We start from the raw sequence: 144,179 nt of genomic DNA, 5'->3' as shown, positions 1-144,179 counted from the left end.
CTGAAAAGTTTATAAAAAGTTATTTAGAAAACTATCACTCACTGGGCTCGATTAGCTCACACTCTTCAATATGTTTTCCCACTTTTCAAGTAGAGACTGTGTCCTCAGAGCCTGAATCACTGCTATCTGTCTATTGAAGGGTTTCGTTTTGTTATTGTGTATGTGTCCTACTATTTTGTATTTGTGACCAATTAGTCTTCTGCAATGTTAGACTTAAGTTTTTGGAAAGGCTATTGTTAGGCCTTGTTTTATGTGAATATAGTTAAGTTGGGTTTGTGCAAACTTTTTAAAGTGTGCTTAATAAAAAGAGTTTTACTCAATTGTGTTTAAAATTTATGTGTTAGTTTTCGGTGTTATTTATCATTTAAGGATTTAAGATAAGGGTCAGCTAACTTCATGCCACACCTTGAGCCAAGTAAGAAGGTGTTCGAGGTGGGGTGTGACAAAAGATCTGAATACAGAGTACTGAACCAAAAATTATATATAAAAAATCCAATGTGATATAGTTCTGTTAGAATTAGTAGGGCTTTGCCCCAGAGTACTTTTGGAAAGAATAAAATATAAGATTTTATTTCCTAAATATTTCCTAGATCTTTTCCTTTCTTATTCCTATTGTACTTTATTTATTCTCCCTTTGTACCTATTGTATTTTGTTCATAAGAAAAATAATAAAAACTAAAGTATCGTGGTTTTTCTCTCGGTTCTCGGGTTTCCACGTAACTCTCGGGTTGTTGTTAATTGCTTTCAATATGGTATCAAAGAAAAGCAATAACGAAACCCTAGAAAATAACCTAGGAGAAACCCAGATCGAAATTGAACCCGTCACTGTCGCCGTCGCCGCCGCCGCCATGGAGAAACTGCTCCAGAACCTACAGAAACCATCGATCTACCTAACGGGAGTGGTTCCGCAACCGTACGCGCTGTCGTCTGACCAGAAGATGATTCATGCGCCGCTCGTGTCCGTGCGTGGGCCCACGCGCCGCCGCCGTTTCACGTCACCCGCCCATCCCGTTTTCTTCTACGCGCCGTCGGATGTCCAACCGTCAAACTCTTTCGGCCATCCGCATCCTCACGCGCAGCCTATGAGCTCTGGACAGCAACCCTCAACCGTAAATCTGTCAAATCAGTACAGTAACGGAATTGATTTCGGGTGACTCTTTACAGCAACCGCTGTTTTCGGGTAACGGAATTGATCAACCCCAGAACAGATCGGACATTGAAGCGGGCGAATCTTCGATGCATTCCAAACCAACCGAGTTGCCGATGTATTCCAATAACCCGATAACTTCGTTCCCTAATTTACAGTCAAATTATATAACTGGCTCTTTGAGGAATTTTTCAGGTGAAAAATTAAATAGTCAAAATTATTTTTCTTGGTCCCAATCAATAAAGATGTTTCTAGAAGGTCGACACCAGTTCGGCTTCTTAACTGGAGAGACTGTACGTCCTTCACCAAGAGACGCCTTGGAACGACTCTGGAAAGGAGAGGACTCACTTATTCGGTCCATGCTGATTAATAGTATGGAACCACAGATCGGCAAGCCTTTACTATATGCAGCCACAGCAAAAGATTTGTGGGATACAACTCAGACCCTTTACTTGAAATGACAGAATGCCTCTCGGTTATATACACTGCGAAAACAGGTCCATAATTGCAAACAAGGGACCCTGGACGTAACTACCTATTTTAACAAGCTCTCTCTCCTCTGGCAAGAGATGGATTTGTGTAGAGAGACAGTTTGGGACACACCAAATGACAGTACACAATATGCTAAACTTGAAGAGGCTGACCGTGTTTATGACTTCCTTGCAGGACTTAATCCCAAATTTGATAATGTTTGTGGTCATATACTCGGACAAAGACCTCTTCCCTCCCTAATGGAAGTTTGTTTTGAAGTCCGCCTGGAAGAGGATCGCACTAATGCCATGGGTGTATTGACTACCCCTACCATGAACACCGACTCTGGGTGCCATTGCTCAGTCAGGTATGCCTCAGTCCCTTGGGCTTATTAGCGTTGATAGGAAGAATCCCTGGATCTTAGACTCGGGGGCTACAGATCACTTGACAGGTTCTTCGGAACACTTTATCTCATATGCCCCGTGTGCCGGTAATGAAAAAATCTGAATAGCCGATGACTCTCTAGCTCCGATCGCTGGTAAAGGACAAATAGTTCCCTTTGACGGTTTTGCTCTCCATAATGTTTTACATGTCTCTAAACTGTCTTACAATTTGTTATCTATAAGCAAGATCACTCGTGAGTTGCATTGTAAAGCTATCTTCTTACCTGAATCGGTTTATTTTCAGGACATGAGCACGGGGAGGACGATTGGCACTGCCTGGCATAACAGGGGACTTTACATCCTTGATGATGATACCTCATGTAGTAGTTTGTCTAGGGTTAGTTTACTGTCATCCTACTTTAGCACTTCTGAACAAAACTGTATGTTGTGATTTTCGACTGGGCCACCCAAACTTTACATATATGCAATATTTATTTCCCCACCTTTTTTCTAAACTTGATGTCTCTTCTCTATCTTGTGATGTGTGTATCCGGGCTAAACAACATCGAGTCTCTTTTCCCTCACAACCATTTAAACCTACACAACTGTTTAACCTCATCCATAGTGACGTTTGGGGTCCTTCCAAGGTCACCACCTCCTCGGGAAAGCGGTGGTTTGTAACTTTCATTGATGACCATACCCGTCTTACCTGGGTCTACCTTATCACAGATAAATTCGAGGTTCCATCCATTTTCCAAAACTTCTATCATACTATCAAAACACAATTTCATACAAAAATTGCAATTCTTCGAAGTGATAATGGTCGGGAATTCCAAAACCATAAACTTAGTGAATTTCTAGCCTCCAAGGGGATTGTTCACCAAACCTCATGTGCCTACACTCCTCAACAAAATGGAGTGGCCGAACGAAAAAACCGACACCTTGTGGAAGTAGCCCGTTCACTTATGCTTTCCACTTCCCTTCCATCATATCTGTGGGGAGATGCTATTCTTACAGCCGCTCACTTAATCAATAGAATGCCTTCTCGTATCCTCCACCTTCAGACTCCCTTAGATTGTCTTAAGGAGTCTTACCCCTCTACTCGTCTTGTTTTTGAGGTTCCTCTTCGTGTGTTTGGGTGCACCGCCTATGTCTATAATTTCGGCCCTAATCAGACCAAATTTACCCCTCGGGCTCAGGCCTGTGCGTTTGTTGGGTATCCCCTTCACCAACGCGGTTATAAATGTTTTCACTCGCCGTCTAGGAAATACTTTGTCACTATGGACGTTACTTTCTGTGAAAATCGACCCTACTTTTCCGTTAGCCATCTTCAGGGGGAGAATGTGAGTGAAGAGTCTAACAGCACCTTTGAATTTGTTGAACCTACTTCTATTACCGTGTCTGACATTGATCCTCATCCCATAATCTTACCTACAAACCAAGTTCCCTGGAAAACATATTATAGGAGGAATCTCAGAAAGGAAGTTGGGTCCCTTACTAGTCAACCGCCGGCTCCAGTCCAAGATTTCGAACCTCCTCGAGACCAAGGTATGGAAAACCCTACAAAACCTTGTACTAATAATACAATGAGTGAGAATGACAAGTCTGATGTTGCTGTTCTTGAAAATATGGAAGAAAAGAACCGTGATGATGAGACTGAGGTTAGAATAGAAACCAGTAACGATGAAGCTGAACAGGGTCATACAAGGAAACTTGATGAGTATGATCCCTCTCTTGACATTCCAATTGCATTGAGAAAAGGTACCAGATCATGCACTAAACATCCCATTTGCAACTATGTTTCCTATGATAATCTCTCTCCACAGTTTAGAGCGTTTACAGCAAGCCTTGACTCTACCATAATACCGAAAAATATCTACACTGCTCTAGAGTGTCCTGAATGGAAGAATGCTGTTATGGAAGAGATAAAGGCTCTCGAAAAGAATAGAACTTGGGAGATCTGTGCTTTACCCAAGGGACATAAAACTGTAGGATGCAAATGGGTATTCTCTCTCAAATACAAAGCAGATGGTACGCTTGATAGACACAAGGCAAGGTTAGTGGCAAAGGGATTCACTCAAACCTATGGTATTGACTATTCAGAAACTTTTTCTCCAGTTGCTAAATTGAATACTGTTAGAGTCCTACTATCTGTTGCTGTGAACAAAGATTGGCCTCTATACCAGCTGGATGTTAAGAATGTTTTTTTTGAATGGAGACCTTGTGGAGGAAGTCTACATGAGCCCCCCACCAGGATTTGAAGCCCAATTTGGTTAGCAGGTGTGTAAACTCCACAAATCTCTATATGGTCTGAAACAGTCTCCGAGAGCATGGTTTGACAGATTCACTACCTTTGTCAAGTCCCAAGGGTACAGTCAAGGGCACTCTGACCATACTTTATTTACAAAGGCTTCCAAGACAGGAAAGATTGCTATTCTAATAATGTATGTGGATGACATTGTTTTGACTGGAGATGATCAAACAGAAATCAGTCAACTAAAGCAGAGAATGGGTGATGAATTTGAAATCAAAGATTTGGGAAATCTGAAATATTTCCTTGGAATGGAGGTGGCTAGATCAAAAGAAGGTATTTCCGTGTCTCAGAGAAAATACACCCTTGATTTGCTAACCGAGACAGATATGTTGGGATGTCGTCCTGCTGATACTCCTATTGAATTCAACTGTAAACTAGGAAACTCTGATGATCAAGTTCCAGTTGATAAAGAACAATATCAGCGCCTTGTAGGTAAATTAATTTACTTATCCCATACTCGTCCTGATATTTCCTTTGCTGTGAGTGTTGTCAGCCAGTTTATGCAGGCTCCCTATGAGAAACATATGGAAGCTGTTAACAGAATCCTGAGATACTTGAAAAATACACCTGGTAAAGGGTTGATGTTTAGAAAAACAAATGGAAAGACCATTGAGGCATATACTGACTCAGATTGGGCAAGATCTGTTATTGATAGAAAGTCTACCTCCGGTTATTGTACCTTTGTTTGGGGCAATCTTGTAACTTAGAGGAGTAAGAAGCAAAGTGTTGTGGCCAGGAGCAGTGCTAAGGCTGAATATAGAGCTATGAGTTTGGGAATATGTGAGGAAATTTGGCTCCAGAAAGTCTTGTCAGATCTTCATCAGGAATGTGAGACACCATTGAAGCTTTTTTGTGATAATAAAGTCGCTATTAGTATTGCTAACAACCCAGTTCAACATGATAGAACTATACATGTTGAGATTAATCGGCATTTCATCAAAGAAAGACTTGACAGTGGAAGCATATGCATTCTGTACATTCCTTCAAGCCAACAGATTGTTGATGTTCTTACCAAGGGGCTTCTCAGACCACACTTCGACCTTTGCGTTAGCAAGTTGGGACTCATTGATATTTACCTCCCAACTTGAGGGGGAGTGTTAGAATTAGTAGGGCTTTGCCCTAGAGTACTTTTGGAAAGAATAAAATATAAGATTTTATTTCCTAAATATTTCCTAGATCTTTTCCTTTCTTATTCCTATTGTACGCTATTTATTCTCCCTTTGTACCTATTGTATTTTGTTCATAAGAAAAATAATAAAAACTAAAGTATCGTGGTTTTTCTCCCGGTTCTCGGGTTTCCACGTAAGTCTCGGGTTGTTGTTAATTGCTTTCAATAAGTTCGAATGGGGTTAAGGAAAGAACGAGATCAAGACGTTTTGAATCCACACCTCCAAGACTGTGAGTCATAAATCCGTCATTATGGAAGATTATGTAGGAGACGAACAACCACACTGCTTCAAAATGATGCTAAGTTACATTCAAATTCAATCTAGAAGTAGGTATGGGATCAAGCATGCAGTATTAGCAATATATCAAATTAACATTAAAATAATAAGATGAACTCAATCGATTCTAAACCAAAAATCTTCAACCAAGCTTATTGTGGTAACATCCTTCGTAAAGAATCAAGTATACCAAGTTTTGTCAAAATTTGGGGGAAAACAAAAAAACAACAACCAAATAAAATATAGATCCATAACAAAAACATATCGTCTGTAATCAATAATATCTTTTAAAGTTTCAAGTTCTCAACCTCTGTGCAAACTCAATTCTCTCTTCAAGAATCTTATTTGAAGAATCAAATGAAGAGTTTCTAAATGCTATCATATAACCTTATTTGGGGGAAATTCTTGTGTGCTAGAACGTTAAAAGAAAGAAATACCTAAAGAGTGGAATTAGGAGTAGGAGTTTGGCGTTCAGCTAAGACAGAAGGAAGAAATTGCCTGGAGTTTCTTGGTTTGGTTAAGTGGACTAAGAGACTACCCTAAAGGACACCTAAAAAGATACATAATGTTTCCAATATTGTAGGAAGCCTAAAAAGTTCTTGCAAACAATGCGCAAAGAATAAGTCCTATTTATATACTCTAACTATTAGAAGCCATACTAAGAATAATACTTTCACATATCTGGACCATTATTATAGGGCCTCCATTATTATAAAGAAGGGGAGCTACTTTCGGAAGAATAATCCCCCACCTTCTTTCAACCTATAATTAGTTATACAAAGTATTAAGAAAAAAGTAGATCTTGAACTTGTTGGATAGACAAACAATTCAAGAGGAAATAATAGGTCAAAACATATACACCAAGCAAATCCAATACATTAGATACTTCTTTAACAAGTTAAAGGACTCAGGCAGACTTCAATTTCACACTTCTTAATAAAAGAAAGTTGGCTCATATAAGAAACTATCACACAATAAAAGAATCTATTTATAGAAGTAGACAGTGTACAAGATAAGAGCGTCAACATGAGTGGGTAGCCATGTATAAATTATAGCTACTCAAACTTTTCCATCTTAAAATAGAAAAAAAAAAAAACATATGAATTATGGAATGTATATGAGGTAACCATTTCCATTAACGACTCTCACTTGTTTTACTCTTGAAGTTATAGATAGATGTAAAAGAAAATTTGAAATTAAGAGAAGGGTAAAAATAACCAAATTGTGAATACAAATATACAATTGGAAGAGAAATTCATTAATGAACCAAGCAAAGCTAATAATAGGGTAATGAAAGGTCAAACCACATATTTTAACTCAACAAGTTTTTGGAAATAGGTAGGAATTTAGATATTCGGAAACCAATTAGAGGATGTTAAGTACACGTTTTTTAGGGAAACAAATATTTTTCATTTTTCATTTTTTATTTTTATTTCAAGTATTTTTATTTTCTCCCCTCACTTTCAATAGCCTTATTTAAAAAGGGTTATCCTCAAAACCTATTAAAAAGCTCATTTCTTATGGTGCCAGTAAAAGATCTCTTGGTCATTATTCCTTTTAAGTCAAGACTCACATGAAGGTACCGAGTTATCTTCTAACTAATTTAGAAGTCCACTCTTAACCAATCTCCCAATTGCATTGAGATTTTCGTGATCGAATCTTAAGTACTATATATAGGCATTAGAAGAAACCTTTTTATACTAAACAATTAAGTATTAAAAACAAATTATGCTTTAGTTAGTCTTAACTTATATAAGTTGTTTATAAGCAAAACAAAACTGAATATATTTTCTAGAAAGATGAACACTTCATAATTTCAAAATATATTTTATACATTTGTTCGTAAATAAAAGAAATAGATATTAAATTTCTCAATTTTTTTAGAAGCATACAAAACACTTTTAAGTATGATATATCTGTCAAAACAACTTTAGATCTTCCATTGCTTCAGCCTAGACAACCTCTTCTATTCCAAACTTTAAGGATGATCTTGTCTTCTACAAGCTTTACAAGAACTAGTTTCCTGAAATGAAAAGTAGGTATGATTAGTGACTTCTAAATCTAGTATTCCAAGTTGAAGTATCATATTCTACTAAACATGTTTCAACGGCTAGTAAATCATATTTATCTTGTGCTTCCTTCTCAGCTTTCTTCTCACTAAGGTACTTTAGGCAATTTCTTAACCAATGTTCGTCTTGGTTGCAATGGTAACATTTATCTTTCGCAACTTTCTTTCCCTTACTATTCTTGGGAGTCTTCCCTTTTTCCTTCTTCTTCATTTGTGAAGGCTCAACTTTAGTCTTAAGAACGATCCTCCAATAAACTCTGTGGTAGCAAAATTTGCTTCCACTTCCTTCCCTTACCCATAGTAAGGTTTTGGAATGTCACACCTCCTCCCGGATCACCTATTCTCGACCCAAGAAGTGGTGCGATATCAACCAAAACCATCCACATCTGAGACAATTCCAGCTAACCCTTACTTGAAAACATGAAACATTTGCCAGTGGAAGTATTTATACTTGGTAAAAACTTAAAACCATGGTGTACCCATTTGGGAATCTTCTTTTATAAATAAAATGTTCAATAAGAATAGACCTTACAAAAGATGACAGCATTTCCAACAAATCAACAATTAATGTATTTATGATCACTACTAGAAAAATAGTCAACGATGACAGTTAAATGTTGTCATATTTAAAATTCATGACAGTTATTTTTAATCATTGTTCCAACAGTCATGGAAAGTCTATTATGACAGTTTGAAAAAACTATCACAATAGGTGTTTTTCATGACAAAAAATAAATGTCACGTATTTCTTATTGATGACAGACAATAACTTTTGTTCACATGAGATTTCCGGAGAAATTTGATTCGTGGAGTTGAACTTGTGTTGATGTTGTATTTACGTTGATTTGATGCGATGTGGTTCGATCTCTAGAATTTGATCCTCTGATTCTCTCTCGGTTGGATGCTTACGCTTGATTTGAGAAAGTGAAGCATGTGATGTTCTTGGAGTTGGAGTCTTCAAAGAAAAGCTTGGATGTTCAAAGGAGCTTCAATCTTTGAGGGTGTTCTTGAAGTTGGAGTCTTCGAAGAAAGCTTGGATCTTCAAAGGAGCTTCAATCTTTGAGGGTGTTCTTAAAGTTGGAGTCTTCGAAGAAAGCTTAGATCTTCAAAGAATTAAGGGTGTTCTTAAAGTTGTATCTTCGAAGAAGCTTCAATCTTCGAGGGTGGTCGACTTCAGGAGTTGAGGAGGCTTCTATTTCTTGAGAGAACTCTCTCTAGACCTTCTGAAGTCAAAAATTTCCAACCCGAACTCCTCTATTTATAGAGTTCCTTGGTGGGCTTTTATGGATTTGAACCTGCTTTGGTCCATGGACCATATCCATGGGCTCAATCACATGGATTTGAGTCATATTTTATTTTTAGACTAAATTAAGCTTATTGTCATAATAAAGACACGTGACACCGTTAGAATTGTCCAATTTGTCGTTAAATTTAATTTGGGACGCATGCCAATTTTTAGTTAATTTTAGTAAATGATGTGGCAATTTGTGATTGGTTCCAAAATTTCTTATTCAACAACTGTCATTATTTATATTTTATGACAAAAAATAAATGTTACATATCTAGTATTATTGACAGATAACAAATGTCATTATTTATATTTTATGACAATAACTGTCATGACTTTATTTTACTGTCAAGAATACATTTTCCATGATAGTTTTTTTTTTTAAATTCACATGTCCTGTTTTTTTTTAGTCCCTGTTTTTCTTGTTGTTCTGCCATTACACAGACCAATTCAAGCACAAAGTACTATACAACACACCTATATGGAAACGAACTGTCAACGCTTTAATATATATACGTTAACATACACTTTGTAATATTTGTACAATTGTTGGTAAAGGGTTTGTACAATGATAAAATGAACATACATGTTATAGTACCAACAAGCTATTTAAATATGTACATTTCAACCAAAATTTTGCTAACAAACCTACAAAAAGGTCTATAAATCAATCAATTGCTCAAATATGACTTCACTACTCTAATGGATTCTTGCAAAACCTAGTAAGAAAACAAAATAAAATTTTAGAGTACGACTCTACACATCAATATATTGTCATCTACACATAATGATGACAATATCAATATATTGCAAAACCTCATGACTCTACACAGAATGATGACAATATGAATACCATTAAAAACAACAAGAAGAAGATCAAGATGAAGATGGGTCTAGGGTTGGTTTTGTTCTCAATGACTATATTTCTATTAAACTCCATTCACAGTAGAGGAAAATTTACAGAAATATTAAAATATATATATAGATTTACTTGAACAAGTTAAAACAACGATAAAATATATGATTCACAAACTTTAGATATGTATTTCCCTATTTCTTATAGGGAATTAATAATAGTTTTGAGATATGTGGATGCAAAGAGAGAAATCCTTCTCAATCAACTTTTTCTTTATAAAATAATGTTGTATAAAGAACATCTTCTATCATAACAACTATTCTAAAAAAAACTTCCTAATAATGCGGAGCAAAAAAAAATGATGATTAGTTTTACTTTAATGCAAGACATACTCCAACATCAGTGTTAGGTATTCCAACAAGTTTGTAATTAGAGGGTAGAAACATTAGAAAATGAATAATTTTAAAACAAACTCTTCATTTTACCTCATTTTCAACTCCCAACCAAACGATAACTATCCCAAAAAAGTATATATATATATCTTCGTGATTGAGAAGAAAGACCTTCAAATGGGAAAAATGTAATAGTGTTTGTGGTTGTAAAGAGTTTTGAAATAAGTGAGAAAGTTTGGGGGAAGTCAAGCTGGAGGCTTACTTTTGAAGTAGAAATATCTAATCTGATGGTTTTCTTTTCTATCTTGTTTTGCTGGTTTATGGACTGCAGTGTAGGTTGAGTTCAAATTTGCAATCATTTTTGTTAAAGAGGATATGATATCTTATTCTCTATAGTATTACTTACACAATATGCACGTTTCTATTAGTCAAATTCTTGCATGGAAACCAAGAAGGTTTATACTATAACTCCAATATCATTTAACATTCACCACTTAAGTTCATGAAATTTACTTTTGAGTTCTTAACAATGTTCGAGTTTTAGGACATGTTATTTCTTCTATTATAGATTATTAATTTGAACCAAAGAAATAATCTGTTTGGGGAATTAAACCTGACAAATCTATTTTGTTTGTTTTCTTTTATATTTGTTCTTATGTTCTTGTAACTGATTAAACAAAGGTGGCAGTCAAAGTATTCTGCATCTGGTGATCAAAGTCAATCAGAAGGAGTATACATAGTGGATGTTGATATTTCTATAGATGATTGGGCAAACATAACCAATTTCTATGATGTCCTTGTATTTAACACTGGCCATTGGTAAATTCTTTTTCCCTTTTAAGCAATATGATAGTTAATCAACACAATTCTTCCAATGCCTTCAATGTTGTGCTTTTATCTGTTAGATACTCAGTAGATTATGTGAGTGACTGATTTTGTTGGAAGGTTAGGTAATCTAATGGTAGTAGATTATGTGAGTGACTGATTTTGTTGGAAGGTTAGGTAATCTAATGGTTGTTGGTTAGAAGTTTATAGATTGAGGGGCAGCATTTTATTAGCTCAAGGGAGGAATTTGAGTTGCTTGAAGTACAAAGATCACATCTTTGCATTCCCTCGTAATCTTGGCTACTTAGTCTAAGTTTTCTTGTTTTTATTGTTGCCATAACTATAATGTGTATTACGAATTCAGGGTATAATTGATGTAGCCTAAGTAATCTCAACGAGAAATCATTAAAGAACCAAGATTGTGGATCTTTTATTAGAATGAATAATATGTTTCATACAAGAGGAGAAAACTCCTATTTATAGAGTTCTATTACAATTGGGGGTTAAAAGGGAATTAATCTAGAATATTACCTAATTACTTAATTAACCCTTAGTTGATTAGCAAATTTTGAACTCTTGCCAAATCTTTCTCCGCTACAGAAGTACCGAAGAAATTTGGAACGTGGAGCACCATTGTTGTGACACTGGGTTTTAGATAGTGAGTTTAAGGGATGAGCTCACTTAAAATCTAGAAAGCTATCGTTTAAAACTTGAGGTAGGCACTGGTGAAATTTAGATAAATCAAGATCTTATTCTTGCAAGTCGTTTTTTGGTCACATCATATAATGGTAAGGGGCTATCTTGTGCAAAGGAAGCCCAGACTCAAGTAGATTTTGACTTGTGCTATTTTTAAACATTGTTTTTAGATGATAAATTTTTAAACTGATTTTTTTCCAAGTCTTTTGAGTTGTATATAATTTTCTTTATGTATTTTTTTTTTTTTAGATAACCACACTTTCATTAAGTGGAAACCACAATAAGAAAACAAAGAGCTGCAAAAGGGAGAAATTAACCTAATGGTATGTCCTTTCTTTGGTAGCTTAAATGTGTTAGAATACTAAGCTAGGGGTGATAGTCGGTACAATGCACCATGCAAAAGATAAAAATTGCTTTTAACTCTTTAGTTGCCATTTTACAATCTCACAAGGTTTAATTCTTACCAGGTAGGGTTACGATAAATATCGAAAAGAGAAACCTTTAGATTTTTATCGTGCTGGTCAACCGATAGTTCCAGCTCTCGAGATGATGGATGGACTCAAACTTGTTCTTAAACTTATGGTCTCTCACATACGAAAAGAAATATGTATTTACAAATTGTTTTGCTGAATGTAAAATATGAGAATGGCGGTGAATTACAGACCTCCCAAAGAAGAATATTTTCTCAATGAGTTCCGCTTGCAAGATATACACTATCCTTTGTTGAAGCGAGTGGTCCAATGGTCTCTAATGTATAGCTCATAACGGGCAGTTGAGGCTGAAAGACAATTATGAAGGCCAAATATTGTAAAATCACCCTAATGTCTCACTTGTGAAGTTGAAAATCTATGGAAAGTCATGTTCCTATTCTGATACATGTAAAAATCAAGTTCAGTTGATGGATTATGACAAAGATTCCGCCGAGCTTGAACACAGAACGACAATGGCAAAAATTTCCCCTCAAGTTCAAGAATCATTAACGCATATATGTGTTCAGAATCAAGTCATCCATCATATATATATTATTCCAACAATGTTAGAATCTAAAGGAAAATGAAAGTTCGAAGATTAATCTGGCTTCAAGCAAATTAATCCATAGTTGAATACCTTGTTGAGTGATCAAATGAAAATGGATCCACCACCGATGGACCCTTCCTTACAAGTCTGAGAAGCAACAAAGAATTTGTTTCTCAAGAAAATAAAGTCGTAAGGAGTCAAAATGCAAGTCGGAATGTGAAGGAGAGTTTGGCTTGTTTTCACATCTCAAATAGTAATCCCCAATCTCATGTTTATATCACTGCAAATAGCGAATGCCATGCTTTTGCTGTCGTTGCCCATTTTCTGATGCTCAAAGAGATGGAAGCAAAACCTAACCTGATGAAAAATGAAGAAAAGCCTGACGAAACACTGCCGACGACGGGTGAGGAGTTCCGGGGACGAACGGTGGGCACGATTGCCAGTGACAGACGACATTTGGAGATGGTCGACAGAGTTTGCAGACGAGGCTGAGGGTGGAGTTCGACAATTTGGTGGTGAGAGGACGTGAGTTTTCTTTTGCGTGAGGGTTTAAAAAGTCTTATTAAAAGATTTTTTTTAATAATTTTGAATAAAATTTATTTTAATAAATTATTGAATGAATTTACCTTCTATGACAACAATTAACTGTCATGGATAAGTGCAATTCGAAAACAACGTTTTTCCGCCAAAAACGCGAATTTGAACATTTTATGACAGATTTTTCTTCTCTCTTTTCAATTTGGGATGTATCAACTATCATAATATGTTATTTTTCTTGTACCGGATATCGTTATGGTTATTGTTTAAATATTTATGAAATATTATTTAAAAACCTAGCCACTCACTGGACTTGTTTAGCTCATACTTTCCTAAATATTTTCTACTTTTCAGGTAGAGGTCATGTTCTCGGATCCTAATACGTTGTTGTCTATCTACTTAAGGGTTCTATCTCCCTTTCATACATAGCCTAATTGTTTTAAACTTGGTACATACAGTTATGTAATGTTAATGTCTATAAGTCAAGCTATGAGTGAATCTTGTAACCAAGTTAAGCATGGTTGTGTTAAAAGTCTATATAAGACTCTTTTTGGTATTGTTAAAGTTTATAAATGGATTGGTTGCACTGTAGTTTTGTTTAAGAGTTGTGTTATTTGCTTTCGTTTGTGTTTCATTTAAAAGTTAATGGTTAATAAGGGTCAGTTAATGTCGTTGAGAAGGGAATGATATCAGTTGACTTCATGCAGTCTCTCAGGTCGAGAAGAGTAGTTTGGGAGGGGGGTGTGACATAGGTGGTGGTACTTCACTGTTTAGAAAAGATTTGAACACTTCACGTTGGTGACATTTCAAATTGAGGAGCTAGCAGGATATGATAAAAATGGATTGACAAGATCTCATATAAAATGAATTTGATCAAAGAAAATCTGAAAAAAGACCAGAACTTCGAACTTAGGAGTAGATTGCGATAGAATCTAAATCTAAATCGATGTTGTCGGCAACGACAGTCGTACAGATCTGAGTTGCGGTTGGACCTGAACCGATGTTGTCTTCAATTGACATTATTTGGTCGGATTCATGCAGATCTGAGGAGCCAACAACAGGAGTTATTAGAGCAGAGAGTAAATAAATCCTTTCTTGATTTATTAATGATGAATGAGGACATATAAATAGCCAATTAGTACAACAGTTATTTGTAACTGAATTACAACTTCATAACGACATTAAAACTAACATTGAACTACTCAAATACCCTCGCAAGATGGACTTTAAGGATTGATAATAGAGCTCGTGAGACATTTAATAAGTGTTGATATTTTCTTAAATTAAGGAGTTTTGTACATGGCAGCCAACACATGAGTATTGGTGAATGATTCATTTGGCGTTGAAGAATTCAGTAGAGATTAGTTCTTAAGCATTGTAAAATCGAAATTTCTTCACGGTGACTCAAAACTGGTTTTCTATGAGTTTGAAGAATTTTGGGATTATGGATAGTACATCTGGATTTCTTTTAAGAAGATATATCTAGGTATATCTTGAAAAATAATCTACATGTATTAAGAAGTATTTATGTTCTCCTCGAGTGAGGAATTGATAGGGGCCCTAGATGTCACAATGTAAAATATCAAATATTTTATTGCACATATGGTTGTTTGATTGGAATGGTAACCTTCTTTGTTTAGCTAAAGGACAAACTAAACAAGGGGTATTATGTTGAGAAGTTTCAACAGATATTACATCTTTCAAGACATTTACAAGTTTGTGAGAAAGGTGGCCAAGTCTATTATGCCATTAATGGGAAGATATAGTTGGTGTAGAAACAGCATTATAATGATGGAATTAGTGTGCAAGATAAAGAGTCCTTGTTGGAGTTTAGCTTTGCCAATCGTTCTCTAAGAGTACTTATCCTGGATCAAACAGAAATTATCAAGAAACTGAACTTTGCAAGGTGATTTCATAGTCAAAGCACTGACTGATATGAGATTAAATCTGAATTCAAGGATGAAGAGCACGTCTTCAAGTAATAAGCCAGGAGATGTATGAAAAGTGCTAACAAATTGGAAAAGATATATTAAAACCAGTGACAAGTTTAATAGATGTGAATAGTTCCCGCAAATAGCAAATGTTAGTAGTTACTCCAGAATCAATAACTCAAGAAGATAAATCAGATATGTATTTTGGTAAAGAATAGTAAGTACCCTACTATATGAGATTAAAATGGGGTAGCAGAAGATGAGTTATTAATGGTTACTGGTGATTCTGTTTTCTCTTTGGCCAAATAGGATTGTAGTATGATGAGTAGTCCTTAGCATTATTCAGCGTTCATATTGAGAATTGATCTTTGGTTATAGATGTGGTTGATGTAGTAGTGGGTTCTGTCTTAGAATTACGGTTGGTTTTATATCCAAGAGGGAAGCCATGGATTTAGTAGCATTTTTTGACAGTATGGCCTAGGATATTACAGTGGGTGCATAAAGGACGGTCTTTCTTTTTTTATGAAGAATTTGAAAGGTGGGAGTGATTTTGATTTTGTGATGGGTTTCTCACTCACATAGATGAGTTTTCAGAATTTGCAGAGGGATAGAGAGTAGTGGTATGGGAAAGTGAGGCATGTTGTTCAACTTTTGGACTACTAAGGAGAATGCTTTCTGTAGTGTAGGTTCAGGTTCCATGAGAAGCAATGGAGTGCAGATTTGGGACAAAGAATCATTAAGTCCCATGAGGAACATCATTACATGTTCTGTTTGAAAATGGGCTTGGAGATCTTTGACTCCTCTACATGAGCATTTTCCGCACGAGCATTGAGGACGATACATGGCAAGTTATGTGAAACTCCAAATTTTTCTAAGACTATTGAAAAACTTAAGTTCTTTGAAGTGGTTGGAAGTTTAAGTGTTAAAGGAAGTTAAGGATAAATGTGTCATAAAAAGTTTGTCATAGTGGTTGGAAAAAGAGGAAAATTTGGTTGTGTTTAGGCTTAAGAGCAAGGCATTTACAGGTTAGGTGGGCCGCCAAAGTATGGAAAATAACTTCCAAGGACATGTCTAGGTGCTTTGGGATGGCATGGCAATCTTGGATATGTTAGGCGAGAAGAAGGACTTAAAGTTAGTATAGGAAAGATGTGCAAGGTGAGATGATCAATAAGAGGTTAGCATGACATGCATAAGTGCTAGGCAAGAATGCATTGTAAGGCTAGCAAGCTCATGTGTTAAACGGAAAGGCTATGTGAAAAGAGATATGGTGGTTACTGGGCGAGAAGCAAAGTAAGAGGAAGGCTAGGCGTTTATGCAAGGCTATGCGAGAAGGCTTTAGAGGTTAGTGGCACTTTGACGATGCTAGGTGTTTTGGCAAGCTACGTAGCTAATTAAGGGCATTCGGTTTAAGGCTAATCCAAGTGTCTTAAGCATGTTACATGCATTTTTGCGACCAAGTTGGAGCTGGAGTGAAAGTAGGAGGTGTCTTAAGAAAAATTAAGGGTGGATTAAGCAAGGTTTAGGTGTTAATTTATTTTCAGGCAAGGCTCCCCTATAAATAGGCAACTTCACATAAGGATTACTCACAACTCACTCGTGTAATCTCTCAAACCACTTTCAAAAGTTCAGTATTTAAGTATATATAGTATATAGAAGAGGGCTGCTGTGAAAATTATAGGCCAGAAGAAAGGCATTTTTATCAAGAAAAGCCGAGAAGGTCATTTTAGAAGGGAATCTAAGTAAGGTGCACTTCAAGAAGGCTACAGAGCACGTTCTTTGGATTTTGGTTCTGAGATTTTGAAGGTAAGAAATTTAATACGTTTTTAAGCAACTTTGTAGAAGGAAATATTTTTATTTGAGTTCTGGATTTTAAGATATTAAGCTCTAAAGTGAGACTTGTGTTCTGGCCGAAAAGTGAGTTTCTGGGGAAGTTAGGGTTTGGCTGAGTGATGGGCTATGCTAGGCGAGATAGGCGCGTGGTTGCTATTCTTAGAGGTTAGTGTGCGTGAAGGTTGGGGTTGGACACACGGCCTACGCGCAAAGCTCCCGCGCGACTAAGGTAACACGGGAGGAGGATTGCACGGAACGTCGGGCACGTGGCCAAGGTGCGGCACGCAGCAAATCTCTTGTGAGATTAGCACGAGGGCATCCCAACGCGCGCGACCAAGGCCCTGACACCCACTCATACGCGTCAGCCAGTGTCATGACGCGTTTTAGGCAGTTTTTGTGGATTTTGGAGTATTTAAGTACACTTTTGATATTTTTATGGTCAAGGAAAATAAAATGGATTATTTTACCATATTTTCAGGTCAAGAAGAGAGCGGGCAAATATATAAGCCAAGGATTTGAGCTTGTATCTATGAGTGAAAAATGACTTATTAAAGTGATTTCAAGTTATGATTTATGAATGATTTGAATTATAGGTTTAAATGATTTATGAATGGTTTTCTAGAATGTTATTGTTCAAAGTTTTCTTTTTTTCAAGATACGATTTATAGAAGAAATATTTACTATTTAATGAGAAATGTAACGCCCCAAATTTTCGAGGTAAGCTTTTACCGCCTTATTTAATTGAGGGAATTTTAAAATTTGGATTAATTTCTGAAATTCCGGAATTTTTAGTTGTAAATTTATATAATAATAATATAGTAGTAATTATATTATTATTATTATTATTATTAATTATCATAAGCTTCATATGTAGTTTAATATTAATAATATCTTTTATTTTGTTATTACTAGTATTATTATTATTATTATTTAATTACATAAAAGTTAATACATATACATATATAATAATATTTTATATATATTATTATTAGTAAGTAGAATTATTAGGGTTAATATATATGTATACATTTAATAATGTTTTATTTATAGTTATTATTATTTTTTTCTTTATTATTAATTTATTTTTATTTTATTATTATCATTATTAATTTCTTAACTTAATATATATATATATATATATATATATATATATATTTTTCAAAAAAAAAAAAGAAGGAAGCAAACCATACCGCGCAAGCCCATCCATTTTCGCTTTCTTCCTTGCGTCGCCGCACGACCCCGAGGCTTCCTTCTCCACCGCCTTCACGAAGCGCCGCCGCCATCTCTTCTTCTTCTTCTTCTCTTCGGCTTCTTCACCCGACGAACACAGACGCCATCCGTACGCCTTCGACGACCGCCCGTTTTTCTCCATCCGCACCTCACCGACGGGAAGCCACAGCGACAGCCGTCCCCGACCGTTCTTCTTCTGAGTTCCGCATGCACGGCCAGCCATCGGCCGTCTCTGCCTCGGTGGTGCGGCGTCGGCTGTCGCCATACCAGCATCGACGTAAGGGCAAGCCATTCGGCCATCGTACCACCGTCGTTCGCCGGAAGAAAGAACCATCAAAACCGTGGCTGCCGTTTTCATCCAATCCGACCCGAGACCCGCTTCCAGTCTGAGCCGAGTGAGCCACGTGAGCCGAGCCGAGCGAGTTGAGTAAGCCGAGCCGAGTAAGCCGAGTGAGCCGAGCCACGATCCGAGCCGCGAGCTGAGTAAGCCAAGCCGAGTAAGCCGAGTGAGCCGAGCCACGATCCGAGCCGCGAGCCGAGCCGCGAGCCGAGTGAGCCGAGCCGCAAGCCGAGTTGAGCCGAGCTGTGAGCCAAGGCCAAGCCGAGCCGAGCCAAGGCCAAGCCGAGCCGAGCCGAGGCCAAGCCGAGCTGAGACGAATGCCTTCAAGCCGAGCCGAGCTCCTTGTTTCACCAAGCCATCTAAGCCTTCCTTCCTCCGCTCCGGGTCACGGTGAGTCTTCGGTAAGGATTGTTTTCGATGAATTCCCTAATGTTGCTACATCCGATTAGAGTTTGAATATTGGAATAAGATATGGCCCTACTTTTCTCCCTTGAAGGTAGTACAAAGTTGACGCTTGAGTTCTCGGGTCTCGCGGTAGGCTTGTTTGGAGGTAGTTTTCCTTTCCTTGGGTAAGTCAACGGGTGTCGTTTCGGACCTTTTAAAATGACTTCTACTAGAGTCATCAACTAAAACCTTTGTGTTTTCGTTTAGGTTGATCCGTTGAGCGTGAACTCGATCGAGAGGCATAACCGAGTATCAGGTAAGGGTTTTCCTACTACTGGACCTCGGATCGAGGCCGAAAACGTAGTAATCCACAGGGGATTACACGTTAGTGACTGTACTGAATAACTGTATGCGTGTTGACTGTTAAGCACTGTTATTATATTTTGTCTGATGTAAAGATACTGTGACTGCTAATTGTAGATTGAGATTTTATGTTGATGGACCTTGAAGTTACGGTTCAGTATGTAGTAAAGCATTGGTCTGGATGTTGATCATGGAGTTGGACGGGGAAGGACAGTGAGTCCGGTTTTGGTTGGTTAGTTGATTGGGTCTAGGGTTTTCCCTAATGGTGTGCGAATTGGTGATGCGTATAGCAACTGAGGGCGTAGTTGTTTAAACCTATACTATCTGACTGACAAAGCCTATGGCGGAACTGTAATATGAATGCCGTTGGGGTATGACTGATGTAGACGGTTTAGTATGGACTGAGGGGTAACGGTTAGCTTCATCTATGGGGTAGTGTGCCTTACGGATAGGTGCATCCTTCGGGAGCACTAGACTGATATGTGCATCCTTCGGGAGCACCAGACGGATATGTGCATCCTTCGGGAGCACTAGACTGATGTGTGCATCCTTCGGGAGCACTAGACTGATGTGTGCATCCTTCGGGAGCACTCGACCGATATGTGCATCCTTCGGGAGCACTAGACTGATATGTGCGTTCTACGGAACCACTAGACTGTTATGTAGGGCACCCCCGAATAGGTAGTAAACTGTTGTCCCCTAACGGGCCCAGTAGTGGGTCCCTTACTGGGTATGTTTATACTCACCCTTTCTCTTCTTTAACTTTTCAGGTAAGGGCACAGCGAGGGACAGACCGACGAGAGGCAGGAAGGACGCGTGAAGGCCATATGGACGCGTCTGGTTTTCTTATCGCTTCCGCTATGTATTTTGTCAGAATATTTTGACTTGTGATTTTGAACTGGTGACTTGAGTTTTTATTTGTGACTTTTTGATTGATTTAAAATAGGGCCCGAAACTGTCTTTTTGTAAGGTTTCTAATGCTTTAATGAATCGTAACTGGTCCGTTTTAAATTTTATGTTGAATGGTCGAGTTTTGGTATTTGGTAGTGACCTCAGCTTAGTCCGGAAAGTTGGGTCGTTACAGTTGGTATCAGAGCCTAAGTTTTAGGTTCTGTAGACTGGCTTATAATGTGAGTCTGTGTTTTGTGTCCTTATGGCTGAAACGATCCTTGCCGCTCGTCAGGTACGCTCTCATGAAAGTATATGTATAACTCTACATGCATTACCTTACCTAAGTTAAACTGCAAATTCAATTACCATTTATGACTAAAGGGATTGTTGGTGGTTGTTAGGTAAATGCCGCCAAGGAGAGGTGCACGTAGGGGTGGCCGAGGAGGCCGAGGAAGGGGAGCAGGACGCGTTCAACCTGAGGTGCAGCCTGTAGCCCAAGCCCCTGACCCGGCTGCGCCAGTTACTCATGCGGACCTAGCCGCCATGGAGCAGAGGTTTAGAGATTTGATTATGCAGATGCGGGAGCAGCAGAAGCCTGCCTCGCCAACTCCGGCGCCAGCTCCAGCGCCAGCTCCAGCACCAGCTCCTGCTCCAGCTCCGGCTCCAGTACCAGTTGCGCCCCAGTTTGTGCCGGATCAGTTGTCAGCAGAGGCTAAGCACCTGAGGGATTTCAGGAAGTATAATCCCACGACGTTCGATGGGTCTTTGGAGGACCCCACCAGGGCTCAGATGTGGTTATCGTCCTTGGAGACCATATTCCGTTACATGAAATGCCCTGAGGATCAGAAAGTTCAGTGTGCTGTTTTTATGTTGACTGGCAGAGGTACTGCATGGTGGGAGACTACAGAGAGAATGCTAGGTGGTGATGTGAGCCAGATCACGTGGCAGCAGTTTAAGGAGAGTTTCTATGCGAAATTCTTCTCTGCTAGTTTGAGAGATGCCAAGCGGCAGGAGTTCCTGAACTTAGAGCAGGGTGACATGACAGTGGAGCAGTATGATGCGGAGTTTGACATGTTATCCCGCTTCGCTCCCGAGATGATAGCGACCGAGGCGGCCAGAGCTGATAAGTTTGTTAGAGGCCTCCGACTGGACATTCAGGGTTTGGTCCGAGCTTTCCGACCCGCTACTCATGCCGATGCACTGCGCCTGGCAGTGGATCTCAGTTTACAGGAGAGGGCTAACTCGTCTAAGACCGCTGGTAGAGGTTCGACATCGGGACAGAAGAGGAAGGCTGAGCAGCAGCCTGTTCCAGTGCCACAGCGGAATTTCAGATCAGGTGGTGAGTTTCGCCGCTTCCAGCAGAAACCTTTTGAGGCCGGGGAGGCTGCCAGAGGGAAGCCGTTGTGTACCACTTGTGGGAAGCACCATCTGGGTCGTTGCTTATTCGGGACCAGGACTTGCTTTAAGTGCAGGCAAGAGGGTCATACAGCTGATAGATGCCCGTTGAGACTCACGGGGAACGCGCAGAATCAGGGAGCAGGTGCTCCACATCAGGGTAGAGTCTTTGCTACCAACAAGACTGAGGCTGAGAAGGCAGGCACGGTAGTGACAGGTACGCTCCCAGTGTTGGGGCATTACGCCTTAGTTTTGTTTGATTCGGGTTCGTCACATTCTTTTATCTCTTCTGCATTTGTGTTGCATGCCCGCTTAGAGGTAGAGCCCTTACACCATGTTCTATCAGTATCTACTCCTTCCGGGGGATGTATGTTGTCGAAGGAAAAGGTGAAAGCATGCCAGATTGAGATAGCAGGCCATGTGATTGAAGTAACGCTGATAGTCTTGGATATGCTGGATTTTGATGTAATCCTGGGTATGGATTGGTTGGCCGCTAGCCACGCCAGCATAGATTGTTCACGTAAGGAGGTAACGTTTAACCCTCCCTCGAGGGCCAGTTTTAAATTTAAGGGAGGAGGGTCAAAGTCGTTGCCTCAGGTAATCTCAGCCATCAGGGCCAGTAAACTGCTCAGTCAGGGTACTTGGGGTATCTTAGCGAGTGTGGTGGATACTAGAGAGGCAGATGTATCCCTGTCGTCAGAACCGGTGGTGAGGGACTATCCGGACGTTTTTCCTGAGGAACTTCCAGGGTTACCTCCTCACAGAGAGGTTGAGTTTGCCATAGAGTTGGAGCCGGGCACGGTTCCTATATCCAGAGCCCCTTACAGAATGGCCCCCGCAGAATTGAAAGAACTGAAGGTACAGTTACAGGAATTACTTGATAAGGGATTCATTCGACCGAGCGTGTCACCTTGGGGTGCGCCAGTTTTATTCGTTAAGAAGAAGGATGGATCGATGCGTCTATGCATTGACTATAGGGAGTTGAACAAGGTAACCGTAAAGAACAGATATCCCTTGCCCAGGATTGACGATCTATTTGACCAGTTACAGGGAGCTACAGTGTTCTCTAAGATTGATCTTCGGTCGGGATACCATCAGCTGAGGATTAAGGATGAGGATGTGCCGAAAACAGCATTTCGTTCCAGGTATGGACACTACGAGTTTATCGTGATGTCTTTTGGTTTGACGAATGCTCCGGCAGTGTTTATGGACTTGATGAACAGAGTGTTTAGGGAGTTCCTAGATACTTTTGTGATCGTGTTTATCGACGATATCTTGATATACTCCAAGACGGAGGCCGAACATGAGGAGCATTTACGTATGGTTTTGCAAACACTTCGGGATAATAAGTTGTACGCAAAGTTCTCGAAATGCGAGTTTTGGCTGAAGCAGGTGTCCTTTCTGGGTCACGTGGTTTCTAAGGCTGGAGTCTCTGTGGATCCAGCTAAGATAGAGGCAGTCACCGGTTGGACCCGACCTTCCACAGTCAGTGAGGTTCGTAGCTTTCTGGGTTTAGCAGGCTATTATCGACGGTTTGTGGAGAACTTTTCTCGTATAGCTACTCCTCTTACTCAGTTGACCAGAAAGGGAGCTCCTTTTGTTTGGAGCAAGGCATGTGAGGACAGTTTCCAGAACCTTAAACAGAAGCTAGTTATCGCACCGGTTCTTACTGTACCTGATGGTTCTGGCAGTTTTGTGATTTATAGTGATGCTTCCAAGAAGGGTTTGGGTTGTGTTTTGATGCAGCAGGGTAAGGTGGTCGCTTATGCGTCCCGTCAGTTGAAGAGTCACGAGCAGAACTACCCTACACACGATCTAGAGTTGGCAGCAGTGGTTTTTGCTTTGAAAATATGGAGGCATTACTTATATGGTGAAAAGATACAGATATTCACGGATCATAAGAGCTTGAAATACTTCTTTACTCAGAAAGAATTGAATATGAGACAGCGAAGGTGGCTTGAGTTAGTGAAGGATTACGATTGTGAGATACTGTATCATCCAGGCAAGGCGAATGTGGTAGTTGATGCTCTTAGTAGAAAGATATCACATTCGGCAGCACTTATTACCCGACAGGCCCCATTGCATCGGGATCTCGAGCGAGCTGAGATTGCAGTGTCAGTGGGGGCAGTCACTATGCAGTTAGCCCAGTTGACGGTACAGCCGACTTTGAGGCAAAGGATCATTGATGCTCAGAGTAACGATCCTTATCTGGTTGAGAAACGTGGCCTAGCAGAGGCAGGGCAAGCGGCTGAGTTTTCGTTATCCTCTGATGGTGGACTGTTGTTTGAGAGACGCCTCTGTGTTCCGTCAGATAGTGCGGTTAAGACAGAATTATTATCTAAGGCTCACAGTTCCCCATTTTCCATGCACCCAGGTAGTACGAAGATGTATCAGGACCTGAAGCGGGTTTATTGGTGGCGTAACATGAAGAGGGAAGTAGCAGAATTTGTTAGTAGATGCTTGGTGTGTCAGCAGGTTAAGGCACCAAGGCAGAAACCAGCGGGTTTATTACAACCCTTGAGCATACCGGAATGGAAGTGGGAAAACGTATCCATGGATTTCATTACAGGACTGCCAAGAACTCTGAGGGGTTTTACAATGATTTGGGTTGTGGTGGACAGACTTACTAAATCAGCGCACTTCGTTCCGGGTAAATCCACCTATACTGCTAGTAAGTGGGCACAGTTGTACATGTCTGAGATAGTGAGATTGCACGGAGTACCAGTGTCGATTGTTTTTGATAGAGATGCCCGTTTCACTTCCAAATTCTGGAAGGGTTTGCAGACTGCTATGGGCACGAGGTTAGACTTTAGTACAACTTTCCATCCACAGACTGACGGTCAGACTGAGCGTCTGAACCAAGTTTTAGAGGATATGTTGCGAGCGTGTGCATTGGAATTTCCAGGTAGCTGGGACTCCCACTTACATTTGATGGAATTTGCTTATAATAACAGTTATCAGGCCACTATTGGCATGGCACCATTTGAAGCCTTGTACGGCAAATGTTGTAGATCCCCGGTTTGCTGGAGTGAGGTAGGTGAGCAGAGATTGATGGGCCCTGAGTTAGTTCAGTCTACCAACGAAGCGATACAGAAGATTAGATCACGCATGCATACCGCTCAGAGTAGACAGAAGAGTTATGCAGATGTGAGGCGAAAGGATCTTGAGTTTGAGGTAGGGGACAAGGTGTTCTTAAAGGTAGCACCTATGAGAGGTGTCTTACGATTTGAAAGGAGGGGAAAGTTGAGTCCCCGTTTTGTTGGGCCATTTGAGATTCTGGAGCGGATTGGCCCTGTAGCTTATCGCTTGGCGTTGCCACCATCACTCTCGACAGTTCATGATGTGTTTCATGTTTCTATGTTGAGGAAGTACGTGCCAGATCCATCCCATGTAGTTGATTACGAGCCACTGGAGATTGATGAAAACTTGAGCTATACCGAACAACCTGTTGAGGTGCTTGCTAGAGAGGTGAAAACGTTGAGGAATAAAGAAATCCCTCTGGTTAAAGTCTTATGGCGGAATCACCGGGTAGAAGAGGCTACGTGGGAGCGAGAAGATGACATGAGGTCCCGTTATCCCGATCTATTCGAGGAATAAAACTTTCGAGGACGAAAGTTCCCTAAGGAGGGAAGAATGTAACGCCCCAAATTTTCGAGGTAAGCTTTTACCGCCTTATTTAATTGAGGGAATTTTAAAATTTGGATTAATTTCTGAAATTCCGGAATTTTTAGTTGTAAATTTATATAATAATAATATAATAGTAATTATATTATTATTATTATTATTATTAATTATCATAAGCTTCATATGTAGTTTAATATTAATAATATCTTTTATTTTGTTATTACTAGTATTATTATTATTATTATTTAATTACATAAAAGTTAATACATATACATATACAATAATATTTTATATATATTATTATTAGTAAGTAGAATTATTAGGGTTAATATATATGTATACATTTAATAATGTTTTATTTATAGTTATTATTATTTTTTTCTTTATTATTAATTTATTTTTATTTTATTATTATCATTATTAATTTCTTAACTTAATATATATATATATATATATATATATATATTTTTCAAAAAAAAAAAAGAAGGAAGGAAACCCTACCGCGCAAGCCCATCCATTTTCGCTTTCTTCCTTGCGCCGCCGCACGACCCCGAGGCTTCCTTCTCCACCGCCTTCACGAAGCGCCGCCGCCATCTCTTCTTCTTCTTCTTCTCTTCGGCTTCTTCACCCGACGAACACAGACGCCATCCGTACGCCTTCGACGACCGCCCGTTTTTCTCCATCCGCACCTCACCGACGGGAAGCCACAGCGACAGCCGTCCCCGACCGTTCTTCTTCTGGGTTCCGCGTGCACGGCCAGCCATCGGCCGTCTCTGCCTCGGTGGTGCGGCGTCGGCTGTCGCCATACCAGCATCGACGTAAGGGCAAGCCATTCGGCCATCGTACCGCCGTCGTTCGCCGGAAGAAAGAACCATCAAAACCGTGGCTGCCGTTTTCATCCAATCCGACCCGAGACCCGCTTCCAGTCTGAGCCGAGTGAGCCGCGTGAGCCGAGTGAGCCGCGTGAGCCGAGTGAGCCGCGTGAGCCGAGTGAGCCGCGTGAGCCGAGTGAGCCGCGTGAGCCGAGCCGAGCGAGCTGAGTAAGCCGAGCCGTGTAAGCCGAGTGAGCCGAGCCACGATCCGAGCCGCGAGCTGAGTAAGCCGAGTCGAGTAAGCCGAGTGAGCCGAGCCACGATCCGAGCCACGAGCCGAGCCGCGAGCCGAGTGAGCCGAGCCGCAAGCCGAGTTGAGCCGAGCCACAAGCCGAGCTGTGAGCCAAGGCCAAGCCGAGCCGAGCCGAGGCCAAGCCGAGCTGAGACGAATGCCTTCAAGCCGAGCCGAGCTCCTTGTTTCACCAAGCCATCTAAGCCTTCCTTCCTCCGCTCCGGGTCACGGTGAGTCTTCGGTAAGGATTGTTTTCGATGAATTCCCTAATGTTGCTACATCCGATTAGAGTTTGAATATTGGAATAAGATATGGCCCTACTTTTCTCCCTTGAAGGTAGTACAGAGTTGACGCTTGAGTTCTCGGGTCTCGCGGTAGGCTTGTTTGGAGGTAGTTTTCCTTTCCTTGGGTAAGTCAACGGGTGTCGTTTCGGACCTTTTAAAATGACTTCTACTAGAGTCATCAACTAAAACCTTTGTGTTTTCGTTTAGGTTGATCCGTTGAGCGTGAACTCGATCGAGAGGCATAACCGAGTATCAGGTAAGGGTTTTCCTACTACTGGACCTCGGATCGAGGCCGAAAACGTAGTAATCCACAGGGGATTACACGTTAGTGACTGTACTGAATAACTGTATGCGTGTTGACTGTTAAGCACTGTTATTATATTTTGTCTGATGTAAAGATACTGTGACTGCTAATTGTAGATTGAGATTTTATGTTGATGGACCTTGAAGTTACGGTTCAGTATGTAGTAAAGCATTGGTCTGGATGTTGATCATGGAGTTGGACGGGGAAGGACAGTGAGTCCGGTTTTGGTTGGTTAGTTGATTGGGTCTAGGGTTTTCCCTAATGGTGTGCGAATTGGTGATGCGTATAGCAACTGAGGGCGTAGTTGTTTAAACCTATACTATCTGACTGACAAAGCCTATGGCGGAACTGTAATATGAATGTCGTTGGGGTATGACTGATGTAGACGGTTTAGTATGGACTGAGGGGTAACGGTTAGCTTCATCTATGGGGTAGTGTGCCTTACGGATAGGTGCATCCTTCGGGAGCACTAGACTGATATGTGCATCCTTCGGGAGCACTAGACTGATATGTGCATCCTTCGGGAGCACCAGACGGATATGTGCATCCTTCGGGAGCACTAGACTGATATGTGCATACTTCGGGAGCACTAGACTTATGTGTGCATCCTTCGGGAGCACTCGACTGATATGTGCATCCTTCGGGAGCACTAGACTGATATGTGCGTTCTACGGAACCACTAGATTGTTATGTAGGGCACCCCCGAATAGGAAGTAAACTGTTGTCCCCTAACGGGCCCAGTAGTGGGTCCCTTACTGGGTATGTTTATACTCACCCTTTCTCTTCTTTAACTTTTCAGGTAAGGGCACAGCGAGGGGCAGACCGACGAGAGGCAGGAAGGACGCGTGAAGGCCATATGGATGCGTCTGGTTTTCTTATCGCTTCCGCTATGTATTTTGTCAGAATATTTTGACTTGTGATTTTGAACTGGTGACTTGAGTTTTTATTTGTGACTTTTTGATTGATTTAAAATAGGGCCCGAAACGGTCTTTTTGTAAGGTTTCTAATGCTTTAATGAATCGTAACTGGTCCGTTTTAAATTTTATGTTGAATGGTCGAGTTTTGGTATTTGGTAATGACCTCAGCTTAGTCCGGAAAGTTGGGTCGTTACAAGAAATGAGTTCAAAGGTTATGTAAAAGGATTCTTGAAGGAAATTAAAGTTTAAGGTTTATGGTTTTATAAATATTTTTCTCGAAATCAAGATGTCTCAAAATTACCCATTATAGGGTAGGATTAGAGTTCGTATCGAGTAATCTCTACCACCTCTCAGGAATAAATGGAGTTAGTGTTGAGTTATCTCCACCACCTCCCAAGAGTAGATACTTGGATTTCATGCAGGAAAAACCAAGATTTGTGATATTGTTTCTAAATGTTTTGATGTTTAAACTTTCATGATATGAGTTAACGTTGACTGTTTCAAGGATTTATGCATTGTTTTATCTAGAGGTTTATGAAAAGTTATTTAGAAAACTATCACTCACTGAGCTCATTTAGCTCACTATTTTCAAATGTTTTTCATCTTTCTCGGTACATATTATGAATCTCCGCATGCTATACATACTGTTGCCCGGCCAGTTAAATGTTCACTCATGAAAGGAAATGCTTACTAAAAGTATCGTTATATTTATTAAAAGCTTATACTATACATTTTATATGGTATTTATAAAGAGTCATTTCCAAATGGGCTCCAGTATGGTTTTAAGTTATTTCTAAGTTTAAAGACTTCCACTGGTAAATGTTTTAATGTTTTCATGTTAAGGGTCAGGTAGAATCACCTCAGAGATGGATGGTTTCAGTTAACTTCATGCCACCTCTCGGGTTTAAGCAGGTGATTAGAGAGGGCGTGTGACAAGTTCATTCTAGAGAGTCTTGAGTTTGGCAAAATAGGTTGTGATGGAGTGTTGATCTTAAGTCAGATTTGATAGCTCTTAGCTGTTGGGAAAAATATTGACCTGTTTAAAGATAACTTATTCTCAATCCACATCATGCATATGTTTATTATTTTGAAGTTTTGTGCAGAATATGAAAGTAGATTCTGATACAAACCCAACACAACTAAAATCACTTAAAACAAAGTTCAAATGAAGGAGAACGATCAAATTGAACATCAAGGGCAAATTTGAAAATATTCAAAAATCTTGACACTCGTCAACCATCCACAAGCGCGAACAACCGAGAAGTCACGCGTTCGAACTCCAAGTGAAGCGTCAATTTTTCATATTTTCCTAATAAGAAATGGCGTCATTTTGACCCTCTTCATGCGACTTAGACGTTAAGTGTTAGATCTCCAGCCAACGCGAAATAAATTTAGAATTATTCAAATTTCGTCTATGTACGCATTCGTCCATCCATCCTCCAATCTCTAGTCACCATGTATTGCCTCTTGAAGTTGCATGCCTCTCCATCATCCCCGGTTTGGTTCCTGGCATGTTGATTTCATTTTTTTCGTTTTTCTTTAAAGACAAACTCAAAATTCTTTTGCAACTTTCCAAAATTTTGCCAAATTTCTGTCAATCTGAAGCATGCCTGGGCCTAGAGGTCATGAGTTCGAGCCTACTTCACGGTTATTTCCATTATTTTCTATATAAACCTCTAAATTCTCATATTTTCATCATCACTTCACCATTTTCTCTCAAATAAACTCCAAAGTTCTCCCAATTCTTTCCCAATTTCCAAAATCTTATCCATCATTCTGTCATTTTTTTCTCTCTTCAAATTAAAATCCAGATTTCTTAATGATGGAGGACTAAATTCTTAAGGTAAGTGGGCTTAGGTTTAACCCTATTCTTTGAGAATTTCTCTTCTTTAATTTTTCATCTAATTAGGGTTTGATTCAATCTTGATTTTGATGTAAAGTTTTGTTGGAATTCCTAATTTTTGCGTATCAAGAATTAAACCCATGTCTCAATTTCAATAATTCTTATCAAATCCATTCTTGATTTCAATTTTGATTTAATCTTTGTATGTAAGATACTTAGGTATGAAAATTAATGCAAGACTAATTTGATTACTTTTCTCTACACAAAAATTTATTTGATTCTTGATTGTCTCTCACCAATTCTTGAAATTGAATGATGCTTGATGAATTTTCCTTGTTCTTGGCATTTTTCTTTGAAATTAATTGCATATATTTTTTAAGTGCACAATTAATTTCCAATTAATTCTTGATTTGTCAAAATTGTGAAGGAAATTTTACTTTTCTTTAAAGAACAAGTTAAGGATTTTAGTTAATATTGTAAGAATTAAACTAATTCCCTATGGGAATCATCGCTTTTCTTGTCTTGATCAAAATTCTTCCAATATCAAGCAAGTTGATCTAATGAAGAATCTTGAATCAAGAACTCTTCATTAAGCATGATTCAATTCTTAATCATCTTTGATTCAATGATAAGAATAGATTAATTTCCTAAGCTCATTCCTCACTTTTCTTATTGAGTTTCAATCTTTAATTTCTTTTTCTTGTGAATTAACTTGTAATTTAAAGTTTTCCTTCATTCTTGGTCATTATTAATTTCCCCCAAATTGTTTTCAAATGCTTTTTTTTTCTTTTTGTTACTAATCTCATCTCTTTAAAGCTTTTATTCAAGAAATTTTACTTAGTCTCACTCTCTTGGGTTCGACACTCATGCTTGCACCTATCTATGGTAAGAGTAAGGATAAACTATAAATATTTTTTTTTTGTCAAAGCAAATCTAGGTAAGCACCATTTTTCAACAATTTTAATTTTCGAACGTACTTGTATTTAATAACGATCTTGCCTAGATTGCATAATTCTTTACACATACAAAATCGTCTTTGTCAAAGATGGCACTGTTGTCGGGGAGTGGCACGGCATAGCATATTTCTTGAATCTTTGCTCACATATTTTTTGTTAGTATTTTTAGAAAAGCATATTAGATTTTTATTCTTTCTTTGATATAAAAAAAATTGCATGCTATTTTCTTTTTCTTTGCTTTCTAAGTGCATGACTAGGTTGTCCAATGCATATAGATTAGAATTTGTTGAAGACATAACCTTGCATGAAAGATGACTAAGGAAAGAAGAAAAAGCTAGTTAGTTCATCTTTAGAATCTCACATTTGAACCATCCTTTGCAGAACCATCAGAGGCTTCCTTAGAGAACAATTTGAACAATCCAATGGAAGAAGAGACACCCGAAAGAACCCTTAGAGAACTATATGAGCTCGATATCCATCAAAGGCCAATAAGTATAGTGATTCCACCTACTACAACCAACTTTCACCTTAGGTCGAATTTGATCTCAAATTTACCTATCTTTAGACGATCCAATGGAGAAGACCCACATAAACATCTTAAAGACTTTTCTTGGACATGTGATCTCTTTAGACCTCTCGGGGTAACCGAGAAACAATTAAACCTTAGGGCATTTTCCTTTTTCCTTGCCGATAGTTCCAAAAGATGGCTTATAAACCTAGGGCCCAAAACCATAACTTCTTGGGAACAACTTAAGAAAAGGTTCTTAGAAAATTTTTTGCCAATTACCAGATCTCTAACAGTTTTAAAAGAAATTTGTGGCGCAAGGCAATCTCATAATGAAACATTATTTGTATATTGGAAGAGATATAATGAACTTTGTGCTAGGATGCCGTATACTCAATTGACCAAAAAAGACATTATGCAATATTTCTACTCAGCATATTGTTGCCATCGGATAGGGACTCAATAGATGCCACTTCAAGAGGGGCCTTGATAGATAAAATCCCCTATGAAGCAAGGAAGTTAGTCTCTAGAATGGTCGAAAATTCCCAAAATTTTTCTAGTAGAACATTTGATTCTGATTCTTCTTCATCTTGTGATAATTATGTTAAACAACAAATGAATTTACTAACTAAACTTTTGCTTCTTTTGTCAAGGGGGAGGTTCCTAAAGTTTTCTCTTACGAAGCTAGTGGCATGGTAGGCCATCATAATGATCAATGACCTGAGACCAAAGAAGTAAGTGTCATGGGAGACTTTAGAAGAAATGATTCATAGAGTAACACCTAAAACTCTAGATGGAGGGATGATCCAAATCTTAGGTGGAGATCTCAAGAACCAAAACCTACCAACACTTCTTCTTCCTCATCATCATCACAAGGTACGTACTTAGAGGAGATTGTCTCCAAGTTAGCTCTTAGCTCAAATAGTTTTAAAACTAATTTTGAGAAAAACTTAGGTAAGTTGAGTGAGAAAACTTAATCAAACTGGAACCATGAAAAATGATATAAAAACTTGAAACCATCCATTTTCGAGTTAGGAGATAAGCTTAATCAATTAACAACACACGTTTTTAAAACGGAAGGGATAGGAAAACTTCCTGCCCAACCTAACCATGCGAATGTGATTGCTATTACTTTAAGAAGTGGCAAGGTTTTGAATGAAAATGATGATGTTTTTTATTATTATTATTTTTTTTTTGCCTTAAAATGATCCCAACTTAGAAAGAAGCGATTCAAATATCAAAGAAGAAAAGATGGTACATACTAAACCCTCGTTTTCTATGCTTCTTCTTCTAATAATGATTCAAAGAATATTGTTAATAATCTTCTACCTCTTTTTCCTTCTAGGTTATCTCAACCAAGGAAAGAATTTAAGAATGTTGAAGAACTCCTTAAAGTTTTCAAGAAGGTAGAAGTGAACCTACCTCTCTTGGCGGCCATCAAAAGCATACCAAGGTACGCAAAATTTCTTAAGGAGTTATGTACTCACAAGAGGAGGAGTAGAAGCCAAGAAAAGGTAATGGTTAGTAAAAATGTCTCTTCACTCATAAAGAAGAATATTCAAGAAAAATGTATTGATCCAAGTATGTTTTCATTTTCTTGTACTATAGGAAATAGAGACATATCTAGTGTCATGCTTGATATAGGTGCTTCCATTATCATGCCTCTTAGTGTTTTCAAAGACTTAGGATTGAATGGACTTGAAAAGATTAGCACTTGTATTCAACTTGCCGATAGGTCTTTTATTTCACCATTAAGGGTTGTAGAAGATGTCCTAGTTAAAATAGGAAATCTAATATTTCCTGCCGATTTTTACATAATTCAAATGAACAATGAATTTGCACATACATCTCCTATCATACTTTTAGAAAGACCATTCTTGAAAACCGCTAAAGCCATAATTAATGTTGATAAGGGTCGTCTTAGTGTTGAGTTTGATGGCGATGTTGTGGCTTTTAATATTTTTTATGATATCCTCTAATGATCATGTTTCATTGTATGCACTTGATACTTTAGAATCATTAGAAACATTAGAAGAGCATGATAAATTCAATGAGCTTATCAACTCTAGAATATGTCGATAATGAATTTGCTAAGGAGAAACCTAGTGATGATGATCTTTCTATCTTCTTTGACTTTGTTACTAGTACAATGATGAGCATGCTTTGGTTGATAATGTTACAACACATGAACAACATGCTTAGGTAATAATTTTGCATCTAGTAATGAACATGATCTAGGAAGCGACATTAAGGATGATGATGAACAAATTTTGAAAAGCATAGGCATTGATAATGATCATGACATAAGCACCCACGTATAAAACTTTGGAAAAGAGAATGATTCTTGTGAGGTTTATTTGCATAAAGAATGTGAGAATTTTAATTCTAATGAACTTACTTTATCTTTGCAGGAAAATGGGATAGAGCTTAAGGTTCTTCCTTCTAACCTCAAATATGTGTTCTTGGGAGAAAATAATATATATCCTGTCACAATTTCAAAGGAACTTACCGGAGGACAAGAAGCAAGGTTGCTTGAAACCTTAAAAAGACATAGGCAAACCATTGGTTGGAGTCTTGAAGACATAAAACGTATCGATCCATCCTTTTGCACACATCGTATCCATCTTGAGGAAAGGACAAAGAACAAGGTTCAACCACAAAGGCGCCTTAATCCTACCTTGAAGGAAGTTGTCAAGAAAGAGGTCTTGAAGCTTAAAGATGTCGTTATCATCTATCCGATATTGCATAGCACTTAGGTAAGTCATATTCATGTCGTACCCAAGAAGACCAGTATGACCATTGTGGAAAATAGCCAAGGTGAGTTCGTTCCTACTCGTGTTTCAAATAGTTGGCGCATGTGTATTGATTATAGAAAGCTAAATGAGGTAACTCTTAAAGATTACTTCCCTTTACCTTTTCTAGATCAAATGATTGAACATCTACGAGGGAAATCTTACTTTTGCTGTCAAGATGGATTCTCTGGATTTTATTAAATACCCATTGTATGTGTAGACCAATATAAGTGCATCTTTACATGTGAGTTTGAAACTTTTGCTTTTAAAAGAATGCCCTTTGGACTATGTAATGCTCCTGCAATATTTCAAATATGCATGTTAAGCATATACACTGATTTCATAGACAAATGCATAGAAGTATTCATGGCTGATTTCAAAATTTATGGGAACGATTTTGATTCTTGCTTGAATAGTTTGGAGTTGATTTTAAAGAGATGCATTGATACTAACTTAGTGCTTAACTTTGAAAAGTGTCATTTCATGGCCTCTCACGGTATAGTACTAGAACACTTAGTATCATTTAAGGGAAAAGAAGTTGGCAAAGCTAAATTTGATGTAATTCAAAACTTACCCTTCCCCACTTGTTTAAAAGATGTTAGATCATTTTTGGGTAGTGTCGGATTTTATAGAAGGTTCATAAAAGATTTTTCTAAGATAGCTTTTTCTTTGACAAATTTACTTCAAAAAGATGTGATGATAAATGCATGCATGCTTTTGATGCTTTGAAAGATAAATTGACTTCTTCTCATATCTTGAAAACACCTAATTGGAACTTGCCATTTGAAATAATCTGTGATGCAAGTGATTATGCATTAGGTGCAATGCTAGGACAAATAGTAGATAACAAATTGCATGCTATATATTTCATATCTCGAACTCTGAACTCTGCTCTAGCTAATTACTCCACAACTAAAAAAGAATTTTTTCTATAATCTTTGCTCTTGATAAGTTTCGTAGCTACATAATTGGATCAAAAAAACTGAGTATACTGATCATGCAGCTATAAAATATCTAACAAACAAAAAAGAGAGCAAGGCAAGGATTATTAGATGGGTACTCTTGCTCCAAGAGTTCAACTTGACAATCAAAGATAGGAAAGGTATGGACAATCTCGTTGTAGATCACCTAAGTAGAATTGTTCAAAAAACAAGACGAAAATCCGATTTGGAAACATTTCTTTGATGAATATCTCTTCAAGTTAGATTTGCACACTCCATGGTATGCTGACATTGTTAATTACCTTGTAACTAGTAAACTTCTTTCTGATTTCGCTTATAATCAAAAATGCAAATTGAAAAGTGAGTCAAAGCATTATGTTTAGGAGTCTCCTTATCTTTGAAAAATAGGAATAGACCAAGTAGTTAGAAGATGTGTTGCTAAAAATGAGCATGATTCTATTTTTTCTTTTTGCCATAAAAGAGCATGTGGAGGACATTTTGGTCCTAAACGTACTGCTAGGAAGATTTTAGACTCTAGATTCTACTAGAAAACATTGTTTGCTGATTCTTGTGCATATGGTAAAGCATGTGAAAAATGTCAAAATTTTGGCTCTATTTCCAAAAGAAATGAAATGCCATTGAAATTGATTCTCCCTTGTGAAGTTTTCGACATTTGGAGAATTGATTTCATGAGTTCATTTCCTTCCTCTTTTCAAAATCTCATACTTCTTGCAGTATATTATGTTTCCAAATGGGTTGAGGCAATCCCCACTAGAACTACTTCTTCCTTTGTTGTTTCCTCTTTCTTAGTTGCAAACATCTTCTCTAAGTTTGGTACTCCCAAAGCCATAATAAGTGACCAAGGAACCCACATTTACAATCAAACCGTCGAGGCATTGATGAAGAAATATAGATTCCAACATTGAGTTTCAATTTTGTATCATCCTCAAACAAATGGCCAAGGAGAAATTTTCAATGGAGAGGTAAAGTCCATTCTTAAAAAAACTATGAATCCCAATGGAAAAGATTGGAAGCATTAGATTGAATAATAGACTTTGGGCTTATAGGACAACTTACAAAACACTTAGAGGCACAACACCTTTTAAATTGGTGTTTGGTAAAGCATGTCATCTTCCAGTCGAATTAGAATACAAGACTTTTTGAGCTATTAAAAAGTGCAATTTATCCCTTGAAGAAACCGATAAGAATAGATTGTTATAACTTAGTGAGTTAGAAGAATATAGACTTCATTCTTATGAAAACTCTAAGGTCTATAAGAAAAAATTCAAACTTTACCATGATAAAGTGCTTCTTTATAACTCATCTTTATCTTTCATGTCGGGCAAACTTAAATCCAAGTGGATTGGCCCATTTGTTATTTCTAATGTCTTTGACTATGGTACAATTGAGATTATAAGTGAGAAAACAAGAAAAATTCTCAAAGTAAATGGGCATGAACTCAAAATCTTCATTGAAGGAGAACCCACATCATCTGATCAAGTGTGCAAGATCACACTCTTCCATCCCACCTACATTTGAGTTGTTGACAGAATAAACGGTCGAGCAACCAACCTAAAAAATTTGCGCTTCTTGGAGGCAGTTAGGCGTCAATTTTACTTGTTTTCTTTAAATTCTGCCTTTTTTTTTCATTTTTCTAATTCCTAGTTTTTACTTTCCAATAAAAATAAGAAAGTTTTCTTTCTTTTTTCAGGAATAATCTTACCCAAAGCAAACTTTGCATACAAATAAGGATTTAATGCTTTCTCCATGCAAGCTTTCCACCAAGCAAACATCAAGATACATTAAGGAGAGTACATTGTCTCCCTTTTCTTTCTCTTTCACTTTACTTTGCTTTTCAAAAGCTTTGAGAACAAAGAAAATTTTTAAGTGGGGGGTGGATAGCATGTTTCTTGATAATTAGCTTAGCTTGCATGTGTATGAATATGGGGTACTTTTTTCAAAAAAAAAATCAAAAACTGCATATCTGCCCAACGCTTGAGCTGAGCTCGGGTTTGTGAATTGTCACATTTTGGATATAATTGTCATATTCTAGATATATATTTTATTCTGAATAGATTGAGAATAATGAGTTGCTATCTTTTTCTTTCTAAGCGCTTTTTGGCCATACCATATTGAGATATTAATGCTTGAATGATAATGGTATGTATGTTGTGATTGAATTATTGCATGTATAATATAATAAGTGCATGGATACATTTCTAGTCTTGTCTTCTTTGTTGTGTTATTATGATATGTCTATGATACACTTAGTCCACATCTAGTCAAGATAGAGTTCAAAAAGGATAAGAGCTTCTCTTTAGAAGTTGAGAAGGCCTTAACACTTTTATCTTGTCAACATGAAATAGGAACCTCTTGTCTAGCCACAATGAACTAGATTCCTTAGAACAGATTAGGCATTGATAACACTTGTTGTCACCTCGAAAGGAGCAATTAAATTAGAAACTAAGTTTAGATCCATAGAAAGGTAGCCCATTGGTTCTAGCAAAGCCTAGTTACCACACTGCATACCAAAGAAAAAAAAGATAGTGCATACAAAAAAAAAAGGTGAGGCAACCAAGAGCTAAAAGAATAATACAAAAAAATGAATGCAATATGCATAAGAAAAAGCTCGTAAAAAAGTGAGAAGTCGGGTAGGTCAAGTAATTGTGTTGGGTTTCCTAACTACCAGAACTTTTGGGAGAAAACTTCACTTTTGACCAACCAGCCAACCTTCTTTTAACATTCTAAACATAACATCTAGTTTGACAAGGACTTTGAAAAGAGGAAGAATCCTTCCCAATCCATAAGTAGTGGGAAACGAGTCTAAGGTGTCTTTCATCCTTCTCATAGCATATCTAGCATCAGAATAGCAAAACTTGAGCATCTTTTTAAAATGTGCTTGTTCTAAACGAACTTAGTTAATCCCAAACCTTAATAAATGATTTGTAATCTCTTTGATAATTTGAACAAGGTTTAAGCATAGGTTTGGATAGACTGTTAAGGTATTGAGTAACACCTCTTGGATGAATTGTTAGAAATGTATCACCTATATACTTGCATGATTGTTTATTTTTCTTCTTAATAAGTTGATGTTTGCTTCCCGTGCATCTTGCTTGACCTTTTGAAATTAGATATTACTTTGTTCAGGACGAACAAAGCTTAAGTGGGGAGTAATTTGTTGGAACAAATATTGATTTGTTTAAAGATAGCTTAATCTCAAACCATATCATACATATGTTTGTTATTTTGATATTTTATATAGAATATGAAAATAGACTTCAATACAAACCCAACACAACAAAAATCACTTAAAACAAAGTTCAAACAAAGGAGAATGGTCAAATTGAACTTCAGGGGAAATTCATAAATATTCAAAAGTCTTGACACACGTTAGCCATCAACATGCGTGAATAACCTAGACGTCACGGGTTCGAACCCCAAGTGAAGCGCCAATTTTTTGGATTTTCCTAATAAGAAACGATGTAGTTTTGACCCTCTTCACGCGACTCAAAATAAAATTCATAATTATTCAAATTTCGTCCGCGCACGTTAGTCCATCTGCCCTCCAATCTCTAACGCCACATGTCACCTCTTAAAGCTGCCTACCTCTCCCTCATCCCTAGTTCAAATCCCGGCATGTTGATTTCATTTTTTTCGTTTTTCTTCAATGACAAACTTGTAATTCTTTTGCAACTTTCCTAGATTTTGCCAAATTTCCGTCAATCTGAAGCATGCTTGGGCTTTGAGGTCATGAGTTTGAGCCCACTTTGACGGTTATTTTCATTATTGTCTATATAAACCCCTTAATTCCCATATTTTCATCATCAATTATCATTTTCTCTCGAATAAACTCCAAAATTCTCCTAATTCTCTTCCAAATTCCAAAATCATAAATTAAATTCCAGATTTCTTGATAATGGAAGACTAAATTCTTGAGGTAAGTGGGCTTAGGTTTAATCCTATTCTTTGAAAATTTCTCTTCTTTAATTTTTCAGTAATTAGGGTTTAATTCAATCTTCATTTTGATGTAAACTTTTATTGGAATCCTTAAATTTTTTGTACAAAGAATTAAACTCATGTCTCAATTTCAATAGTTCTTGTCAAATTCATTCTTGATTTCAATTTTGATTCAATCTTTGTATGCAAGATACTTAGGTATGACAATTAATGCAAGATTAATTGGATTAATTTTCTCTACACAAAAATTTACTTAATTCTTGATTGTCTCTCACCAATTCTTGAAATTGATTTCAAGAAGTGTAGTTTGATTCAATTAGGAGGTCAGAAATCAAGATTAGGTTTTTGCTATCTGAATGATGAAGATAGTATAGGTTTTCATACATTGCAATGATGGAAGGAGGTGTTGGAGTGGAGTTGGTGGTTGAAGATGAGCCTTCAGGAGCACCGGATGAAGAACGTTGAAGAGTGGGGTTTGTCTCAGTCATGGTGATGATTGAGAGGATTAATTCTCAATTGATATCATATTAGAGCATAGAGTAAATAAACCCTTTCAAGGATGAGGGAATATAAATAGCCAATTGGTACATCAGTTATTTGTAACTGAGTTACAACTTTATAACAACATTAAAACTAATGTTGAACTACTCTAATAGGAGTCCTACAGATTTGAGGGTATGGTGTAGCGGCTAGGTCAAGGCTTTGATACCATGTACTAATATGTTATTGATATTTCAGCCGCTATATTACATGGCTAAAGGTATGATTAAATACACAAAACAATAAAGTTACAAATAATAACAATGGTCCAATATTCTAAAGAGCTTACAAATAATACTAATGGTCTAATATTCTAAAGGACACAAATTACACTCACAATCGTCAATATGTGACTCTCGCATTGGGAACTGAGTGAAATATTCGAAGTATGATGGTATACCAAATTAACGTCACTGTTGACGTCCCTTGCTCTTGTTGCTAACCAAATCTACAATATATAAGTATACAATATGTATTGGAGCACATATAGATATTATTGTCCAGTATATGCAAAGGATGTAAAATTTTGTTCTCAAATTTCAAATATATACGAGTTTATTTTAAATAATACAATTACATCATTTGTCTTAGTTTTATACATGTGCACATATCACAAATTACGTGGGTTATATATCTCAATTTTAAAACAAACAAGAATTTTAGGTATGAAATATAATTAAAGTTTAGGACATTAGTGAAATAGGAAGACTCTAAATTTTTACAATAAAAATACACCAAAAATTTGTGACTTACTTAGAAATACATTTTCTTAAAAAAAAAAATTATAGTATTGACCTTAACCTTTCATATCTATTATGGAGCAAATATAAACATTAAAATTTCTAATAATGATTGAAGGTGTTAGGAAGAACATTAAAATCGATCATATCAAAATAATTGAAAGAATCGAATGGAATTGAACCGAAAATTCAATTATTAATGAAGTGGTGTTTTGGTTTAGTTTAAAGTAAAAAAGAAATAAAAAAAAAAGAAAAGAAAATTGGGGTTCCTTTTCAATTGGAAGAGGTGTTGGGATATTATTTTAGTGTTTAGACTTTTCTTTAATACTATTCATTAAACCCCTGTGCAATTTTATACTATATTAATTAATTACATATATTTTGACTTAATTGATGTGATGTGACAATAGGAAACAGCTTACCTACCAAATCCAAAATATAGGGACAAAATGTGTGTTTTGATCATTCAAATATTTGACAACTTATGAAGAAGTAACTTTTTATTGGCTTCATATGCAGCACTATGAAACTTAACAAGAAAAGATTTCAAAAATTGCCTCCAAAAAAATATAACGAAACACAATATAGTAGAAAAAAAGAACTACTTGATTATTCATCATCAAAACTTTTGTAAAACCCAACTCTAATAAAGAAAAAGAGAAAAAAAAAAAAAAAAAAAAAAAAAAAGAACTTGCTCCACAACTACAAGGCTTTGTAAACTCAAATGCTTCTTCTATAAATGGAGAGAAAGATCAAGTTTTTGCTCTTTTTCCTTATCATGGTTTATCCTACTAAGATCGTTCTTTATGTTTCTCTCCCAATTCAACAAATTTTCTTCATCTTGATGATATCTATTGCTTGAACAAACCCCACCACAAAAAACCATGTTTTCATACAACAATTGTTGGTTATTAGGGAAACAATGAAGATTAGCTCCATGAGTAGCAATATAAACAGGATGTGGCAATAACCCAGCTGGATGATGTTGCTGCTGGCTAGCTGCAAAAACCAACGATGTCGGTGCCGAGAACGGCGATGGTGGCGACACTGAGTAATCGCAGATTCGCTTGGCTTTCCTCGCGGCAGTCCTCTCTTTCTTATGAGCATTTTGATGGCCTCCTAAAGCTTGGGAGCTTTGAAACTTTCTTGAACAGAACAAACAAGGGAAAACTCTTGATGGGGTTTCTTCCATTTCAAGTACTTTTTCAACAATATCGTTGTTGTTGGTTTCAATTTCAACTACTTTTGAAAGGCTTTCTTCATATTCCATAATGGAATAAATTTACAAAAAAAAAAAAAAAAAAAAAAAAAGTTGTGATTTTTTATTCTTGTGTTGAGAGGAGAGATGAGGAAAATAGAAGTTAAGAAGAATAAAGGGAGTTGGGAAGTTTTTGTTGAGTTATAAAAAGGGTGCAGCAAGAGAGAGCTAGAGAAGAAGAGATTTAAGTTATGGGAAGCTGACTTTTTTGTTAAAAAAAAAAAAAAAGAGTTCAGAAGGTAAATTCTAAAAAGAGTTGGAAAATGTGCAAAGAAGTGCTTTTCCTTTGTTGCAAAATAATATAATTAAATGAAGTGCTTTGGTGGCAAAGATGAATGCATGGGCTTGGGAACAGAAGAGATAAGAGAGAGAGACAGAGATTCCATTTCCCAATCCCTCCATTGCCTCTCTGTCTCTCTTTTGATTCCAAATTTAGCTCTTTTTATAAGAAAAAAAAAGATAGGATTTTGAAGATAAAGTTATGTAATATATATTTATATATAAATGCATCAGTTAGATTTGGCAAAAGAGAGAAAGAAGTCAGATTTGTTTGTTTTTAGTCAGTGGCTCAAAACACTCAACTTGAGTCTGCAAAAGAGTAAGTTGTTTTGTGTGTACGTTCGTGGTATTAAGCCAGCTTTTTTGGCTATGGTTGCCTCTTGTAATTTCCTCATACTAAAGCTTACAACTCTCAAATTCGATCCTTTGGAAAAAAAATTTACTTGTGTTGGTGCAAAGCTCCGATTCTCGATTATTATTTTAAAAAAAACAGTTGTAAACATGCAAATGGCTGATTTTGATGTGAAGTGTTTTTTCTATAAATGGTTATGGGAGTAAAAAAAAAGGGGGGGGCAGTGGGATGTAAGTAAATGGGTTGTGTTCCCCACCGCCAATCTGATACAACTTTGTCACTTTTCTCCCATTCCTTGCATGCTCATATTTTGCAGATATCAACCTCCCATATCATCCCTCCAATAGGGCATAACTCTTTTTTCTTTTCTTTTTTTTCCCTTTCTTTCTCCTATCTTCTTCTTACACGTGTTGCTCTCTTCCTCTTCTCTCTCTTCACTTCAATATTATAAAATTCAAGAACTAAACCAACATTTCAACACTCAACAATCAATCCTTCCTTCACTAAACACAACATTTGTCTTCTACTTTTGAAGTTCTAATTCATAATTTAGATGTTTTGTTTTCTTGTTTGTTGCTTTAGCCACATAATGGCCACGTACTGCATGAACCTTTCTTATAGGATATTGGTTGAGCTCTCCAAATATCAAATGAATTGTTAGACATTGAAATTCAATTATAGATACAGGAATTGGATGGTTAGATATTGAAATTCAATTATAGATACAAGAATTGAGGCATATTCAACACAAAATTAAAAGTTTAAAAACCAAGGAGCAAGAAGCTTATATTTCCACCTATGAAATTTTGGATTATAGCAACTCAAATCTATGGACAAATATGACATTAAATTAGATATTCCAACCATAAGAATTTGTGCATCATACTTTTATTAATCTTCACCAATCACCATTATAAATAAACTTCAACCAAAGCACGTGAATAAGATAGGGAGCATATTTTATATTAAATTTATTCACCAAACACTTCAACGAAACCAAGAATACCCTATTTATTTTAACATTATTTTACTCCAAGCATTCTTTTAGAAACGACTCTGAGAAAATGCCAAAATTGATATGACAACCAATATGACAAAATGTCTGAAGAAACTTTCGTTTCTTTCTCAACGTATACCTATATCTTGTTGAACTTAAATTCCAATAGTGAATGCCTCTATCAAATCCACAAATTTATCCTTTGCATTTGCCTAGATAAAAGTGTACCATATCAAGTTCATCACATCACATGTGAAAGAGGAGGCCCTCTCAAGCTATTGCAGCATAGAGTTTCGACACATAAACATTGTACTTAACGACCATAACACACCAACCAGTAAGGAATCATGAATCAGCTACATCACAAAGATGAAACATCAACTTGATTCTTCTAGTCTTCAGGTTTTCTCAACACAACGTAACTCGGACCTCCATTTGTCTTTTGAATCCTTGAAATTCTCCGTAGTATTTCAGCAAAAGCATTTTTGTCCTGCATTATGGGATAGTAAAAGGGATCAGATAATTAACATGGCCCATCAAGTTTCTGAATAATATCCTTTCATGTTTCAAACTACCTACAATTCACTTGTAAAGAGAATGATATAAGACCCAAAACTGCCATCGCTCAACCAAAAAAATGTGAAACTTGTTTCAATAACATGGTACCATATCGAAAGTAAGAACAATTAATGTAAAAACATGCCATGAAGACATGACAAAAATACCTCTGGAGTTCGCAATCTTGCTTTGAATTTTGCAACAAGATCCTGTGTAGTTACAGGTGTCCTTTGCCGCAAGACAGCCCTAATTTCTTCCTCAGTAACAGGTCCAGAATGCGATGATGGTTCAGTTTTGACTGATGCCGGTGCACCTTTTGAGGCCGTACTTTTAGAAGTAGGCACACCTTCATCTGTAGGCTTCAATTCCTGAATATCCCAAAAAATGTTAGTATACAACAAAGAATGGCTTAGCCGCATTATCCTTCTGATACAAATGGAAGTGCTTTTTTGGAGCTTAAACCATGAGATGGCATGACATACCGTCTCTGTTTTCATTTTCTTTGGAGGTGCACTGGATGGTTTCACATCCTCACCATTTTTCCTTTTCCCCTTTGCCGTTTTCGCAGTAGAAGGGGTTCCCTTAGCAGATCCAGAAGGTGTTGGTTTTGAGGGACTGTTGGCTGCAGCTTCTTCTTTAACTGTATCCTTCTGCTTCGAAGGTAAGACAGGAGTGCCACCAGTATCCTCGTCCACCTGAATGCATAAAAGGTACAAACCACTTAACAGGATAAAATTGAAGGCAGTATAACAAGAAGCAAAGTTAAATACTGCAGCAATCAGATCAGTTAGGATTCAGAGCAAATAAAGGCATCATGGACACTAACGGATCTTCTTTGTTTACAATAGAGCCCATCTTTTTTCTTTTCCTTTTTAGGCATGCTCTGATGGAACAACTGCTCGTCTCTATTGCTTTTGGTTGATAAAGTAACGAGGACATTAAATCCTAAATATTGACTACTATGATTTGAACTCATTTGCTTTAGCCTTTGATTATTTACATGACCCTCATTAACCACTAAGCACTAGGAAACCCCAAGGGAGTTGTTCGCTAGGACAGCCCTATCATTCTCCAAAGCTTCTGTCATATTTATATAGAAAAAAGGCATTTGCAAACAGCTAATATGTTCAGATAATGCTTCTTCAGAATGCATAAAAATACCACGACAAATTATCAAATGCACTTCATACAGAATCCAACCAAAAACTGCTAGTAGGTCACTATAATTTTATGTTTTTGGATCATGCTGTTAATATGTTCAGATAATGCTTCTTCAGAATGCATAAAAATACCACGACAAATTATCAAATGCACTTCATACAGAATCCAACCAAAAACTGCTAGTAGGTCACTATAATTTAATGTTTTTGGATCATGCTGTTATTCAAGAGAAATGACAATAGTCTCTTACATCGTCGTCATCCTCGTCATCCTCTCCATCTGAATCATTAAGACCCCCAGTACGCCTAAGCAATTTCTTCAACTCTTTCCCAGATTTGCTCAGCCCCCCTTCCCCTTCATTTTCTTCATCCTCATCTTCTTCATCCTGCAAAGAGTCCATAATTTACTGAACTACAAGCTAGTCATATAAACGAGCCATTTATATCCAAGATGTGATGTCTTTGACTTGAAACGTTAAACTACATAAAAATAAAATAAAATATTTAAAAAAAAGGGGGGGGGGGGGGGGGGGGGGGGGGGGGGCTTCAGACAATTCAAGATGTCAACCAGAACTTGAGGGGATGTTAAAGTTCAATGGAAAATTATATACTGTTTTCATTTATCACACCTGTACATGAGCATGTGACTACTTTCAGAAAAAATTATGGTCATTCATAATCTCCTCTCCACCTTCCCAATTTTCCATCACCCATCCTGCATTAGCTTGTCTTTTCATTCCATTTTTTTAATCTCTCTTTTATTTTTTACAAAAACATTCTAATATTTCATTTCTTACCACCCTTTCCAACACCTTTGGAGAAAAACTTATACAGTTACTTCAACTGTTAAATAGAAACAATTGTTTCAATGGATGAAGTGATACGTAAAGTGAGTTTTTTGTTTCTTTTTTCATAAAGAATGGGCAACCTGTTTGATTTCTGGAGGTGCAGGAACTTCAGGGGCTAAATCCTCCCTTTCTTCACGATCTGGAGCAGTAGTTTCATCATCATCAGTAAAAATCTCTTCGTGCTCCCAATCATCCCCTAGAAAGTTGGACAGACAAGTTAACATAGAGGAACAATGCCTCAATGCCCTTTATATGAATTAACTGCCAAGTTTCATATGCATGGATACAAGAAAGTGTTTCCTTGCCAAACGCTATTAAAAGAACATGGTGATAATGTGAATCTTACAGGAGAACAAAAGCATTTGCTAATCTAATGCTGTCCCCAAATCTAAACCACTCATTTGATGCATTTGGTTCCTGTATGGTGGTGACGGCAACAATCAACAGATGGCAAGAGACAGTATATCGAGATGACAATGGCATGCTTGACCTAAACAAAATTTTCTTTTATTTAAATGGAAAAGATAACCTTTCTCAATATCATCATCATCCAAATCATGGTCACCACCCCTAGGACCTTCCTCATCATCGTCATCACCACCGCCCTTTTTACTGAGTCCCAATCTGTTCTTCCTTGCTGCCTCTTCTTCTTCATCTTCTTCTCCCCTATCCGAGACGTTGCCTTCATTCTCATCACCCGTAGTTTTTCTCCGTCCCCTACCACTAGTACCAACAGTTTCTTTGTCATCAAACTTCTCAACTTCGCCAAATGCAGCAGGACCATTACTTGCAGCTTTCATCATCCATCTTTCATATCCATCTGCCGTCTTCTTTCGATTCTTCATTTTTTCTTCTGCCTCCTCCAATGTAAGTTGCTTATACTGTGCCACTTTATTGAAGTTGTACCTGAAAATTGAGGTCAGTCTTTCTGCTACCACCATGAATTACGTAAAATTTTTCATCTGGACAATATAAAATCCTCCAAGAATAGGAAAGAATAATAAACATGTATGAAGAAGACTATGCCAAACAAATAAAGGGCTATAACTCAAAGATAAACCATACCAGGAACCTGCAGGAATGGCAGTAAATTCCTTTCCCTGCAATACAAGCAAGTAGTATGTGGCTGATTGTGAGCCCTCAAGATGACCTTGGAATTGAAATTGGCCTGTTTCATCTTCCAACAGCCAAGGTCTATTCTTGTACTTTTCCTATGTTAAGATAATCAAAATTGATCAGTGTCAAGCAGAACAAAAGTGAAAATAACCATTAAAAAGGAAAGAAACAAACAAACAAAAAAAGAAAGAAAAGGTAAGGAATATGCTAAAAAACAACTAACTTGAAGAGAGAAACAACAAAAGATAAATGCAACAAGATATTAACCAAATGCATCTCCAGGGTCAAAGCTGAGAGCCTAAGTTATGGTTAACACAAGTTAATAAATAAATAGTGAACACAAAACAAGTAGTTAGATAGCCCTAACATATACATAAGTCGTAAAACAAATAGAGAATTTCCAACTAATACAAAGAGGATAAGTTTATGCACTCTATTGTGGCAACAAGCGCAAGAACTAACACAAAAAGGTGTGATATTCCATGTCCATCAAGAACCAGACCATTTATCGGCATTAAAGAACAAGTGTTCCTCTATGAATAATGGACACTTGATGTGAGGCAGAGAACCAGCATCGGATCATATCAAATACTGATACTCCTACATATGTATCTGATACGCGATTTGGAACTTTTTTCTTAAAAAATCGAATACCCGTATCCCCTTCTAATACACGAAGGGGACACCACATACCTTTTCTAAAATAAAATAAGAGACTCATCTAATCTTTATCAACTCAAAATAATCAGCATATTGCCCCAACCAAAAGCTAAAAAAGAAATTTAAAGTAAAAGAACTTTTTTTTAAAAATGAAATCATGTTATCATCGAATCCTCATCTTCGCGACTAAGTCCCCACAAAGCCAAACAAAAGATATTCAACAATTTAATGATGTTCTTTATTTATCTTAGTAGTTCTCCTTTTCTGACTTTTTCTATCGTATTCGAATTGCTATTATTGTATTTCAATATCTCTAATGCTACTTTTCATATTGAATTTCAATGTTTGTATTGTATATTTGAATTTTGCACTATTGTCATTAACTTGACATTGTTTTTTAGTACCTTTGAGTTAAATTTATCAATATTTTGGAATCTTAGTAAAAGCATACCCTCAGCATATTAATTTCCTATTTTTTTTAGAAATTGCCGTATCGAAGTATTCATATTCATTTGTGCTTCATAGGTGTCCCTTTAAGTTTTGTTGAAAGATAGCATCAATTACTTTTTCCCTAGCTACTCTTAACAGTTATAACTTCTAAAATGAAAAATAGATATCAAGTCACCAATATCCAGGCTTCCAAAACAATAAACTATCCAAGACAAACCAAAGAAAGGAAGCAAATCGAAGTGAACTAAGTACCCGAAGGGCATCCGTAAGTTGGCGTCCTTGTAGACCTTCCTTGTAAAGAGACCATTTATTCTCAGCATTTCTCTTCTTCGAAAAGTTCGGCAGCCCACTCATGAACCTACCAATGAAGTAGTTCTTGTCGCTACTTGCACTTGCTCGAACATTGTATTCCTAAAATATAGTTCATCATGCACTCTCAGAAAGAGAAGGCAGACAGTACTCAATCCACGCTATTATGAAAATTCTTAAATCTGTCATAAATAAGAACCCCTAATCACATGAGTACAAATTTAAAACATTCAAATCATGACGCTCTTTAAGAACAACGCGGTAAAGGACGAACTCTTATTAAGCGAGTTACAGTAGCCCCACAATCATAGCATTTGCCCTTGTTCTCCGCCATAGTTTTGCCACAGGTCAAACACAATGTCATGTGCTTGCAATTGCTCCCATACAACTCCGTCGTGGATCCACATCCACTGCACGATGGCTTCAGGAGCAAATCGAACGACATCTCACACCCCTTAATTCAGCCACAAAAATCTACAATACCTAAAAACAAAAATACAAATCACCACAGAATCCCATATTTTCATATCTATAAATATTTGACAGCTTTTTTATTCTCACCAGACAACTGATTCTCCTACGTTTGGTTGCTAAGGCAGTCACTAAGCAACAACGACCCTCCACATATATTGTGCTAAACCCTAACAAGTGAGACCATCTAATTCGAAACTATTTGCAAGGCTTTTCGTTCGCAAGAGCCGTTAAAAGCGATGAACAAGTAGATGTTTGCTGTCTAATCACGTGTCGTCGTCACAGATCCGGCAGTGGGTGAAGTTGTCGAGAACGATAGAGGTCGAGCGATGGACCGCGGTGGAGCAGGGGTGAGAGTGAGAGAGAGAGAGAAAGAGAAACCGAAAAGGGAGAGAGAGATTTTACCTCTGCTGGTGGTGACGGCAGGCGTAAAGAGGGCGGAGCACGACAGAGGCGGCTAAGCGATAGGGCGGAGAAGGTGGTGGCGACGTGGAGGTGAGAAAAGCTGAGATCAAGGGGAGAGAGCGCGAAGGGCCGATCTCTAGGGCTGCCTTGCTTTATTTTCTCTTTCTTTTTCTTTTTATTTTTTCTCTTTTTTTCCTTTTTTTTTAGTATTTGTAACTTTTGGTAACCAAAGTTTGAATTTAACCGTCAATTTGATTTTTAACTTCGAGATGATGCTTGGAGTTATTTGGGGATTGAAATGAATTCTAATCAATCAAACGAGTGTTCTAATGAAAGAGGAATCGAAGACAAAGTGGAAGAAAATTTTGTATAGATCAATCCTAACGTACAACCCAAAATGTCAAATGATACATTTTTAAAGAATAATGACAATTGATCCTGATAGTGTCATCACCACACAAGATCATAGATTGCCCCTCACATTTGTCTTCATACCTTTTGGTGCAACCTAAAACGAAAACTCTTCAAATTTAACCACATTGCTTCGCTCATCTTAGAATTCTATATTCAAATAGTCTTCCAACATTACCTTCCACATGCATCTTACAAATCAAATCTAACTGGTAAGTGAATTTAACCTTTGCGTCATTTGTGCCCAACTATGTTTTGGATTTTTTTGCATGTTGTTCTAGGTTCAATAATTAGTTTACCTATGGTTTTTTCTTTGTTTTTTAGGTTTTGGCTTGTTCTATAGCATTGAGGTTGAAGACGACCAATAAGAGAGGTAAAGGACGTTGAGGGTTCAGTGATTGTGAGGGAGAGATGTTGAGAGTGAAATCAGTAAGAGCAAGACAAGTGAGACATATATGAGCAAGACAGGCAAGACAGATACTGAGAGAGCAAAATAAACTAGAGCAAGGCAATTACGACGAGCCTAACAAGGTAATTAGATAGAATGGGACTAGCAAGACACTCAGAAAGAGCGAGACTAGTGAGACGGTAAATGATTTTACTGCTTTTTTTTTTCCTAAATATTTGTTACTGATTGAATCTTTATTTATGCTGGGGTGATTTAAGATGTCAGCATGTTTCAAAATACCTGAGGTCAATCGATTTTCTGGTCAAGTAACAAGATTGGCCCAAATTGCAAATCCATGCAAACAAAACTGTGTTCAAAAGAATAGTTTTTTTGGCAATTCATAGACATGGGCATGGTATTCAACAGTCCAATAGTCCATCATATGTTGTTGAGAAAAGTGAAGAGCAAGAGAGTTGACCCAATGCGTGTCTATGTTGGTCGCCACATTTTTTAAGGATGATTTTTTTTGTTAATGATTGATTCGTGGCAATCTCCCATGCAAGTTTATCGAAATGAGGAGTTATCGATCATATGAACTTGCAACATCAAGTGCTTTAGCAATCTACAGTACCCTCATTCCACATCGATCTCCTGGAAGAAAAATACAAGGAATGAAGAGATAAGAGTCCTAGCAACGAAATAATTAAATAGAATCATTATTTAATTTAATTTGGGAACCTAAAAATACCAGTACATTGACAAAACAATAACATATACTTATTTTCTTATAGCTAAGCATACTTAAAAAATAAATAGAATTAGAGAGAAGAGACACTTATTCTCGTTGACGACTCTGGATCTGTCAATCACCAAATTAGGGCACTACCACTCGAAAACCTTCCTATTCTCTAAAAGTAAAATTTTGGTTTGTGAAAACCAAAATTGGAAAGGAAATTTCGAGAGAATATTTTTCCTTTAAGAGAATTCTAAGTGTACGCAAAGTTCCCAAAACACTTATTTTTTCTGATGTCCCAATTACTCCCTCTTCTTCGGTCTAAAGGAGAGGCAAGTTGAGAGAATATAGGAACGTAGGAAAACTACCCATATTTAAATAAATATCTCTCACATAATTTATAGTTTTAATTTAATTAACTTAATTAAATTAAATTTAATTAAATCAAATTAAACAGAACTATTAATTAAATACTCTAATCAATTAATTTCTAAATTAAATATCTTATATTTAATTTAATCCAAATTTGGATCATATTTAAATATACATTTCTTTCATGACCTATAGTTTTAATGTGTACTATATACCCACTAAACTTTAACATATAGTTTTAATATGAATCGAATTCACGTTAAATTAATATTTGAACTTATTCAAATATTTTATTCTCTCATAAATTAATTTTAAATCATATCCAAAATTAAATTTATATAATAAAAATTTAATTAAAATATAAACTTTATATTATAATGTATCACTATACATTATATTAATTCCCAAAGTAAATTTGAACATTTCAAATTACAACCAATACAAATAAATCTCATTACCCTTTACGAGCTAGGAAGGAAACCTTATGAACCTACAGATCAGAAGCTACAATGATATGAGATTAATTGGCTAAACTTATTAACCACATTAATCATATTCGTTAACTGTGTGTACACCCACTAAAGACTCACAACTGAACTCTTCTCACTGTAGATATATTTCTTTATCTACGGATATAGACCAATAATAATAAGTTAGTCATTCACAAGTGTTTGAAACACCAGTTTGGTAAAATTATCGTTTTACCCTTGGATTACTTCTAGTCTTTAAATATCAGTGTTCCTCTAATGAACAACCTGTTTATGATCCAACCACTAAACAGAAACCCCTCTCGTGCCATAGAGAGGGTAGGACCCTTTGTTCAAGTCTTGGAAGACACCATTTAAGGGAACACTCGTCTACTTACACTAAAGTTGGGAAGGAGTGAATTCCATGTTGTGTGATTATGTTCCTAGCTCCCCACTTGGTCTTGTCCCTAAAATGATAAGCATATTGAGTCGGCAATCTGACCACTCTCACCCGTATAAATCAAAGAACAATCCCTCGTGAAAAGGAGTTCATAATACACTAAATATTAAGACTAAGTTACTTAGGTCGTCCTAATGAAATAGAAACCTAACTAGTTAACGGAGTTACATCTAGTAGTTACTATTTCGTTGTCCGGTCTTATGCAAACTAATTGCATAGGATACCCTCACTTGCATGTCACCTACACGAACGTGTTGGACCATTCTCTTTGTAACAAATAAAAAGTGAGTCATATCCATAGTGTTACCAAGATAAGGTACCCAGTCTTATCCCTATACTATACACTCTTTAAGCTGATCTCGAATGTTGATCCATGTATGTCTCTACATACTGTTCAAGACTCATCATACAGTTTAGGATGTTAGTTTATTGGATTTAGATAATTAAGACAAAACTAATATTATAATCAGTAACACTTATTGAAATTATAATAATAACACTTTATTAATAAAGGTCAATGAATTGTATTTACTATCTACGAGTTTTAGGACATAAAACTCAACAAACTCCTATTGGACCAAAATTCTAGTCTCTATGGGATCTACGTAATAAATTAATCCTCAAACATTAGAAATGGTAAAATGTACAAGTATATTACATAAAACGTAATATCTACAAATACAATAAACTAGGACATCCTCATACCCATTACACATCTCCCTCTTGCCCTAAACTACCTAACGTACATATCTCGCAGACCTAGACTTTCTAGATGACCCCTGAACACTTTAGTCGTAAGAGTGTTCATAAACGGATCAACAATGTTGTGCTTCGAAGCGATCTTGGTGATGATCACATCCCCTCATTGTACAATCTCTCATATCAAGTGATACTTCCTCTCTATGTGTTTCCCTCGATTGTGGCTGCAAGATTCTTTAAAATTGACTACTGCCCCACTGTTATCACAATATAAAATGATGGACATGTTCATGTTTGGAACAACTTCCAAATCATATAGAAATTTCCTGAGCCAAACTGCTTCTTTTGTTGCTTCGCAAGCAGCAACGTACTCAGCCTCCATAGTAGAGTCTGTAATACATCCTTGCTTGATGTTACGTCATACCATAGCTTCTCCGTTTAGGGTGAACACCGATGCCGACGTGGATTTTAATCCTTGTCGATTTGGAAATCAGAGTCAGTGTATCCTGTAAGGATCAAATCCTTAGCTCCATATACAAGCATGTAATCTCTCGTTCTTCTAAGATGCTTAAGAATAATTTTAACCGTCGTTTAGTGGTCTACCACTAGATTGGACTGATACCTACTGGCTATTCACATTACTACATAATAAATATCTGGTCTAGTACAAAGCATAACATACATTAAGCTGCCCAGACCTAAGGCATAAGAAATATGTCGTCTCATATTCTCAACTTCTTGAGGTGTCTTAGGACATTATTCCTTAGACAAGTGAAATTCGTGCCTAAAAGGTAATAAATCCTTCTTAGAATTCTGCATCGAATATTTAATCAACATTTTGTCGATATAGGTTACCTAAGACAATGATAGCATTTTGTTCTTACGATCTCTTATGATTTGGATCCCAAGGAAATATTGTGCCACTCTAAAATCTTTCATTTGGAATTGGACTACTAGCCAAGTTTTAACGTCAGTTAGGTATCCTATATCATTCCTAATGAGAAGGATATCGTTCACATAAAGTACTAAAAAAGCTACTTTACCTTTGTTGATTTTCTTGTTTGCATAAGGTTCATTAACATTTTAGTCAAAATCGTAAGATTTGATCGTAGTATCAAATCTAATGTCCCAGGATTTGGATGCTTGTTTCAACCCATAAATGGATCGATTCAACTTACAAACTTTTTGTTCTCGGCCTTGGGTTATAAATCCCTCAGGCTGAGACATAAAGGTACTTTCTTCAAGATTGTCATTAAAAAAAGTAAGTCTTGACATCCATTTGTCATATTTCATAATCATAAAATGTGGTTATGGAAAAAAGAATCCTTATAGACTTTAACATAGCAACAGGGGAAAAAGTTTCATCATAATCAAACCCTTCCCTTTGGATATACCCTTTTGCTACAAGTCTTTCTTTGAAGATTTGTACCTTCCCAGTTGAATCTCTCAGTCTCTTATAGATCCATTTGCACCTTATAGGTTTCACCCTTTTAGGTAGATCTACAAGCTCCCACACTGAATTGAAGTACATAAACTTCCTTTCAAGGCCCATGGATTTGACCCATTGGTCCTTGTCTACATCATTTATTGCCCGTTTATAGAACAATGGATCCTCAACGTCATCATCTAGTATGACAACCTGAGTTTCAGTTAAACCCAAGTAAGGTTAGGTTGTGATACAATCTTCTCACCACGTCGAGGCATTCTCAACAATTGAGAAGGACGAGACTTATCCGATGTGTTGGTTTCATCAACTCTTGATTAGGGACTAGCTTCATCAATAACTCTTCTTTATTCATCAATAACTTCATTTAATACTAATTTGCTTCGTAGTTTATGATCTTTCATGTGGTCTTCTTCCAAGGAAGTAGCATTTTTCGATACAAACACTTTGTTTTCTTGTGGAACGAAGAATAGACCACCTCTTGTTTCTTTAGGGTAACCAACAAATTGACATAACCTTGAACGAGGTTCCAACTTCTTGGGATTTATTACTAACAGGTGTGCTAGATAACTCAGATTCTAAAATGACTTAAACTAGGTTTACGTCCTCTTCATAACTTGAAAGGTGTTTTAGAAACACTCTTCGAGGAAATATTGTTAAAGATATGAACTGTAGTCTCTATTGCATCCCCTAAAACGACCTAGGCAATTGAGCATAGCTCATCATTGAACGAACCATGTCTAACAGTGTTCTATTTCTCTTTTCTGATACACCATTTTGTTGAGGTATACCAGGTGCTGACAGTTAGGATTGGATTCCATGTTCTATCATATAGTCCTATTAAGTATAAATAATGATACCTTGAATAATCATTTATAAAAGAGATGAAGTATTTAAAACCTCCTCTAGCTTTTACATTCATCGGACCACAGAGGTTAGAATGTATAAGTTTTAGGGACTCTTTGGCTCTTTAACCTTTTCCATTAAAAGGTATTTTAGTCATTCTTCCTTTAAGACAAGATTCACATGGAGGCAATGAATCATCTTCTAACTCATTTAGAAGTCCATTGTTTACCTAATCTTAAATGTCAAAGGTAAGTATTGTTATTTGAAGAAATTCTTTGCCTTTTATTTTGAGTGTTAGCAATTGTAAACATCTAATGATTTAAAACTGCTTTTGCTTCATTAGGTCTTAATACATACAAGTTGTTTCCAAGTTTAGCTGAAAAGATATGTACACCACTCTTAGAAATGAATGCTTCATTCATAAAAAAATTAATTGAGTACATATGTTCAATAAGACAAGAAATGGAAATTAAGTTCCTCTTAATTTTAGGAACTATATACAAGTTTTCCAAAAACATGAATCTATTTTTGAAAAACAACTTGGCCGCTCTCATTGCACGAGTTGAAATGACGTTACCCCTTCCAACTTTAAGTCTCATCTCACCTCATCAAGCTGTTGGAAGGAATTAGTTTCTTGTAAAGAAGAACAAACATGGTTAGCGGCTCATGAATCAAGTATCCAGACATTTTGATCATTTTCCACTAAACATGTTTCTAAGACAAGTAAATCATATATATCTTTTTTTTTCATTCTTTTTCTCAACAAGATATTTGAGGTAATTTCTCTTACAATGTCCATCCGAGGAAAAATTTCTCCTTCGCAATGTGCCTACTGTTGGGTTTTATGTCCTAAAACTCGTAGATAGTAAATATATAATCAATTGATTATATTATTAGTTTTGTCTTAATAACCTAAATCCAATAAACTAACATCCTAAGCTATTTGATGAGTCTTGAACAGTATGTAGAGACATACGGGGATCAATGTTCAAGATCAGCTTAAAGGGTTTATAGTATAGGGTTAAGGTTGGGTACCTTATCCTGTTAACACCATGGATACGACTCACTTTGTATTTGATACAAACACATTGATCCAATGCGTTCATGTATGTGACATGCGAGTGAAGGTATCCTATGCAATGAGTTTGCATAAGACTGGACCACGAAATAGTAATCACTAGATGTAACTTCGTAACAAGTTGAATTTCTATTTCATTAGGATGACCTAGGTAACTTAGTCTTAATCCTGAGTGTATTATGAACTCCTGTTTGCGAGGGATTGTCCTTTGATTTGTACGGGTGAGAGTGGTCAGATTGCCGACTCAATATGCTTATCATTTTAGGGACAAGACCGAGGGGGAAGTTGGAAACATAATCACACAAGATGGAATTCACTCCTTCCCACTTTTAGGATAAGTAGATACGTGTTCTCTTAAATAGTGTCTCTGAGACTTGAACAAAGGGCCCTACCCTCTCTATGGCACGAGAGAGGTTTTCTGTTTAGTGGTTGGACCATAAACAGGTTGTTCATTAGAGGAGCACTAGTATTTAAGGACTAGAAGTAACCTAGGGGTAAAACGGTAATTTGACCCAACTGGTGTTACGAACACTTGTGAAGGACTAACTTACTGGTATTGGTCTATATCCATGGACACAGAAATATATCTACAGTGAGAAGGGTTCAACTGTGAGTCTTTAGTGGAGTGTACACACAATTAACAAATATTGATTAATGTGGTTAATGAGTTTAGCTAATTAATCTCATATCGTTGTAGCTTCTGATCTGTAGGTCCATTAGGTCTCCTTCCTAGCTCATAAAGTGAAATGAGATTTATTTATATTGGTTGTAATTTAAAATGTTAAAATTTACTTTGGGAGTTAATATAATGTGTATTGATACATCATAATATAAAGTTTATATTTTAATTAGACTTTATTATATAAATTTAATTTTGGATATGATTCAAAATTAAATTACGAGAGAATAAAAAATTTGAATGAGTTCAAATATTAGTTTAATGTGAATTAGATTCATATTAAAACTATAGATTAAAATTTAATGTGTATGTGATACATATTAAAACTATAAGTTATGAGAGAAATTTATATTTGAATATGATTCAAATTTTGGATTAAATTAAATATAAGATATTTAATTTAGAAATTAATTAATTGGAGGATTAATTAATAGTTTAGTTTAATTTGGTTTAATTAAATTTGATTTAATTAAATTAATTAAATTAAAACTATAGGTTATGCGAGAGATATTCATTTAAATATGATTTAAATGAAATATTAATTAAATATGATTTAATTAATTAATTAATTAATTAATATAATTAATTATTTATTTTAATATATATTAATTTAATATTTATTTATTAAATTAATAAGGAACGTGGGTGGTTTTTCCACGTTCCCATTTATTCTCTCTAACTTCCCTCTTCTTCAGACAAGAGGGAATTCTTTGTGTAACAAAAAAAAAAAAAAAAACACAGAAGGCGTTCTGTGATTTTGAAAAAAAGGATCATCGCATTCTCTCTAGAAAACTTTCTCTCTGAAAAAATTCTCTCAATCCAATTTTGGTTCCCATAAACCATCTCAATTAGAGAATAGGAAGGTTTCCAAGTCGTGGTGCCCCAAGTTAGTGTTTGGTAGATTCAGAGTCGTCAACGAGAGTAAGTTCTTCTTCTCTATATTTTCTTCACCGCATGTTTAACCATAAAAATTAGTTTTGTAATTTTTGCGAATGTATTGATATTTGTTAAGGTTACAATTAAAATTGGATCTCTGTAATTCTTCCGCTAGAAAGGATTTTCATCTCTTCACCTACATCCACTCTCCAAGCTTCTTGGTTGCTTTACTGACAATAGTTTTCTTTCAAGTGAGAACAAAACCTACACTACCTTTTTTTATTTTACCTAGGCTAAAGAGAAACCGAGATCTTTTTCACTTGTTCAAGATCAAACCAATTTCTTTTTCACACAACGAAGGTGCACTCACAACTCAATACAAAATCCAAATGAAAAACTGAACAAAAAAATTCATCTCTAAATAAGTAAGATTCACAGGTTTTGCTTTAGAACACTTCAAAAGTTTTCTTTTAACAATTACACTTACAAAAATTGAGAAGAATGAGAGGAACTAAGTCTCTTTTAGCACTTGGATGATGGATCAAATAGAGAGTAAGTTGCTGAAAATTTTCTCTTAATTTTTAAGAAAATGTGGCTTAAAAGATGAATGAAGGATTGATAATAAAAAAAAGAAGGGTTTAACTTCAACCATTGGGTCTAGGGATAAAAAATGGATGGTTGATATTAAACGAGGATAGAAAATAAAGAAAAATTGAAAATGGAGTGTGGAAAGGATTCATGATTATCACTTTTAGTTTGAAATCCACATGTTGCAATTTTATAAGGTCCTAATATTTTCTCTTTCTTTTCTTTTCTTTTCTCCTTTTCTTTTTATCTCTCTTCCACAACCCGTCACGTCATCTTATTGTTGATTCATGTTTGTCACGTCATTGTCATGTCATCTACCACATTGAAATTTGTTTTATCATGTCATCATTCATTGAAAAGGAAGATGCACCTTGTTTGTATAGGTAGTAACTTTTTAATTGAAGTCTTTATTAACCTTACTTTCATACTCTTATTTCATGTCCTCAGGATCCCTCTCATTTAAATGTGATACTGATTCATTCATGTTTCCCTCATAAACTTGAGGCGTTACATATGATAACTTGTAGAAATACAAGTTATTATAGTCTTTTAGGTAAAATAATGAAGTCTTATCGCATGAAAATAAAAGAAATTGGAGGAAAAAGTAGACAATTTGATTAATCTGCGAAATGTATGATACAAAAGAACCTTATCCTTGTTTTACTATGCTTTAGTCTCTGATCGCAGGATTTTAGGTAAAAAAAAGTAAAGCTCGACAATATCACGTCTACGCAAGAAAACACGTTCAAGCCAGGTGTTTAAGGCACCAGTAAACAAAATTGGTTGGCAAGAAATTTAGAGAAAGGAGAAAAGGACGTCTCCGCAGCACTGTTGTAGCTTTTCAAAGGCCTTAATGGCGTGTGGCGTCTTGTCAACATTAACTCTCGCCTTTAAATAGAGCCTCTCACTTCAGAACAGGGTGTGCACATTTTGGCTGGAGAGCAAGTTCTTACATCGTTCGTCTTCTCCCTTCCCTTGAGTTTTAGACGAGAGCTTAGAACAAGAGAGAGAATCATCCCCTCCATCTTCCCCCTCATCAATAAGCAAAAATCAAAGCCAAAGAGTATGAGAAATTAGACTCTGCGGCGTAACAACTTCTCTTGTATTCCAATTTGTATTTTTATTATGGTCTTTTGTAAGATGAACTCCATGACCGAGAGGCTTAAAGTTGTTTTTATTAAAGCAATGCATTTCTTCTTTCGTTCTTCCATATATCTTATTCTTTCCGTGTTCAATCTATTTGGTTATCTAGCTAGTAATGAAATGTGTTTTAATACTTAGAGAATCAGAATAGATGTACTATGAGTTTTGCTGAGTTAAATGCGGATGTCTTAACATTGTACATTCGAGAGAAGAACAATGATATATATCGCGACGTGATTGCGACGCGGAGCGGCCGAGTCCCCATTAATTTAATCTTTAATATTTAAAAGGTTTGGAGTCGCCACCAATCATATTAAGGTGTGATTGGTCACCAAAAAAAAAATATTGGTATACGTACATTCAGATTTAAGATTCGGGAGTCAGTTATGTGTATGGAAGGTGTTAGCACCCTACAACACCCATAAAAATTATCACCAAAATTTATCTTTTAAACTAAATTAAGGAGGTTCACAAAACAAAGTTTTTTATTTGGTATTTTTTAAATGTCTCATGGTTATCAATTCATACCTAAGAAAAATTAATATGTTTTTATTTAAATTTTTTTTATTTAAATTTTTTTATTTACCTCAAGAATATTAAAATATCAAACTTTGATATTTCGATCTCCGTCATAGGACTTTAATGAAAAATTCATGTATCTAAAGAATTAATGAATTCCAAAGAAAACACTACTCAGTCCCATTTTAAAATATTAAATTGTTGATATATTTTGTTTAAAAATAGTTTACTAATTAACTTTTAAAAATTGAGAAATTTCAGGTATTTATGGAACTTTAACCATAAAATCCATAAATGAACATTACTCTCAAACTAATAATAATAATAATAATAATAATAATAATAATAATAACAACAACAACAACAACAATAACAACAATAACAACAATAACCACAATAACCACAATAACGACAATAACGACAATAACGACAATAACAACAATAACAACAATAACAACAATAACAACAATAACAACAATAACAACAATAATAGGAAATAGAAGAATTACATGTAGGAAAATAATACAGTATAAAGCAGTTGGCAAATGTGGCAAATAATACAACCAACAATATAGGTTGTCAAATAATACAAGTTGGAGATAATATCCACATGTTGGAAAATAAAATATTGGAAATAATATACTATATTAAAAATATATACATAAATAATGTTTGGAAAGTAAATAATATGCCGGTGGTGAAATAAGTATTTTGCCATTAAACAAATCTAATCAATCAATATCAACATATTTAATAAACAGTAAAACAACCAAATTAAACCTTAAATTTTACAAATTTAAATCAAATGGCTTAAACCTAAAAAAGCTAACGAAATTCAAACACAAAGTAGAGGCATAATTTAATGAAAAATAGATTCAATTGGTCTAAACCTAACAAAATTAGAACGCTATAAACCTAAAGAAATTAAAACACACTAACAAAATTAAAATAAACTAACAAAATTTAAAAAAATAAAACATAGACAAAAATTTGATGAAGGAATAGATTCAATTGGTCTAACCTAACAAAATTAAAGGCTTGGTAAAACCAATTCAATAAATTAAAAACAAAACAAATTTGAAGAAGGAAAAACAATCTATGTTATAATAAAGGAAAAAGAAGAAAAAAAAAGCTTATCTTTTGTCAGAATAGTTTTTCGCTTTTCTTTTAACCCTTTTAACTAATCTCCCATTTTTTTAAAAAATCTACTTTTCTTCCAAAAAAAATCTACTTTTCTCCTGCTTTTCCTTTTTTTTTTTAAAGAAAATCTCCTCTTTTGTTTTTATAAGGCCCTGAGATAGTAGTTTTTTAAGACTGCTAAGAAGAAGGCAGGATCGTGTTTGCGGGAGTGGGAAAGTGGGAAGAATCGTGAAGAGGAGGGAAAAAATCGTGGGACTTGTGGAGGAAGTGGTTGAGAGAAAACAGGGAGGAGATATGAAATTTAATTATTGTTTTCTTTTTCCTTTTTTTTTAAAAAAAAATAAATAAATTTAAATTCAAATCAACTTAACTTAACAAAAATAAATAAATAAAATAAAATAAATATAAAAAATAAATGGCCAAAATATGGTATCTACAATATAGATTGTAATTGCCTGACAAGTAAGAACCAACATTTAGCTAAGCGAGTGGCGAGAAGATTATACTGATTATCGCCAAAGTCATCCTTTGCATACATCACCGAGAGGATGATATGTGTGGCGATAGCACCTAACGGTTGCCTGCCTTAATTAAGGATAAGTTACTAATAGAACATTCAAGATGATCATATATAAATCATAACTTAACTTTGTGTATTTGCATCTCAAAAGACGAGCAAGTATGGCAAAAGCGTTAAGAGGTTGCTCGCCCTAATTCTGAATTAATATATGCTTTGTATCGCCTTGAAGTATTAAAGCACAAATTATTGCGTTTAGACAATTAAACTTTTTCCTCCTCGCCATGTCTATATTGAATTCATAACCCATTTTTCCATTTCGTCATGCTCATATTGCACCACCAAGCACAATAGTGTAAATAGCTACGATAATTAGTATATTGTTCATAATTATACTGTATAGCTTATACCACATGATTTAGTTGTTCGATATGATAAATTAGGAGCTTGACCTTGGACTTACCAGGAAACCTCTCTTCGCTTATACTTGGATGATGGAGAGGAAAACTTACACGATAACGTATATCTTTAGCAATTTAATAACGCATGAATAAGAGTGCACCTTTTATCGCATAACCCTATTTAGTTGCCTATTAGTCGCTCAATGAAAGCCCTCATGATAAATCCACAAGTTTTTGTACATGTCCACCACCTTCCACTTGGTTCGTCCCCGAACCACACCTTATTAGAAGAGGTTCCTCTTTGATACAATCTATAACGCCCCAAACCCAAGATTCGGACTAAGATTTGAAATTTGGATCTCCAACATTCCTCTGCATTCCCTACGACCTGACAACATTATCCTTACTGTCTTAAAGGCTTATTAGAGTGAAAGTTCTCTCCACAAACCAACACGAGTCCTTTCAGCATGCTTTATCCTCACATGCATCCTAGAAAAGTTTCCAGGAGATCACCCAACATAGAATTGCTCAAAGATAAACACACTTAACTTTGGAGTTCTTATAATCAAGTCACCGAAAAGGAAGGTGCACCTTGTTTGATAGGTAGTAACTTTTTAATTCAAGTCTTTTTTAGCCTTACTTTCATGTCCTCAGGATCCCTCTTATTCAGATGTGATATCGATTTATTCTTGTTTCCATCCTAAACTCGGGGTGTTACATCGAACTTGGATTTACTAGGAAACCTATTTTCGTTTACACTTGTGTGATAGAAAGGAAAACTTGTACTACGTGCATATTATTATGAAATCAGGAACACATAGGTAGGTTATGCATCTTTTATCACATCACACTATCCTAACCGCTTATTAAGTCACTCATTTATAGCCTAGCATGACATATCCTCTAAGCATTGTTAATAATGAAAATGAAAACATGAAATAAATAGAAGGTACAAAATGATGACATCAAATTGTGCAAAAGGTGTAAACTCAGTGTTTAAAGATTTTAAAGAACTACCTGTGACTACCATGCTTAGTTGAATTAGAGGTGTATAGCAAAAGTGGTTATACGAACGAAGTAAATTTACTTTTACAAAGAAGACTCCTTTGACTTCTTGGGCTGAGAAAATGTTGCGTTTAGAATACGAAAAGTCAAGAAGTTTATTGGTAAGAATATTTTTTCTATGTTTGTATCTTCGTGATAGACAAAGATAGCAATCTATCTATGCTCGTCTTAGATAGATTGCTATCTCTGTCTATCTGACAGAGATTGAACTTTATTTATGTCTGTCTCAGATAGATATAGATAGACGGTTATCTATGTCTATCTATGTCAATTTGTGCATATTTTCTCTCTCTCTTTTTTTTTTTAATTTCTATTTATTTGTTTTATCTATTAGGTTGATCCAACTAGTATCACTAAATACAAAGTAATGGATGAAAATCAACAGTTCATTATGAGTTAATCTTGGTATCTTGTAACTGTCGAGTATAGGATGATGAGAAAATTCCATGTGCACATGCGCTTGTTCTAATTGTAACTGTAAAAGGCACAATAGTAGAACTTGTAAGCAAATTTTGAACAATTAATGAAAATATGTGATTTTTTTTTCTTTCATTGTAATACATATATGTACAAATGTATGACATTAGAGTTGATGAATGACTACAAGATCATATAGATTTAGTAATAGGATCCTTTAGATTTAGTTAAGAGATCGTTTACATGTAATAACAAGATCATGTAGACTTGACTATATGATCGTGTAAAGTGCACCACAAGATCGTTTAGGATAGATAACTCGATTGTTTGGATCTAAGCCCATGATTGATTAGTTTTAGTTAAAAAATCATTTCGACTTAACTATGTGGTAGTGTATGATACATTATAAGATGCTTTAGCTTTGATAACACGATCGTTTAGACTTGGTGACACGATTGTTTAGATTTATTTTGTAGGATACACGATCGTTTAGATATATAAGCGATCATTTTGACTTATATATATATATATATATATATATATATATATATATATATATATATATATTTACATGATTGTTTTTTAAAAGTATTTAAACAAATAAAAACACCAAGTCAAAAGCTAAGTAAAGTTAAAAAATAAAAGTTGTACGAGCATATTATAAACGAAACAAACACTTAATTTACCAAAAGAATTTATTTGTTTAAAATTCTGCCACATACTGTTATCTAAACATTTTCATGTTTTTTACATTTAGACTACTAGTATTTGCATTTGTTACAAAGCATTCAATAAACTTAGCATAAAATATCCTACAATCCAACATCTTCCCATGTTGCAATGTCTCTTTGGATCTAATTATCGATTATAGGTCAAATTTGAATTTTGGTATTACCAAGTGCAGTCCAATGGCTATATATCGACAATGATGGGATGCACCGTGCAACAGATTTGGGAGCTTGGTGAACAATATTTTGCTCGATATAGTTGGGCATAGAGTCGAACACAAGGATATGCATGTCTTCATATGAGCTGCAATAGCCATCTAGTGTTCTCTAAGGTTGAGCAACCTAATCATATGGTTGAGACCTGCCCACCCTCTTTTATCTTGGATGTTACCACGACCTGCCCACCTTCTGTGTCCACGTATATATACCAATAACAATATGTTAGTCATTCACAAATGTTCATAACACCAGCTCTGTCAAATTACCGTTTTACCTCTAGGTTACTTCTAGTCCTTAAATACTAGTGCTCCTCCGATGAACAACTTGTTTATGGTTCAACCAATAAACAGAAACCCCCTTTCGTGCAATAGAGAGGGTAGGACCCTTTGTTCAAGTCTCGGAGACACCATTTAAGAAAATACTCATTTACTTACTATAAAGTCGGGAATGAGTGAATTCCATCTTGTGTGATTACGTTCCTAACTGCTCACTCAGTCTTGTCCCCAAAATGATAAAGTATATTGAGTAAAAAATCTAGTCATTCTCACCCGTACAAATCAAAGGACAATCCATTGTGAACAAGAGTTCATAATACACTTAGGATTAAGATTAAGTTACTTACGTCATCTTAATGAAATAGAAACCTAACTAGTTAATTGAGGTACATCTAGTGGTTACTATATCGTGGTCCGATCTTATGCAAACTCATTGTATAGGATACCCTTACTCGCATGTCACCTACACGAACTCGTTGGATCATTGTGTTAGTATCAAATACAAAGTGAGTTGTATCCATAGTGTTAATAGGATAAGCTACCCAACCTTATCCTTGTACTATAGACCCTTTAAGTTGTATCTCGAACAATGATCCTTTGTATGTCTCTACATACTGTTCAAGACTCATCAAACAACTTAGGATGTTAGTTTATTAGATTTAGGTTATTAAGAAAAAACTAATAGACTAATCAATAATCGCTTTATGGAAATTATAATAATAACACTTTATTAATAATGGTCAACATATTACATTTACTATCTACGAGTTTTAAGACATAAAACCCAAAAGTGACATCATATAAAACTACAAGTAAAATGATGTTAGATGGTTAGTGAAAAAGTAGCAACAATATTAATAACCAATGATAGACTTCTATCCATGTCTATCCTATGGATAAAAATCTATCATTGTCGTGGATAGAAATCTATCATTGTCTATCTAAATAGACAAAGATAGAAAATGCTATAACTTTACTTAAATCCTTAGATTAAAAAATGTTTTCTTTTAGAGTCCTCCAATCACTTGACGCCAAACACTCCCATGTCACAGTTGTTAGCCTTTAAATTCCAATCTTCTTTTCAAATCCAACGTCAAAATTGAAAAGTTTTGGTATTGTCTCAAAATCCCAATAGACTAAAGCTTAGGGAATTCCTTGAAGGTATACATCATTCTTGTCGCTATATGATGTTTTCTTGAAGAATTGATATGTTATAATGTAGGATAATCTTTCCTATGGATAGTCTTTGAAGGTTTATTCATGATTCAATATGCCTAGATGTTGGAGATTGATGTAGTTGTGTTGTTGCTTGGAAATTAAAAAGGCTTCTAAGTTATAGAGATTAACTAATTTTTCTTTCAGTGAGTCTTCCTCATTGCATAGTGTTTTAAAAATTCTCTCTATATTTCTCCTTGATAAAGTCTTCACGAGGGAAAATGACATTTTTCAAACCATTCACTTTTCTTTCTCCTAGATTTAACTTTGGGAATTTGCGCTATTTTAATCTAGTGACCAAACATAATTCTTTCTTATTAAATAATCTAGTGTCTATTGAAGTTGAAAGTAAGAAGATTGGAATTTTTGTATGTCATTGCTTCCTTATTAAACAACTTAGGAATCACATTGATATTTTGGCTATTTTAATGTTGAGCAAGTGGCCAAACGGGTTGTTTAAAACTCTAGAAAGAATTGCTTGGTCTATTCCTGATTTGATTAGATTCAATGTTTCTAAACTGTAGTATGTAATAAATCTAAGGTTTTTGTATTCATCTTCCATAATTAGGTCATTTGGATGATGTTTGACCTGTGGAAAAGATACACTAAACAATACTTTGTAAACTAATAGCTAGTGCTAATAAATAGACATTGACAAAAATAGAACAAGAAAAAACACTGTACAAACATATATTTACAAAGACATAGCAAAGATGACAAAAATAGAGCACGTTCAGATAATAATTGACAAAGATTGTGCAATCTAACAGAGATAGACAAAGTAGAGCATTATACAAATAGACATTGACATTCTATTTTGTTACTTTCACTTCTTTTTCATTCTTTATATGTTTGTTTTTTTTTTTTTTTTTGCCTTCCCTTTAGATTTAATTCCTTTGCTAGTTGATGATGTTTGTTTTTTGCTCTCCATCTATTTACAAAAAAATTTAGTGTTAAGTTACATAGAATGAGAGTGATAATTAAATTAAATGAAATGAACATATATTCAAACTTTTTTGTACCGAGATAGATCAAGATAAATAAAGTTAGATGGTGATAGATTTGATTGTGGAGTCAAAATATTAAGCAAAGAAATGGCAGAAAATAATTTATGTGAAAGAACAATACGAAAAAGAATTGATTAATGGTTGAAGAAGAAGATATACAGCGAAATGACATGAAGAAGACGAAGTAATGTGAAGAAGAGAAAAATAATAAAAAAACTCTATCTATATCACATTGATTTGGATGGTATTTTTGTAATTATGTATGATTGGAGTTTGCTCCTATTGCATTTTTTAAAACAATCGCTTATCCCAACATAAAATGATTGTATATAAAAAGCTGACGGTTATTTAGATTATATTAAATGATCATTTATATTTGAAGCTTTCTTACCATCATTTAAATTTATTATCCAATTGTTTAAATTTAAAATCCTTTTTTCCACGGTTTAAAATGAACTACATAATCGTATATCATGATCATTTAGAAGAAAATTACTCACAAGCATGTGCTCAATTAATCATGTGTTTTTCATCAACATACTTTTTCCTTTTTCAAAATTGTTGTATACGGTATAAATATTTTCGCATTTTATTCTATTTTTTTTGAAAAATCCCGAACAAATTCCTAACAAAAAAATTTAATAAAATCGAAAATGTCAATAAGAAGCTACTTCCTGTGGAATTTGAACGTGCAAGAGAGTGACAATTATCATAGGTACCAAATACCAATATACCAAAAGCTCGTAATCATTATCTGTAGGAATGGTAAAATAGAAATACAACCAAGAACAGAAGAAAATACTTGGTTGTTTCTCAATTTTGACCCATTTTTCAAGAATACTTAAATTCTAAAAACAAAAAATGAAAAAAGTTTTCAAATAAGTATGTTTCTTAAAAAAAAATGAGAAACATGAAAAAGGAAAAAAAAAAAAAGAAACGAGAACATTATCACACGAACCCTAAATTCCTGACTTTCGAGTTGTTACCCGTATATACAACTATATTCTTCTATAAATATGTTTAAGTTTATTCACATAAGCATATACCTCCATGAATTTTAATGGCAAAAAGCCAGTGATAATTATTTTGGAACAAGCTTCAAACTTTGGTTCTAAATGTCAAACCTTCCTAATTCCAAACCCATGGATCAAATTTTGCAGAGAATTCAACAAAAGGTAATACCACCAAATCCAAGTATCACGTCACTTTTCTTCCAACATCCAATTGTACAGCATGATTACATTATGTCTAGTATGATGCATCGAACTAAAAATGTGCCTGAATTCCATTTTAATATATTTTTTTAACTCTGAAAGCATCACTTCAATCATAGTATTCACAAATTAAAATGCGAATACAAATTCATTTATTTAAATTGACCTACACCACCACTTGTATCCTCCCCTTGAAAAGAAAAATTACTGAAAACGCTCCAAAAATAGAGATAAGCAGACCTTCCACATATCTTGCTCATTCGACATGGCATGTAATCACCAAACCAACACTCAGGTATATTAGCTTTGAAAAATACGTAATTCAAATAGCTACTGATGTATCGAGTAAAGGTCATATAGCCTAATTGACTGCAGAGAGAACAGAAGAGACCTACTCGTCGCAATGTGCAAAGACCACCTCATAATGACCCAGATAACTAAGGAAGGAGACTCCTACCATTTAAAAGCCTTAGAGTTACCAATACTGTACACGATTTGATCAACTTTCAAAGTACGAGGGACTTATACATATTCAAATCTCTCAATAACATCTTAAAAAAAGATTTAAAAGAAAAAATAGAATATAGCCCAATGAACACAAATGTTATCCTGTATTGATCAACTTGTTCTGGAAACATTAAAAAATAAATAAATATCACAACAAATCACCTAACAAACCTGCACATATTTACTTCAGATCACAATAGAGAGCTGAAAAAATATACATTTCGAAACCAGAAAGGAATGAATGAAACTATACGTGAATTGCTTAGAAAGAATACTGATAAGCAACAAATAAAAATGTGTAAAGCGTTATTCGCAGGCTAGATATAGATTATCAACATTATAAACATTTACCTCATGACATATTCACTGCTCAGGACATTTGCCCATGTTTCACAGCAGGGACATGCCATATCTGTTAACAGAAAGCCGCATCGAGGATATCTCCCACATTATAGAATCAAGAACAGCCAAAGCATCTACATATAGAGAAAACGGTTGAGTCCTCCGGCTCGGACTCTTGTTCAGCCTTTTTTGGACGATAATGTTTGAAGAAGGCTTTTACAGCTCCTTCTACTCCATCCTCGTTTTCCATGGCCTTGGCTAGCTCAAGAGCAGACTGCTTTACCTGAAATGAAAGTGAAACATAAGTTTACATTTTCTGTTTCAAACGAATGAGTTCCACCACCTTAACATAATAATGTTATCTTTTTTCTTTTTTTTACTTTTCATTAGAGGATTCCCTCAAACCTATGATTATCTGGTAATGTCAATTGATCTTGTTAATCTGCAACAAGTAGTGAAATATCAATGTCGCACTTTATTTCTTTCCAACTCGGTCATCAATTGTACGATTTGCACATCCGCATTCAATTGTACTTCCTAGACCTCCCATTATAATCAGAAACAGAAAATCATCGTAATCTCTAATGTAGTGCTGGAAATTGAATACTAAAGAACAGAGGTTCAAACTTCCAACCAGTCGGTGTAACGCCCCAAAAATTTAGATAATTTTGGAGTTAATTATCTTAATTTTGTTTAATTAGATTTAATTTTTGGGCTTTATTTTGAATCCATTTAATGAGAATTATTTGATTTATGTGGGAATTAAAATTAATTAAATATTTCTTGGATGAATATTTAATTAATTAGAGGTTTTGACACGTGGTGTTTGTTGAGTTTTTATTAAATGGTAGGTTAAGAGGATTAAGTAAAGTTGTGGATTTTTAGTGTTGTTGAAGTTGAATTTAATTAAAAAATTATGGACGTTATTTAATTAAACCGTAGGGTGGAAAGTTTGTTGGAGATTTGATAATTATATGTATACGTGGAAATATATATATAATTATTATGTTAAAGGAAAAGATAATTATATTTGTTGAAATATAATTATTTAAGGAAAAGATAGTTGTATTTTGGAGAAAGGATATTTATTAAAGGAGAAAAAGTAAAATAATTATATTTTGGGAAAATATAATTATTTGTAAAAGGATAATTAATTACTTTGGAGAAGATAAATAATAATTAATTATTGTGGAAGATAATTAATTATTTTGGAAGAAAAGTAAATAATAATTAATTATTGTGGATGATAATTAATTATTCTGCAGAAAGATAAATATTGATTCTAGAGTAAAGTTGTTATGGTTGGGTTAAGATAATTCATGTTGGAAGTTATAAGTGATTTATTGGAAAAGATTTGATTGATTAAAAGAATTGAAGACTTAAGTTAATTTGAGATTTTGGAGGAAAAAGTTGGTTTTGGTGGAATTGGATTTAATTGAGTATATATATATATATATTTAATTAATTAATAATTTGGAAAAGTGAAGTTAATTATATGTTGGAATATAATTATATTTGTTTGGAAAAGAAGATAATCCATAAGGAGAGAGATGGTTGATTTGATTGAATGAAAAAGATATATATTTATTTATAAGAGAGAATAATGGTTTAAATATATATATATTTATTGTAGATTTTGGTGAGAGAAAAACAATAATAATAATAAAGAAGTATTATTATTATTATTAATGTTTATAAATGCCTAAGATTAAGGCATTTATTTAGGAAAGATAATGGGAATAAAGATATATGTATATTTTTTGGTATTATATATATATATCCTAAAAGGAAAAGGAAATAATAATAATAAATATTATTGTTATTATTTGGGTCTATAAATAGCATTGGAATGCTTAAGTTAGAAAGTAAAAGAAAAAAAAAAAGGTTCTTCATCTTCTTCTCTAAGATAACCCTCCGTTGTCGCAGCCGCCTCATTAGTTGAAGTTAAGATTGGTCTCTTTGGAAGCTTGAGGATTTAAAGTGATGAATTTTTCATGAAGGATAAGAGGATTTTCCAACCTCCATCTGAGTAACCTTGGTAAGCCAATAAAATTAAATTAATATTTTATTAATTTAATTTTGGATCTATTTGATGTTTCTTTAAAGGTTCAATTGGCTAAACTTTTTAAGATCTAAATCTTGGATTTTTCCCAATCAAGGTTGAATTGGTTTCAACCCCAATTTTTAGAAAGTTAATTAATTTGGGAGGATTTTTGGATGTTAGCCAATTGCTAATTTCATTAATTAAGATACTAAGTTTTTCTTTTATGATTAGGATCAAGTTAATTGGAGAATTTTACTGTCAACTAGGGAGTACCTTTGTTTGGCTAAAATCTCCAAGTAAGAGATTCTCCTACTAGACCTTCGAACTGAATTTAAGAGACTGCATGTAATTATGATTATGCATTGATGGTAGCTAAAATGCATAACCTGATGCTACTGATAATGACTGTCATTGTATTGATGTTGATGATGATGACTGAGATTATTATGTTGATGATTGATGATGGTGACTGATGTTATGTTAATGACTGATAGATTGATGTTGATGATTGTTAATGCATGATATATTAATCACATGATTAAGGACGTTAAGATTAATACTCATGCCATGTTATGATGTTATGTTATGCTACATGCTATGGATAAGGTGTTCTGTTAACTTTGTCTATTAGAGTCGTACCTGCATGGGTGTCATTCGGGATCACCACCTATTTAGGACTGTGTGGTTCGACGGGACGCCAGTCTAGCATGGATATAGATATGATTCGAGTGATTCGACGGGGTCCTCGCATCCCGATTGTCTTAGTGTTACCCTCGGGTTCACTACGGACCAGCATGTCCTAGGTGCTCCCTCGGGACACCGAAGACCAGATTTTCGTTCCTACGAGAGCGCATGTTGCACGTGTTCGGGAACGTGCCAGAGATTGGGTACCATTTTCTGGACTCTAATGGGAAGTTAACAGACACCTAGCGGGACTAGTAGTAGGTCCCTTACTGAGTATATGTTTATACTCACTCTTTCTATGTTTAACATTTCAGGCGAAGGTAAAGGTAGAGGAAAGCTGGCGAGCGACAAAGAAGGATCCGTGACATGCCATATGGGGACCAGTTTTGCTTCCGCGTTTATGTTTCAGTGTTTTAATATTCCATTTTTAATGAAAATTTATTCTTCCCTCGTTTCAAAAAGTGTCTCTTGTCATTGTTTCCTTTTAGTAACGACCTCAGCTTAGTATAAAGAGTTGGGTCGTTACAGTCGGTATTGAAAATTTCGGTCTGGCTCCCTCGAAAGAAATCTATTAGTCTTCCTCTTTTTTCCCCCTCTTTTATAAGTAAGTCTTCCTGAAGCTTATTTTCATATCATTAATTTTCCTGTGCAGGAATCTAAATTGTTTTATAAGTATTGAAAGACCAATCAGACTGTTTTCATGGAAAATTCGTAGTGTAAAAGCATAGGATCGATATCATATTACAGTATGAAGAGAACGACAGTGGTTTCTAAACACCTGAGAGGGAATTTTGTCCGTAAGTTAATTGCAAAATCTCCCCTCCTACGAACCCTCTAGCCAACTCGAACATCATAGCCAGCTTCTTCAAAGTCAATCATATATGATAAATTTGGATTTACGGTTTGTGTGTGGGGGTGGGAAGTTAACTTTGCTTGAACCAAATTACTTGATGAAATGATGCACATATTTTATTCTGTTTTTTCCCCGATGATTTTAATAAGCAAAATATGTTCAAGCCTTGTTGAACTAGCAAAAAGATTACCTTTGGATCTAGCATGAAGTTTATGGCCTCCACCAACTTGTTAAATGAGAACTCTTCAACGGGAATGGGTGCAGGACCAACTCCTCTAGCATGTACCCGCTCACCCCAAAAAGGTTGATCTCCAAAGAAAGGAATGATCGTGGTTGGACACTAGAATGAACCAGGACAGAGAGATAGAGAGAGAGAGATGAAAGTTAGCCAAAATCAATCACGTAGCACTAAAAGGACAAGTTTTACAATGTGAAGCATTACAGCAGCTTTTAGTCCAGCAGCTGTTGTTCCAGCTCCTCCATGATGCACCTGTAGATGAAACAATGTAGGGGAAACCCTTTCTCAGATGCAGGAAACAGGTAAAAGAATAGCAAAACATAGTCAACACCAATAACCATAGCATAGGATATCCAGCCTTCAGTTAAAGGAAGTTGGTTAGTTTGCTTAAATAACTATTCAAGAGGGAAAATAGTGAAAAGCTGAGGAAGTAGCTGTGCACCTTTTGATACTCGAGATTCAAAATTCAGTTTTACCTTACTATTTAACTAGAAGAATTCTAAGCCATAGTTTATTAGTGTCCACCTTAAACAATCTCTCGGAAAATTTTGGTGGACTGGTTAGCCCTTCCTTTGTAACATTTTATCTTATTTTCTTTCCTATTGGAAAGGGGAAAAGTCCTTTTTAGATTATGTGCCTGTGAGGATCCTCTATCTCCCTATCCTATTAACATTTTCTTCATTAATTAATACAACAAAGTTCCAATTTTTCAAAATATTTTTAATTAAATTATAGATTTTCAGACATTTTTAGAAACCACACACAAATCTACATTTCCTCAGCCAATAAGAGCTTTGTTTAACTAGCACTAGTGTATGTTGAAGACTAAGAAGTCTATGGTTCGAATCCCTACCTCTAATTTATACTAAAAAAATCTGCATTCTCTCAAATTACTATCCCCATCACTCTAGGAATCTGACACTATATATTCCATCTCCATTTTGGTCCAAGTTCCCTATTGCAAATGATTTTTTTGGATGACAAGAAAGTACATGAGCACACACAAAACAAATCATGCTCCCAAATGGATGGAACACCCATATGCACCCAAATGGGGCGAAATCGAAGAGCTATCTGTCATGTTGGTCTTCCAATTGACAAAAGAATGAAGGGTGAAAGCAAGGGAAGGAGGGAAGAGAGAGCTAAAGAAGAGAACTTTTTTGGTCAAGTGACCTACATTAACCTAAAAGTTCAAACTAACATCAAATTCATGGTGGAGGCTATTTTTGAGATTCATAGAAAGTCACTGACCCTTGCAAAGTATAGAGAATAAAATAACAGCCAAAGTATTGAACTAAAATAGTATTTAGCCACTCCTACACATAACTCAGACAACTAAGACTTCAGACCTTCCGTTTAAACTTGTTTGAGATAAAAGCAACACCAATTAGTTCTTAACCATGATGACGCCATTTCCAGCAACAAAATTAATTAATCCACTAATCTCCGTGGAGATTATTATTCCCAAGAAACAAAATCTCACCCAAAGACAGGGTCAAGAATATATTTTAATACAAAAAACAAAAGAGTGAAGAAACAGGAAACAAGAATATGAAGAAGAAGCAGATCCTATTAGTTACTCCGCTTCTTTTAGATGGAGATGTATCTTTGAAGCTTACTTTGCACAGAACTCTTATTTGTACTAAGATATAATAATGTTCTGATATAAAAAGAACCTGCTATATAAACCAACTATACACTCACCACGGCCTTGCACTGTAAGAAAAGCCAATCGTGAGGGCAATTGTCCAATAAATATACAAAGTCCTTCGGTTCTTCCACTGGAAAGAAATAAAATTTAAGCTAAATAAATTAAATCTCCCAGAAGCAATAGTTCCAGGCAGCAAAAGTTTGGGGAGGGGAGCGAAAAGGTAGGACTAGTTACAACCATATTGAGGTCACCAAGACATACGATAAAAATTCAGAAACTTACAATTTCCAAGACCCCCCCAACCTTTGTTGATGATGCCCCTCTGCCCAGTACTTTCCAGCGCTTTTACAATTATTTGGGTCATCTTTGCAGGTTCTTGAACAGGCTGCAATGAAAACTAGGTTAAGAACGTGACAAGGCCATTAACCAAAAAGGCTGTACGTTTTTCTGAAAACCAGATAAAAAAAAGAACAATTTGAATAATTATGAGATACTCTAGATGCTACCAACAATTGAAACTGAAAAGTATATGTCAGAGATAAGGACATCAAGATAATGTATGCACTCAAACGGAGAATAGAATTGGGTTCCTTATCAGGAAAGGGAAGTTGATTTGGAATGTGAAGTGAATTTTCTGTTTGAAGAAAGAAGGGCATGGAGCTTGCTGCAAAACCTTCTTAGGAAAGAGCCTAAGCTGATGGTCAGATTGTAGCAGCCGTGGTGGGAAACCTTCAAGTGAGAAGTCATTTGCAATTTACAGTAAATCTAATAAACCGTTAAATTTTCTAAAAAATGGATGTGCTTTCTCGCAGGATTTCAGAAGTAATTTATTTCAGGTTCATCATAAACCATGCTTGCTTATCTTTCCCACATGTCTTTTACAGGTCAGCAATCAATTTTATCTTAATTATGGTTCAGAGGATATGACAAGGGCGTGTCAACCTAGTTGAGATATCTGGATCTGAATCCTAACCTTCCATTTTAGTGTTAGTGAGTTAAGAGAATGATATCTTCCTAACTTCATTTTACTGGATTGTGTATGTATAATTGTATGCATATGTATGAGTGTGTAAAAAAAACGAAGAATGCAGAAAGAGGAGCAAATAAAAGGCCCTTGTTAAGGTACCACATAACAAGAATCAAGAACTGAAATATATTAAAATGATCATGAACTCCTAGATAAACCAACCATAAGGCACTTGAAACATCCCCTCTCTTGAGCATGCTAACCTGCCCCAATTCGGTCAGAGATCTGATCGAGTGGGAAATTTTGCCATCCCTAATAACAATTGCCTCTACCTTCAGACCTCAATCCCCCTCCTTTATTTATAACCAAATACACCAACTCCCTTACTAATTATCTTTATGCTCTTACTATCACTAGAGTACTCCTACTACCCATAAACCCCTATTAGTTCCCACACAGCCCCATTCCAACGGAGTTACAAAAGACAATCTCTTTTACACAAAGATAGGTCAGAAAAAGGAATGAAGAGTAGGACAAATGGCATGGCAGTACAGAACACTTGGCAAGAAAGAAATAAAAGGATCTTCCAAGAAGAGGGTACCAGATGAATAAATAATTTGCAATCACCATTATCCTATTTGAACTTCTGTACTATTGATTCTTAATGGAAGTTTCACTTCACAACCAAATAAAATAAAATAAACGTTTACAACCTTTTTTATATCCCTTCCACCTGCCCCAATACAAACGGAGCTTTTGATGCAGAGAAAGGAGAAACTTTAAAAAGCATAAATATCAAATTAAATGGAGGGAATAATTTGAAACACTCACAAGGCTACCAAAACCGATATAAATAGGCTTGTCGCCAGCCTTAAGCCAATTTACAAGCGACTCGGGAGGTTCATAATTTGATGCAAGATCAAGGAAGCAAAATCCGACCACATCCACCTTAGGTCCCCAATCTGAAAGAAACCCAAGTTTTAAAGCTGGAAGCATAAGATTCTACAATTCTATATTCTTTTGTAAATGGAAAATTTCCTGAAATTACAAGCATGATATCTTATTACTAGAAAAACACCACGGTAAATTTTTAAAAGAATATCTTGTTAATATTGCTTTACAGTAGAAAGAACAACCATCATTACAAGAACAAACCTTTTGGTTTGGGAACAAGATGTGGACTCCATATGTACCCATGTGGCACATTTGATTCAGAGGCATGTGAACCACTTAAATAAGTGACAGGTCGTAGCTTCAGCCTTTTCTTCCTAAGATCATTAATCATGTCCCGTATCCCAAGCCAAATTAAGGAGTCTACAATTTGATATGAGAGCTGGAAATTAAAAAAGTAAAACATCAAATTAGATTTGATCAAAATTTGATGAAGATACAAAAAAACAATAAGTAAATAAATAAAAAGAAAAAGGATATAAAACTCAATATGAAGCGCTCGCGTAAATGCAGAAAACAATGCCATAATAGAATTACCCGATAGCCAGCCTGTTGCTTGACACGGGATAAAGGATGAGGAAATTCACTTGTTGGCCTGGCAAGAGGAGGAAATAGTGCATGATTCAAACTCTCTTACGAAGCATATAGCACAGATATAGGTAAATATTCACACAATATAACTCGATAACAGTAACTCCAGATTGTCAAAAAAAAAAAGGTACACTCTCCTGAGCAAACTTACGTCCATGGCATTGTGAAAAATATGTGAATTGGAATTTTAAGTGCCTCAGCCACGTGAGTATGTCCTACAGAAGCATTGGAGAGGTTATTGTATAGAGTTTCTCCACAAAAATAACAAATTACACTCACGTGAGAATTAAAAAAGGAAAAATGAAAAAAGTGCCAACATCTTGCAACCTCATTACAAAATTCCTCTGCCCACGAAGAGAGAAGTAAAGAGAACTAATACTTCCGCATATATAAGCAAAAGGATATTAGAGCAATAAAATCAAGAGAAGGTTTGATAGGGATGGGACCTTCCTGTAACCTGTTTACTCCCACCCCATCTACAAACTTCACTCAATCGATACAAAATAATAATGCCACTCACAAGAATCTAGAAAATGAAACATCATCAAAGGCCAGATATCACAATATTTACCCTGGTCGTTCAAGGTAGGAGTAACAACGTACCCTCGCTCTTTGTTTTTTCCCTTTTACAGGGAAAAAATCGTTAGAGCCTAGACTCAAGGTCTTACCGTAAGCTGGTGGGTTGGCAATGATAGCTTCTGCTTCGAAGGGAATACCAGATTCAGGATCAGGATCTTTGCAAGCTGGAAGTAGTGAATAAATGATTTCCTTCATTTGATTCCTTTGGACTGGTATTTCAGAAGGCCCCGAAGGCAAGAAACCTTTGTTTTTTACCATGTCTGTCACAAAAGGATAATATAATGCTCATAGAACTATAAATGGAAAACAGTTGTTTTAATCCTCTAATAGAAGTTAATAAGTAGATGAAAACCACATAAGTACTCAATCATTTGAACTACTGTCAGATAAATATTTGTCCTTACATACCTACACTCAAAAGCAAAGGCAAACATGAGAGAAAAGGCATCACTAGCTTTAAAAAACACACACAAATAAATAAAGATTTACAGACAACCCAGAGGCTTCTAAGATCATAAATTTGTGAATCAAATATGAATTATGACGCTAAAAATTGAAATAAAAAAAGTAAATAATAAAAAACCAAAGTATTGGAAATAGTGCCTGTTAATATTGTTGGTCCCACTTTCCTTTATTTATTTAATTATCTTTGTTGGATTGGGTTGTTTTGATTATGCTGTTGGCTTGTTTGGTTTGGTCTTTTATTCGGTACAGGTTGGGCTTTCTGCTGTGTGTAAAAAGTGAGAGCGAATTGGAAAAACTGAAGGCGTCATACAGACGTTGGTGAATTGGAGAATACGGAATACGGTGAGTGTATCTCCCATGATGTTAATTCTCTGCAACTGTAGTTGAGGAGGTTACGGCGAAGAGAGACCATAGGTGATCAAGTGGGAACTTGACAGCATTAAATACCTGGTGACTTCAAATTTAGGGGGAATTTTCTCTCAATGTTAACGTGGCAATTACAGTGATCTTACTTCTACTACATGCATCAGTATATCAATATCACTATGTTACAGCATGTTGTGACGATGCTAGTACTGTAGGTCATTTCTATGTACTCATGAATTATTTCACGTTGCAATATATGATCTCTTACTATGGATCAAGGATCCCCCATATGCAGATGTGTCATCAAACTAGGTCATCAATTCCTGATGTTCTGATTACTGCTTTTACTATTTGTTACTTTAGTTGTTACTTCAATTATTAACCCAAGTGTTAACTTAAGGTGTCAAGTTAATCATAACTTCATTTTTCAGAGCCATAGTGAATATTTCCAGCAGGTAAAAATAAAGATCTTATTGGTTCGCTTTCTTACAATAAAGCAGGCATTAACTTTCATCTTCAGGAAGGTTCTATTTCACAGGTAGTCACTTGCTTGATGGCTATTTGGAGAGATGAAAATAAGAAGGTTGTGTCAATAATACTTACTTTTGCATTTCTATCAAAGAAGACGACTTTTTTGTAGAGGACATTGCTACGCTACTAATTCTCCAACCATTTTCTTATTAGTAATGGTACAGAATTTGATTTGTATGATCTCTAATTAATCCCTATGGAACCAAGGAAGACGCTAAAGCATGAGATAGACCAGTAGGCGGTAAATAATATAGAGGAGAGAACTTACAGCCAGCAAGAATTTTAGGATCTCCACCTAAAGCAAAAAACTCCAGCCCAGCAGTTAAAACAAACTCCTTGAAATTTGAATGAGTGGCAAGTCTAACACGATGGCCATAATCCTGCAAACATTGTATTGCCCCATGAGAACATAAATTGCCTCGGATATATTAAATAAAAATGATTGATTGCACATTTTTTATATCATTTGTAACAGGAAACGAATTTCGCTGTCAAATGACATATACACAAGGAAATCGAAGCCTCAAAAGAAAAACCAGAAGTTTCAAATACTTCTCAAATTGATCCGATAGAAGAAATATGGTAATTATATTATATATATAAAATGAATTACGAAGCCTTATCAATCAGCCTATACAGTAATGAGATTTCAAACTTCTTATGAAGTCTCCACTCCTTGAAAAATCTTCAATTTCATTCCAGCCAAGAATTGCAAAGATGCCAGAACACCAAAAAGACACTCTTTTTGTCTTTAGAGAAGTGACCAGCAAAAAGTTTGAGTATTAACTCCCTTGATCATTCAGCTAAAATTAGGAATGAAAAGAAAATACTTCGACAGAATTGTTTGAAAAAGAAGCTTCTAGGAAGGGCCAAAACTTGGACAGAAGAAGCCACCTTAGGGTGGGCAATTGTTTCTTATCCGGAAGATGCAGATGGGTCAAATATTGACTATATAACGTGAGAAAGACCTTCTTTGCAACTGGTTGTGAAGGCTTCCCAGAGAAGCCTACTTTTTGTGGTACACATTAATATAGAGTAAACATGGGAGTGACCTGAAAGTTTTATAAGTCTCAGTTCTTTTGCTTCAGTCCAAGTCCCTGCAGTCACATTGCAAACCTGACCTCTTAAGGTTTTAGATATACACCCACTGGGAGAGATGGAAAGGTGTGGCTGTCTTCTTTGAAACCTGAGTGTTGATTTCTTAGCGACTGAGCACCCCAAAAAACAAGCATTTATTTCTTCCTGAGATATCTATATCTTTCCACATTCTATACTAGAAAGGACTTGTATGAGCAAGACAGTTTAATGCACCAGATTCAGAGGACTCGCATAAGGGTCTCTAGAACTTCGTGAACTCATAATCCAAGATTTTACAGAAGAAATATTTGGGGCAAACCCACTTGATCATGAAAGTAGATATTGAGAAGAACAGGGTGTGAAGGCATTTTCTTGCATGGAAGAAAGGATTCCGGTCTCTCTTGAATGAGGGAGAGTTACCAGTTTTTCTTTTAGCTTGATTAGTTTGTCTCTTGTTTCATTCTGCTGGTAAGGATATATATAGGCGCACATGTTGATCCCAAGTTTCCTACGCTTATTATGTTTCATTGTATTTCAAGCATTAACCTCTTTTCATTTTATCAATGAAAATTCTTGTTTTCGTTTAAAAAATACAATAAAATAAGCTCTGCTGGTAAGAACTTGTTGGTGATTTCTGAGACATTATAGGAATATTACAACATGGTCTACTTCCCGGTTCTTTTGTTGGATCTGTTCCTCTTCTTTCGTTTTTTTTTTTTATTTTCTTTGGGTGTGAGAAACAATTTTTATTGATCCATAAAATGTTCTTCAATTGGCAAGTTTTACGTGGTAATGTGAACACTTTGGATAGGCTATAAAGAAAGATGCCTCATTTTATTTTCGAAATAAATAAATAAATAAAACCCAAAACTATTTTTGAGATAAAAATGAAGAGTGCGCAGGCATACCAAAAACCAGTTCACAAAAAGGAGAGCAACTGAAAGAAGGGACCCAACTATACAAAATAGGCCCTATAGAATAGTTAAAAGATGTCTTTAATTTCTATAACCACCAACGAGGTGTTGTTTAAGTCCATACACCCCTCCTTTTGTTACTTTCGAACAAAATCCACAAAAAAACGTATTTATATCTTGGCCATTTTGCAATTGACCATATTTCCATGTTGGATCTTTTCTTGAACTTTCGTCGGCAATCTATGACCTAAGTTATCAAAATAAGTATTCACTAATTTGTAATCTTATTGAAAAACCTACTATTGTTTTAGTTAAAAAAAAACATAAGGTTTTTGTTTTAAAAAAAGAAGGTATTTAAAACTTCACTTCTGTTTTAGTTAAAAAAAACAGCAGGTATTTGTGTTAGAAAAAAAAAGGTATTTATGTTAAAAAAAATTGCTAATTTGGCTAACCGATAACGGTAATGATTTTGGGAAGCTTTTTGTCTTCTCTTCTCCTCTGTTTTTGCATTAAAAAACAGAGTAATGGCAGCAGCACCACCAAATATTTTCTTTGAATAAGATCAGATGGAAAAAGAAGAAGAAGAAGAAGAAGAAGGGTGGCCGGTGGCCCTTGCTGGCGCCAGTGGCGGAGAATCCTTGAAGGCAGAAGCAGAAAGAGACGGAAGAGGTAGAGCCGTAGAGAAAGACTGAAGACGTTCTTTGATATGACGGAAGAGGTAGAGATGTTCTTTGATATACTTTCAAAAGCCGCACGGTATTTCAATTGTAATTCGTAAGAAGAAGAGTTGTTTCTTCACTTACACGTAATAGGTTTAGTTTAAAAAACAAATATAATAATTTTTTTAAATTAAAGCCCAGCCCAAATTTTATACAAAAGCCCACACCTTTGGGCCTTTTGCACCTATTGCGCCAGGAGGAAGGTGCACGCCTTAGCAGCACCTCACCTCTCCATAAATAAGCTCCAGCTGTGCACCTTGAGCCAAGGCTTGCCTAGATGCGCGCCTTGAAGCGCCTTTTAAAACACTAAGCAAAACAACTTTCATTAAGAAAGAATGAAATAATACAAGGACATACAAGAAAACAAGCCCACCAGAACACCCCTACTAAATGAGGGGTTCCAACTAAGTAAAATGACTTTTTTTTAAGAGGAAACAAGTCTCTATTTTTAATATTTAAATTAAGAGAGACAAAAGCTCATAGCACAAGAGGAATGTACAAAGAGCAAAGAAAGAGAGAGAAACACAGATCAGCAAGCACACCAGGACATCTCAACTAGGTTAACACACCCCCTTAGCGCCCCATTATATCCAAAAAGCAAAAAAGAAGTAAAGATAATTCTCCCTTTAGGCTGATATTAGCCAATACAAAGATTGATGTATTGGTCGGTTCAGCAAACTTTGCTTGCAGAGAGTAATCCTGAAATACTTGGAATAAGGAGTATCAATATGTTGTACTCAAAAGACCATAATCAAAAAGGTCCATCCATGTCAAGGTTGGTAAGAAAAATATAGTAAAAATTACAGATCTCCTAAATTCATGGCTTCTTCAATGTAAAATGTCTTCAAAATTGCCAAGAAGGAAATGCAAAATATAACCAGGGACCACACATCATTTGGATCCCTCCCAAACCCTTTAAACACACAATTATTCCGCCCACACCAATGACCCTACATAATAACACACACCCAAGCAAGCCATAAAAACCGACCCTTCTCCTGAAAGGGCAGATGGAGAAGGATTGTATAAAAAATCTTCCTATGCCATGAAAGCAATTATTTCAGACAGCTCTCGAAAACTTACATAAAAAAGATAGAACGAAGGTGGAGGTCTTCCAACTGAGATTACACCACAATAGACCAACTAACAATGGGATCTTCTTCGCAAGAAGGTCAAAGTGTTAACTTCTCCATGTAAAACTTGGTAGGTAAAAAACTTAAAAAGGGCATCTTCTTCACGAGTGGTTGATAACTTATAGAAATACAAGTTATTGTGACCTTTAAGGTAAAACAATGGAGTCAAAACGAGATAAATGATCAAAAAGCGTAGCTTGTACAAAATTATAATATCAAGAGAATGCACCTTACATAAGTCATCATGCCTGATTAACTATGGTTTCAAGTGTTTTTCTATGCAGGTTGGCGAAAAGAAGAAATAAAGCGAGGATCACGTGCATTAACTCAGCGATAAAGCTATCTGACAAGTTGAAAGGCGAGATGCTAGTACAACATTATGCAAGATGATTCGCTAAGAGACAAGAGTGGTAGTTGATGTGACATGAAACGACTACTTTCTACACTGACAATTGTAGGCAAGGACAATCGTGCAACATAACAAGGACGGATGTGCAGCATGAGTAGTTAATTTCCACCTGAAGTATGCCTATAAAAGAAGCCAACTCCACCTTGAACAACATCATACAGAAGAGACCATCCCTTAAGGAGGCCAGTGAAAGGACAAGTTTTAGAGTCCACCATTTGTAGTAGTGTGCCTTCCTCCATCCTTTCTCCGGTCAATGTCTGAGTGAGAGCTTAGAGAGATTAGAGAGAAAAGCTTGCCTCACCATTTCCCAACATGTAAAAGAGTTGAGGAATACAAACCAATACATTATACGGCTCGACACTTTTCTTTGCTTTCCATTTTGTTACTTTTGAATGTGTTGTATGCATTTTATTAATCTTATGGCCGAGAGGCCTACATATATTAATACAATGCATGTTCATCCACTGTTTCTCTTCTATTTCTTTGCTATTCATCTTATTGAAGTGTTAAAAGTAGTTTGAATATGTATTACGTGCTTCATAAGGGTTCTTTAAGTATAAGAGTCGTCGTGTTTAACCTGAGCCTAACTCTTCACTTGGCCAGCACTCGTTGCCAATCGAGAGAGTAAATGGCAAAGACCTAGCTAAAAACGCGCAGAAGGGAGTTTGGATTCTAGCATTTTGCCTCCAATCATTTGTGTCCCGAAAGGAGAACAAGTGAGGTGTTTAGGCGTCGAGAGGTCGCTCGCCTTAAATAGAGAGGTAAATGTAAAGTTTATAAGTAAGGAAGTCTAGGTATACATTGCTTGATTTCTCTTTACCATTTATGTCCCGAAAGGAGAACAAGTGTGGTGTTTAGAGGTCGAGAGGTTACTCGCCTTAAATATAAGATGGTTAAGTGATTTATATCGCATCAAGTCGTACCTCGCATTTAAATCACCTAGAATGCAAAGACGTTCCTTCATTCTTCTTAATACAAGTTAGATCACATTCCATAATTATTCTATTCCATCTCCCTCTACAGATCCTTTATGTAAATAAGTAGATTAGTATAGTTTTATACTTACACTGTATAAAATTTACACCGTCTGGTTGAGAAGTAGGCGTTATAACTAGGTTTTGATAGAAGTTGTTGTGTTCGACCCTGGCTTACCTAGGAAACCTCTCGCTTCGCTTACACTTGGGCAAGCGCGAGAAAAACTTGTACCAACGTTGATCATTATGCATGCAGCAACCCATAGGCAGTGTATGCACCTTTTATTGCATGACTCTAACCTAGACGTCCATTATTAGTCACATAATTAGTACCCAACATGATATATTTATAATTAAGTTTTGTATAAGACGAAACAAGAGAAACCAAGTACCAGTAGTATGAGAAATTGCTTCTTTCATGTGTTTGATATTGTGATAACTTGATAGAGGAATATTAGAATGACAATCACAAAGTTCCTCCTCCATTTGCTCCAAAAGGGACTAAAGGCACCTTTTGGAATCTTTGGAAGGATATATCAAAAGAGCTCCCGGATTTTCTTCCTTGGAAGTGAGAGAGACGTACTTCTGGGAAGATCATTGGGTGGGGGAGAAACCTCTTTGGTGAGCTTTTGCCTCGGTTGTATCGTTTGTCTTTTTTTAAAAACCACTTTGTGACAAATTTTCTAGTGTGACTACGAGCTCATGTACGTTTTCCTTTGGGTTTTGCCGATAGGGAAACGATGAATGTGGTGGCTCCTCTCTCTCTTCTTAAGAGTCACCCCTTCTGTCGTGGGAGGAGAGATGTGAGAGTTTGGAGCCCTAATCCTTGGTATGGGTTCTTGTGGAAGTCTTCCTTTCAAAGTCAAGTTAAACCTTCCCCTACAAATCATTCGTCGTTACGAAGGATTAAGGTTTCTAGAAAGGTGAGATTATTTACTTGGCAGGGTCTTCATGGCCGTCTTAGTACATTTGATAGGCTTGTGAGGAAGATGTCGTTAATGATTGAGCCTTCTATTGTATTCTTTGTTGAGAGGTGGAGGAAGACACGAACCGTATTCTTTGGAATTGTAACTTTTTGAGCTATGTGTGTAATGCTTTTCTCCGGATGCTTGGTGTGCTTTGGGCCTGCCATAGAGATGTTAGAGCTATGATCGAGGAGTTCCTCCTCAATCTGCCTTTTGGGAAGAGACCGGTTTCTTTGGTGTGCTTGTGTTTTTGCTATTATGTGGGTTTCGTGGGATGAGAGGAATTGTAGGGTTTTTAGAGGGGTTGAGAGGGCGGCTAGAGATATTTGGTCTCTTGTTCCTTTTCATATTTCTCTTTGGGCTTCAATCTCAAAGGCTTTTTGTATAGCTAGGGTCCTTTCCTATAGTGGGGGGTCCCCCCTCTTTTGTGAACTTGTTTTTTTTATGAAAAAAGACAACTTTCATTGAGAAAGAATGAAAGAATACAAGGACATAGAAAAAAAAACAAGCCCAACAAAAATACATGCCCACTACAAGAAAAGCTTTCAATTAAGCAAAATGTTACCAAGGGAATAATTACAAAAAAAACTTCGAAATCAAAGTCCAAAGAGAAACGTGGGATCTCACTGAGGACCAAATCTCTTGAGGGTCCTCAAGACCTCTAAAAACTCTCTTGTTCTTTTCACCCCAAATATCTCAAATCGTTCTTTGACCAGCAGTTTGAAGACCAAACTCTTGAAAGAAACAAGACCACACAAACCTCACGTACCGACAATCCCAAAGCATGTGATCCAAGTTTTCCTCCGCCTTCCAATAGAGAATACAACAAGATAGGCTCATAAGCGTAGGCAGCTTCTCAACAAGCCAATCCAAGGTACTCATGTGGTCTAACAAAACCTGCCAAATAAAAAATGTGCTTTTCTTTGCTATCTTTATCCTCTAAACTTCGCAAAACACCAAATTACTACTAGGGGAGGGGTCTAACAACAACCTAAAAAACGATTTGCAATAGAAGCCTTTAAGGGTTGGGCTTCCAAACACAAACATCCTTTCTTCCCTCCCTAAAGTCACACTCATCGAGCAAAAAATGAAGAGACACCATTTCTGTTGTATCCCTATTGGATAAGCAGCGGAACCCGAAAGAAAAAATACCGAACTTTCTGCCCAAACCAAAAAGTTAGAAATAGGAGGGTTTTTAAGAGAGGACAAAGATGAGGATAAGCCTAACAAAGGGGGCTATCCCCAACCCACTGATCTTCCCAAAAGAATGTCTTCTTACCATCCCCACCAAGCATCTAACCCAAGGAGAGAGAAGGGATCTCGAGAGAGATGTCCTTCCAGTGAGTATGATGTGTGCCTTTAATCCCTTTCGCCACCCACTCGAAGGGAGCAAAGTCATGCTTACTTATAATGATCCTGTGCCACAAAGATTCGGGCTCAAGGGCAAGATGCCAAAGCCACTTAGCCAATAAGACTTTGTTATGCAACCTTAAAGTACCAATTTCCAACCCTCCCAAATTCACAAGGAGTTCAACAACCCACAGCTAACCAAATGAGACCCCCTCTCTCCCCACCCATACCTTCCCAAAGAAAAACTCTCATAAGCTTCTTTGTGGACTTGTTTTTTGTATGCCCGTGTATTCTTTCATTTTTTTCTTGATGAAAGTTGTTGCTTTTATAAAAAAACCCTTTTGGGTGGTTTCGGTTTCGAAGACTTTTTGTACTGATTTTCTAGGCAACATTTCACTTAGCTAGAACCCTCTCTTTAGTGGGATTTTTGTTCTTTCTCAATGTAAGCAATTATTTCTATCAAAAAAAACCAAAGAAGTCACAAAAGATTTCACTGATTAGTCAAAAGAGTAAAGTAAGAACTATAAAAGATTAACCTAATTCCTTGCTTCATAAAGAACCTTCAAACTTCTAGCAGTTTGGAATTCTTTAACAAAGCCTTGGAAAAAAAATTCATCCGTTTGGAGAGGGCCTCTTACCCCTTAAATTTGGCAACTAAACAATCAGATTGACTAGGGAACCACAGAAAGAGAGATCATGACCACATTATGGAAAAGCTAAGTGCTTCTGATATTAAGAATCAGAGACTATTCATACAAACAGCTCACCACATCAAAATCACTACAAAGATGCAAGGACCAGACAAGGACAAAGACATTCATCTTAGATTTCCTTTTATTTGAGCTTAGTTCTTTCGATTATACTAGAAATCATAAAATAACTTGGTATAATTCAATTTTAGATATTGTTTCATCAATGGTTTTGAGTCTGAATCTCTTTTTAACTATGCACTTGTGATTCCACTGTCGTTAGTCCATGATAAACAAAAGATATATGGGTTTTAGAAACTACAGAGGCCTTCTTCCCAACTTTGGGCTATAAATGTCTGAGATCCAAAAAAGAAAAATAAGAGTAAACTGGAAAGGAAATGAGAGATCCATCCTCTGCAAGTTTCATTAACTGGTGAAAGAACAAGAATTCCTTTCTCATAAGCTAGAAGGAGTTAGAACAGAAACATATCCTCGTTATTTATAATGGACAAGAGGTTGAAATTGCAAAAGGCCTATACAAAGAAACACTTAAGGATTCTGAGAGAAATTAAACCTCTTTAAAAAAGGAAATACTTAAGGCTGCTACCAAACCCAAAGATTTTTTTTTTCTCCCTCTCTAGCCATAGTTTTCAAATGGTAGCTTTTACGGCATTTAGCCATTGAAGTCCAACTGTAAGACAGAGCGAAAGGAAATCACCTAAAGGTAGGAGATGACTAAAACCCCCATAGGGGGAAGTGAAAATTTCAACAAAAGAGCTCCAAACATGTTTATGAGTAATTAGTTTAGTAAACAAAATTAAAGTGATATTCATAGAAGTTTCCACACCTGTAAGCGTTTTCCAATTGCTACAAATGGCTGTACATCTCCACGTGTTCCAACAATAAGCATTACTATTTGCAAAGGTGGAATATCCTGGAGGTCTGCCACATCAGGAGGTTCTTCTTCAATTGTACCATGAGAGAATTCGTTTGGACCAATGTCAAGAGGTGCTCCAACGTCTCCAGGGATTTCAAATTCCACAGTTCCATCATCCTTCACTGTGGCTATTCTGTTTAACAATTTCAGCTGTACAGTTTTAAAAAGTTAGTTTACCAAAACCTTTTTCTAGGAATTTTACACCAATTAATATGAAAATGTGCTTGTTATTTTTTTTTTCTTTTGACAAATTACACTTTCAGATTTTTAGGTTTAAAATTTCTATCTAGTCCTTAAAGTTTCAAGGTGCCATTTTAATCCTTGAGGTTTCAAAAATAGTTTTAAATCATCCCCTTTCAATTGAGGTTAACTTAACCGAGATATGCCATAACAACTAAGTGTCGACTAGGCTTTGTTGACTTGTATTGTTTGAAATGAGATGGCAAAATTTAACAATTTTATATCTAAATTTTATTATGTGGCTTTTTTATTCTGCTTTCTATCTCCCATTAGCTCTGTTCTCCCATTTTTTCCCCTTCCTCTAGTGTCTCTCTCCCCACTCCTGGTTTGTCCCCCCACCCCCCATGTCCCTTCAGTTTCTTGTTTCCTTCCCATATCTGGTTTGTCTCTCTTACCTCACACTCACCCTCCTACTTGCATAGCCAAAAAAAGAAGAAAAAAAGGATATTGATGAGTTCAGGAACCGGTCAACATACCCAACAAGAATCCCATCTAACAAGAATTATCTCAAGAACACAGGATGAACTATAGAACAACCAGATATGAAAATATACGAAATATATGCTATAATATCACAAAAATAAACTAACCCCTAGCCTTTCGAGAGGACTCGACTCTCCCAAATTCCACACAAGGAAATCTCATTACAAAATTCTTCACCCCTTTCCCTACCCATCTACTTCTATATATAGCAAAAAGACCTAACTAACTTACTAACTATTTACTAAAATGCCCCCCAGCTCATAACCATATAATTTTCTAATAATACTCCTTTATTCTATAACTGAGATCTCACTGATAGTGAAAGGTACCGAGATAATTAGTATGGATTAGGGGTATGAGGGTAATCAGATAAAGAGTTAGTTACTAATAATCAGTTGCCCTTGTTGCATTTGCCAATTTGTTGTTTTGCTGTGTTTTTAGGAGATTTGATTTTGGGACTTTACAATTCTGCATTGAGGATATTATTGTAAGAATTGGACAGGGGAAAACTAAGAGTATCTGTATGAGTTGTTTTCAAATTGGTCCTTTGATTATTTCCCAACTCAAGATTACTTCTTTTATTTTCTTTTCCTTTTTTTTTTTTTTTTTTTTGAAGCGGAGACAAGCCTCTTCATTCATGATAAAAAAGAGACTAATTCTCAAAACACAACAAAACTATACAGAGTGCAAAAGGGCTAAAGCAAATACAAACAATAACCAAAACAAAGACCGCAATAAGAGTGAGCTAATCAAAATCCTCTAACTTAGAACAACAAATGGAATCTAGAATGTAAACTAGGTACAAAGTAATCAAAACAGATTACTTCAAAGTATTTGATTGCTAAGGTGTAGGAATTATTTGTTTCTTTAAAGTTCTAATATTTAAGAAGTTCTAATATTTAAGAAGAGGAAAAAATGTTAATGAGAGAAGTTCAAAAGATCGAAGAATGAAATGAGGGGGTTAATAGGGTATTAAAAATGGGAGGGAAACGGGATGACAAATGAGACTCGTTGATTGAAGTAGATGAGAGAGGAAATGAAAGATGGAAACGATTGGTCATTAGATACACATTTTCTATCTGTATATTGACAGTAAAGACATTATTAACTTCTTCTCAAAGGGTGAGAGTACGACAGAACACCAAGTAAGAGTGTTCGTATTCAATTGATATTAGTAAAGGATTACAATGTAGAATTGATTCAATATCAATTTGTAAAAGAACTCGAAGGAAAAACAGAAGAACTTGCTAACTCTCTCTCCCTCTCTGTTATCCTATCTCTCAAGGATGAAACAAAAATCGTACACAAAATGATCCCCCCTCTCTCCGGCTTCCCTCCTGTAACAATAGCATATTCTCTAACTAACTCTAGGCCCCACTGTGGTCCCCATTCTCATTGCTTATGCTTTCCTTCACACGTGCCTTCCTTTTCTTCCCCCTCTACTACTGTATTGTAAAATAATAGGTGGTCTATCATTACACTCCTCCTCCAAATCTACCTTGTTCTCAGGGTGAAAGTCAGGAAATTGTTGTTGGAAATCATCACAGACTTCCCACATAGCTTCATGCGGTGGTAAACCCTTCCAACTGATTAGCACCTCCCACACTCCTGAAGAATTCTTTCTATAACCAAACACTTCTTCTGGTACAGCCTTCCATCCATGAGTTTCAGAGATATATGAAACAATCTGGTGCACTTCTGTATGCTCCCCTATCATCTTCTTGAGTTGAGAGACATGGAACACCATGTGTATAACAGCTGAAGTTGGTAATTTTAGTTTGTAAGCAACTGGTCCAATCTTTTCAATTACTTTGTATGGCCTAGAAAACTTGGGAGAAAACTTTTCATTTCTTCTCTTCCTTAGAGACTCTTGTCGATACGGCCGGATTTTTAAAAATACCATCTCTCCAACTTGAAACTGCAGATGCCTTTAACTCTGCATATTTCTTCATCTTATCTTGGGCAACTCTGAGGTGCTCCTTCAATGCTCCTAAAGTAACATCTCTCTCTTTAAGTTGTTCATTAAGTATAGAGTTAGGTGTCTCAACATCTCCATAGTAGATAAGTGGTGGTGGTGAACGACCAAAGACAGCTTGGAATGGGGTGATACCCATTGATCTTTGGAATGTGGTATTAGATCAATACTCTGTCTCTGCCAAGTGCAACCACTTCACCCAATTTCTCCCCACAAAAGCAACGCAGATAAATCTCTACTCCTCGATTTACTACCTCAGTTTCCCCATTAGTCTACAGATGATACACTAAACTTCTGCTCGATCTTGTTCCACATAAACAATACATTTCAAGCTAGAAGTTACTTAGAAACACTTTATCTCTATCAGTCACTATCATGTGGGATAAGCAGGCAACCTTACGATTTCTTTAAAAAAAATTTCAGCCACTGTGTTGGCCGTATAGGGGTGCTTCAATGCTAAAAATTGTGCATATTTACTCAACCTGTCTACCACCACTAAAATCACTTCGAACCCCAGAACCTTAGGTAGTCCATCAATGGAATCCATTGAAATGTCACTCCAAATGTTATTTGGAACCTCCAATAGTAACAATAGCCCCGTCAGAGACAAGGCCAATGACTTATTGCATTGGCAAACCAGACACTCTTCACAATATTTCTTTACATTTACATCTTGTTTCATTCCTTCCCAATACAACTCTTTTATCAATCTTTTATAAGTCCGCAGGTATCCAGAGTGTCCCCCAAAGACTGAATCAGTGTTGGAAACTCCACGGTCGGCCCCCAAGAGGTAACAAACGCTCCTCCAACGAGCAACAGAACTTAAGGCGTACTGATGTTAGGGAGACTGCCAGCACCTCTCAGCCCATTGGCCCTACTGCTAGTCAGACCAGCTCTCCTACTCTAAGCGCCCTTGCTCAATCAGGTATGTCTCAACCCCTTGACCTTATTAGTGTTGATGGGACGAACCTCTGGATTTTGGACTCGGGGGCCACAGATCACTTGACAGGTTTTTCGGAGCACTTTGTCACTTATACCCCTTGTGCCGGTAATGAGAAAATTCGGATAGTCGATGGCTCTTTAGCCCCGATTGCTGGGAAAGGACAAATAATCCTCTATGACGGTTTCTCCCTCCAGAATGTTTTGAATGTGCCTAAGCTTTCTTACAATTTGTTATCTATCAGTAAGATCACCCGTGAGCTGCACTATAAAGCTACTTTCTTACCTGAGTCTGTTTGCTTTCAGGACTTGAATTCGGGGAGGACGATTGGCACTGCCCGGCATAGCAGGGGACTTTACATCCTTAATGATGATACCTCCGGTAGTAGTATCTCTACGACTAGTTTACTGTCTTCCTATTTAAGCACCTCTGAACATGACTATATGTTGTGGCATTTTCGATTAGGTCACCCGAACTTTACGTATATGAAATATTTGTTTCCCCATCTCTTTCTTAAAATAGATGTCTCCTCGTTATTTTGTGATGTGTGCATTCGGGCAAAACAACATCGTGTTTCTTTTCCCTCACAACCATATAAACCCACACAACCGTTTACCCTTATTCATAGTGACGTTTGGGGTCCCTCCAAGGTCACCACCTTATCTGGGAAAAGGTGGTTTGTAACCTTCATTGATGATCATACCCGTTTTACCTGGGTCTACCTTATCACCAATAAATCTAAAGTTTCTGCTATTTTCCAAAACTTCTATCACACCATTGAAACACAATTCCATAAAAAAATTGCTATTCTTCGGAGTGATAACGGTCGGGAATTCCAAAACCATAACCTTAGTGAATTTCTAGCCTCAAAGGGGATCGTTCACCAAGACTCATGCGTCTACACTCCTCAACAAAATGGAGTGACCGAGCGAAAAAATCGTCACCTTCTGGAAGTAGCCCGTTCCCTTATGCTTTCCACTTTCCTTCCTTCATACCTGTGGGGAGATGCTATTCTTACAGCAGCTCATTTAATCAATAGAATGCCTTCTCGTATCCTCCACCTTCAAACTCCCTTAGAATGCCTTAAGGAGTCCTACCCCTCTACTCATCTCGTTTCAAAGGTTCCTCTTCGTGTGTTTGGGTGTACTGCTTATGTCCATAGTTTTGGCCCTAATCAAACCAAATTTACCCCTCGGGCTCAGGCTTGTGTGTTTGTTGGGTATCCCCCTCAACAGCGTGGTTATAAATGTTTTCACCCACCGTCCAGGACATACTTTGTCACTATGGATGTTACTTTCTGTAAGGACCGACCTTATTTTCCCGTTAGCCATCTTCAGGGGGAGAGTGTGAGTGAAGAGTCTAACAGCACCTTTGAATTTATCGAACCTACTCCTAGTATCGTGTCTGACATTGATCCTCACCCTATAATCCTACCTACAAACCAAGTTTCTTAGAAAACATACTACAGGAAGAATTTCAGAAAGGAAGTCGGGTCCCCTACTAGTCAACCGCCGGCTTCAGTCCAAGACTCCGAACCTCCTCGAGACAAAAACCCTACAGAACCTTGTACTAATAATACGATGAGTGAGAATGACAGGTCTGATGCTGCTGTTTTTGAAAATATGGAAGAAAAGAACCGTGGTAATGAGACTGAGGTTAGAATAGAAACCAGTAACGATGAAGCTGAACAGGGCCATACAAGGAAACATAATGAATATGATCCTTCTCTTGATCTTCCTATTGCACTGGGAAAAGGTACTAGGTCTTGTACAAAGCACTCCATATCTAATTATGTGTCATACGAGAATCTATCACCACAGTTCAGAGCTTTTACTGCCAACCTTTACTCTACCACAATACCGAAAAATATTTATATTGCTTTAGAGTGCCCTGAATGGAAGAATGCTGTCATGGAAGAGATGAAAGCTCTTGAAAAGAATAACACTAGGGAGATCTGTGCCCTACCCAAGGGACACAAGCCTGTGGGATGTAAATGGGTGTTCACTCTCAAATACAAATAGATGGAACTCTTGACAGACACAAGACAAGGTTAGTTGCAAGAGGATTTACTCAGACCTATGGTGTTGATTATTCAGAAACTTTTCTCATGTTGCTAAGTTAAATACTGCCAGAGTCATTCTTTCTGTTGCTGTAAACAAAGATTGGCCTCTATATCAGCTAGATGTTAAAAATGCTTTTCTGAATGGAGATCTAGTAGAGGAGGTTTACATGAGCCATCCGCCTGGTTTTGAAGCCCACTTTGGTCAACAGATTTGTAAACTCCAGAGATCCTTATATGATCTGAAACAGTCACCCAGAGCATGGTTTGATAGATTCACTACTTTTGTCAAGTCCCAAGGATACAGTCAGGGACACTCTGATCACACTTTATTTACAAAAGTTTCCGAGAAGGGAAGATTGCAGTTCTGATAGTTTATGTGGATGACATCGTTTTGTCTGGAGATGATCAGGCAGAAATCAATCAACTTAAGCAGAGAATGGGTAATGAATTTGAAATCAAGGATTTGGGAAATCTGAAATATTTCCTTGGAATGGAGGTGGCCAGATCTAAAGAAGGCATCTTCGTGTCTCCGAGAAAATACACCCTTGATCTGCTAACCGAGACAGGTATGTTGGGATGTCGTCCCGCTGACACTCCTATTGAATTCAACTATAAACTAGGAAACTCTAGAGATCAAGTTCCAGTTGATAAAGAACAATATCAGCGCCTTGTGGGTAAATTGATTTACTTATCTCATACTCATCCTAATAATTCCTTTGTTGTTAGTACTGTCAGCCAGTTTATGCAGGCTCCCTATGAGGAACACATGGAAGCTGTCAAAAGAATTTTGAGATACTTAAAAACGACACCTGGTAAAGGGTTGATGTTTAGAAAAACAGACAAAAAGACCATTGAGACATATACTGATTCGGATTGGGCAGGATCTGTTGTTGACAGAAAGTCTACCTCCGATTATTGTACCTTTGTTTGGGGCAATTTTGTAACTTGGAGGAGTAAGAAGCAAAATGTTGTGGCCAGAAGCAGTGCTGAGGCCGAATATAGACCTATGAGTTTGGGAATATGTGAGGAAATTTGGCTCCAGAAAGTCCTGTTTGATCTTCATCAGGAATGTGAGACTCCATTGAAGCTCTTTTGTGATAATAAAGCTGCTATTAGTATTGCTAACAACCCAGTTCAGCATGATAGAACTAAACATGTTGAGATTGATCGACATTTCATCAAAGAAAGACTTGACAGTGGGAGCATATGCATTCCGTACATCCCTTAGAGCCGACAAGTTGCTGATGTACTCATCAAAGGGCTTCTCAGACCAAACTTCGACTTTTGCGTTAGCAAATTGTGCCTCATTGATATTTACGTCCCAACTTGAGGGGGAGTGTTGGAATTATTAGAATTATTTTTGGAAAGAATAATATATAAGATTTTATTTCCTAAATATTTCCTATATATTTTCCTTTCTTACTCCTATTGTATTCTATTTATTTTCTCCCTTTGTACCTATTGTATTCATATCAGAAAATAATAAAACTAAAAACATTATGGTTTTTCTCCCGATTCTCGGATTTCCACGTAAGTCGGTTTCGTGTTTATTGCTTTCAATAGTAATTGCAAGGATGACACTACTTTCTCAGATGCGAGATATGAAATTGTGGGTGGCACCAAAATCAATCAACACAATTACTTCTTCTCCCTAAATCTTCACCTTCACCTTCATAGTTCTAGGGTTAGACAACCCAACTATTGAGTTTATTAATAGCTCTACAATTGGCCTTATTCTTCTTCTATTTCCAAAGATTCCATCTCCTTATTCCTTTCATAATCGTCTTCTTCAATAATCTCCACTTCCTCATCATTCTCCCAAACTATAGACATCCTCAACTCTCTCTGTTCTTTAGCTTTACATCTATGGCGTACATGGGTGTTCATCACATCAAAAACGAAGTCCCTTATCCCTCCGTGCCTGAAATTCAGCATCAGAAAGTCTTTTCGCTGGACCTTCCGCCGGTTTTCTCCAGTCGTCACCCCTCTCTAGGTTATCGTTCTTATAGGGAAGTTATTTCCCGACTTATTCTCATTCCCATTTAACGGATTAACAGATTTATGAATGGAAAAGTTAGTTTAGGCCTTACCTTTGATATTCCCCTTTAAATTTGCTTCTCTTTGCGTGATTTCCCGATTCTCCACTCGTTGAGCCAATTTCATCATTTACACCGGCCCAACCGGCTCCCGACACTCAACTTCAACTTTGATCCATGGGGTAAGCCCATTCAAGAAGGTTTCTTCTAGTACTTCCTTCGGTAATTGCAGCAATGGTGTCACCGCAAAATACTTGCATCTTGACCTTCTTGAACTTATTTTGATCACTCGGATTCTTTTAGCTTCCATTTTCTTCGTCCGTCCTTCGATTCCGATTTCTTTCATCAGCGTACTACTGATAGAACACTAGAAACTTGTGTTCGTATTGTATTGATATGAATTTCAACGAATACAATATAGGATTGATGAATTCAATTCTGGAAATAAAATGAAGAAGGTAAGAACAATAAAGAGAACTAAGAACAAAGACGAACAAGATTTCCCTCTCTGTCTTTCCTCTCTCTGAAGGAAACTTACAGAAACCACTCATCAAAATTCTCCCCTTCCTTTCCAAATCCCTTCCCATTTAACCACTTCTTCCTTGTAACTAACTATGGACCCCACCATTGTGGTCCTCTCTCCTAGTGCTCTCCCCTTCATTCGCACATGCGTTTTCCTTCTTCTTCCTCCCACTATATTGTAATAAAATAGAGGGTTATCGACGTCCTCCTTCGAGTGTATTTTCCATCGTAGCTCCTTCACTTGCAGATTCCGCTACTTCGATCATCACCTATTTCTCCTTTGCCATACTTTCGACGTACTTTAACAGTAGTTGTTGTTGTTGTACTCAAGAAGTTAGAGAAAAGTATATTTCTTATTATTTAGAGTTAAAGTAAAGTTACATATATATAGAAAACAAAGGCACCCTAGACTATATGTACAATTACGATAATGGACATATAATATAAATATATATATCATAACACTCCCCCTCAAGCCCGAGCAAATATGTCGATCATGTCCAGCTTGTTGCACAGATAGCTTATCCTTGCTCCATTTACAGCTTTGGTCAGAATATCTCCCAATTATTCTCCAGTCTTCAGATATCCTGTAGGCACCAATCCATCTTGGATTTTCTCACGAATGAAGTGACAATCCACCTCAATATGTTTAGTTCGCTCATGAAATACTGGATTAGATGCAACGTCAAGTGTAGCTTGATTATCACACCATAATTTAACCGACACTGTAGTACTGAAACCTATCTCAGATAATAGCTGGCGAATCCATACTATTTCGCACACAGATTGCGTCATATCTCTATATTCCGACTCAACACTCGAATGAGAAACAACATTTTGTTTCTTACTCTTCCATGATACCAAGTTTCCGCCTACAAAGACACAATATCCAGAAGTCAATTTTCTATCCTCTCGAGATCCCACCCAATCTGCATCAGAAAAACATTCAACTCTCGCATGTCCATGATCTTTGTATAAGATCCCACATTCAGGAGCAACTTTCAAATAACACAAAATCTGCTCTACTGCAGCCCAATGATCCACTGTAGGGAAGACATGAACTGACTTACCACACTTACAGAATAAGCAATGTCTGGTCGAATCACTATTAAGTAGTTCAACTTCCCAACTAATCTCCTATATCTTTCAGGATCTTTACATAATTTTCCTTCTTTAACAAGTTGCTGATTCGGCATCATCGGAGTACCACTTGGTTTGGCTTCTAATTTTCATGTCTCAAACAACAAATCAAAAACATATTTTCGTTGTGACAAATAAATACCTTTCTTACTTCTCATCACTTCAATGCCCAAAAAATATTTCAGTTAACCCAAATCTTTCGTATGAAATTGACCCTGAAGGAAAGTTTCGAGAGATGAAATACCCGATGCATCATTTCCAGTAATAACAATATCATCAACATATACAACCAGTAAAACTATACCATTATCAGACTGGCGATAGAAAATAGAATGATCAGATGTACTCTTCTGATTACCAAAGTGTACAAGAGCTTGACTAAACTTACCAAACCACGCACGTGGAGATTTTCGAATGTGACACACTTTATCACTCTCCTCCTGAGCAACAAACCCAGATGATATAAACTTCCTCCTAAAGATCACCATGCAGAAAAGCATTCTTAATGTCAAGTTGATGCAAAAGCCAGTTATGGGTAGCAGCCATGAAAAAAAATAGGCTGATGGAAGTTAATTTGGCAACTAGAGAAAATGTATCTGAATAATCAATTCCATAGATTTGAGCATTACCTTTGGCAACAAGAGCTTTCAATCGAACCACTATTCCATCAGAATTCACCTTAATAGAGAACACCCATTTACAACCAATGACATTCTTTCCTGCAGAACGAGATACCCAAATCCCAAGTACCATTATCATCTAAAGCAGTCATCTCCTCAATCATCGCATTTCGCCAAACAGAATGAGATAAAGCTTCATGAACAGTGTTAAGAATAAATGTGGAGTCGAGAGATGTAATAAAAGCATATATGGGGGGAGACAATTGGTGATAGGAAACAAAAGAAGAAACAGGATAAGTACACTTACGTTTACCTTTGTGAAGAGCAATGGAAAGATCATCACTTGGTCCTGAATCGCATGATGAATGAGGCATTGATGGAGGACATGAATCTGAAGGTTGTGATAGAGGTCGTCGAGAGTAGACTCGAAAAGGCAATGGGCGAGAAGGAGGCGCATCAGTGGAAGAGGATGGTGTGGGAGAGGTAATCTTATATATAAAAAGATTGTCATCCTCCCCTTGACACGAACTCGATGGTGATGAAGTTTAAGGTGTATCCTCAAAAAAGCAACATCAGGCAAAACAAGATACCTTTTAAGAGTAGGACAATAACAATGATACCCCTTTTGAACACGCGAATAACCCAAGTAGATACATTTCAAGGATTTGGGATCTAACTTAGTATGATGAGAACGAACATCGCGAACAAAACAGACGCAACCAAATATCTTAGGAGCAATAGGAAACAAAGACTTGGTAGGAAAAAGAACACGATAAGAATCTCACCATTAAGAACAGATGAAGGCATTCTATTAATCAAAAAACAAGTCGTAGACACAGTATCAGCCCAAAAAGTTTTTGGAACATGCATTTGAAACAATAAAACACAAGCAGTTTCATGTAAATGCCTATTTTTGCATTCTGCAATACCATTTTGAGATGGAGTGTCAGCCCACGAAGACTAATGAATAATGCCATGATCACACAAGTAAGAGTCAAGAGTATGAGAAAAATATTCACCTGCATTATCAGTGCGCAAAGTTTTGACAAAGACATTAAACTGATTTTTTATTTCAGCATGAAAGGCACAAAAGTGAGATAATAACTCCAAACGATTTTTCATTAAATATAACCAAGTTAGACGAGAATGATCGGTAACAAATGTAACAAAATAACGAAAGCCTATTTGAGATACAACTGGACATGGATCCTAAATATCAGAATGAACTAACTCAAATGGAGCACTTGCTCGTTTATTGACTCGAGGACTTGAACTAAGACGATGAAATTTAGCAAATTGACACGAATCACAATTTAAAGAGGATAAAGACCTAAATTCGGGATAAAGTTTCTTCAACACGAACAAAGATGGATGACCTAAACAATAATGAACTTCAAAGGGAGAAGGAACAACAGGACACGCCACAACTTGCGGTACTTGGTAATCAAAGAGATAAAGGCCTCCCGACTCATATCCTCTACCAATAACCTTCTTCGTCACATAATCCTGAAACAAGCAATAACCAGGAAAGAACAAGACAACATAATTAAGGTCATGACAACACAAGACAACATGATCCTGAATCTGTGCCTTCGCCATTCCAAATTCAGGTAAAAGTCCATTCAAAAAGATCATAACAGTCATCTTCTATCGTTGCGTTTGTTGAACTTTAACATGAGGATTGAAGGATAACAACAAAGCAAGCTCAGCGATTATCTTCTTAAGGCGCATAAAGTAGCTAGTAACAGACTCAGCTTTTTGTTCAGCACGAAAAAACTGCATACAAACCTCAAACATTATATGTGCTTGCTCTTTACCTGAATATAGAAAATCTAAAAATTCCAAAAGTTTTTTAATAGACTCACAGTGATCAACCAATCCAATTATCTCACCCTCAATGGAGTTTTTTATCTGAAGATATGGACGGGCATCATCACAAAGCCAATCTTTCTTCTTCTTTGCATCTTTTGGGGCATCTTCAATCATATGATCATCCATATCGGTACTTCTTAAATAGAACAAGATTTTCCGACGCCGATCATAATAATTAGATCCATTTAATTTATGTTCGATGATCTTAGAGGCTAAGGGAATAACGTTAGAAACTACCATATTCTTTATGTCGGCCATATCGGAGACACATTGATTTTAGTCCACACAAACAAAACAAATCAATCTAAACAGCTGCAAAATTGGAACAAAACCAGCCACAACCTAGAACGAGGTCGTAATCTTTAACTTCCGTCAAACCCGAATGATCTTCAATGGACTCAACTGCACAGAATGACTGGAAAATAGGATTCGAGACAAGCCCAGAAGGCGGAGGTCAAAACAGACACTCCACACGCTCCCACGAGCTGATGCGTGGTGGCTGTACAGTAATTTCCGGCGGTGCGTGAAGCTCATGCGCGGCGTTTCTCGACAATCAGCGACGACAGAATGCAGCAGATGGCGATGGCACTTCTTCTAAGCTGGGCGGTGTCGACAAAGGGCCACTCAAAAATGACCTAAACTTAAGACCTAATGGAGAAGGAAGTCACCAACTACGAAATTCAAAACCCTAATAGTTTTGAAAATTCGAAACCCTATAGGCTCTGATAACATGTACTCAAAAAGTCAAAGAAAAGTATATTTCTTATTATTTAGAGTCAAAGTAAAGTTACATATATATAGAGAACAAAGGAACCCTAGGCTGTATGTACAATTACGATAATGGACATATAATGTTATATATATATATATATATATATATATATATATCATAACAGTTGCTTCTCGGCTTGGATTCCCAACCTCTCAATACTTTTCGCAAAGGACATCAGGTTCTCTTCAATAGTCGGTAACTTGTGCAATTCGACTCGGATTCCTGAAATTTCTTGATCGAACATCTCCAACTTTTCTTCGATGCATTTCTGGGCCATTTTCTTTTGATTTCCCGAGGAAAAGAAGCTATGATACCAATATGATAGAACACCAAGTAAGAGTGTTCTTATTCAATTGACATTAGTAAAGGATTACAATGAAGAATCGATTCAATGATCAATTTGTAAAAGAACTCAAAGGAAAAACATAAGAACTTGCTAGCTCTCTCTCCCTCTCTGTTATCCTATCTCTCAAGGATGAAACAGAAACCGTACACAAAATGATCCCCCCCCCCCCCCGGCTTCCCTCCTATAACACTAGCATATTCTCTAACTAACTCTGGCCCCACTGTGGTCCCCATTATCATTGCTTATGCTTTCCTTCACATGTGTCTTCCCTTTCTTCCCCCTTCTACTGTATTGTAAAATAATAGGTGGTCTGTCAGAGTATTAATGCAACTATTGAATTTTTAGAAGTACAGAGGTATTTTTTTTAAAAAAGAAACACAAAGTAATGTTTGAGGACAATGAAGAGACGAGATCAAATTTCGTAAAAAACTAATAGTAAGGGTTTTTTATTTTTAAGTTTAAGATAAAATGAAACTTTCCAAAGTTCTGAGGCATTCTGTAGATAAAGTTAAAAGTTTAGGAGTATTTTCTGTAATTTAGCCTTTTTCTTTTAGTGTGACCCTTGAAATCCTCTAGACAACAGAAGAATATAAAAAGCAGAGGAGATATATCATACTGCAAAGCTTATAGAGCATCTAAATGAGGTCAATTAGATTAAAAAATCAAGGAGTGCTTGATTTATATAACATTAATTAAAAATTATCGTTTGCACCAAAAGATATCTTTCAATACACCTGAAAAAGAGTTATCTAAATGAACTTATATTTTTAGAAAAAAATAAAGAGGAAAAATAAAATCCTGAGGCTTCTGATTAGAAGAATGAAAGTTAGAACAATAATCATCTAGGTCCAGCCTTACATGACTAAATCGTAATCTGCATTATACCTTATGTTAGCAAAATAATGTGTCCGCAGTATTATACCTTCCTATGAACAGGAATCTTATCATCAAAAATTTTAGCTGCCTCTTCAGGAAGAAACTTATTATGTTTGTGCACCTCAGTCTTTGATCTTTCTAGTTTATGCTGACTCGAATCAGATTCCAACTGGTCAATATTTGATGTCTGTATGGGCATGGTGTTGACTTTAAGAAGAGTCTTGCCAGAGATACCTGAATTTGGAGAAAAGTCATCTGTCAGTTGTTTAATCAATTTTGCTTCTTAATTTAACGTGAATGCATAGTTTCTCCCATTATATTTGTATTTGGATGAATCATGAACGTGTCATAGTTTTAATAAGAAAAAAAGAATGAGAGGCTCCAATTATATCTAAAAAGAAGTGAATGGGGAAATACTGTATCAATAAAATAATGATTGACGATTATGATAAGATTAAGAAGTGTCGAAATCATAAAACTTGTATGAAGCAACACTAGGAAGTATAAAACAGCATAAAACACTTCTTTCCTTCAAAAGGATCTGTCTAAAAAGAACGATTATTTTCTGCGGGATCTTCAAAATTTCCCCCTCAACAAACTCTGGAACATCGCCATCCTCCTCTTGAGCATTCTTCGCATCACCACCTGCTCCAGGTACTTGCTGTTTAAGATGTTCAACCAATTCACGCAAGTTGTCCAAGCTATCTGGTCCCAATTGATTGACGATACCAAGCTAGATATCCTGCAATTTCTTTGTTTGAGGAGAACCACTAAGGACTACATGTTTGCAGCAATAGAACCTTGAACCTTCAGGTTGTCAAATTGGATAGCCACAACGTCCTTGAAAATGTTGACCTCCCAATAGCAGTAATGACATTCAAGGACGTTGTGGTGGTCTTATGAACTGCCTTCTTCTTTCTTCTCATGTTACCCTTTCCACCGGGCCGAACGGCACTGGCAATCTTTCTAAGCCTCTAATGATCCATCTTTGGGCTAGGGTTTTGGAGTTGGGGGATAATACTGAGGCTTGAAGAAAGTTAGACTCCTGGATGGCGCTAAAATGATGACCAACGATTGAGTTGATATATCTAAAATTATTATAATGTAATTCATTGAAATAAACAAGGGTAAACATATAAAGCATAAGAAAAAAATTTCTACCCAATAGTGTGATCTTTCCGACAAAGCCTTCTTACCAACTCTAGCTGCCACTGTCGCTAGACATAGTCACATTGTTATCGGTCTATTCGTTGTCATCCTGCCATTGTCGCTAAACATAGCTGCATCACCACACTCCTGTCTGCGATCTTAGCTTCACCATTCATGCCCACAAAGGTTTTCTCACTACTCGATGAGCTAGTTTCAGGAGTCGTGTCTCACTGTTGATTATACCGTAAGTACCATTATCTTCCTCTGCCATTTATTCTAACTGTCCACCTACTTTTTCATCATCCGTACAGTTGTCTCGCCGGCCAGAGATTTCTCAAGTTTGTTTCCCCTACCTTTTCTTTTTTGGGTGAGGGAGGAAAAGGTAGCAGTAGAAATGACATTCAATTCTATGATGGTGATTCATGGACTGCTGGCTCATAACTCTTATCAGACGTTCATAATATTTTAGAGGTTTCTTTTCAATCCAAGATTCTATAAACCCCGGTGACAACCAATTCTGGGAGAAAATCTTGAAATTGAAATCTTATTATTCTAATTGTCCAAGGAATAAGCTAAAAAGCATCATTGAAATTGGGTGAGTATAGTTTTAGTTGGAATTTGATGGAAAGTGGCGGAAACTTGGAAACTTTCACCTAAGAATTGAGATATGGTCTCAACTATCAAGATGAACACTCATCCAAAATTAAAAGGCATATGACGGCTGAAAATAAAGGTTGTTTAAAAAAAATTGAATTAACTTGTACATATTTTAATAAAGGTTCCTGCCAAAAAATTGAATTAAAAGCCGAATAAAAGTGTTAAAATGTTCATAAATCTTCCCACAAACTAGTTGAACGCAAACAATTTACCACCAATCTTTTTCATTTGAAACCAAAACCTTTTTTAATGATATCTTGTCAAAAATCCCAACTAATCCAGTCACAAGCCTTTTCAACATCTTATCTTGAAAATGACGCATTCCTTCTTAATCAAGTAATCTTCTTCCTCTTGGGGGGATGAGTATAGAACCACTCCATTGGTGTAACTATATTTACAAAAAGGTAAGAGTGGTTAAGAAAATCCTCTCCAATTAGCACAAACTGAAGGTGCCACAAATGAACTCCATCAGCTCCCACAATAAAAACCCTCCACCACTTTCTCCATTCCCGCGTACATGAACAGACAAAGAATGTCCACCACGAATTTAAACAGAAAGGGATAAATAAGGATACCTAGCCTAAAACCTCTCAACACAAAAATCTTCCCCCAAGCCTTCCATTGACAAAGATGGAAAAGTTCGCCAACCAAACGCTATTCCAAATGAAAACTCTCCACTTGAACCCAAAACCTTTATTGCACAAGAGTCAACACCTTATCCAAGAAACCCCCGTCCACATAGTCATAAGCTTTCTCAAAATCAACTTGAGAGTGACCCTTTCCTTCTTCCTCACCCTATAATTCTCAATGGCTACATTCGTAATCAACAATTGATCTAAATTAAGGATAGAGGAAATGTGCATCCTCGTTCAATCAATTACAACTGATCCCAACATTCTGCGCTCCCATTCCATAATTATCAAGGCAAGAGATAACGGCAGCAGTTGACTATTAATTTAGTAAATGGATCAGAATGCAACGACAATAGAACAATACACCTTTAAACAGGAGTACAACAACAAGAATATTCAAAAAACAAGAGTCATAAAACGCAATCACAAGTTCACTCCCTAAAAAGCATACTAAATCCTCCTAACAAAACAAAAAAGGAAGTACAAAACAGATCCATCTGCAGAGTCCTAGCAAGAAAACAAAATAGAAAAAATAAAACAAGCAAGCGAGAAGCAAAATCGTAAAAGCAACAACCTACAAACCTGGAGAGCAATCTCCACCATCTTCAATTCGAACTTCCTTGTTCGCCAATACATCGGCAGCAGTAGTAGCACCAGCACCAGCACCAGCACCAGCACTACCATTCTCTATCCTCGCATCAAGCTCGATGCTAACATCAACTTCGGAGGAGCTAAAAGCGGAGGTCGGATGCCTGTCAAGCGTTTCCCCCATCGGCGCCGGAAATTCAGATCCAAGGATTCAGAGGGGGAAAAGTTTGGATTGTGAGGAAAGAATTGAGTGAGAAGAAGAATCTTTCTTGACGAGTTGGATGGAAATGGAATGATGTTGTAAATCCGTAACGGCGGATTTGATACGTGGCAATTGATTTATTTTGCTTTTCTTTTCTTTTTCACTTTTTTTTTTTTTTCTTTTTCTTCTGTCGTCTTTCGCTGTCTTTGACGGTTGCGACTCGATGGGACCCGGCGGCGGTTCGGTTCCTTGTCTTTGCCTCTGCCTTTTCATTTTATAGAAAAATAGGTTATTACACCCTACATTTTGACATAAATATACGATTTACTCTCTCTCTCTCTCAACTTTTGTTTTGTTTGGTTGGTAAGAATTTAATCCACCTATTTTTTTATTTGTTTTTAAATGATTTTAGACCAAATGTATAGCCGACATAAATTATAAAGTAAAAGAGAAAAGCATGATTCAAACTAAAAGTGGTAATCTAGAACCGAAATGGGCATAGGAAACGAGACTGACCCAATAAAATACTTACTCCGCCCAAACATGAAACCAAACGAGCATCTCGACCAAGTTATCTTAGAATATCACAGGAACAATTTAAATACATTTTCATAGTTTCATGTGAGTCAACTGCTTCTTTTCTATTCTTCTTTTATCTATTTTTGAACTCTGCAACCAAACCATTGTTGTTTGTTTTGCATATCCTCTTTTCTCGATTACAAAATGTGAAAGTCAAATGTGCTTCTCCCAATGTTTTTGCTTCTTTAAAATTAAACGTCTTTTTGTCTATCGATCTATTGCAATTTTCACATCTTTCTTAAATAAAAGAATTTGAATTCTTAGTCAAATTTTAGAAACAAAAAAAATTTTAAAAACTTTAGTTTTAATCTTTTAAATTTGACTTGGTTTTTAAAATATTGATAAAAACTAAAGCGCTGTAAATCACCATCGTTCTATTTGATAATTATTTGACTTTTGTTTTTTAAAAGGTAAGTTTATAAACACAATATTTATTTACTAGTTTATTTATTTTGTTATCTACTTTTTATACGTGTTTTAAAAACAATAAAAAAAAAATCAAGACTTCATTTGGTAACTAATTTGTTTTTTATATTTAATTTTTGAAAATTAATCCTACAAACACCATTTTTTAACTCTAAATTTTTTACTTCCACGTCTATTTTTTGTCATGTTTCAAAAACCAAGTCAAATTTTGTAGGTTGAGAATCTATCTTACACAAAAAGGATAAAATTTATTGAAAGGAAATGTAAGAAATTAGATCTATCAAACGCAAAATTGAAGGTTTTAAGATTGTATTAAACACTCAAAATTTAAACTTTATAGATATTGTTTAGATATTTTTAAAAATATAATGAATAAATACAAATACAAACACTTAAAACTTAAGGGGCGTTTGGGGTTAGGGTTGGTACTGTGGGCTTAGGTTAGCCCAACCCTAACCCCTGTTTGGGCCCAGTATTAAGGAAACCGGGTTTCCATAACACGATTTCATTCTCCTCTCAAACGGCCGAAATCCTCCCCTGCCTTATCATCTTCGACCCATGTTCAAGCTTTCCCCTCAACCCGTGTTCGTGAAAAACCCTTCTCCCTTTCGTTCTGTGTTCTCCCTCATTAAATCCCCTCAAATCTTCCTCCTTGCCGCTCGAGGTTCCATTGTTGTGGCTGGGTGTTTCGCTTGCCATTTTGTCATTCCGGATCTGATAAAACAGAAACTCTCACCGTTGTCTGCCAATGGTTGCCGATGACAGGGAGGTATTGGACTCTTTTGAATCCAATTTTTTAGCCGATGATGAGTTTAACAATTTATACAAACTGATTTTGTTACACTTTTTGTTTTTCATATATGTATGTAGCCCAATTTGTCAATTATGTTCTGATTTAATTTGCCTATGATGTACTTTCTGCTGGGATTTAATTTGTCTATGTTGTACTTCCTATTTTTCGTTTCTGTTTCTAATTTTTTAAGAAACAGACGTGTTTTGTAACGTTCTTGTTTCTTGTTCCCAAAATAATTAGGAAACGTTTTTGGTTTAATAAGAAATTTTGTAGAAACAATAAAAAAGAGTTTCTCCTCGTTCCGTTCCTATTATCTTCTTCTGTTTCTCCTCTTCGTTCTCAAGCTTTTTTCTTCGACGATTCTTCTTCTCTCTTTATTCTCCAGCTCTTTTTCGTGCTCTGTTTCATCTTCGTTCTTGAAATAAAGGTATGGCTCTCAATCCCTCTTTCTATTGTCGATTTTATTGATGGATTTTTCTTTCAGATCTTTTTTTTTTTGGTGAGAATGACTAAAGGCGTTTGTTGTGTTTCTGTGTGTTTTTTTTATGGCTCTTAATCCCTCTTTCTCCTACAACGAGTTTGAAGAAATAGAGACGAATTTGACAATTTCTTCTCATCAGTCTTAGATGTATATGCGAAGAATGCAAAGAGAAAGAATGACATCCTTCATAAAAGATCTTTTGGTTGTACATTTAGTGAAGTTGATGAGAGCCAAACATCAAGCAAAAAAGATGATCTCCATGAAGAGTTGATGGAGAATGTTTAGACATTTTAAATACATTTTAAAGACATTATGTCATCTACTTTTTAATATTAGACTTGAACATGGATTTTGTATGTTTGTATTATGGTTTGGTAAAGTTACATAAATTTTCTTTTCTTCCATCTTTGTCAGTTTCTTTTCTTATTATTATTTGGTTCATCGTGTATTATTTAGATTGGAGTAGCCAAATGTAAACGATAGTGTAAAAAAAGTAAAGGATCGTGTAAAAAAATTATCATGTAGACAAATCTAAACGATCGTGTACCAAAAGAATTAAAAAAATAAATCTAAACGATCATGTACCAAATTTTGAAGAAAAAAATCGTTTAGCCAAATATAAACGATCGTGTACCAAATTTTGAGTCAAATCTAAACGATCGTGTACCATATTTTGAGCTTCTAAACGATCGTGTACCATATTTTGAAAAAAAATCATTCAGTCAAATTTAAACGATCGTTTACCAAAATTTGAGCCAAATCTAAACAATCATGTACCAAATTTTGAGCCAAATCTAAATGATCATGTACCATATTTTCAGCCAAATCTAAACGATCGTGTACCATATTTTGAGCTAAATCTAAACGATCGTGTACCAAATTTTAAGCCAAATCTAAACGATCGTGTACCAAATTTTAAGCCAAATCTAAACGATCGTGTACCAAATTTTGAGCCAAATCTAAACAATCGTGTACCATATTTTCAGCCAAATCTAAACGGTCGTGTTTGGGCCAAATCTAAACAATCGTGTTTGGGCTAAATCTAAACGATCGTGTACCATATTTTAAGCCAAATCTAAACGATAGTGTACCATATTTTCAACCAAATCTAAACGATCGTGTACCAAATTTTGAGTCAAATCTAAACGACCATTTACCATATTTTGAGCAAAATCTAAACGATTGTGCACCATATTTTGAAAAAAAAATCGTTTTATAACATTTGAATGATAGATACAATTTTTTGTTTATGTTATTCTTTTTATTTATGCAAGACTTCTTTGTATTAAATGATATAAAGTATTCTTTTATAATTTTCATTTTTATGTTTGCAGGACATAAATTTTTATTAAATGTTTAATTGTACTATCTGTTCCATCTGTTCAGATTGTATGTTTTTTATATAGCTCCTAGTACATACTAGTAGTAGATTTTCTGTAGCTTCCAGTACCTTAAATCACAGAGTTTGACTGCTTGGACTTTTGCTATGCTTTTAGTCAATTGTACCAGAGATTCCCTGTCTTTTTGTCATTGATTTTATTGATGGATACCTGTTGTGTATTACTTCACATAATATTTTTTTGTTTCCCTTCATTAAAGGTCATCTAACTTTCCCCATCTTCCCCTATATATACACTACGTTTCCTGCTTTCATTTATCACTTTCACTTCTCTATCACTGCATTCTTCTCTCTGTTTATATCTTCTACTTAGTAAGTGCCTTTTTTGTTCTCATTCTCTTTTCAATCTGCCTTGTTTTTCCAAGTAATTCATTCCTATGATCTATTCATGTGCTTCTGCGATTAACTTCTGTCCTCCTTTCTCACTTACGAACTGTTTTGTATGTCTTTATATTCATCTATTGTATTACTGTTATGTCATGTATTGCATAGTAAATAGGGATATTTAACAAATTAGTAAGTATAGGGTTTTAGTAAGTTCATAATAAGTTTTAATTAGGGATTTCTAACAATGTATATGGATATTGTACTAATTCACTTAGTACATATTTTATAGGAAAGTTTACATACTTTGTAATGGATCAACAAACACTTCTTGTCGTCTTAACTGCGTTCACGCTGACCCAACGTCAGATGTTACTAACGTTGGAGCTATTAATGAACGATAGTAGGTGTATCACGCATACACCGTCCGATACACGCCATAGAATATGACAGCTTGTGTACTTTCGCATGATACACGAGTCAGATCTTGTGTGTCGCCAAAGCACGCACATAGACAGCGAACATTCGCAATTCTATGCCATTTACTTCGGACTGTTTCTCGTCTTTCGTCAATCGAGATTGTTGATATTGAGGAAATGGTAGCAATGTTCTTGCACGTCCTTGCCAATGATGTGAAAAATCGCGTCATTCAAAGGGAATTTGTACAGTGCGGTGAGACAGTATCTCAACATTTTAATCTCGTACTGTTGGCTTTCGTTCGACTATACGAGGAGTGTATAAAGAGACCTGTTCCGGTAACAAACAACTGCAATGATCAACGTTGGAAGTGTTTCGAGGTGGGCATGGTACAAGTTTAATGTATTCGAGATTTAGGTACGTGGCACTTATTTCGGCATGTTTATTTCAACCTGTAGAATTGTCTTGGCGCATTAGACGGGACGTACATAAAGGTGAACGTTCCTGCAGCAGATCGGCCTACATTTAAAACCCGTAAGGGAGAAATTGCCACAAATGTACTAGGCGTCTATGACACGAAAGAGGATTTCATTTATGTCCTCGCCGGTTGGGAAGGATCTGCAGCATACTCGCGAATTCTACGTGATGCCCTTGCACGAGGAAATGGACTACAAGTGCCAAAGGGTATTGTTTATGAATGGATGAAAACCCTTTACAGCAGAAAAATTACAGAAACTCAATTTTAATTGGAACCTTAAAAATACCAATACATTGGCAAAAAATATAAAAACAATTTTATGGTTAAACATGCTTTGAAAAAATACAGAGAAGAAAAAAATTTACGCTCGTTGACGACTCTGAATCTACCAATCACCAAATTTTGAGGCACTACCTTTTGGAAACCTTCCTATTCTCTGATTGAGATGGTTTGTGGGAACCAAAATTGGAATAAGGGAATGGATAGAATTTTTTCAGAGAGAATGGAGAGTCTTCTTCGCAGAACTCACGGTTACGATTGTTACGCAAAGAATTCCCACTTCTTCTTACGAAAGAAGTGGAAAGTTGGAGATAATAAATGGGAACGTGGGAAAACCACCCACGTTCCCTATTAACTTAATAATAATTATTAAATTAATATATATATATTAAATTAATTAATTAATTAAATTTAATAATTAATTAAATCATATTTAATTAATATTTTCATTTAAATCATATTTAAACGAATATCTCTAGCATAACCTATAGTTTTAATTTAATTAATTTAATTAAATCAAATTAAACTAAACTATTAATTAATTCTCCAATTAATTAATTTCTAAATTAAATATCTTATATTTAATTTAATCCATAATTTGAATCATATTCAAATATAAATTTCTCTTATAACCTATAGTTTTAATATGTATCATATACACATTAAATTTTAACTTATAGTTTTAATATGAATCTAATTCAAATTAAACTAATATTTGAACTTATTCAAATATTTTATACTCTCGTAATTTAATTTTGAATCATATCCAAAATTAAATTTATATAATAAAGTTTAATAAACTTTATCTTATAATGTATCAATATACATTATATTAATTCCCAAAATAAATTTGAACATTTCAAATTACAACCAATATAAATAAATCTCATTACTCTTTATGAGCTAGGAAGGGGATCTAATGGACTTTCAGATCAGAAGCTACAACGATATGAGATTAATTAGCTAAACTCATTAACTACATTAATCAATATTCGTTAACTGTGTGTACACTTCACTAAAGACTCACAGCTGAACTCTTCTCACTGTAGATATATTTTTGTGTTCACGGATATAGACCAATACCAGTAAGTTAGTCATTCACAAGTGTTCGTAACACCACTGGGTCAAATTACCGTTTTACCCCTAGGTTACCTCTAGTCCTTAAATACCAGTGCTCCTCTAATGAACAACCTGTTTATGGTCCAACCACTAAACAGAAAACCGTCTCGTGCCATAGAGAGGGTAGGGTCCTTTGTTCAAGTCTTGGAGACACCATTTAAGGGAACACTTATCTACTTACCCTAAAGGTGGGAAGGAGTGAATTTCATCTTGTGTGATTATGTTCCCAACTCCCCACTCGGTCTTGTCCCCAAAATGATAAGCATATTGAGTCGACAATTTGGTCACTCTCACCCGTACAAATCAAAGGACAATCCCTCGCAAACAGGAGTTCATAATACACTCAGGATTAATACTAAGTCACCTAGGTCATCCTAATGAAATAGAAATCCAACTAGTTAACGGAGTTACATCTAGTGATTACTATTTCGTGGTCCAGTCTTATGCAAACTCATTGCATAGGATACCCTAACTCGCATGTTGCATACATGAACACATTGGATCAATGTATTTTTATCAAATACAAAGTGAGCCGTATCCATAATATTAACAGGATAAGGTACCCAACCTTAACCCTATACTATAGACCCTTTAAGCTGATCTTGAACATTGATCCCCGTATGTCTCTACATACTGTTCAAGACTCATCAAACAGCTTAGGATGTTAGTTTATTGGATTTAGGTTATTAAGACAAAACTAATAATATAATCAATAATACTTATTGAAATTATAATAATAAAACACTTTATTAATGGCAGTCAATTGATTATATTTAAAATCTACGAGTTTTAGGACATAAAACCCAATAGTTTATTTATAATCAAACAACCCCATTTCTACTTAAATATTCAAAGCGCATAAACGAATGCTTTTTAATAACAGGATATTATTATTTGTACAAGACGGGTTATCCAAACGCGGAGGGATGTCTCGGTCCGTATAGAGGTCAGCGGTACCACTTGCAAGAGTGGCGTGATGCTGGAAATGCACCAACAAATGCCAAGGAGTACTTCAACATGAAGCACTATTCGGTAAGGAATGTCATTGAGTGCGCCTTCGGTGTTCTTAAGGGTCGTTGACCCATTCTTCGTGAAAAGTCGTACTATCCCCTGCAAGTCCAGTGTCGTACCATACTAGCATGTTGCTTGCTTCACAATTTGATAAACAGAGAAATGACATATTGCGATGACGTTGACGACGTGGATGAGGGGGACTCCGCGTAAGCGACGACTACTGCTACAGAAGACATTCACTACATTGAGATGACAAACGAGTGGTCTCAGTGGCGCGACGAACTAGCTGAATCGATGTTCACAGATTGGCAGTTGCATAACGCTTAGATAAGAAAATTTTACATTAGAAGTCATCGGTTGTATGCGCATTTTATTTACCTGTAAAATGTATTGTTGCATATGATATGTACGCGTGCCATTTATTTGTGACTGTTAAATGTGAAATTCTGATATTACTAATGTACTTCATATATTTTTTGTAATTTGTTATTCTGAGTATGTCAACCTCAACTCGTGCGCCGAGGCATGTCTGGACGAAGGAGGAGGAGGGCACTCTTATGGAGTGTTTAATGGAGTTGGTGTCAATGGAGGGATGAAAATCCGATAATGGTACATTCCGGCCAGGTTACCTAGTCCAGTTGGTACGTATGATGGCGGAGAAACTACTTGGATATCGTGTCCGCGCAACGACTGTAATTGACTGTAGAATAAAGACACTAAAGCGAACATTCCAGGCCATCGCCGAAATGCGGGGGCTAGCGTGCAGTGGCTTTAGGTGGAACGATGAAGAGAAATGCATAATTGCGAAGAAAGAATTATTTGATAATTGGGTTAGGGTAAGGAAAATAATATAAATGTCACACGATGTTCGCAATGTACATTTACTTCACAATTTTTCTATCAGTACTCATAAGTGATCCTTTTTTTCCCCGCAATCGCATCCTGCAGTGAAAGAACTCCTGAACAAACCATTCCCGTATTACGACGAACTTACATATGTGTTTGGTCGTGAAGGGTGACAGGTCGGTTCGTTGAGACATTCGCCGACATGGGGTCTAACGAGCCTGGCGGGTATGAGAGATTTGACATGACAGATGGAAACGAGGAGTTTCCGTCCGTGTATAGCCAGGGGATTGACATGTCACAAGACGATGTACGCGCATCATGACCTTCTTGCGCTTCAGAGGGTAGGACCAAATCGAGTGGATCCAAGAGGAAGAGGGGAAGTCAACGAGAGGTGGATGTTGAAGGCATACATTTGGCGCTCGACCAAACAAAAGAGCAACTCAGGATGATTGCAGAGTGGCCTGCACGCGCCCTTGCCAATGACAACCATGTGCACACGGAATTCTTCCGCATATTGTGTGAGATGTCGGAACTAACGAGTTTGGATAGAGCATTATTAAAAAGGCATCTTCTGTCTCGTATGGACGACCTTTGGGGTTTCGTACTCATGCCTGAGGATGAGAGAGAGGGATTTTGTAGAGTCCTCCTACGAGATAGTTTATGTTTGTACTGACCTGGGTTGCTTCTTATTTGCTTACTTTTTTTTCTGTATGATATTGACTATTTATGCTTTTGCTATTGTAGACAACTATTTTTTTCGTTAATATGTTTATTTAAAATTAAGAAAAATAGTAACAATTTCACCCAGCCGTTATACCAGGTAATTATATATGTTCCAAATAGGGGGCCAATTACAAATAGGAAATAATTAATTTGTCTTTCTAAAAATGAATTTTAATAAATTTTTCACAATATGTTCAAAAATTAATTTCAAATTGACAATTGTCTTTATTAATTTAATAACATTACACATACAATAAATTATTTGTAATAAGACGAGTTCGACGCTTTCGTAAAAAAGTATGCAATAAGAATTTTTTTTATTATATTTACACTCTCATTTAAAAAATATTATACTACATAAAAAAAAATTATTAACCCAAACCATATAACACTTACTCTCCACTTTTGTTGCTATAAGGAAGCAAGGGGTACCATATATTTATATTCAATAAATTGGAGAAACTGTTGGTTAGAGAATTCTAAAAGGTTTTTTTTGAGTTTATTATCATATCTATACAAATTCTTCCACTACATGAAGTTAATTGGGGTCATAAATATTTTTCAATTAAATATTGAAATGGTTAAAGAAATGGAGAGAAATGGTTAAAATTCACCCACTATCCATCCTTGAAGTTGAATGACAAAATTGTCATTAAATGAACATTAAAAATACTTATAATCAAAAAGGTAAAATGGACTAAAAAAATTTCTCCATATAGCTTTTATATATACTATAGATGATTTAAGTGTAAAGCAACAATTTGGTTTAAATCTTATTTAGGTCCATAAACTTATATATCTTGTTCTACTTCTATTCTTAAACTTTTAACAACATCTGTTTTAGCCTCTAAACTTTTAAAATTTGCATATTTTAGTCTGTCTTTAAGATTCTGTTAACTCTAACGGAATGATGAGGTAGTTTATTTATTTGGATAACTAAGCTGCCAAATATGATAAGCACTCTTAATAATTTAGGATTCTAATTTTTAATTAAAGGCTAGATATTAAATCAATGTTTTATTGGATAATGCTAAAAAAGTAAGTGCTTTCAAGATCTTGATCATCACCAATTTTGACGCATTATCATTCTACTTAGCTTTCTCAACTCATATGTTAGATGTAATTCATCCATATACAAAATTTATTGTGATTTTTTTCTCTCTTCTTCAAATTATTTTGCGGGAACGTTTAAACGATTTCATAGAGTTTATTTTTAACATGTGTTGTATTTATTTATTTTTCTAGTTTATTTTACCTTGACATATTGGATGTTAACAACAACATGTCAGTTCTATTTTTATTTTTTATTTTACTCAATATCATTTTTCTTATTTACTTCAATATTCCAATTTGAGAAAAAAAAAAGTAATGGGTGGTGAGCTTAGAGGCAATGCGAGAGATTTAAATTTTGAAGAAAAAAAGAACAAAGTTAGTTTAAAATTTGAGTTTATTTGATTTGAGTGTATTGGTTATGTTTCTCTCTTGTCATAAAAGATTTATATAATAAATTAGGAAGATTTCTTGGGTTATTTATCAATTTAATTACTATGATAAATAATTAGAGTCTAATCATCAAAATATTCAGTCACGTCATCATTTCATTAAAGAGTTAATAGAATATTCTAATGGTGAGGACCAAAGTAAGCTTTTTTTAAAAGTTCACGAACTAAAATAGTCATTAATTATTAAAAGTTTAGAGTCAAAGTAGAACAAGATACACATTTTAAGGACAAAGATAGGATCGTAACCCAATAGTTTTAAAGAATTAGAAATATAACAAATGTATTTGGGATAAACTTTAGAGAAAAAAATGAAAATCACAAAGTAAGTAAACCAACTAATATGTATAATATAAGTACAACACACCATTGATATACAAAAGTGGCATACAAAGTAAAACCGAAACAAAACCAACGTAAAAATATAAAACAAAATTATTTGAACTTAGATTCAAATATTTTATTCTCTCATAATTTATTTTTGAATAATATCCAAAATTAAATTTATGTAATAAAGTTTAATTAAAATATAGACTTTATATTATAATGTATCACCATACATTATTGTTGTGTTTTATGTCATAAAACTCGTAGATAGTAAATATAATCAATTGACCGTTATTTATAAAGCGTTATTATTATAATTTCAATAAGTGTTATTGATTATTTTCTTAGTTTTGTCTTAATAACCTAAATCTAGGGTCTTGAACCGTATGTAGAGACATACAGGGATCAATCTTTGAAATACAGCTTAAAAGGTTTATAGTATAGGGAAAAAGTTTGGTACCTTATATTGGCCACACTATGGATATACTACTACAAAAACAGACTCTCTTGATGGTTTTAAACTGCCAAGAATGTTTATTCTTAACGATTTTAAAATCGTCATTGAATCCAGTGTCAAGAAAGACAAAGTTCTTGACAGTTGGTAAAAACGTCAAGAATAGTGAACGTTGACAATTTATAACCGTCAAATATTCAATTTTTCATGACAATTTAGAATCATCAATAGTATAAGTGTTAATGACAGTTTAGAACCGTCAAGAATGTGAGTATGCATGACAGAAACCATCAAGAATACGAATATTTATGACGTTTTAAAACCGTCAAGAGTACATTTTTTCATGACATTTATTAACCATCAAGAAAGTGATTGTTTATGACATTTTGTAACTGTCAAGAGTATGCTTTTTCATAACATTTAGGAACCTTCAAGAATGTCGTTATTTATGACATTTTAAAACCGTCAAGAAAGCTATTGTTCATGACATTTCAAAATCGTCAAGCAATTTTCTATTTTTTAATTGTAATTTATTTATATTTTTGTTCCTGTATTATGCTCTCATTGGTCCTGTATAGTGATCCTACAATTGTTCCATTTTAAATACATATAAACGACAATATTCATCAAATGGCAACTCAACATCATCTATTCATATCATTTCCAAAACTTTGCATCATATTCATATCATTTATAAAACTAATATAAATAATTCCATCAAATTTCCAAGAATTCTACTAAACATCATCTAATTAACTAACTTAGCCTAAAAGTATATCATTTTCATACAGAAAGTTTCATAATGGCAACCTCACTACATATGAACAATTCACCTAAACCCTAAACCACAACAAAGTCTCAAAAGTATATCAATCAACCCCCCTCTATATGAACAATTCAAAAAATCAGCCACAAAAAACGTTTCCTGCTTTAGAATCACAAATAAGTCGTAGATCATATGTATGAACCCAAAAAATCAGCCAACTCAACCCGCACCTCATCTAACTCGACCTGTGAGTATGATTTTTGTGTATCAATTTGTAAACATGCAAAATAAATGAATTAGTATTCATGAAAATTATACCCACAAAAGAAATAGTTTGATATATAGCATACCGAATCCGAGATGACAATGCTTTCCCTATTTACGATTTCTCTCATAAACTTCATGACATAGTATCCATATTCGGCGCTCCCAACTTGTAATGGACACTATAGAAACAACAAATTAGAATAACAGACTAATCCTAATTGCTAGTAGTCTACAAAATACAATGAATTTAAATATCTATACTTGCCTTTACTGTTAACCATAAAGTTTGTTTCCTGCTTTTATTAATGTTCTTTTGCGAGTGAATATCGCTATTGCTCTGTTTTTCCAAGATAAGATTGCACATATTTTAGAATATTGTACATGCATTAGAATTAACAGCACTACATGATATAGAAGATTAATTTATGTGTCGGTTACATTGCTTTGGATGTCGTCCTTAACGAGTCAATGTAAAATACTGTATCCTCATACACATTTATGGCATGCAGTGCCTAATGACCCCTAATTATAAAAAATGTAAGTACTATTTTATTGTCAATGCAATCAATAAACTAACTGAACTTATCTAGGATTAAAAGAAGTAAGAACTACTTGGTTTGCTTTTGACACCATCAATCTACTACATAAGTTTCAAATTTGAGATTCTTGTGTGTTTTCAGAATAGATGAGGGACTGATTTACAAAGATATACTGCACATTTTCTTTCGAACCAAGAACAGATGAATACAAGTACCTATAAAATATATAAACTCGTAAACGAGATACATAAATTTAGATGCAAAGAAATGAAATGGACTTACATCATATAGACCACTAATGTAAACGTTTTTACTTCGTTCATGTTACAAAGATCAATGACATCCTCTCGAAGCACAAAACTCTTTCGATTAATACCAAAAATGTCAGCGAGTAGTGGAAAAATGATGCTAGAATCTTTCTCCATTACTTTCTCAGCGTATCTGAGAATCGACTTCAACGCTAATGGCAAAGTTGATGTCGACTCACATACAACTTCTCTTTCCGTAGGTATTTTTATTAAGCCTCTCTCCTAATTCAAGAACATCCACATTCAGTAAGACGTACATATTAGACATTCCAATTTAATAGTGGATTACGTAGCTTGAGGACGTCAAACTCTGGTTCACTCATTTACACCACCTCCTTCCCTTTCTTTTCATTCTCTTTTGGTTTATTCATCGATTCCACTTTTACTCTCTTACTCTTCTTTTCAATCCCCTCTAACATTAATGAACTTGAACAACTCCTGTGTGCATACAATGGTGTAGACAAGTTTGAGCGAATTTGTGCCTCTAATTCGCTAACTCGCCTTCGAAGTTCTTCATTCTTAACTAGAATGTTCGCCTCATCTTTTGATGTTTTCTTAACTGAATGAAAGTACGTTATCAGAGTAATGTATCCAACAACCCCACGTACATGACCATTGTGCTCCTTTGTACCCAATGCTTGGGTTAGCACATCATTCGAGTAGTATCTATTGACAGATGATGAATTTGTATTCATTGATATCTCACCCTAAAAAGATAGCAAAATTAATGTAAGTTATAGAAATGCTTATGGAAATGGATAATTGAAATGTGTAATCTACAAGTAATGACTCACTATTTTATGGACGACTTGTTGAACGTCATCGTTGTCGTACTGTCCTTGTTTGTTAACTCGAGCTTTCTTCCACATTTTAGCTTGATCAAGATCAACATCATTTGAACCCTCCTTCTACATTAAAAAACATGGAGTTCAAGTGGTAAACATATAAACTTGTATTCTAGTTTGACTATATTGCTACTGATTCCATAAAAAGAATAATAAAAAAAAAGTAAAAAAAAAAAAAGTGCAAACAGCAACAGTAACTTGATAAGCAACAACCTTTCTATGGAAACATGGTATGTTCATAACCATTAAACAATAACCATTAAACAGTAATCATTAAAAAAAATGTAAACAGTAACCATTGAAAAAAATGCAAACAGTGCATAATGTGAACTAAATAGATTGTTTCTTACAACACTACGATCAAGAGTAATACAACATCATATGAACTAAACAATTCCAATCAAAATGCACCCTAAAATCCAACTAAAGAGAACTCAAGGATATAAGAGATATGGTAGCTGGCAGAACTCGGTATAGAGAGAGAGAGAGAGCAAAATATGGTGGCTGCAATGTCGTTTGAAATCAAATGGATTAGCGGTTGAGGATTCCCCCTTTTCAAATGTTTACTTTTTCCTCTCTTTACAGCCCATCCCTTAAGATATTGGACTCTTTTTTTCTCCCCCTCAATAAAAACCTCACTCTCCTTCCCCTCTTTTGCATTGTTCTTTCAATAAATAAAAATCATAGCTTACTCTTCTTCTTCTTTACAGAACCTTCTTTCAGGTTCTTCTTCTTTTTCTTCTCACATTGGTTTCATTTGTAGTGAGATTAGTTGTTTAGTTTAAAGCAACCCCATTACTATTTTTGAGTTTCCAAAGGTAAAAAATAGTAACGTTAATATATAAGATAATAGCAACATTACGGGGTGCACAATCAAAGTTAATGTAAGCATTGACATAAAGGTTTCTTCTATAAAAGCATACCGCTAAACAAGGAGCAAATATATTTGGGTTACAGGAGCTTTTGGAATATGGAGTTATTAAAACACTACTTTACACTAGAATTTAAGTTCATTGTTTTACTACTTTCTTTTAAGAATTTTGGATGTTAGGTTTTGAGTTCTTGGAGCTGCTTTGCTTGGTTTGAATTTTAACTACAAACACTACCATATGAACCATATAAAAGTACAGAACTCATATACATAAAGTGCAGAATTTCTCCAATAGCAGAACTAAAGTGCAGAACTCATATACATATACATAAACACATGTACTAAAGTGTATAATTCATATCAACTTCATAAACATAAATATCTAAACATTTTCAACACAACAGCAAGCATCCTTAAATAAACACCTAAACATACTACGTAAACGTAAACATCTAAACACACTACAACAAATTGGGCTTTTAATAGCCCTCCAATATAGTCCATTTTAAATTGAGCTGTTGAAAAGAAAAAAAAAAAAATTAAATCAAATCCTGCGTGCCCCAAGATTAGACCATATTTGTTCTTTTCGTCATCACTTTTCTCTACCCGCGCGATACCGACCGACCCTCACATTGTTCAATCGACTTCTTTGTCTCCTTACATTATTCAATCGATTTCTCATCTCATCTCTTCATCGGTCGGCCTCTCACGACTTTCGTTCCATCGACGACGACATAGCTTCCATCTCTGTCTGTCGTCTCTCTGTTCATTGTCACTGCGCGTGATAGCCGATCATCTCTCTGTTCGTTGTCTCTAATCAAAGTCGTCTCTAATTGAAGTCGTCTCTACAAGGGAACTCATTATTGTTCAATGTCTTACACTTGAAACCTAATGATTCGAGCTTAGTCTTCTTCTTCCTTTCTAGGTTAGAAACTTGACTGAATGATTGCCAGTGGTGGCAATGAAGGTGGAAATGTTTCGAGTTGTTTTGCGAGGTTCAAGAGACGTTTACTTCGGAACTTGCCATTAAACTGTTTGATATGTGGTTAAAATATGATATGCAATTGGAATGCGTTCAAATTAGATCAGTGTGTAAACTGTTTTGTATTCCTAATTCCTTTTGCTTATAAGTACCCTAAAAAAGTTACGATTTCAAAAGATTATGTGGTTATTTGAAAACTGAAGTTAGTGTAGAAAAGAATTGCACTGAAGGTGGAAGATCTATTATATTAGATTTCTCTCCTTCTTCTCCTTCCCACCAAATTTCCCTTTCTTCTTCTTCCTTTGATATATATTATTAATAATATAATGTCCCTTCTCTCTTCTGATCAACCTCGATTTCATGTTTTGGCTAGTGATGACAGCCTTGTTGATAGGAAACTCATTGAAACGCTCCTCAAAACTTCCTCCTTCAATGGTAACTCTCTCTTTTTCCTACTTCTTCTGTTCTTCATTACAATTTGATTGATTTCTAGATATATTCAATTTTCTCTTTTTATGTTTTGATTTGGGTTCATTGGTAGTTTCATATAGTGTATAATGCTCTGCGGTTTAATTTCCCTAATTATTGTTAGCCCATTGCTAGATCTTGTGCTAATTGTCCATGCTTTTGATTAGATGAACTACTACAATGTAATTATGATTTTCTTCTCAATTATATCGTTAATAATTAGAGCTATTTTGAAATGACTTTCCAAAGGCTTAGAAAAGGGTTTTTTTTTTTTTTTTTTTTTTTTTTTTTTTTTTTTTTTTCAATTCAAGCAGTTAGAAAGTCATTGGTTGGGTTGAGATGATTGATTTAATAAGCGTGGTTTGTTTATTTGTTTCTCACAGTTACTGTTGTGGATTCTGGAAGCAAAGCTTTCGAGCTTCTGGGTTTGGTTAGAGAAAGAAATGGAACCAATCATAATTCTCTTATTTCCCCTGAAAATCATCGTTAGCATCATCATCAAGTATTTCTCAATCTGAGAGTCTCTCATCTCATGTACAATAGCAAATTAGCTTATCAAGCATAACGGACTCCTTTCCAGTCGCTTCTATTTGTTCATTGATTCAGTCGAATTATTTCATAACCTCCGGACGGGTTCCCCGCATATTGAATTCTGCCTCCGGACTATCCATATTAACCATATTTAAGCTTAATTTGGATGTTTGTTTGTTCTTTTTAGGCATTGTTTGATTAATTTAGCTTTTGATATTGCAATGCAGGAGATTGAAGTTAATCTCATCATCACAGATTACTGTATGCTAGAGATGACAGGCTATGATCTTCTGAGAAAGATCAAGGCAAGTTTCTTCTTCTTCTTCTTCTTTTCAAGTCAAGACTATATATGCTTTGTTTTCTTAATTAGTTGGGTTTTCACTTTCCAAGCAATGCTTTATTCTTTCTCCACCTCCTTCCGAACGCAAAGTCTGATAAAGAAAATTCCATCTGATTTTATAGGAATCTGACTCTCTTAAAGACATTCCTGTTGTGATTATGTCCTTTGAGAATGTTCCATCAAGAATCAACAGGTGACGAAAACTAAATTTTGTTCATTCTTTTGTTCTTGTGGATAATTTGTTGATTAATAAATATTATGTTAATTCATTTTTTTGTGGATCATTTGATGATTCTTTTGTCCATTCATTTGATGATAACGGTATTTTTTATGTAAATATTATGTTGTTTTTGCTGGAAATTAATACAAACGAAGCGGAAACAGGATCGAAAAATTACTCTATATGCAACTAAACACTTAATTAACATGCTTAAGACTACTCTAATTACAATGATTAAGGTTAAAAGAAATTTTTTACCTTTAAAGCTCCCTGATGCTCCAAATCTTCTCACGACCACACACCCGAAACCACCACTAGAGATCATCCGCTATACTCCGGACTAAGAAATGGGTTATGGTACCTGTCGAATGACGGAATTTAGAGAGAGATATGGAATGAAGTTTTGATAAAAATTAGCCAAAAAACAATCATTCTTCAGTTTGAAAAAGAACTATTTATAACCTAATTACATGCAAAATTGCATGTAATTAGTTGGATAATTTCTCAACACTTTGTATTCCACTAACATTTAGTGGAATTACTCACCATTCCATTTAGTGGGATTTTTGAATATTCCCATTAATTTTAGTCAAGGGCAAAATGGTCATTTGACCATTTTAGTCAAAGTCAAACTTTGACTTTTCAAGTCAAAAGTCAACATTTTGACTTTTTACCATTTTGTCCATTTTGACTAATTTCGACCTCCCGAGCATGAATCCGCATTCATTTTCTTGAAATTCAAATCACATTTGAATATAAAGTCCTATAACCGACGATTATATCACATATATTCGTCGGTTTCTCCCTCTTTACCTAATTCGAACAATTCAAATTATTCCAACATGTTGTTCTAAGTTAATTCCGTATGAGCTAGCAGGGGAACCTAATGGATCTATAGATCATGGGCTCCAACGATCCGAGATTGACTAGCTAAACCCTTTTAGACCAAGCTAATTAACATTTGTTAACTAATGAGTCATTCCACTAAAGTCTTGTAGCTGCACTCCCCTTACTATAGATATATTTCTGTCCATCTGATATAACCATGATCAGTAAGTTAATCCTTTACTGGTTGTTCGTAACCTCGGCTGGGTCAAAATATCGTTTTTACCCCTGAGACTACATCTTGATCCATTATTGACCATTTGGTTTAAGGTCCAACCTATAGACCGAATCCCTCTCAAGCCAATGAGAGGTTGGGGCCCCTATGTTCAAGACTTGGATTCAGTTCTTAAGGGAACAACCTATCTACTAACCCTAAAACGGGCAGGAGTGAATTCTGTCTTGCACCCTATGTTCCCAACTATTCACCCGATCTTATCCCTGAAATGGAAGGCTTATTGGGCCAACGCTAATGAGTTGCTTTCACCGATGCAGATCTAAGGATAATTTCGTGTGAACAGGAGCTCACAGTTAGCTCAGGATTAAGATTAAGTTACCTAGGTCTTTAAAAAACGAGATAGTCAATTTTAAACCGTAAACGACGTTATTACGTAAAAGTGACTATTTCATGGTTTTGTCTTATGTAAACCTTTTACATAGGATGCCCCCTCTTTCATGTCTCTACATGAACGATTCAATTCGGGTATCTCTGAATAGAGCGCCCACCCTTTAATCATATACTATAGACTATTTAGACTATTTACTCGAACTTAGTCCATGTTTATATCTCTACATAAAGTTCAAGTTTATTCAAAAAATATTCTTGGGATCTATGTTTCTTGGTTTTAAGAATATAGTATTTAATTTCTCAATTGCGACTTTATTAAAAAGAATATGATTACAAATTACGAGTTTTAGGACATTAATTCCAACCGTTTTTATGTAAATTTTAGGATTAGTTTGTTTCTTTGTTTAGTCCTTTGCAGATTTAGATGCTGAATGGTCTTGTTTGTTTAGTATTAGTTTGTTTCCATTTGGTTTGCTTACTAACAAATGGAGTGAATTAGAGGATTTGGAATAAAGGGTCAACAAAGGTTAATAGAATTAAATCAGATTTTTTTTTACACATCTTTATGTCGTTCATCTTTTGCCAAATAAGGATCAACAAATAAAAGATCAAGTTCCAGTATGTCTTTTCTTTTTTTGGGAAGATTAGTGGAAAGCTAATGAGAAAATTAAACTAAGCTTGAAGCATCTAACATGATCAGAAGAACCTGTTTTGTTCTGTGTTTGAAAAATGTTGACTTCAATTGTCAAAAGTTGTCATAATCTCTACCCACTGGAATGAGTCTTTATTTTTCTTAGGTTGTTCTCTCTCAGCAGTCAACATTTTGTGATGGGAAATGGCAAGAATGTTTATTTTTTAGTGTACAGTTTTACTGGATCGTTTTCTCAAGTTGTGGCAATTTGCTATCTCAAAATTGTGTATAATTTGATGATGGTGGTCAGGAACTTTAGGATAATTGTAGGATCATCTCATATTCAAAATGTTGGTTCTGCATTGAAAATTATGACTTATGTATTGCTTTAAGTTGGCAATTTTATTTTGGTCTTTTCAGTATCTCATATTCTATGTAAATGTGTTACGACTATACTTCAATTACTGGGTTGAACAACAATAGTTATCAGATTACTAGAGTAGAGGTACGTGTTGCTTTATTTCTCTTATGTAGCATTCGGCAAAGTCAGATTTTGTTCTTGGCATTTTTTTTGCCAGTCACTTTGCAATTATCTGTCTACTTTTGCTTTTAACTGTCATTATGATGTGTTTAATTGGTAAAAAGTAAGTTTGAAATGTGTTTTAGTATTCGATAATGAATGGATACTACGACTAACATTCTATGTATGATTTCCCTATCACTAGTTTGGTTGCTTTGGTTGTTGAATTGCTGAATCATTCTTTTGAATTAACTATTGCTTCCCCTCTGGTAGTATAACTGCTTCAAGGAGATCTGTGGAGTACTAAAGCCTGGCCAACGTTTCGCTGCTTATGAATGGTGCTTGACCAACTCCTTCGAGCCAAATAACCAGTATCACCAAAAAAATAAAGGTTATCTTGCTGATTTTGTCTCCATTTCCTTTGATCTTATACACTTATTCGTAGGCTGAAATTGAGATTGGCAGTGAGCTTTCAGACATCAAGACATTAGGAAAGTGTCCGGAAGCCTAATGTAGGTGAATGAAATGGTGTCTTAATCAGAGGACTAAAGAATCTACGATGAGAGTTAGCTCATACCTATAATATAGTCTTGAACACTTATGGTGAACTTTGTATTTTGAGGGTTAATTTGTGTTGTTGGTACATTTACTAGACTTTGTATTTACCTTCATATCATTTAGACCTCAACTTTAATTAAGTAAATTACTGAATACTTTATTTTGTAATTTTAATACATTATAAATGGAAGTTATTAGTATATTGTGCTGTGAAGTATTTATGTGTAGATTTAACTAAAATTAAGTCTTTGAACTAAAATTTGTCAAAAGCTAATTAATTAAAAAATTATTTTTGAGAAAAAAGTTATCTCTTTCATAGCCATAAGTTAGAGCTAGAGAAAGATTTATATAGCTAGAAACGAAACGCTATCAAATGATTATTATAATTATTATAATAATGGAAAACGATTAAATAGCATTATTATAACTTAATATTATAGCTGTAAATATGATATTATAGCTTAATATTACGGCCGTAAATACTATATTATAACTTAATATTACGGTTATAAATACTATATTATAGTGTTGAAAAAAGGCTATTATATGTCAAAGATAATACATTATTTAAGCTATATAAATTTATTATAGCTTTAATGAAAACTGCTATCAAATGTGTTTATAGCAACGTATATAAGCTATATATTCATACTCTATGATAGCACCAAATATAGTTACGAAAAAACGCTATAAAAAGCCCCAGACTTTTAATAACAGGGGCTGTTAGGATTTTCGAAAAAGGCTATAATAAACTAAAAAGGCTATAAAAAGTTTATTATAGTCTTTTTCTTTGGCTATCGTATTTGTTATTTCTTGTAGTGACATATAAACATCTTGCATAAACATCCTTAATAATATGCATAAAAATCCATAAAAATTCTCTCACCATTTCCTCCGTAAAATTAGCATACTCTTTCCTTGAGATTCTATGATTGTATTTGTTCTTCGATCGTCTATCTTGTTGCAACTGTCTTTTTTCCTATATCTAAATGTATTTGTTGATGAGAAAGTAGCAGATATTCTTTCGAATGATTTTGATGTATAAAAGTTATTCATACCTGAGAGGTCTCGGATAACCTTGACCTTACAAACTCTTCCTAATGATTTTGCTCAATGAAGAAATACTTTTCAGGTGGAACTTGAAGTAGTTGTGATTCATCTTAATACGACATGATGTATTTCATTGTTAGCCAGTTCTTAAACTGACAAAACAAAATACCTGCAGTTTGTAGAACGTTTTTCCTAGATTTTGGATCAATGACGAATGCAACCTAAATAATTAAAAGTACTTAGTCAAGTGTCTGTAGAACAAAAACATTATCAATATAAGCACATTAAAATTATATATACCTCAACTGTAGTGAATGACTTGTCTTTCAGTTTCGCAGGCACACTTTTCCATGACGTATATGTGATAGGGACATGATAATGTGTTGCAGACCTTATGAAAGACTTTAACTTGGCTCCATTCTCACAAATAGGTGCTCCGTCTTCATTGTACCTCACCACCTTCTTGTCTCCTAAAGTTCTAATGCGAGTTACATCAAACATAATAATAGGTCCTCGTCGTCTCTTCAACTCTTTTAGGGTTTCATTTCTTGTACCAATCTCTTTAACTGTTGCATTCAACTCACCAACACCAAGTTCTTCATTAAAATCGTCCATATAATATTATGCGAAGGCTGCCAATCAAAATGAAGAAACAATTAGCATGATATACAAGTTTTAAACAATAAATAATGAAATGAGATAAATGAACACAATAAACTCATGGTCTAGTTGTCTGAAATTTTGAAAACACACCATTATAATATTATTTAGGTATCATGTACCTTCACAATCTAATCTTACGTACGTTGAAATATTGTCATCCAAGTCATTGTTTAAATCGACATCTGGCATTTCACTGGGTATTCCTTCACACTGTAGTATTGTATCACCAAGTTCGTCGTCATTATATCTATCTTCAAAGTCTCTTTATGGTGGAGTGAGTACAACTGACCATCTAACATCACTTGAATTCTCAACATAAAACACTTGCTTTGCTTGACTTGCTAGTATAAAGGAGTTTGACTTGTGTACTCTATTTAAATCAACTAAAATATAACCAAGTTCATCGATCCGAACAACACCACTATTTTGAACCCAATGCATTTAAACACAGGAACATTAAACGTATTATAATTGAGTTTCCATATCTCTTGTATCACTCCATAGAATGACATATCTCCAATGACGGGATTTTTATCTTTAGAACTAGACACTTGCATTGTTTTTACAACTAAGCTAACTCCACTGTTTTGTACACTTTGATCCTTCTCACAAGATTTTGTGTGATAGCGACATCCGTTCATTGCATAGCCACTATATGTGATAACAAAAGGATGAGGGTCATGAGCAGTCCACCTTAAGTTATCTGAAACTCCAGTATTTCCAACTTCAAGCTTAGTTGATACCTACCATGAGAATTCTTATTTCAAGTTCAACACATAACATGTATAACTAAATTACTAGGTTCAACACTATACCTCTTCTCGTAGCCAACGTATAAAAGTTCGATTATGTTGCTCTTGAAGCCATTTTTTGATTTTTAGACTTATTCCGATATTGTAGTTGCAAAGTCTTCATATGTTTTCTTTGTATTCATCATTCAAACATTGTAATATAGTTAGATTAATTATATAATAGTCAATGAAACAATGAAGAAAGCAATGAATAAACTCACTTCATATATGGTTGGATATCAATTGTATTTTCTAAGACATATTGATGGCTTGATATAGAAGTTCTTGTTCAGGTTTGAATGGAACTCCTATGGACAATGGCCTACCACTATTCCTTACAAAGTTTTTGATGACTTTCATGAATCTTTCAAAGGGATACATCTATCGAAGATATATAGGGCCATAAAGTTTGACTTCCCTAACTATGTGTACTGTGAGATGGATCATGATTGTGAAGAATGAAGGGGGAAAATACTTTTCAAATAAACACAATGTTACCAAAATAACTTCTTCTAACTTGTCTAATTGTTGTGCATCTAATACCTTGTTGCATACAAAATTGAAAAAGATGCACAACCTAGTTATAACATAACGAACATGTTTCGGTAACACCGATCTTATCACAATGGAAAACAACTATTGAATGAGCACATGACAATCATGAGATTTTAAACTATTAAGTTTTAAATCTGTCATTGACACAAGGTTTCTAACATTGGAAGAGTAACCTTTGGGAACCTTTATTTTGGACAAAGTCTTCAAAACATATCATTTTTCTTCCTTTGTAAGAGTATACCATGCAGAAGGAATGAATATTTTCTTCATTATCAATAGGGGCAAGCTTCGATCGAAGTTTTAGATAAACTAAATCGCGTCTAGCATTCAACTCATTCTTACTTTTACCAGGAATATCAAGAAGTGTACCTAAGATATTCATGCAAACATTTTTTTCGATGTGCATCACATCTAAACAATGTCTAACATGAAGATCTTTCCAGTATTGCAACTTAAAAAAGGAAGATAGCCTATTCCAACAAATCTTTTCACTTCTGCTCACCGAAAACTTCTTATTGATCTTCTTTCCTCTAAAAAATTCAAGATCTTTCAATTTCAAGTACAGAGCCTCCCCAGAAAGTGGTTCTGGAATTGTACCAAGTTCTTTTTTACCATTGAATGACTTTTTTTGTCATCAGTACGGATGATTGCGTGCTAGAAATATTCAATGTAGTAGGTATGCTATTTTCTTCCCATGTCGTAACCTTATAGAATTTGTATTATCTCCACAAATTGAGCATGCCTTATACCTTTTAACACAACATCCACTGAGGTTACCGTATGTAGGAAAATCATTGATTGTCCACAACAAAACTGACTTTAAGTTGAATATTTTTTCTCGATAAGCATCATAACATTCAACACCATTTTTCCATAAAAGTTTTAAGTCTTTAATTAGTGGTGCTAAGTATGTGCCTATATCATCCCTCGGTTGTTTTGGCCCTAAAATTGGCATTGATAGCATCATGTACTTTCTTTTCATACACAACCATGGTGGAAGATTATAAAATAACCATCACTACCGGCCAACAACTGTATGTAGAACTCATGTCACCATGAAGATTTACTCCATCGGTTGACAATGCTAAACGAAGATTTCTAGGTTCAGAACCAAGGTATGGACATTTAAAGTCTACTAACTTCCATGCTGGAGAGTCTACTGGATGTTGTAACTTACCATCCTCAATTCTTTCACTAGCATGCCAAGTCAGGTTTTCAGCACATTCAATACTTCAAAATAGCCTTTTGTATCATGGAATGGGTGGGAAGTACCATATCACTTTTGAGGGAATCTGCTTTCTCTCTTCATTTCTATCCTTAACGTTTTTCCACCTCAATTGACCACATTCAAGACATTCAGTTACATTAGCAAATTCTTTCCTATAAAGACAACAATTATTAGGGCATGCATGAATCTTTTCATATTTCATTCCTAATGCACCTATTGTTTTCTTTGCTTCATACAATGAATTTGGGAGTTCATTGGTAGTTGACATAATTTCCTTCAAAGTTTTAAGTAATTCTGAAAAACTGGTATGACTCTATCCATACCGAACTTTTAAATTATACAATATAACTAAAGTAGACAACTTGGTGTACTTTTTGCAGCCTTCGTACAATGGTTTTTCAACATCAATAAGCAACTTCTCAAATCCATTTAGATCTTTTTAATACTCCTCGTGAGCAACTTCAATCATTTCTTTTTACATTTCTAACATCATTCTCTTCACATGTATGTGTGTCAAACTCTGAAGATTCTACATAGAAAGATGAGTTAGGAAGTTCTTCACCATGCCAAAACCAAAATTTATAACTTTCATCAATACCATTAACATATAAATGATCTCTAACACCCTTTCTACTATGCTTTTCACAATTCTCACATTTCAAACAAGGATAACGAATGTAGGAGGTAGTTGTATTCGAAAATCCAAATTTGATGAAATTTTCCACACTCAACTCATATTCTTTGGATAATCTACTTTTGTGCATCCATGATTTATCCATCATTGTAAATCTAGTGAGAAATAAAGTAAATTAAATTAGTTGAAAAGGTGTTGTTGAGATTATTAAAAAGAAAACAATATTATGTTTCTTCAAACCCCTATCACAAATTTCCCCCCAACGAAACAAATAAAGAAAATAAAGTTCATTTTCATTGAGACATTAAAACAAACATTTTGTGAGAGTCACAACCATTGAAGACCCATATGCTTTTTTCCACCAACATTTGAACCCGAACCCATATCCTTTAGCTACTTCAATTACGACCTATTATTATTCTTCTTATTAATTCAACTCTTTTTTATGTTAAAAGTTAAAACTCCACACCACACACCAGACAATCATCATTAAAAAAAAATCTTAAAGAGGCATTCATGAATATCATTCTCTGTACAACAAAATCTTCATACAGCAATAATTTGAGCATTATATTCATCTCATCGAAATGATGTAAAACCCATAGTCACAACTTCACATAGAACTACTTAAGTAACAAGAAAATCAAGTCCCAACACCATGAGCACGAGACTGCCACTAATACAAATTAACAAAAGTTAAAACTTTCCATAACATCTAGTCTACGCATTCAGTTTCTACCTCCAGTACTTTCCTCTAATTTTCCTCTTCTCAATTTTGGTGCAACATAGCGACTACATGTACACTAAAAAGAAACCCAAACTCATGAAATGCTAAAGAAACTACGGAACAGAGAAGCCTCAAAATGTAGTATTAAATAACTGAACCAAACAACAACATCCTCGAAAATGCATAAAAGAAACCAGAGATCGTTGGAAAAAAGAAAACCAAGTGAATTGGATGGAATAAGAATCAGTGTCACCTTCTTAAGCTTCTGAAAACACAGCAGATGAAGGCCAAAGATAAAAGACGACGATCGAACATCGAAGACGACGTTCGACAAACTCAATACGGTCGAAGATGGAAGACGACGACCGAAGATGGAGCGACGTTCAGCAAGACGGAGCGACGGAGCGACGTTCGGCAATGGAGGAGACGAGCGAGGCACGGAATAGAAGAAAATTTTGAGTAGGCGCGCGCGATGGGGGAGGCAAAAACAAAATTGAGGGATTGTAATTTTTTTAATTAAATAAAAATTTTAATATTTTAATTAAAAAGTAAATCTTGACGTTTCTAAAATGTCAAGAAATTTGGAAAATAACTCCCTCCACTTTTTATAAAAATTTTTGACGTTTTAAATCGTCAAGAATTTAATTGATATAACTTGTCGTTTTTAAAATGTCAAGAAAAAATATATTTTACGTTTTAGAAATCTTGAAATTATAAATATTCTTGACGTTTTAGAAAACTTGAAGAATTTAATAGATAATCCTTGACGTTTTTAAAACATCAAGAAAAAAAATTACTTGACGTTTAAAAAATGTCAAGAAAGCTGAAAACTAATCTTCCATAAAAATTATTGATTGTTTCTCCTTCCAATCACCCCTTTCTTGACGATTTTTTCAATAAACATCAAGAAATAAAAACTACAACGATCAATAAAGGTCTTTTTTTCTAGTAGTGATACAACTCACTTTGTATTTGATACAAACACAATGATCTAACACGTTCGTGTAGGTGACATGCGATTGAGGGTATCCTATGCAATGAGTTTGCATAAGACCGGAGCACAAAATAGTAACTACTATATATAACTCCGTTAACTAGTTAGGTTTCTATTTCATTAAGATGACCTAGGTAACTTAGTTTTAAACTTGAGTGTGTTATGAACTCCTATTCGCAAGGGATTGTCCTTTAATTTGTATGGGTGAGAGTGGCTAGATTTTTGTTATGTTTGAGAATGATTTTGGCAAGACCAAGACACTTTTGCTATTGTCAAATTCACTTTTTATTTTAAAATAGTTATGTTTGGCAAATAAACCAATGCAATATTAGAAAAATAAAAAAAATCACTTTAAAGTGATTTTGAGTGCATAAAAAATTGATAATTTTGGATCCCTATTAACCGAAAATTCGTAATGTAGTAAATAAATTAACTTTTAACAACAAAAATTCAAATCATTACTTTTCCCTTAAATTTTCTTGAAAAACAAGTCAAACAAAAACATTCCTAACCAAAGAAAAAGGTTAATTTTCATAAATGTAATAAAACACAACAATATTTACGGACCGTGTAACAAAAAGCAAAAGTCCATTAAGTCGGTATAATACTTTCACATATTCCAAATTTTCCCTTTGAATATTGCAGAAGATTCATCACTTATCTTTCTTCTTCTTCTTTGCGATTTATTCATTTTCTTTTCCAAATTTATTTATCTCCTCTTCTAGATTTTCTTTCTTCTATTTTTAACTGATTCATTTTTTCCATTTAAATTTTCTATTTCATCTTCACTGATTTCGACAAGATTTTTTGAAACTACTTCATCTTCTTCAAATTCGAGAATATCAAGATAATTTAAATATCATTTTGACATGATTTAAACAATAGTTTGTCATTGTCAACATGATCGTTTACCTTTGTCAACATGATCATTTACCATGATCGACACGATTGTTTAAATTTAAAGTATTTGTCCCATATTTTAAAATGATCTAAATGATCATGTTGACATGATCTAAACGATTGCTTACCATAGTTAATACGATTGTTTAGTATGGTCAACACGATCGCTTAAATTTGAAGCATTTTTTTCATCGTTTAAAATGATCTAAACGATCGTGTAGACATGAACTAAATGATCGCTTACCGTAGTTAGTGCTTGTGAATTCCGCACTAAAACTCAATACCAACAATGGTAAAACTTGCTTGGTTTGGTTTTGGTTTCGTATTATACAAAACTTAATCGTAAATAAATCATGCTGGGTTCTAATTATGCGACCGACAATGAGCGACTAGGTTAGAGTTACGCTATAAAAGATGCATACCCTACCTATGGTTGCTTCATGCATTATGATTAATGTGTAGTACAAGTTTTCCTAACACTTGCTCAAGTGTAAGTGAAGTGAGTGGTTTCCTGGGTAAGCTAGGATCGAACATAGGGAATTTCTATTAAAACTTAGTTATAACGCTTACTTCTCTATCAGACGGTACATATTTTATACAGTAAAGAGTATAAAAACTATACTAATCTACTTATTTACATTATTTTACAAGTTATCACACCCCTAAATTTAAAACAATGCTTGTTTTCAAGCATAGCTCCACACCTAAGCCTTACCTTCCTCCTCGCATCTACTAAACTTCTCATGGTGCGATTTAGTTTCTCTCGCTACTAGGGTCCATTATGAAAATATTTCTAGGTTTAGAATGCGACAAGCTTAAATATCAAAATACCAATGTTCATTCCCCAAAAATATTATTTTTCAGTTTTTAGAAATGGCTGAAACTTTCGAAAAATTTAGGTTCTTGTAGAAATACAAGTTATTATAGACTTTTAAGTAGAATAATGGAGCTTTAATGAATAAAATTGGAATAAAACATGTAGGAAAGTAAGGAAATTGACTAAGTTGGGCATTGTAGGTTACAAAAGAGCCTTATGTCTGTTTATTGCATTTTAGTGTTTTATTTTAGGATTTTAAGCGAGATGAAGAGCAGTGTGAAGAGATAATGTTAGGCTAGAAAGATGTACGTGAACAACCATTGTGACCACTATAGCAAGACTAGACGAGATAAAGCACTAGCAAACAAAAGAGTGGTTGATCGAATATCTGTAAAGCTGATATAAAGGACCTCCATAGTGCCGACTCAGCTTTATCAGAATTAATTAAAGCCCATGCTACTTGCTGGCCATACTACCTTGACACATCACTTTTCACGTAAATAAGAGGCTTCTTCTTCATAGGGAACTTGTGAATTTTAGCAAACTTTGTTGCAGAGAGTAAGGGAATTTTCCTTCCATTCCTTTCTCTGTTTTAGGTGAGAGTCTGAAAAAAGAGAGAGACTTTCCCCTTCCATTTCCCCTTCGTGTAAAGGCAAAACCCAGAGCCAAGGAGTATGAGCACTCATACTCTACGACTTGCTTCCTTTTTCTGTGTTCCATTTGTGTATTTTGTAACATTGGTTTGTAATATTGACTCCATGGCCGATGAGGCCTAAACCTTTATTTATAATATTGATGTTTTCTTTTTATCATTCTCTTATATTTCTTTTATCTTTGCATTTGTTGCATGTTTAGTTAATTGTTTGCATAATGTAGGTTATTTTAGCACTAGAGATTCTACTTGAATGCATTATAAGTCTTACTTAACCAAATACGGCCATCAATACCTTATCTCCTTCGTCAGAAAAGTTAAAGTATTGACTACTATCACTTAACATATGATGACCCATGTTTCGTTAACCATACGACGAGGAGATTGTAGCAATTCAATCTTGTCGCTAAATTTGTTTCTTACATATATCTCAGAGATGCACAATATGTGTGGTGAAGGCATCGAGAGGTTGCCCACATTAATAAGAAGAAATTACTTATAATCCAAACAAATAGAAAAGATACAAATCATAGATTAACTTCAAGTATTTGGACCCCGAGAGGCAAGCAAGTATAGCGAAGGCACCGAGAGGTTGCTTGCCTTAATTTTGAAGCTAATAGATGCTTTTTATCTCCTTAAAATGTTAAACTCTTATGTTTTACATATGATTAATTAAAATTTCTTCCCCATGCCAAAGCACCGAGTTCATGTTTTATCATATCTTACCATCACATTCACCTTACTACTCTTATTCACACCATTAGTGTAAATAGTTAGGAAAAATATATTGTTCATATTTTTATAATATATTTACCACATAAGGTTGTGATGCAAGATAAATTCATTTTGGAAACTAATTCCCTATGTTCGACCCTGGACTTACTAGAAAACCTCTTTCACCACTTGCGCTTGGGCAAGGAAGAGGAAAACTTGCACTAACATTTCATTATCATGCATTTAGCAATGCATAGGTAGGACATGCACCTTTTATTGCATAAACCTAACGTAGACGCCATGATTACTCACTTTATTAGAGCTTTGCATGACACGTCTACGAATTAACTTTGCACATATTTGATAATGCATACTTCATGTGAGTAAAAGTTGTAAGCAATCATAGAGAGTAGTACCAAGTTTTTAGCACCTTTGCAGGAAATTAGTAATGTTTCCTTTTTGGATTTAATCGTTATGCTCAATCTTAAGTAGAAGTTCTGTTTCAGCCCAATTGCACGTTTTTGTCGAAGAATGTATAAACAAGTTTATAAGTGATGGTGACCAACCAACATTTGAATTTAACCCTAAAATCAAATGAACCTTTCAAAGGAATAGAAGACGAAGAAATAAAAGATAACAAGCTAACAAAATGAATAACCAAAATAACCAAGGTGTCCTTGTTAACCAGGTTGCCCAAAAAGCTACCCATATTAAATTAGTTCGGTTGTAACGCCCCAAATTTTCGAGGTAAAAAAAAAAATTGTCATTTTATGTTAATTTTGGGGAATTTAAAATTTTTTGGTGTAAATTAGTATAATAATAATATAATTTAAATTATATTATTATTATTATTATTATTATTATTAATTATGTTATTATTATTATTAATTATTATTATTAGTACTATTATTATTAGCATTATTATTATTATTATTATTATTATTATTATTATTAAACATTATTATTATTATTATTATTACTTAATATATATATATATATATATATATATATATATATATATATAGGATTTTATTTATTTTTTTTTTAAAAAGAAAACCCTAAGCAAGCCGCGCCCCCCCCCTCGACTTCTTCTTCTTCTTCTTCCTCCATCCTTCACCCGATGCCGCCGTCCGCTACCTCCATCCCTTCTTCTTCCTTTTTTTTTTCTTTCATCACCGTCGACATCCTCCGTCTCCAGCTCGATCGTTCTTCGCCGATCGCACGACCTCGTCTTCTGCACACGAACGGCCAACCGCCGACGGTCCTTCAAATCGGTTATCCGATCGTTCGCAAGCCCACCATCCCCGACGATCCCTCTCTTCATCTCGTGCATCCGAGCAGGCCGTCGACTCCTCATCCCCGACCATCGACCGGCCGCTGACGCCCAATCGTCACCGACTCTTGTTCTTCTTCTGCCACCTTCAATCCGATTTGCGTTGCACACCCCACCCGAGCCACCCTTTCGTTCAAGGAACGAGCCGAGCTAGCCGAGCCACCATCCATACCCGAGCCGAAAACCGGGCCACGAGCCGCGAGCCGAGCCGAGTAGCAACCAAGCCGAGTTGAGCCGAGCCGCGAGCCGAGCCGAGAACCAAGCCGAGTCAAGCCGAGTTGAGCCGAGCCGCAAGTCAAGTTGAGCCGAGCCGCGAGCCGAGTTGAGCCGAGCTGCGAGCCGAGGTGTGAGCTGAGGCCAAGCCGAGCCGAGCCGAGGGCGAGACGAGCCGAGCTGTGGGCCAAGGCCAAGTCGAGCCGAGCCGAGGGTGAGCCAAGCCGAGCCGAGCCGAGCCGAACCCCTCCAAGCCAAGCCGAGCTCCCTGTTCACCGAGCCACCTAAGCCTTCCTTCCTCCACTTCGGGTCACGGTGAGTCTTTGGTAAGGATTATTTTGATGAATTTCCTAATGTTGCTACATCCGATTCGAATTTGAATATTGGAATAAGATTTGGTCCTACCTTTCATCCCTTGAAGGTATTAAGGAGTTGACGTTTAAGTTCTAGGGTTCCGCGGCAGACTTGTTTGGAGATAGCTTTCCTTTCCTTGGGTAAGTCAACGGATGTTGCTTAGGACCATTTAAAATGACTCCTACTAGTATCATCGATTAAAACCTTCGTGTTTTCGTTTAGGTGGATCCGTTGAGCGTGGACTCGATCGAGGGGCATAACCGAGTATCAGGTAAGGGTTTTCCTACTACTGAACCTCGGATCGAGGCTGGAAACGTAGTAATCCACAGGGGATTACACGTTAGTGACTGTACTGAATAACTGTATGTGTGTTGACTGTTAAGCACTCTTATTATATTTTGTCTGATGTAAAGGTACCGTGACTGCTAATTGTAGATTGGGATTTTATGTTGATGGACCTTGAAGTTACGGTTCAGTATGTAGTAATCATTGGTCTGGATGTTGATCATGGAGTTTGGACGGGGAAGAACAGTGAGTCCGGTTTTGGTTGGTTAGTTGATTGGGTCTAGGGTTTTCCCTAATGGTGTGCGAATTGGTGACGCGTATAGCAACTGAGGGTGTAGTTGTTTAAACCTATACTATCTGACTGACAAAGCCTATGGCGGAACTGTAATATGAATGCCGTTGGGGTGTGACTGTTGTAGACGGTTTAGTATGGACTGAGGGGTAACGGTTAGCTTCATCTATGGGGTAGTGTGCCTTACGGATATGTGCATCCTTCGGGAGCACTAGACTGATATGTGCATCCTTCGGGAGCACTAGACTGATGTGTGCATCCTTCGGGAGCACTAGACTGATATGTGCATCCTTCGGGAGCACTAGACTGATAGGTGCATCCTTCGGGAGCACTAGACTGATGTGTGCATCCTTCGGGAGCACTAGACTGATATGTGCATCCTTCGGGAGCACTAGACTGATATGTGCATTCTACGGAACCACTAGACTGTTATGTAGGGTACCCCCGAATAGGAAGTTAACTGTTGTCCCCTAACGGGCCCAGTAGTGGGTCCCTTACTGGGTATGTTTATACTCACCCTTTTCTCTTCTTTAACTTTTCAGGTAAGGGCACAGCGAGGGGCAGACCGACGAGAGGCAGGAAGGATGCGTGAAGGCCATATGGACGCGTCTAGTTTTCTTATTGCTTCCGCTGATGTTTTTTTGTTAGAATATGTGGTTTTGTGATTTTGAGTTGATGACCTGAGTTTTTATTTGAAACTTTTGTGACTGTGATTTAAAATAGGGCCCGATACTGTTTTTTTGTAATATTTCTAACGTTTTAAGAAATCGTAACCGGTCTGTTATGAATCTTATGTTGTGTGGTCGAGTTTTGGTATTGAGTAGTGACCTCAGCTTAGTCCGGAAAGTTGGGTCGTTACATCGGTGATCCAACATAACTTAATAGAATTATTGCTTTCATCCTTTTATCACACGATATCTATAATTGAATATAAGCCATTGATAAAGTCACCTTATCTAATTCAATTGGTTTCTCGATCAATAAGCATACTAAAATAATAAATAACATTAATACCCTTATTAATCGAGGGCCCCAGAGATATCTCTCCATAATGAGAGGGATTAGTCCATCTTGATTGATCTTTGTCAACTACTTAATTCATAATGTATTCGAGTACAACCTTGTAATTATCCGATTAAAGATAACTTTGATTACATCGGAATAGATTAATTCTTAGGTTTGACACTATGATAATCTCAAGTCGAAAAATCAAAACAATCAATTATTTGAGATTATTTATGACACATGTTCATGTAATAATCTCAAAAGGGGTCAGTCCAATTCTTATTTTCTAATAAGAAAATATGATTGTAATTTATGTCTCTACATATATAATCATCCTATGATTATCAATTATAATTCATACTAACTTTAATTTATTAGTGTTCCTACAATATTAATTGATTAGGGACATTTAGAATATAATAACATATTCATGGATATTATTATACAATAATATGCAATTAAATAATAATGAGAATAATAACTTTTTATTAAGTAATTAAAAAACAAACCAATTATCCAAGAAATTAGTATAGAGCACAATAAAAAACTAATAGTTCTTCCAACCTATCGAAAATGCTAAAAGAAGGCATGATCTGATGCTCTTCAAGCTGAAAGATGGAGAGAATCTGCATGACGCGTGGAGCAGATTCAAAAGGATGGTGAAAGCTTGCTTCCATCACAACATTCCTAAATGCATGTTGATGTAGGGGTTCTATTTTGGGTTGAGTAAGGATACTCATCAATCAACTGATACTTTATTTGTAGGAGGAATTTTATAAAGCTCCTACAACAAAATTAAAGCTACGCTGGACTCTATGGCCAACAATAGTAAAGAGTGGGATGAAGATGACTTTGATTCTCGCCAAAGAATTGAAGAAGAAGGAAAAAATGCAATAGTGGCATTGCAAGATGAAATGGCTGCGATAAACAACCTACTCCAGTTAATGGCATCATTGCAATTTAATGTCTCAGGGAGTTTATACCAGGCCATAAAGCATGTGGATTAGATTGGTTACTTGGGATGTGGCGACCCTTATAACACTAACATATACCCACTCAATCTCGAGACTGTCACGTACATTAAGCAGAACCCCTACTCAAACACTTACAACCCAGGTTGGAGGAGTCACCCCACTGCAACTTTGGGTGGGGAGGACTGAGTCAACAACAGGAAGGGCGGTAGGGTGGTCATCGTAATCATTGTGGTGAAGCATCTGACTATCACTAAAGACACCATAATAATAGATCACACTACTCTCTACCTCAACAACACCAATCCATCACCACTACTCCATCCTTCTCGTCTTCATCATCAATGAAAACCCTTCTCCGCGAGCACATGCAGAGGAATGACGACCTTGTTGGAATTTATGTCATAAAACTCGTAGTTTGTAGTTTAAATTATATTTTATTTAATAAAGTAGTTATTGAGGACTTATTAGTAAAAATAAAATACTATAATCTTGAATCTTATAAACTAAGGTCCCGAGGCTATCTAGTGTAGACTTGAACTTTATATAGAGACACAAAAATGGATCAAGTTTGAGTTTATAGCCCAAACGGTCTATAGTGTATGAATAAGATTGGGCACCTTATTCTAAGGATGCTATGGATGCGGCCCGTTTTGTTTTAGGGTTAGTAGATTGGTTGTTCTCTTAAGGACTGAATCTAAGTCTTGAACAAGGGGCCACAGTCTCTCATTGGCCCGAGAGGTATTCAGTTTATAGGTTAGACCTTAAACCAATTGTTCAATAGTAGATTAGTGGAACTTAAGGAACAATATGTAGTCTCAGGGGTAAAATGATATTTTGACCTAGCCGAGGTGACAGGCAACCTGTGAAGGATTAACTTACTGATCATGCTTATATCAGATGGACAAAAATATATCTATAGTGAGGGGAGTACAACTATGGGACTTTAGAGGAATGACCCGTTAGTTAACGAATATTGATTAGCTTGGTCTAAAAGGATTTAGCTAACTAATTTCAGATTATTGAAGCCCATGATCCAGAGGTTCATTAGCTTCCCCTGTTCGCTCATACAAAATTAACTTAGAACAACATGTTGGAATAATTTGAATTGTTCGAATTAGGTAAAGAGAGAGAAACCGACAAGTATATGTGATATAGTTGTCGGTTATAGCTTTGAGAAAGAGCTTTATGTCCAAAATTGACTTAAATATTAAAAATAGATTCATATTCGGAAGCTTGGAATTGATGGAAATAGTCAAATTTGTAAAAAGTCAAAATGTTGACTTTTGACTATGAAAAGTCAAACTTTGACCATGAAAAGTCGAACTTTGATCAGCTTTATATTCAAATATGATTTGAATTTTAGAAGAATGAATGCAGATTCATGTTCGAGATATCAAAATTTGTCAAAACAGAAAAAATGGTAAACATTCAAAATATCGACTTTTGACTTTGACTATATGGTTTTTTTAAGGTTTTTTAAATGATTTTTTTAGAATATTTTGTACACAATCGTTTAGATTTAGCTACCCCAATTTAAACGATTTTTTAGGATTTTTTGTACACGATCGTTTACGACGTTTTTTTCAAGTCTTTTATATTTATATTTAGTACACGATTTTAAATAATCAAATAAAAGTTTTAAAAAAAATAGATCTTTTATATTTTCTACACGATCTTGAACCAAATAACAGTTTGAAAAAAAAAAGAGAAAAAGAAGAAAGACGATGGAGATGATGAAACTTGCAAACAAAGAGGTGAAAAAAGACGGAGAAAAAAGACAATAAAAGGGAAGGGCAAACCTAGAATATTTAAAAAATGGCTAACTATATGGACTTTGTTACACGTGCCATAAATATTTTACCATTTTGTTATATTTATGAAAATTTGCCTTTAATATAATTAATTAATAATTTATTTAACTTAATTAAATATGACTTTATTTTATTAAATATGAGTTATTTAAAAGTTAAATAGATTAAAATACATATTAATTAATTTTGTTTATATAATGGTTATATATTGTTGAATGAATGTTGTAGTATAACCTAGTTCTTTTATAAGTGTTCTAAAATGAATTGGACTTTTAAAATTTGTAATCAAGATAAGTTGCATGCTTACCTAGGGTAAAAACATATCAACCAAATTTTCAAAAAATTAGGTCGATATCTTGTAAAACTGGTTAAAAGAAGCTCACCTGATTCGATCTTGTCAACAAGTCAGATAAGATGACTAAGATTAGAGGTTCTTAAGTTGACGGTTTTACAGAATACCTGTTACCTAGAGATTGTAATCATGCCTTCCCTTCTCCTCTACCCCTATTTATTGCTCTTTCTCTCACACTTTGGAGTTTCAATGTTTGTATCCCCCACTTTTCACATCTTCTCCTATCTTTCTCAAATCATATACATTCATTCGTTTATATTTTCTTCTAAACTTCTTTGCTGGTTTGTTTGGTGTTTAATTTTGAAGATGTTATACATTTTTTTTATTATTAAGTTTTGTGTTTTACTTCGATTTAATCTATAGATTTTAAAATGTTATTTTTTGTTTTTAATTATCAAAAAGACTTTCGGATAAATCTTATACGTTTTCATAGACCACCATCCAAATAGAAATTATTGAAGCTCACCATTCTTTTTTGGTAATTCATTGATAATATTCGTTTTTTTTCAAAAAAACATCCTTACAGTTTTTTTGATGTCTTCTATAAATAATGAAAAAATTGAGACCTGAAAAAGAGTTGATAGTGACATGAAAATATGTGACCCAATATTCTGAATTATTATTTCTTTACTAATTTTTATTTTAAAAGAAATTTTTCTTTAATGGTTAGAAAATCAAGGCTTTTTTTAAAAAATGTGAGGTCATAAAACTGGTTTATCACCTAGACACCGTAGGTTAAAATCCAGTATAAGGGTTATACTCGGATGTTTTACCTAGACTCGGGGTATGTTTAAGTTAACCTAAATATGATCCTAATTTTATGAGTATCCTTTAAAAATCGTCATAGGACACTTCAACTTGAGAAAAGTAGTTTACTTTTAGCTCTAGCATCCCTAAGAGTTCACACCATGAGGTCCATGTAGGAATCTGGCTCATGAATAGGAGCGGACTCCCTTCGGAGAGTGTTTGCATGGATCAATATCAAGGTGAATAGGGGAAGTAGTTCATAGTAAGTGGGTGAGGGATATGTGACAACACATCCCATAGTCTCTTCCATTGGTTCACTTTGTGAGATTCCTATAATGCGCTTGCTTGTCTGCCTTGGAGCGATGTTCCCTTCGGAGGTCTGTATTATATGATTTGAAACACCACAAGCTCTTTATATGGATAAGGTCTCTTTGATCAGTTTTCATATTGAGTTTCCCTTTTGGGAGCCTAATGATTCTTATCTTTGAGATCAAAAGATGGAGGGTTACACTTAAAAGAATTATTAAGTTGTTAATATATTCTCGACCGAAGAAGTAGTAACTAAATGCTATGGGAAAATGAGATATTTGGGAGTTAGCATTTGGTCAAGATTGTCTTGGTTAAAAGGAGGAGTAATTGACTACCCTTCGGTAGAGGTTATTCTAAACCTTTGAAATATTGTTGCAAAACATAATAATGATGGGTACGTTATTAATATTTGTTAAATTAATTGGTTCTTAAAGGATTATAGTTTTTCATGAAATAGAGTATGTTTTATTTTTCAACATGAGTAGCTCAATAGTACAACTCTTAACTTCTGAAAAACTTAATGGCGACAATTATGTGACTTGAAAATCAAACCTAAATACAATACTAGTCATAGATGATTTAAAGTTTGTCTTAACTGAGGAATGTCCTCAAGCCTAGCCTCAAATACTAACTAAAATGTTTAGAAAGCATATGATCGATGGGTTAAGGCCAATGGAAAGGCCTGTGTCTATATTTTTGTCAGCATGTATGATGTTTTGGCAAAGAAACATGAATCCTTAGTCACGGCTAAAGAGATTATGGATTCATTGAGGGAGATGTTTGGTCAACCTTCATTGTCCCTCAAACACGAACTAATTAAGTACATTTACACCGAGAAAATGAAAGAAATGACCTCTTTTAGAGAACATGTCCTGGACATGATGATGCACTTCAATATTGTTGAAGTAAATGACAGATCAATAAGGCAAATCAGGTGAGCTTTATTTTACACTTTCTTCCAAATAGTTTTGTACCATTTCAGACGAATGCATTTCTGAATAAAATAGAGTTCACCTTGACTACTCTTTTAAATGAGCTCTAGCGATTCCAAAACCTTACCATGGGTAAGGGGAATGAAGGGGAAGAAAGTGGAAGCAAATATTGCTACCATAGAGAAAGTGTTAGTGGGAGGATCGTCCTCTAAGACTAGAGTTGGATCTTCACAAATGAAGAAGGGAAAAGGGAAGACGCTCAAGAATAGTA

The 144,179-nt window shown here is 35.6% G+C and overlaps 4 protein-coding genes and 1 long non-coding RNA gene across 16 annotated transcripts; 1 reads left to right on the top strand and 4 right to left on the bottom strand.

Annotated features, from left to right (window-relative positions):
• Nucleotides 1–41,043: 41,043 nt before the first annotated feature.
• Nucleotides 41,044–41,580, bottom strand: LOC103490048 (protein LATE FLOWERING-like). The gene has a single exon (XM_008449418.2). It carries the CDS (start codon nt 41,578–41,580, stop codon nt 41,044–41,046), a length of 537 nt encoding a protein of 178 aa, XP_008447640.1.
• A 1,710-nt stretch (nt 41,581–43,290) lies between these two features.
• Nucleotides 43,291–49,581, bottom strand: LOC103489800 (transcription initiation factor IIF subunit alpha). Of its 6 annotated transcripts, none has more exons than XM_051083105.1 (11): nt 49,174–49,362; nt 48,859–49,030; nt 48,572–48,771; nt 48,241–48,399; nt 46,828–46,973; nt 46,292–46,668; nt 45,843–45,958; nt 45,166–45,300; nt 44,237–44,449; nt 43,922–44,122; nt 43,291–43,686 (listed from the first exon to the last, which is right to left on the bottom strand). In XM_051083105.1, the coding sequence occupies exons 3-11, from the start codon at nt 48,740–48,742 to the stop codon at nt 43,588–43,590; spliced, it is 1,617 nt and encodes a 538-aa protein (XP_050939062.1). In that variant the 5' UTR covers nt 48,743–48,771; nt 48,859–49,030; nt 49,174–49,362; the 3' UTR covers nt 43,291–43,587. The 6 variants fall into 6 exon arrangements, with proteins under 6 accessions (XP_050939062.1, XP_050939060.1, XP_016900419.2 ...); XM_051083103.1 differs by having other exon boundaries at nt 48,572–48,780; nt 49,174–49,361; XM_017044930.2 differs by having other exon boundaries at nt 48,572–48,780; nt 48,859–49,581.
• Nucleotides 49,582–68,819: 19,238 nt separating this feature from the next.
• Nucleotides 68,820–105,285, bottom strand: LOC103489798 (sterol 3-beta-glucosyltransferase UGT80A2). Of its 4 annotated transcripts, none has more exons than XM_008449102.3 (14): nt 104,915–105,281; nt 101,941–102,128; nt 87,921–88,160; nt 79,112–79,223; nt 77,571–77,741; nt 77,054–77,117; nt 76,849–76,906; nt 76,516–76,693; nt 76,192–76,322; nt 74,676–74,778; nt 74,447–74,523; nt 72,947–72,994; nt 72,695–72,844; nt 68,820–69,206 (listed from the first exon to the last, which is right to left on the bottom strand). In XM_008449102.3, the coding sequence occupies exons 1-14, from the start codon at nt 105,102–105,104 to the stop codon at nt 69,039–69,041; spliced, it is 1,878 nt and encodes a 625-aa protein (XP_008447324.2). In that variant the 5' UTR covers nt 105,105–105,281; the 3' UTR covers nt 68,820–69,038. The 4 variants fall into 4 exon arrangements, with proteins under 4 accessions (XP_008447324.2, XP_008447325.2, XP_008447326.2 ...); XM_008449103.3 differs by having other exon boundaries at nt 104,907–105,058; XM_008449104.3 differs by lacking the exon at nt 87,921–88,160 and having other exon boundaries at nt 104,915–105,285.
• A 12,831-nt stretch (nt 105,286–118,116) lies between these two features.
• On the bottom strand, nt 118,117–127,069 carry LOC127148787 (uncharacterized). Of its 4 annotated transcripts, none has more exons than XR_007819884.1 (5): nt 126,927–127,069; nt 126,796–126,847; nt 122,676–122,778; nt 118,955–119,068; nt 118,117–118,867 (listed from the first exon to the last, which is right to left on the bottom strand). XR_007819884.1 is itself a non-coding variant. In XM_051083101.1 (3 exons), exons 2-3 carry the CDS (start codon nt 119,027–119,029, stop codon nt 118,484–118,486), a joined length of 459 nt encoding a protein of 152 aa, XP_050939058.1. In that variant the 5' UTR covers nt 119,030–119,068; nt 122,676–122,815; the 3' UTR covers nt 118,117–118,483. The 4 variants fall into 4 exon arrangements, 1 of the variants encoding a protein (XP_050939058.1); XR_007819886.1 differs by lacking the exons at nt 126,796–126,847; nt 126,927–127,069 and adding exons at nt 126,463–126,561; nt 126,635–126,786; XR_007819885.1 differs by lacking the exons at nt 126,796–126,847; nt 126,927–127,069 and adding an exon at nt 126,463–126,786.
• LOC103489797 (uncharacterized) lies at nt 122,315–125,790 on the top strand. The gene is made up of 3 exons (XR_001762683.2): nt 122,315–122,390; nt 125,292–125,409; nt 125,464–125,790. It is a non-coding gene; the product is annotated as an uncharacterized LOC103489797 (long non-coding RNA).
• Nucleotides 127,070–144,179: the final 17,110 nt, after the last annotated feature.

Source organism: Cucumis melo, chromosome 4 (assembly GCF_025177605.1).
Source record: "Cucumis melo cultivar AY chromosome 4, USDA_Cmelo_AY_1.0, whole genome shotgun sequence".
Classification (NCBI taxonomy): Eukaryota; Viridiplantae; Streptophyta; class Magnoliopsida; order Cucurbitales; family Cucurbitaceae; genus Cucumis; species Cucumis melo.
The sequence above is the reverse complement of the archived record's forward strand: the minus strand, read 5'-3'. Positions and strand labels throughout refer to the sequence as shown.

Excerpts from the sequence above, each read along its gene's own strand:
- LOC103490048 (XM_008449418.2), bottom strand. The coding sequence starts at position 41,580 with ATGGAATATGAAGAAAGCCTTTCAAAAGTAGTTGAAATTGAAACCAAC.
- LOC103489800 (XM_017044930.2), bottom strand. The coding sequence starts at position 48,742 with ATGTCGTTCGATTTGCTCCTGAAGCCATCGTGCAGTGGATGTGGATCC. Across the intron at positions 45,959-46,291 it reads TGATGATGATATTGAGAAAG|GGGATGATTGGGAGCACGAA; the intron begins GTTATCTTTTCC and ends CCAACTTTCTAG. Across the intron at positions 45,301-45,842 it reads CACCTCCAGAAATCAAACAG|GATGAAGAAGATGAGGATGA; the intron begins GTTGCCCATTCT and ends GACTCTTTGCAG.
- LOC103489798 (XM_008449102.3), bottom strand. The coding sequence starts at position 105,104 with ATGGGGGAAACGCTTGACAGGCATCCGACCTCCGCTTTTAGCTCCTCC. Across the intron at positions 77,742-79,111 it reads TCCTAAAATTCTTGCTGGCT|ACATGGTAAAAAACAAAGGT; the intron begins GTAAGTTCTCTC and ends CTTTTGTGACAG. Across the intron at positions 69,207-72,694 it reads ACTTCATGCTAGATCCAAAG|GTAAAGCAGTCTGCTCTTGA; the intron begins GTAATCTTTTTG and ends CTTTCATTTCAG.
- LOC127148787 (XM_051083101.1), bottom strand. The coding sequence starts at position 119,029 with ATGTGGAAGAAAGCTCGAGTTAACAAACAAGGACAGTACGACAACGAT. Across the intron at positions 118,868-118,954 it reads AACAAGTCGTCCATAAAATA|GGTGAGATATCAATGAATAC; the intron begins GTGAGTCATTAC and ends CTATCTTTTTAG.